Raw genomic sequence first — 144,179 nt, 5'->3', positions numbered from 1 at the left:
GATTTCAGCAGGATCTACCCCAGTCTGCTGGCATGCTAGCAGAGTAGTAGATTTAAAAAAAAAAAACTTTTATAATTGTAAAGGACAACGTTTTATCAACTGATTGCAATAATGTAAATGTGTTTTAACTATTAAACTAACCAAAAATATGACTTATTTTATCTTTGTGAAAACATTGGACACAGTGTGTTGTCAAGCTTATGAGATGCGATAGTTAACTGTTTACGCACCAATGAAGGAAGGCTGGAAGAGGGTCTCCGGGCAGCGGAAACGCTCGTTGCCAATGGTAATGACCTGACCATCTGGCAGCTCGTAGCTCTTCTCCAAGGACGAGGACGAGGCGGCAGTGGCCATCTCGTTCTCAAAGTCCAGCGCCACGTAGCACAGCTTCTCCTTGATGTCACGCACGATCTCACGCTCGGCTGGACGAGCACAACATTGGGACGCTGTTAGGTGCGACGAAGCGCGGGAAAAAGCAAAAGCGGCTATTTGTGCTCACCTGTCGTCACAAAGGAGTATCCACGCTCTGTCAGGATCTTCATGAGGTAATCCGTGAGGTCACGACCCGCCAAGTCCAGACGCATGATGGCGTGCGGGAGCGCGTAACCTTCATAGATGGGCACGTTGTGCGTCACGCCGTCGCCAGAGTCCAGCACGATACCTAAAGATGACAACACGGGCGGCGTGAACGACCTGACCAGTCTTACCCAGTCTATGTCAGCATACCTGTGGTACGCCCGGAGGCGTAGAGGGACAGCACCGCCTGGATGGCCACGTACATGGCGGGAACGTTGAATGTCTCGAACATGATCTGCGTCATCTTCTCCCGGTTGGCTTTGGGGTTGAGGGGGGCCTCGGTCAGCAGGGTAGGGTGCTCCTCGGGGGCCACCCTCAGCTCGTTGTAGAAGGTATGGTGCCAGATCTTCTCCATGTCGTCCCAGTTGGTGATGATGCCGTGCTCAATGGGGTACTTCAGGGTCAGGATGCCCCTCTTGCTCTGGGCCTCGTCGCCCACATAGGAGTCCTTCTGGCCCATACCCACCATGACGCCCTGGTAGAACAGACAAGGGAGGACTTAGTCCAACAATATTTTACCTCGTCAATTAGACTCATAAAGCACCAGGAAGAATATTGTGAAAAAGTCTTAGGTGTTGAACTTTAAGATACACACCTCAGAAAACAGACCTCTGCCAAGGCTGAAATAATGGATAAAAATCCCTGTATCCTCATTCGTATTTTCACCATACTTCATTGGGTTATTTGAACCTTGTGCCACTCGTGAAAATTGGTTTGGTAGTTTTTTATTCATAATCCTATGCATTAGATTTCATGTTCTACTCTCAAATGTACCTCAATTTAATACAGTAGGAAAGAGATTCATATGGCACCATTTGTTGTGGTTTACCTGACACATGAAATGTGACAAATTAGGGCGTGCACTATGCACTTTCGCCGCCAGATGGCAGTAGTGTTCCATACCTTAAAAATGTGTTTTGTAGCAATTCCAACTTTGACCACAGTGTCAGTTGCTAAGTAGAGTGGTGCTTTCCATCATGTTCAGCAGATTGCATTGCAATCTGATTAACGCCCCTCTTCCTCTCAGGTGAGATCCACCTAGGAATGGGGCCATATGAATGCCTTCCCTACTGTATGGCCATTAATATTTCCATTCAGGATTGAATTCAAAATCTCCCTACTAACTCACCAGTGCCTTCATGGAAATGCCCCCCTCTACCTCAAGGGACTGCTCACCCCCAAATCCTCCACACGACACCTCCGCTCCATACAGGCTAACCTCCTCCAACCTCCACGGACAAAGCTTCGAACAATGGGAGACCGAGCTTTCTGCTCCAATGCTCCCAGTCTGTGGAACGCTCTCCCTGACCACCTGAGGGGACCTCAGACTGTGGATGCTTTTAAAAAAAGGCTTAAAAACCCATCTTTTTAAAAAGCCTTTCCATAGACATGCATGCTGGTTGTAGCTTTTGGGCTGTTTCTAGTTTTTATTTTTTTATTTTTTTATTATTACTATTTTTTACACTGTGGCACTTTGAGGTTGTTTGCTCAACGTAAAGTGCTTTTTACAAATAAAATCTATTATTATTATTATTATTAATATAAAACGCCTATTTTTCTAGACCCATTTCAGAAAAAGAAAAAGTTGAAAAAAAAATTCTACCCAACTTTCCTCCAGAAGGTCTTATCTTTGTCCATGTGATGTCAGATGAAAAAAACAATCAGCTGTTTGGCCACAATACCCAGCAAAATGTTAGAGGACAAAAGGTGAGGCCTTTAATCCCAGGAACACCACACCTACTGTCAAGCATGGTGGTGGTAGTATTATCCCCAGGGCCTGTTTTGCTGCTTTACAGAGATTAAATGGTACAATGAAAAAGAAGGATTACCTCCAAATTCTTTAGAACGACATAAAATCATCAGCCCGGAGGTTGGGTTTTAGGCGCAATTGAGTGTTCCAACAGGACAATCACATCAAAGGTGGTAAAGAAATGGCTAAATCAGGCAAGATTTAAGGTTTTAGAAGGGCTTTCCAAAAGTCCTGACTTAAACATGTGTACAATGCTGAAGAAACAATCCATGTCAGAAAAATTTAGCTGAACTTCACCAATTTTGTCAAGGGGAGTGTTCAAAAATTCAACCAGAAACTTTTGGATGGCTACAGGATGTTATACTTTTGACCGAGCACATTTGCTCACATTTTCAGTAGACCCATAATAATTTCATAAAAGAACCCAACTTCATGAATGTTTTTTGTGACCAACAACTATGTGCTCAAATCACTCTATCACAAAAAATAAGGGATGTAGGAAAAATTGGAAACTCAAGACAGCCATGACATAATGTTCTTTAAAAAAGTGTCTGTAAATTTTCGACCACGACTGTATATGTAAAATGTCACCAGCCAAAAGGAGCTTTTGTAACCTGTTTGAAAATTGTTTATAGTTTTATACCAAATAATATATTGTAAGAATCAGTTTGAAGTGTGTCTGAATCAAATCCCCAAGAATTGTTATCTGTTGAGCTCCGCTTTTCGGTTCTCCACGTATTATTGTTTATTGTTCCAGTTTTTGTATCACTCCGTCGTTCCACCTGCTTAGTTCCTGTTTTGTCCGTTTCCATGGTTTCTCATTGATTTCACCTGCTACTCACGGTCCCGCACACCTGTTACTGTTAATCAGCTTCCCTATATAAACCTGTCTCCTTTTGTTGTTCAGTCTGGGACCCAGGTTTGCTTTCACGCAAAGGTACGTCTGTTATGCTCATTTGCTTACACGCAATTCTTTCTTATTCTCAAGAGCTCTCACGCTACGCATTTGTTTTATTCCAGCTCTCATGCTGATGAATTGTTTTTCCTTTTGTGTACCTTCGTGCCAGATTAATTTTGCTATTTGTATTCCTACCTTTCATGCTAGCGTCCTGTTTGTTTTGTCTATTAGATCCAGTATTTTTGTTCTGTAGCTCCTTTTGTTCTTTTAATAAATCAGCTAATCTTACCTTTGCTGTGTTCTTGCTCGACGCATCCACGGAGGGACAAACTTGGCATTACCATGCCGAACAGACGCAACAGTAATCGAATCGTGAGTTGCTGGAAAAGTCCCATCGTTATTATTTACTGTTTCCATACGACAAAGTGACATGAAAAATATTTCCTTCCACAAAAAAAGCTGAACGCAACCTAAGACTTTTTTGTTTAAGCGTTACGAAGTTCACCCACCATAGACCTGACTCGTGACATGAATTTAATCAAAAAATCCTGGCCGTGATCGCTAAAACGTCGCTGGTTTTCGTTACCTGGTGACGAGGGCGTCCGACAATGGACGGGAAGACGGCGCGAGGCGCGTCGTCCCCGGCGAATCCGGCCTTCACCAGACCGGAGCCGTTGTCGCACACCAGGGCGGTGGTCTCTTCATCGTCACACATGGCGTCACCTCTGCAACACAGCATTTGTTTGTCCGTTTGTTCTCATTGTTTGGATTGCTGGGGAAATTAGTTGGGATTACGTGTTGCCTAGTGAGAGGAGTCTAGTCCAGAACTCATCTCCCGGTGTTCACCAGTGATGAGCATACTGGAGTTAGTTGCTGACATAGTAAGTCAAAGTTGAGGGGTCAAGGTTGAATCAATGAGGGGTTAAGGTTGAATCAAGTCTTTAATTCCATTTTGGGATAAACCCTTCACGGTTTGGTCCTGTACTCACCAGATCAGCACCAGGCACCTCGAGACTTTGGCAGCGTTGTAAAGCAGGGGGTGTGGAAACGCCAGGTCAGGCTGTTTTATAGCCTTGGGGGTCGTTGACAGCAGGGAGGCCCCCTACGCAGAGCGAACCCCCTTTTTCTATATTTGGTAGCCCGCCGCACCATTGACAACAGGCGCTCCATGAATGGCATGACGAGGACGTGGAAGTCCATCTGTGCCCCACGTCCATGTATGGAGGACAGCGGCGAAAGGCGGAGACACAATGACGGGCTTCAATTTCATATCTACGTCTTGAAGCCTTTCTAGGTTGGTGACATACTGCTTTCTCCTGGGGGTGTCCAAAAAAAAAATTTAATTTCAAATTAATTATAATTACTAACGGTTCTTAATCAACTAAAAAAAAAAATCCAAAATCAATTAAAAAAACATAAGTTTAAAGGCCTACTGAAATGAGATTTTCTTATTTAAACGGGGATAGCAGGTCCATTCTATGTGTCATACTTGATCATTTCGCGATATTGCCATATTTTTGCTGAAAGGATTTAGTAGAGAACATCGACGATAAAGTTCGCAACTTTTGGTCGCTAATAAAAAAGCCTTGCCTTTACCAGAAGTATGACGATGTGCGCGTGACATCACCAGTGTGAGGGCTCCTCACATCCTCACATTGTTTATAATGTGAGCCTCCAGCAACTGGAGCTATTCGGACCGAGAAAGCGACGATTTCCCCATTAATATGAGCGAGGATGAAAGATTTGTGGATAAGGAAAGTTAGACTGAAGCACACAAAAAAAAAAAAGCGACGGCTCCGGGCGGCGGCAGTGTGAGCGTTTCAGATGTAATTAGACACATATACTAGGATAATTCTGGAAGATCCTTTATCTGCTTAATGTTTTAATAGTGTTTTAATGAGATTGTAAAGTCATACCTCAAAGTCGGATGGATGCGGTGAACGCCAGTGTCTCTCAGAGAAGCCAATGGAGGAGCCAAGATCACAGCTGTCTTTTTTGACAGCTGCTGCAGGAGGACGCATAATCCACTGATGTCTCCGGTAAGAGTCGACTTAATATCACAATTTTCCCATCCAAAAATTTGCTGGTTGACGTAGAGAAACATGTTCGCTTGACCGCTCTGTGTTAAAGCTTGACAACAAACAAAGAAACAGAGGCTGTGTCTCGGTTGCTAAAGGCAGCTGCAATGCACCGCTTTTCACCAACAGCACTCTAATTTGACGTCTCCATTATTAATTGAACAAATTGTAAAAGATTCAGCAACACAGATGTCCACATTACTGTGTAATTATGCGATGAAAGGAGACGACTTTTAGCCGCAAGTGGTGCTGGGATAATACCTCTCAAACCCGAGACGTCACGAACACACATCATCATACGCGTCATCATTCCGCGACGTTTTCAACAAGAAACTCCGCGGAAAATTTAAAATTGTAATTTAGTAAACTAAACCGGCCGTATTGGCAGGTGTTGCAATGTTAATATTTCATCATTTATATATAAACTATCAGACTGCGTGGTCGGTAGTAGTGGGTTTCAGTAGGCCTTTAATTTAAAAATTAAAATACATATATTTGTATTTTTTATTGATCGTGTCCAGCCACTCAGGTAAATCATATTGTAGATGTGGATGTCCATATTCCATATCGGCTGTACAGATTTACTTCACAAAAGAGAAGTGTGGGAAACTTCTGTTGTTGCCTTATTTGTATTTGACTTTTTTAAATGTTTGGGTAGAATTTTATCAAACTAGACTATTTTTTTATAAACTAATATAACATTTTATCAGAGCTGTTTGTCTATTTTATGGAGGAATGTAGTTAATGGCAGATTTGACACTCAACATTATTAAAGAAGTATTCATTTTGAATCGAGAATCCGTCTCAATTGACAATTGATTCTGAATCAAGTCGTTGTCACCAATAATTTAATCAAATCCAGTAACGTGGTGCCCCAAGATACACAGCCATACTGTCTCCTGTTAATGGGCCCCATTCAGCAACCGTTCTTAAGAACAAATATTGTTATTAGGCCTACTTACGAAGTTTTTAAGGAGATTTTTGTATTCACCAATGTTTTCTTAGCTCGGATTTGTTCGTAGGTAAGAACAAAATCTACGAGTGCTGCTGAGCACTCTTAGGGTGGCCTATATGTTCTTAAGTGTGATAAGTTCCCTTACTTCTATTGTTTAATGTTAAATTAATAGTATTTTATATATATATATATATATATATATATATATATATATATATACATACATACACACACCACACAATCATCAATTACCGTGGCGTTGATTTAGTGATTGGTGACTTTTTAAAAGACCAACAGTCCTCTCACACCCTCTGTTGCAACTCAACTCACACAATGGCAATTCTTTTGCTGCTACTACAAGATGCTGCAGATCGTGCCCTGGGGAGGGAGTGCATATTTCATGACTTTGTAAACCTATTTGCCCAAAGTGACGAATATTTGTTTGAACGCTTTAGCGTTCAAATAAATACTAAAAAATAATATGAATACATAATAAATAAATAAAGCAGTCCCCCCTTTCTTAAAGTTACGTTTTGACACTATGTATTTCCCCGCGGGATAATATGAATTTTTCTTCTGTAATCTATTAGTGTTTTCTCGGTGTGTTTGATGTTCGGCTTTTCCGCCGGAATTGTGCCCTTTTATGGGGAATTTAGGGTGTTAACCTATGCATATTATGGAATTAAGGGTTTTTACATATGCATATTACGGACCTTCAATCCCTGAGGCGGTACTGCATCAAAAAGCAAAATCGGTGTGTAAAGGATATCACCACTTGGGCTCAGGAACACTTCAGAAAACCACTGTCCGTAACTACAGTCCGTCGCTACATCTGTAAGTGCAAGTTAAAACTCTACTTTGCAAAGCGAAAGCCATTTATCAGCAACACCCAGAAACGCCGCCGGCTTCGCTGGGCTCGAGTTCATCTAAGAAAACGTTTTTGCAATGTGTTGCTGCCATTAGATTATAAGTTAAGGGTTATTTGCCCCCCCCCCCCAAAAAAAGTTTCTCAGTTCCAACATTAAATATCTTGTCTCTGCAGTCTATTCAATTGAATATAAGTTGAAAAGGATTTGCAAATCATTGTATTGTTTTTCTATATATGAAGTACACAACGTGATAACTTCACTGGTTTGGGGTTTTGTAATATGCTGCAGTCTTAACTGCCTTAAGGTAATTTGAACATACAGTATGTTTCACTTGCATACTAATAAATGTTTCGTATTCATGGATTGTGTTATGACAAATCTTTATTGTTAACCTTTTTACAACTTTTTGAACCAATTGTCCATTGAAATGGCCTTTGCAGACACTTTGTAATTTGAGATATCTTTCTTATGCTACGTTGCATGGCGGCATTTTTACTGCCTCTCGTTTTATTTTGGTGGTAGTCCTTGTGAACGCTTATCAAGTTGGACCGTCTAAACACACGGTAGCACTCGTGTAGCGAGCCAAGGCCACTTGTGTCAAACAGCTGATGTCAGCAGCTGTTAGCTCTTTGAAGACCAGGACCTGTGTTGGGTTTGAAATAGGAGGTAGTCCACAAAACCTAACATGCAGGTCAAGATAAGGCTAATATAGAGTGTTGTACAGTGGGGTCAAAAAAATATTTAGTCAGCCACCGATTGTGCAGGTTCTCCCACTTAAAATGATGACAGAGGTCTGTAATTTTCATCATAGGTACACTTCAACTGTGAGAGACAGAATGTGAAAAAAAATCCAGGAATTCACATTGGAGGAATTTTAAAGAATTTATTTGTAAATTATGGTGGAAAATAAGTATTTGGTCAACCATTCAAAGCTCTCACTGATGGAAGGAGGTTTTGGCTCAAAATCTCACGATACATGGCCCCATTCATTCTTTCCTTAACACGGATCAATCGTCCTGTCCCCTTAGTAGAAAAACAGCCCCAAAGCATGATGTTTCCACCCCCATGCTTCACAGTAAGTATGGTGTTCTTGGGATGCAACTCAGTATTCTTCTTCCTCCAAACACGACAAGTTGAGTTTATACCAAGAAGTTCTATTTTGGTTTCATCTGACCACATGACATTCTCCCAATCCTCTGCTGTATCATCCATGTATCCATTTTGGTATAAACTCAACTCGTCGTGTTTGGAGGAAGAAGAATACTGAGTTGAATCCCAAGAACATTTGACACACACATCAGGACTGGCAAAAATTGCGATCCAATCAAAAAACCAAACCCCAAAACTCAAAATGGCGCTCTAGGCCCCCTAGGAAGAAAACACAGACAAAACTGTCTGTAACTTCCAGTAGGAACGTCATAGAAACATGAAACAAAAAAACACTACGTAGGTCTCAGTTAGACCTATATTTCATACACTTATACCTCCCAGCTAAAATCAACAGGAAGTTTGCAATTCCCCCTTCAATACAAAAGTTGGCTTAAAAAAATCTTTAACACGAATCGTTCGTCCTGTCCCCTTAGCAGAAAAACAGCCCCAAAGCATGATGTTTCCACCCCCATGCTTCACAGTAGGTATGGTGTTCTTGGGATGCAACTCAGTATTCTTCTTCCTCCAAACACGACAAGTTGAGTTTATACCAAAATGGATACATGGATGATACAGCAGAGGATTGGGAGAATGTCATGTGGTCAGATGAAACCAAAATACAACTTTTTGGTATAAACTCAACTCGCCGTGTTTGGAGGAAGAAGAATACTGATTTGCATCCCAAGAACACCATACCTACTGTGAAGCATGGGGGTGGAAACATCATGCTTTGGGGCTGTTTTTCCTTAAGGGGACAGGACGATTGATCCATGTTAAGGAAAGAATGAATGGGGCCATGTATCGTGAGATTTTGAGCCAAAACCTCCTTACATCAGTGAGAGCTTTGAATGGTTGACCAAATACTTATTTTCCACCATAATTTACAAATAAATTCTTTAAAATTCCTACAATGTGAATTCCTGGATTTTTTTTTCACATTCTGTCTCTCACAGTTGAAGTGTACCTATGATGAAAATTACAGACCTCTGTCATCATTTTAAGTGGGACAACTTGCACAATCGGTGGCTGACTAAATACTTTTTTGCCCCACTGTAGCTCATGTCAGTGTAGAAATCGATACGTTTCAATAACCGTAATGAGCAGTGTGAATGTTATTGATGCACTGGCCATGAAATATGACTTACTTCCATTTGTTATCTTTATTGATCGGCACTGGAACGTTTTATGCAAATCTCAGCATCATTTTTTTCCAGGAAGTGAAAAGCAAATGTAAAATATCTGATGTCTTTGCAGTTTGTTGCATCTTCTGTTCTTTTGCAGACGCCGACAATTGTGAACGTTTGCCACGTCAGCACAAATAGCGCAAAGGGGACATCACTTGTTGTGACATGTGCCATGTTCTTCTTCTCCAGCGGGCCGCCGAGGGAAGGCATGCGGGATGACTTTGCCGCTCCGCTCGACAGGGCGGCGACATTCCGGAGGGGCTCTGCGCGGCGCCACCGGCGGAGGGGCGGCGTCGGACGTTCCCACCGCGAGCAGGACGGGACAAAAGGGCACACAGTGAGCCGTGAATCATATGTTGTTGTCACCTGACCTGCAGCCATGACCGCGCTGCTTTGTTTGACTCTTATGTAATAAATGGAAGACTCTTCTTCCTGGAGCATTTTGCAGCACTCCCCTGGCACCACTTAGGTTAGGTCAGGGTTCCGCTGAGCGTTAATTTTGAGGTTATGTAAACGCTATCCTTATTGTAATTTAGAGCTGGGCAGTAAAAATCTGTCAATGTACAAACCCCGTTTCCATATGAGTTGGGAAATTGTGTTAGATGTAAATATAAACGGAATACAATGATTTGCAAATCATTTCCAACCCATATTCAGTTGAATATGCTACAAAGACAACATATTTGATGTTCAAACTGATAAACATTTTTTTGTTTGCAAATAATCATTAACTTTAGAATTTGATGCCAGCAACAGGTGACAAAGAAGATGGGAAAGGTGGCAATAAATACTGATAAAGTTGAGGAATGCTCATCAAACACTTATTTGGAACATCCCACAGGTGTGGAGGCTAATTGGGAACAGGTGGGTGCCATGATTGGGTATAAAAGCAGCTTCTATGAAATGCTAAGTAATTCACAAACAAGGATGGGGCGAGGGTCACCACTTTGTAAGCAAATTGTCGAACAGTTTTAGAACAACATATCTCAACGAGCTATTGCAAGGAATTTAGGGATTTTACCATCTACGGTCCATAAAATCATCAAAAGGTTCAGAAAATCTGGAGAAATCACTGCACGTAAGCGATGATATTACGGACCTTTGATCCCTCAGGCGGTACTGTCTCAAAAACCGACATCAGTGTGTAAAGGATATCACCACGTGGGCTCAGGAACACTTCATAAACCACTGTCAGTAACTACAGTTGGTCGCTATATCTGTAAATGCAAGTTAAAACTGTACTAATCAAAGTAAACAAAACCCATTTATCAAAAACACCCAGAAACACCGCCAGCTTTGCTGGGCCCAAGCTCATCTATGATGGCTTAATGCAAAGTGTACTGTGGTCTGACGAGTCCACATTTCAAATTATATTTCGAAACTGTGGACGTGGTGTACTCCGGAACAAAGAAGAAAATTACCATCCGGATTGTTATAGACGCAAAGTTCAAAAGCCAGCATCTGTGATGGTATGGGGGTGTATTAGTGCCCAAGGCATGGGTAACTTACACATCTGTGAAGGCACCATTAATGCTTAATGGTCCACATAGGTTTTGGAGCAACATATGTTGTCATCAAAGCAACGTTATCATGGACGCCCCTGTTTATTTCAGCAAGACAATGCCAAGCCACATGTTACAACAGCGTGGCTTCGTAAAAAAAAGAGTGCGGGTACTTTCCTGGCCCGCCTGCAGTTAAGACCTGTCTCCCATCGAAAATGTGTGGCGCATTATGAAGCGTAAAATACAACGACTGAAGCTCTACATAAAACAAGAAAGGGAAATAATTCCATTTTCAAAACTTCAACAATTAGTTTCCTCAGTTCCCAAACGTTTATTGAGTGTTGTTAATAGAAAAGGTGATGTAACACAGTGGTGAACATGCCCTTTCCCAACTACTTTGGCACGTGTTTCAGCCATGAAATTTCTAAGTTAATTATTATTTGCAAAAAAAATAAAGTTTAGGAGTTTGAACACCAAATATCTTGTCTTTGTAGTGCATTCAATTGAATATGGGTTAAAAAGGATTTGCAAATCATTGTATTACGTTTATTTTTACATCTAACACAATTTCCCAACTCATACGGAAACGGGGTTTGTATTAAATAAGGCCAAATACCACAAACGCTGCAGAAGCTACTGTAGTTGTACGTGTTAAAAGGGTTTGAAAGCATGAGGTTCATGCTCTCCCCCCCTTATTAAGTCCGAAAAAGCTTCGATCAAGTCATCCCCAAACCAGTGGTATTAATTGTGTGATATGTGAACATTTTATGTAAACAATAGAAAGGAATCATGCATGTTGCACCAGGTTTTACTCATGACAATGCCCAAGTTACATCCAATGTCTTCAGAGTAGCAAAACGCCACTTGGAAATATGCAAATTAGGGGTCTGGAGACACCCAAAAAATAAAAATGAGCCTTACAACACATTTCTAATCGTCAAAACACATGAAATAGACACCAAGTATACATTTGTAGCTCATCTGTTTCAAATGTCAGAGACAAAAGCTTTTACAAGCGGCCGGCCATATTTGATCCGCCGCTGTGGCGACCCCAAAGGTCACCGGCGCGAGTGCCTTTGCTAAATCATTTAAGTATGCCCTGAGCTACACCTGTGCCAAATTTGGCGCTTTTAGACAAAAGTGAACGAAAATATCCGTAAGGTTTTTTCCATGGTTGCTGATATGTCCTTTAATTTCATTTCCGCTTTGATAGCTGATGGGATTTCCAATCAGAGGAAGGTTACATTTTGAATTTTTTTTTTTCAATTTTATATATTTTTCTCTTGGTCTGTATTTTCGATTGGTCTTAAAAAAAATATCAATATCTACTTCGATCGATACAACACACTTACTTATATTGGACCCAGTTTACAGCCATATCGCCCAACACTACCCTTATTAATACCTAAATCCCCATTTTTACTCAAACTTTAAACCTGCTGATGAAATCTTATGCGTCTAGTCCAGGGGTAGGGAACCTATGGCTCTAGAGCCAGATGTGGCTCTTTTGATGACTGCATCTGGCTCTCAGATAAATCTTAGCTGACATTGCTTAACGCGATAATTATGAATAATTTCGCTGGTAATCACAGTGCTAAAAATAACGTGCAAAATATAAAACATTCTCATGCATTTAAATCCATCCATCCGTTTTCTACCGCGCCTGTTGAAGAAGTCGCATTAATGGTAAGAAGTATTTTAGGGTCGTTCTCCCAGGAAGGCAGACGGACCACTCGCGACATGGCATTTAGGTAAAAACATGATTTAATTTAAACTAAAAAAAGATACAAACAAAAATCACTCAAGGTGGAGGCACATCTTTGGCTAACGAACAAAGCTAACACATAAACAGACTTTGAACATAAATCAAACAAAACTTACTTGGCATGGCATGAAGCACGAAACTATGGCAAGGCATGAAACAAGTCAGCACAGAGCAAGAAAAGATCACATTGACGCCAGGGCGACTGACTGGCAAAGACGAACTTAAATACTGCCTCTGATTAGTGCTCGGGAAGCAGGTGAGCAGGCATTTTGTCCACCAGAGACAGGTGGACAAAATGAGGAACCAAGGAAACCAGACAAGGGAGTGGAAAAAAACAGGAACTTAAAGAGTCCAAATGACAAACAGCACATGGCCAAACAAAAACATGATCAACAGACATGACATTTGATTTATTATTGGTTAGCTTCAGAATAACAATGTTATTAAAGAGAATAAGAGACTTATTATACTCTAAAAATGTTGGTTTTACTTAAAAATGCACACATTTAGTTGTATTCAGTGTTAAAAAATATGATATGGCTCTCACGGAAATACATTTTAAAATATTTGGCTTTCATGGCTCTCTCAACCAAAAAGGTTCCCAACTCCTGGTCTAGTCTCTTACGTGAATGAGCTAAATAATATTATTTGATATTTTACGGTAATGTGTTGATAATTTCACACATAAGTCGCTCCTGAGTATAAGTCGCACCACCGGCCAAACTATGAAAAAAACTGCGACTTATAGTCCGAAAAATACGGTAAGTATTTGCCTTTTTCATCTTCTGGCACAAAACTTGTTTGTTATCATAAAAAACACAACTTGATGTCTAATTAGTGTTTTTTTTTGCGCAACTTGCTCTCAATTGAAAGCTGCCTTTTCCCTCTCTCCGAGTGAAAGTCAGCAAGAACATTAGGACGGCATGAAGAGCTGCTCGTCATTGAGCAGCAATTTCACCTTGATAAAGTACAACTATGCAAAGTGGAGTAGAAGTTATTACTCCCAAGTACAAAGTGGAGAAACTTGGAAGTCTCCAAAAAAGTTTTTCAGCCTTTTAGCGTTCAATAAGCCGGTCGGGCATGAATCCCCGGTGTGTCAATAGAGCTTTTAACTCTTCCAGAATACAAACACAGCTTTGTCATGAATAAAGAACGCACACAAGTTTCTTTCCCATCAAAATCTAAAGTATCTCGTTTGAAAACGTCTCTAAAGATCATCGTTTTTGTTGGTACGAACTATTGATTACAGCGGTGAATGCAATTTACTTGTCCTGGTAACTGAATGAAGTACATTCTTCAGGATTCAGGATTCAGGATGCTTTATTATTGTCCATTGTTTAACATGTGCAAGACACATAAGAACTGAAATTACATTTTCAGCACAGTCCCACTAAGAGCAGACATACGTTACAGCGAGACAAGACAGGACCGCCAACGGATCAGCCACTTACCGCAATCCTTAAAAAAGGTGGAAAAAGTAAAAAATATCAGTCAAAGGCTGGACCTTTGGAGGGGGTCCTGACTGAGTCCAAGGGAAAAAACCTAATTTGCCATTGCACACATAAACATGTTACATATAATCACAACAACTCGTAACAGAGGGGGGAGGGAGTTGGGGCCCTGGAGACCGGCCTGCTGCTATGAAGCTCTACTCAGCCGTCCTTCATCCCGAAGGAGAATCAAGCGGTGGTGAAGGCGTGGAGTGGGGGTGGGGTGTGTGTTTGTGTATATGCCCATTGTCTTTGGGTATAGTGGTGTTGTGTCCGGAGGCCCGGGCCGTTTTGCATGCAATGCAAGCAAAGTTCGACTTCCGGGTGTCATTGAGGAGGGAGGGAGGTCAAAAGCGTCCATCTATTAGAGTCCTCGGGGATGTTTTCAGAACAGCCTGCTCCTGTTGTTGCATCAAGGCCATTCGAGGGAGTCAAAATCGTAGATTAGGATTTTTGTTTTTCCGCGAGCAGACATTACAATGGTTCGTCTGTTCTATTATTCCATGTTGGCTCTCATAAATAATTTTTCCCTTTCAACAAGCTTCTCCATGATGTGATCCATCTTGCGATTCAGTTCAGAAATCACCCCAGACTGTGATCCCACAGCCCGGCCGACGAACAGCCTTTGGGCTTCTTGAGTGGCTGCCATCGTTTTACGAATTTGACGATACGCCAGAGCAATGCCCAACCCAATCAGCAGGTACCCCGCGATCACGGTTCCAAATAGGTAGATGTCTTCCACGTCCTTGATGGAAAAGACTAAGAAGCACATAATTCTCCATTTGTCCCAGGAATCTCTCATGTACCCCGCAGCAATGGTTCCGTCAGGGCAGCCAGACTTCCTAGAACCTATTTTCCTCGTCAAAAAAGTCGAGAGTCCAGCTAATCAATTCCATGTCTGATGTTTGGATTAGAAGGACAGCGCAAAGAAAGAGGCTTCAAAAAAAAGTTTAGACAAGACAAGACAAAGAATGAAGTACATTCTGCTGATGTTCTTAAAGTGCAAAACTGTTGAATTTACCTTAAAAATTAGTTTCATGGATTCCTGTTTGAACCAGGAGCTCGCATCAGTACGTGGAAACTAAAAATATCATAATTCTGGCACTTTAGGTGCTTGGTACTGTGACGTTGGCTAAGCATGGTGGCTGAAGGTGCTTCTTCCAAGATGCAGTTCAGGCACGGACACAAGGTAAAGGTAAGAAATGTAGATTTATTAACTAAAAACACGCTAAGAACCAAAAACTCTGGAGCTAGGTAGATAAGACAAACCAAAAGCGCTAGCAAGGAGGCTAGGGAACTAAACACAGGGATAGCGTGGAAGCTAATCGGTACACAACAGGATTACCAGAGTCAGGAGATAGCGATTGTCACTGTTGTGGGAAACAAGGCTAGGATCAGAGAGCGAGTAACAGAAAATGCAGGCTTAAATAAGGACGGTAACCAACAAGCAGGTGAGAGTCCAGAAACAAGGAACAGGTGAAACAAATATGCAACCATGGCAACAGAAACCAATCAGGAAGTGCGCAAACAAACTCAAAAATCACTCAAAAATCTAAACTTGTACTATCCTGTCAGGTGCTAGCATGCTAACTGTTAGCCTGTTATAATTGTATCTTGTTTGATATTTAAAAAATGCAAAAAATGTTAGAAGGCTATAGAACTGCCTTGTCACTTTTGGTATGATGTCCTGCTTTTAATTATGCTAGCATGCTAACTTTAAATAAAATGTATTTCTGGTCTTGTCACCCTCCTCCCGGGCAGGAGGGTAACACGGCAGTGCGATTGGATCAAAAGAGACGTCGGGGAGGCTTTGCTGAACAAAAATGTGCTTTATTACAAGTGTGCGTCATTACACAGGTCTGCAGCCCTGGATGAGGTCAAGTCAAAAAAAATGAGGCACTCCTAACTGGAGAAGTCCAACCATCAGTTTTTATATTCCTCCATTCTTTCTCTGGGTGTGTGTGCTAAGTCAGGAGAGCGCATCCTGACCATATAAGGTGATATTTGTGTGTTAGTGTCTGGAAAACAACTGCTTTGAGTCATAACTCGAATGTTGGCGTTGAGCTGGACAGGTAGTCTTTTTTCAAGGATACAGTTAGCACTTTTGCATTCCGAAGTCTAAATTAAAGCCTTTTTTCCTATGAGAAGTGATCCAATCCACCTTTGAATTTCAAACTAAGGGCCTTATGTACAAAACCCAAAACCAGTGAAGTTGGCACGTTGTGTAAATCTTAAATAAAAACAGAATACGATGATTTGCAAATCCTTTTCAACTTATATTCAATCGAGTAGTTTGCAAAGACAAGATATTTAATGTTCAAACTGGAAAACGTTATGTTTTGCAAATATGTGTTGTTAAAAGGAAAGGCCATGTAACACAGTGGTAAACATGTTCCTGTGCTAACTTTTTTGCAATGTGTTGCTGCCTTGGACTCCCCTGATCTATGGCATAATGTAGGGAAACTATGTGGAACGGTCTTCTCATTTTTGGTACTTCACCATATCTTCTCATGTGTTAGCATGCTAATTGTTAGCATTTTAACTAGTTTGCTAATATAAAAATGAAAATACATCCACGACCATAGAAATTATATACAACACCCTTGTCACTTTTGGCACTTTGTCCCATTTTGTCAGGTGCTACCATGCTAATTTTTTGTATGTTACCATTTTAACTGGAGAGGAGGCTACGCCGGATAGTCAAACCTCGGATTCAGGAGGAACAGTGTGGTTTTCTTCCTGGTTGAGGAACTGTGGACCAGCTCTATACTCTCGGCAGGGTTCTTGAGGGTGCATGGGAGTTTGCCCAACCAGTCTACATGTGCTTTGTGGACTTGGACAAGGCATTTGACCATGTACCCTGGGAAGTCCTGTGGGGAGTGCGCAGAGAGTATGGAGTATCGGACTGTCTGATTGTGGCGGTCCGATCCCTGTACGATCAGTGTCAGAGCTTGGTCCGCATTGCCGGCAGTAAGTCGAACACATTTCCAGTGAGGGTTGGACTCCACCAGGGCTGTCCTTTGTCATCGATTCTGTTCATAACTTTTATGGACAGAATTTCTAGGCGCAGTCAAGGCGTTGAGGGGTTCCGGTTTGGTGGCCGCAGGATTAGGTCTCTGCTTTTTGCAGATGATGTGGTCCTGATGGCTTCAACTGGACAGGATCTTCAGTTCTCACTGGATCAGTTCGCAGCCGAGTGTGAAGGGTCTCGGTTGGGAATCAGCACCTCCAAGTCCAGAGTCCATGGTTCTCACCCAGAAAAGGGTGGAGTGCCATCTCCGGGTTGGGGAGGAGATCTTGCCCCAAGTGGGGGAGTTCAAGTACCTCTGAGGGAAGAGTGGATTGTGACATTGTGAGTCTTCAGCAATGCGGACGCTGTATCGATCCATTGTGGTGAATAAGGAGCTGAGCCAGAAGGCAAAGCTCTCAATTTATTTACGTTCCCATCCTCACCTATGGTCATAAGCTTTCGGTTATGACCGAAAAGACAAGATCACGGGTACAAGCGGTCGGAATGAGTATCCTCCGCCTGGTGGTGGTGCTCTCCCTTAGAGATAGGGTGAGAAGCTCTGTCATCCGGGAGGAACTCAAAGTAAAGCCGCTGCTCCTTCACATCGAGAGGAGCCAGATGAGGTGGTTTGGGCAGGATGCCACCCGAACGCCTCCCTAGGGAGGTGTTTTGGGGTTGTCTGACCGGTAGGAGGCCACGTGGAAGACCCAGGACACATTGGGAAGACTGTCTCCCGGTTGGCCTGGGAAACCCTTGGGATCCCCCGGGAGGAACTGGACGAAGTGGCTGGGGAGAGGAAAGTCTGGGCTTCCCTGCTTAGGCTGCCGCCCCCGCGACCCGACCTCAGTTGAGCGGAAGAAGATGGACATGTTGTAGGACCACTATCGAACTGCATTGGCACTTTTAGTACTTACCTTTGTACTTTGTTAGTTATGTCGGTGTTCGACCCCCGGGCTGGAGGTTCACAACACAGATAGGCTCATGGGAAATTTCTAGTTATCCGTATCTTGAGCATATTAAAGTGCATTTCAACTAGAAAAAAAACTATGAAAAACATTGTGACTTGTGTTTGGTTCCTCTTGTGAGAAAGACGACAGTAAGACACTCAGTCAGCAGACAGGAGTTGAAAGCAGGTTTAATCTTATTAGAAGTTTGCAAACAGTCATTTATAAGTATGAGCATGGCCATTGTTACATTCGCCACTTGCGCTCTTATCTTCTCCGTGCAGCGTCATCCGTGAATTAACCGGGCCCGTTTCCGTAGCAACAAAGCCTTGCAAAACACAAACATGCGGCCGCTCACATGCCAACACATCCAGCTCCATCCGTTTTCTCCACGGACGGCGATAACAATCGCACAACTTGTTCATGTGGCTCAACACAGCGGCTTGCAGTGCCGCATGTTCAGGGCGCAGGTTCGGCCCAGGTTGGCGCCCTCCAGGAGAAGGTCGGAGAGGCGGTCCAGGCCGAGGCAGGTGGTGAGGGGGCTGACGAGACCGTAGAGACCCCCCAAGGTGATGCTGAGGGGCCAGGCGAGGAAGAGCAGCAGCAGCAGCCAGATGATGCACCACAAAGGCGAGGCGCAGTTTGCCATCCTGCTCTGGAGGACACCAAGGTAAGTAACACAAATACAAAAACATTGAGAGTTTCATCAAAAACAAGAAAAAACCCAAACAAAAAGCTAAAAGTACCTCGTAGTCTGAAATGTTATTGTTGAGGTATGTGAACTCTTCGACAAATGTACTCGTTTGTAAAAATGAGATTCTGTTGTTTGATACCCGGAATTTTAACATGTGACTACTTTTTTTTTGGTTTCTGTACTAAAAGACTTTTGTGGACTTGAAAGCTTGAAGTTGAAGTTTGAGCCATTAAGAATTTCAACAGGAATAATTATTTAGCAGGGCTAAGCAGTCATTTTATCGAGCTGTGATAGGACAGACCTCTGTTGTCCTATCTAGTCTTCCACATGAATAATCTATCATATGTGTGTGTGTATAGCCCTTTGAGACACTTGTGATTTATCCATCCATTTTCTACCGCTTATTCCCTTTTGGGGTCGCGGGGGGTGCTGGCGCATATCTCAGCTGCAATCCGGCAGAAGGCGGGGTACACCCTGGACAAGTCGCCACCTCATCGCAGGGCCAACACAGATAGACAGACAACATTCACACCCACATTCACACACTAGGGCCAATTTAGTGTTGCCAATCAACCTATCCCCAGGTGCATGTCTTTGGAAGTGGGAGGAAGCCGGAGTACCTGGAGGGAACCCACGCATTCACGGGGAGAACATGCAAACTCCACACAGAAAGTTCCCGAGCCTGGATTTGAACCCAGAACTGCAGGAACTTCGTATTGTGAGGCAGACGCACTAACCCCTCTGCCACCGTGAAGCCCACTTGTGATTTAGGGCTACATAAATAAACATTGATTGATATATATATATATATATATATATATATAATATATATATATATATATATATTCATATATATATACATATATATATATAAGGGCTGCGAATCTTTGGGTGTCCCACGATTCAATTCAATATCGATTCTTGGGGCCGCGATTCGATTATATATCGATTTTTTCGATTCAACGCGATTCTCGATTCAAAAACTATATTTTTCCGATTCAAAACGATTCTGTATTCATTCAATACATAGGATTTCAGCAGGTTCTACTCCAGTCTGCTGACATGCTAGCAGAGTAGTAGATGTAAAAAAAAAAAAAGCTTTTATAATTATAAAGGACAATATTTTATCAACTGATTGCAATAATGTAAATTTGTTTTAACTATTAAACAAACCAAAAATATGACTTATTTTATCTTTGTGAAAACATTGGACACAGTGTGTTGTCAAGCTTATGAGATGCGATGCAAGTATAAGCCACTATGACACTATTTTTACTTTTTTCTAATGATAATGTCAATGAGGGATTTTTAATCACTGCTATGCTGAAATTATAACTAATATTGATACTGTTGTTGATAATATTCATTTTTGTTTCACTACTTTTGGTTTGTTCCGTGTCGTGTTTGTGTCTCCTCTCAATTGCTCTGTTTATTGCAGTTTTGAGTGTTGCTGGGTCAGGTTTGGTTTTGGAATTGGATTGCATTGTTATGGTATTGCTGTGTACTGTGTTGTTGGATTGATTAAAAAAAATAACATAAATTTAAAAAAAAATGAGAATCGATTCTGAATCGCACATTGTAAGAATCGCAATTCGTATTCGAATCGATTTTTTCCCACACCCCAATATATATATATATATATATATATATGTGTGTATATATACACACACATACATACATATATATGTATATTTATGTACATATACACATATACATCTATATACAAACCTGTACGAACCCCGAGAAATATATATATATATATATATATATATATATATATATATATATATATATATAAATGTATATATATATATAGATGGATAGATATATAGTTTGTACCTTGAAAACTCTTGAATTTTAATGTTGTGGTTTGAAGGTTTGAAAAATGCTTGAATTGTGGGTGAAGGGCTTGGAAATGTTCATCAAATTTATTGGCAGCCTTACTCAATAGTTTAGTTGTAAAATATATATATATATATAAAAAAGTTTCCTTAAAAATGAAAGCTCCACGCTTGTTGTTGTACTTGTATAGCGCTTTTCTACCCCTTTTTAAGGAGCCCAAAGATATTGGGTTTCACCATGTAAAGCGCTTTGAGTCACTAGAGAAAAGCGCTATGTAAATCTAATTAACGTCACGTTACTGTAATTTGTAGAGAATTTTTCAAGAATTCAGAGACCTTTCCAATTATTTCGGTCTTTTTTAAATCTTTATTAAAACAAGTCTAGCATATTTTTCCTGGTGTTAAAGCTCAACTCAAACTTTTAAGACCACAAAAGTCTTTTAATACACAAACCAAGAAAAAGCGGTAACATGTTTTTGTACGGTTTCCTGTTGTGACACAAACTGTAATGTCGGCGAAATTGATTTTAAGTAGAGATGTCCGATAAATGGTTTAAAATTTAAAATCCAAAATGGTCTGTATCTGTCTCAAAAAGTAAAATTCCTGACTTTTTAAAACACCGCTGTGTAGACGGACATACAGTAGGGAGAAGTACAGAGCGCCAATAAACCTTAAAAGCACTGCCTTTGTGTGCCGGCCCAATCACATAATATCTACGGCTTTTCACACACAAGTGAATGCAATCCATACTTGGTCAACAGCCATACAGGTCACACTGAGGGTGGCCGTATAAACAACTTTAACACTGTTACAAATACCCGCCACACTGCGAACCCACACCAAACAAGAACGACAAACACATTTCGGTAGAATATCCGCACCGTAACACAACATAAACACAACAGAACAAATACCCAGAACCCCTTGCACGCTACAAAATACACCCCCTGCTATCCCCAACCCCCCCCCACCTCAACCTCCTCATGCTCTCTCAGGGAGAGCATGTCCCAAATTCCAAGCTGCTGTTTTGAGGCATGTTAAAAAAAAAAATGATGCACTTTGTAACTTCAATAATAAATATGGCAGTGCCATGTTGGCATTTTTTTCCCATAACTTTATTTTTGGAAAACCTTATTACATTGTTTAATAAATCCAGCGGGGCATCACAACAAAATTAGGCATAATAATGTGTTCATTCCTCGACTGTATATATCGATATCAGAGCATTCTCTGTTGCGGGTCTCTGGAACCATCTCCCTCTCCATGTGAGACAGGCCCCTTCTTTGGCTATTTTTAAGACCCTTCTTAAAACCCATTTTTATTCACTGGATTTTAACCCAGCATGAAACTTTAAACTGTTTTTAACTTTTCAATCAATCAGTCAATGTTTACTTATACAGTCCTAAATCACTAATGTCTTTATAACTGCTTTTTATCTAACAAATTGTTCTTAGGGTAATTTGTATTTGCTATTTTAATGTGTTTTCTACTTCTGTTTTAAATGTTATATTTTTAGTCTGTCCTTTGCCTTTATTTCTTTGTGGTGTACAGCCCTTTGTTCTTCAACTTTGTTTTTTTTAAGGGTTTTATAAATAAATTTGGTATGGTTTGGGTATCGGTTGATTTCAGTATCGGTAATTAAGAGTTGGACAATATCGGAATATCGGCAAAAAAGCCATTATCGGACATCTCTTAACACATTTTATTCATGACCCTTGTTTGGAATCAGAAGGAAAATAGTTGACCAACATCTCATTTCGGTTAAACTTTATAAATGAATTTATAAATGAATGAATTTCAACCCTTAACACATTTGATTCAGACTTTAAACCTTTAAATCCAACACTAAAACACTAAGAACGAGTCGTTAAACCCAACCGCAAAACCCTGACCTCAAAACCCCAATCCTGGTTTTTAAACCCTAATCCTCGTTTGAAGCGTGAGCTGCGACCTCAGTTGAAAACTTTTAACCCAAAGAATCTGAGGCACCAAAACATGACGCAGTTTTACACAAAAGTGATTATTAAGATGGAGACATGATAGTATTTTATATCAATCGATAGGTAGTGAGAGTGATGGGTTGAATGTTATTCACTGATTACTTATTCCCTGTTCTGTGGATTTGTGGCCTACATTAAGCAGAAATGTCTGAATGGAATAAAATACTACAGTATTATTGGCCTCTAGAGGAGATTACAACTGTTCAGCATCGAGGCCACTGATTGGCTCAGCCTCAGGCAACATTAATACATTGCGTTCCAAGACTGCACATGTGACTAAAGAGTCATAGTTCATGTTCAGAGGGCTTGTTGACGTTTTTTTCATGTTTCAGCTAGGAAAATATTCAAGTCCATCCATCCATCCATTTCCTACCGCTTGTCCCTATCTGGACCCTATCCCAGCCGCACGAGTGCGGCAGGCCGGGTACACCCCGGACAAGTCGCCCACACATATAGACAACATTCACACTCACGTTCAAGTCGTAATTAGGGTCCGTCAGGCCCATTGCAAAAGGACTCCAAAGGACCCTAATGTTCCTTGTGCGTTTTATTATTGTTTCTTTTTTATTCCGCACCTACGCGCTTTAATTTGAGCCCCTTAACATGCTTGAAAACTCACCAAATTTAGCAAACCTTCCCAACATATTAAGCAACCAAACCCAACAAATTAAAATCGCAAGCTAGCGCCCCCTAGGAAGAAAATTAAAAAAACAGACTGCTTGTAACTTCCGTTAGCAATGTCGTAGAGACATGAAACAAAAACCTCTATGTAGGTCTAACCTAGACCTACTTTTCCTAATTTTATCTTCTAGGGCAAAAATTGACAGGAAGTTGGCAAAAACCCTTTCAAAACAAAATTTTCGCAAAAAATTAAATTTTTGCCTCTTTGAGCTTTAATTTGACCCCCTTTAAATGCTTTAAAACTCACCAAACTTGGCACACACATCAGGACTGGCGAAAATTGCGATTTAATAAAAAAAAAAAACCCCAAAACTCAAAATTGCACTCTAACGCAATTTTTGAATAAAATACAGAAAAAACTGCTCCTAGGAAGAAAACACAGACAAAACTGCTTGTAACTACCGGCAGGAATGCCGGAAAGACATGAAACAAAAATCTCTATGTAGGTCTCACTTCGACCTACATCTTAATAATCGACATCCTTCAGCAAAAATCAACAGGAAGTTAAAAATGACCCCTTCAAAATAAAAGTTTTGTAAAAACCGTCACCTTTTTTCATACATTATCTCCTCTGAGCGCGTTTGTCGTGTCGGCTTCAAACTCGCACAGGAGAGAGATTAAACCCTTCTGATTAAAAGTTATTCACAGAGTTTTGATTACTGCACCGGTTTAGATTTTACGCGCCTTTAAAGAACCCCAGCGCAAATTTTCCTAAAAATGTCATTTTTGCCTCTTTGAGCTGTAATTCGACCCCTTTAAAATGTTTCAAAACTCACCAAACTTAGCACACACATCAGGACTGGCAAAAATTGCGATCTAATAAAAAAACCAAACCCCAAAACTCAAATTTGCGCTCTAGCGCCCCCTAGGAATACAACACAGACAAACTGCTCCTAGGAAGAAAACAGACAAAACGGCTTGTAACTTCCAGTAGGAATGTCAGAGAGACATGAAACAAAAACCTCTATGTAGGTCTCACTTACACCTACATTTTAATAGTTGACATCCTTCAGCAAAAATCAACAGGAAGTTTGCTATTTCCACTTCAATACAACAACTGCATTTCTTTCACAATGCTATAGAGTCTCAAAATGGTGGCACCAAGGCGTCCTTATAAAAATGAGACTGATGTATAACACATGTGTATACAACTTTTTCTCTGTGTAATAATCCATCCATCCATCTTTTACCGCTTATCCAGGCTTGGGTCGCGGGGGCAGCAGCCAAAGGCGGGCCCGGCCAACGCTGCTTGCAGCTTTAATTAATCATTAATTCCTATTTAGCAGAAATGAATTGACCACTTTTAAGCCTGTGACTAATTAACGGTTATAAACAAAACTTTACTGGATTGTCAAAGTAGTTATTTTTATAAGCACTCTTTTAAAAAAAAGAAAATCCGACCTTTGAACATATGTTATTGAGACTGAACCCAAATCTAATCTAAGAAGCCCAAAGACTCGAACCAAACCTTGTAACCCAGATCTGGGCAATTATTTTGACTCTGGGGGCCAAATTTACAGAAAAAAATGTGTCTGGGGGCCGGTAAATCCAATTTTAGGAAAACTAATACAAAACCTCACAATAAATTTTGATTGAACGCTAAAAATGTTATGACAGACCGCCTTAAAACAGGATGGAATTGTTTTTTCTATAAACGATAAAACCTTGAATATTGAGAACATATGAGTGTCACACCCCCTCTCAATCGACATATTTTATAATAAAGCCAAATGCATAAAAAATGCAACAAACACGGCAAAATATATTTAAAAAATGTATGAAAAATTGAAAAAAATATAACAAACATATTTTTTGTTTTAATATGGTTTCTGTAGGAGGAAAAACATTACACAAACCTCCCTAATTGTTAAAAAGCACACTATATTTGAGCTCATTTGGTTTCCTTTAAGTCCTCTTAATTCAATTTATATCTCATGACACACTATCTGTATGTAATATGGCTTTTATTTTTTTGCGGCTCCAGGCAAAAAAGTATTTAGTCAGCCACCGATTGTGCAAGTTCTCCCACTTAAAATGATGACAGAGGTCTGTAATTTTCATCATAGGTACACTTCAACTGTGAGAGACAGAATGTGAAAAGAAAAATCCAGGAATTCACATTGTAGGAATTTTAAAGAATGTATTTGTAAATTATGGTGGAAAATAAGTATTTGGTCAACCATTCAAAGCTCTCACTGATGGAAGGAGGTTTTGGCTCAAAATCTCAGGATACATGGCCCCATTCATTCTTTCCTTAACACGGATCAATCGTCCTGTCCCCTTAGCAGAAAAACAGCCCCAAAGCATGATGTTTCCACCCTCATGCTTCACAGTAGGTGTGGTGTTCTTGGGATGCAGCTCAGTATTCTTCTTCCTCCAAACACGACGAGTTGAGTTTATACCAAAAAGTTCTATTTTGGTTTCATCTGACCACATGACATTCTCCCAATCCTCTGCTGTATCACCCATGTATCCATTTTGGTATAAACTCAACTCGTCGTGTTTGGAGGAAGAAGAATACTGAGTTGCATCCCAAGAACACCACACCTACTGTGAAGCATGGGGGTGGAAACATCATGCTTTGGGGCTGTTTTTCTGCTAAGAGGAAAGGACAATTGATCCGTGTTAAAAAATGTTTAGCCAACTTTTGTATTGAAGGGGGAATTGCAAACTTCCTGTTAATTTTAGCTGGGAGTAATAGGTGTATGAAATATAGGTCTAACTGAGACCTACATAGTGGTTTTTTGTTTCATGTTTCTATGACGTTCCTACTGGAAGTTACAGACAGTTTTGTCTGTGTTTTCTTCCTAGGGGGGCTAGAGCGCCATTTTGAGTTTTGGGGTTTGGATTTTTGATTAGATCGCAATTTTTGCCAGTCCTGATGTGTGTGTCAAATTTGGTGAGTTTTGAAGCATGTTAAGGTGGTCAAATTACAGCTCAAAGAGGCTGCGGTATAATAATGATAATAAAGAATTAAAGCTGCAAGCAGCGATGGATGGGACCGACTTTAGGAACATTTGTTTTGAAGGAGGTTTTGCCAACTTGTTGTTGATTTTTACTGAATAATGTCAATTATTAAAATGTAGGTGTAAGTGAGACCTACATAGAGGTTTTTGTTTCATGTCTCTCCGACATTCCTACTGGAAGTTACAAGCAGTTTTGTCTGTGTTTTCTTCCTAGGAGCAGTTTGTCTCTGTTGTATTCTTAGGGGGCGCTAGAGCGCAATTTTGAGTTTTGGGGTTTGATTTTTTTATTGGATCAGAATTTTTGCCAGTCCTGATGTGTGTGTCCAGTTTGGTGAGTTTTGAAGCAATTTAAGGGGGTGAAATTACAGCTCAAAGAGGCAAAAAATACCTTTTTTGGGAAAATTTTGTTTTGAAGGGGTTTTTGACAACTTCCTGTTGATTTTTGCTCAAGGATGTAAAATTATGAAATGTAGGTCTATGTTAGACCTACATACAGATTTTTGTTTTATGTCTTTACAACATTCCTAATAAGTTACAGGAAGTTTTGTCTGTGTTGTTTCCTAGGGGGAGCTAGAGCGCAATTTAAATTTTTGGATTTTTTATTAGATGGCAATTTTCGCCAGTCCTGATGTGTGTGTCAAATTTGGTGAATTTTGAAGCATGTTAAGGGGGTCAAATTACAGCTCAAAGAGGCTGCGGTATAATAATAATAATAATAAAAAAGAATTAAAACTGCAAGCAGTGACGGACGGGACCGACTTTGGCTGCTGCCCCCGCGACCCAAGCCCAGATAAGCGTTTAGGAAAATGTTGTTTTGAAGGGGTTTCTGCCAACTTCCTGTTGATTTTTACTGAAGGATGTCAATTATTAAAATGTAGGTGTAAGTGAGACCTACATAGAGGTTTTTGTTTCATGTCTCTCTGACATTCCTACTGGAAAGTACAAGCAGTTTTATCTGTGTTTTCTTCCTAGGAGCAGTTTGTGTCTGTTGTATTCCTAGGGGGCGCTAGAGCGCAATTTTGAGTTTTGGGTTTTGATTTTTTTTATTAGATCTGAATTTTTGTCAGTCCTGATGTGTGTCTCCAGTTTGGTGAGTTTTGAAACATTTTAAGGGGGTGGAATTACAGCTCAAAGAGGCAAAAATTACGTTTTTTAGGAAAATATAGTTTTGAATGGGTTTTTGGCAACTCCGTGTTGATTTAAAAATTATGAAATGTAGGTCTAAGTCAGTCCTACATAGAGGTTTTTGTTTTATGTCTCTACAACATTCCCAACGGAAGTTACAAGCGGTCTGTTTTTTTTTCTAGGTGGCGCTACAGCACAATTTTGATTTTTGGGGTTTGTTTTTTTTATTACATGGCAATTTTCGCCAGTCTTGATGTGTGTGACAAATATGGTGAGTTTTGAAGCATTTTAGGGGGTCAAATTACAGCTCAAAGAGGAAACAATGACATTTTTTGGGGAAATGTTGTTTTGAAGGGGTTTTTGACAACTTTCTGTTGATTTTTGCTGAAGGATGTAAAATTATGAAATGTAGGTTTATGTTAGACCTACATAAAGGTTTTTGTTTCATGTCTGTACGACATTCCTAACGGAAGTTACAGGCAGTTTTGTCTTTGTTGTTTCCTAGGGGGAGCTAGAGCACAATTTTGAATTTTGGGGTTTGGTTTTTTTATTACATGGCAATTTTTGCCAGTTCTGATGTGTGTGCCAGCTCGAAGAGGCGGCGAAATAAGAAAGAATAATATAACCTTACAGATACAATAGGGTCCTCTGTCCCACTGTAAACAATGGGGACATTGCAGTTCCTAATAAAACCAACGAAATACAATAGAGTCCTCTGTCCCATTGTACAAAAGGGACATTGCGGTCCCTAATAATAATAACACCTTAGAAATTCAATAGGGTCCTCTGTCCCAAAGGGACATCGGTCCCTAATTAGAAAACATCACCGCACATCATGATGGCAGCGACACTTTCCTTCTTAAAGATAAAAAATAGTTATTTGGGAATGTCTTGCGGGCCAGATTGAAAAGCTTAATGTGGCCCCCGGGCCTTAATTTGCCCAGATCTGTCTTAACCTAAGATCCAAACTTTAACAAATACTAACATCAAAAACTACTACTATTTAACAAACTTCACCCCAAACCAATTACTTGCTCATTTGTCTGCATCTTTACTTTCTTCTTTCACTTCTCCATGAGAGCAACTTCCTGTGTTCACTCCCTTGCTTTGTTTCCAAGTTGCAACAAGTTGATGGGAAGAAAAGCACCGACGGTCCCAAAGAGTACCTGAGGACGGAGTAGAAAAGACATGGTCACCTTCAGCGTCGTCGTCTTCTTCTTCTTCTACTTGAGGCGCTCCAAAGTCCCCCCGGGTCCCTCTCAGCCGGCCCAAAGACGACGCTCGGCTTGTCCCACGGCGTCACAGCGAGTAGTGGACGTGGATGTGGATGTGGATGTGGATGTGGACGTGGATGTGGAGGACGGCAGCGGGGAGACACAAGAAGTAGTGAGGACGTTACACAATGCACACGTCATGTGACTTCACTCCTATGATTGCAGTCATGAGGTTGTCGGTTTTTTTCTCTTTTCTCTCCCTCCCAGACTGACCACTGTTCCTCTTAAAACCAGAGGTGGGTAGAGTAGCCAGAAATTGTACTCAAGTAAGAGTACTGTTACTTTAGAGATGTATTACTCAAGTAAAAGTAAGGAGTAGTCACCCAAATATTTACTTGAGTAAAAGTAAAAAGTATGTTGTGAAAAAAACTACTCAAGTACTGAGTAACTGATGAGTAACCTGATTGTTAAGTGATTACGGCAACAAATAATGCACAAAAACATAAAAATAGCAATGAGCAAATTCAGAGCCAGGAATATCTCTTAAGCAACTAAAACAATAATATATATTAAATAATAGTACATTAAAATAAAATTAAAAAATTGCACGTTGAGCCACAATAACTTAACAGCACCATAGCCTCAGTAGGCATTCATTGATTGATTGATTGATTAAAACTTGTATTAGTAGATTGCACAGTACAGTACATATTCTGTACAATTGACCACTAAATGGTAACACCCGAATAAGTTTGTCAACGTTAATCAATTACTTAATAAATGACCAAGTCGAGGTGATCTACCTCATATATACATATACACACATATCATTTATATACACACATATCATTTATATACACACATATCATTTATACACACATATCATACATACACACACAAACCATTTATACACACACATCATATATATGTACATACATTTATATATACAGTATATAATTTATATTTATTCATTTTGCCGTTTTTGTTCACATGTTGAAGGTGTTTTAATGAATATACATGCATGTTTAACATATATATTCCTATCTTTCATGAAGACAAGAATATAAGTTGGTGTATTACCTGATTCTGATGACTTGCATTGATTGGAATCAGACGTCCAAGTTTTCAAATGGAGGAGAAAAAAAGTTCCTCTTTTCTGTCTAATACCACATGAAAGTCGTTGGTTTTTGGCATCTTATTTGTCCAGCTTCCATATTCGTTTTTATACACTTTACAAGAAATACATTGGCGGCAAACTTCGTAGCTTGCTAGCTTGTTTGCGCTGGCTTTCGGAGACTCTTATTTTGTTAGCGCAGGCGCGATGGAGCGGCGCTTTTATTGTGAAGACAGGAACTGTGCGATCAGTCTTTAGGCTTTTGACGGGAAGTACGGTTGAAATTAAAAGTGTATTTTTTCCTTTACACTTTTGATTGATTGATTGAAACTTTTATTATTAGATCGCACAGTACAGTACATATTCCGTACAATTGACCACTAAATGGTAACACCCCAATAAGTTTTTCAACTTGTTTAATTCGGGTTTTACGTGTGACGGTCATGTGACCGCCTGGCTCTGTTTGATTGGTCCAACGTCACCAGTGACTGCATGTGATTGGTGAAACGCAGGCATGCGTAGATTCTACTTAGAAGCTCTGTCATTAACCAAAACAAACATTAATAGATTGATAAAAAAAAAGCAGCGAGTAGCGAGCTTAATGTAGATAAATGGAACGGAGTAAAAGTAGTGTTTCTTCTCTATAAATATACTCAAGTAAAAGTAAAAGTACGTAGCATAAAAACTACTCTTAGAAGTACAATTTATCCCAAAAGTTACTCAAGTAGATGTAACGGAGTAAATGTAGCGCGTTACTACCCACCTCTGCTTAAAACCACCTACTAGTCATGAAGTGGAAGCAGCTTTACCATGACGGCCTCCAAAACCAAAAACTATATTCCAAATCTCGCCTTTTGAACAGAAATGTCAGGTTGTAGACGACTACAGCGTATTCCCCCAGTGACCTACCGAGGGTTGCAACCAATTTCCCCTCCAATATTTCATTTGAGTGAGCAAACGCCAAAACTTCTCGAGCATTCAGTGGCGCACATGTGAGCGACGGCAGACGTGCACACTGTTATGCGCTTATGTTTTTATTGGTCGTGCGCAGAGGACGCGTGAGCAGTGTGCAATTACACAGGCGCGTACCATAGAGCAGTGGTCCCCAACCACCGGGCCGCGGCCCGGTACTGGGCCGTGGCCCAATTGGTACCGGGCCGCCGAAGAATTTTTTTATTAATTTTTATTTAAAAAAAATAAAAATAAATAAATAAATAATTTTTATTTTATTTTTTTTTATTAAATCATCATAAAAAAACACAATATACACTTACAATTAGTGCACCAACCACAAAAACGTCCCTTATTCCTGACAAAGAAGAAAAAAAAAGGACTCTTCCCCCCCCCCGGGCCGCGGGACAAATTATTAAGCGTTGACCGGTCCGCGGATACAAAAAGAATGACAATTGGTACCGGGCCGCAGAATAATTTTTTATTCATTTTTATAAAATAAATAAAAATAATAATAATAATATATATATATATATATATATTGTTTTATTAAATCAACATAAAAAACAGAATATACACTTACAATTAGTGCACCAACCACAAAAACCTCCCTTTTTCATGACAAAAACGTCCCTTTTTAATGACAAAGAAAAAAAAAAAAAGATTCCCCCACCCGGGCCGCAGGACAAATTATTAAGCGGATACAAAAATGTTAGGGACCACCCCCTTTTCTTTTTTTTTTCTTCGTCATGAAAAAGGGATGTTTTTTGGGTTGGTGCACTAATTGTAAGTGTATCTGGTGTTTTTTATGTTAAAAAAAATATTCTGCGGCCCGGTACCAATCAATTCGCTGGTTGGGGACCACTCCCTTAGAGGGAACGTTGGCTGCAACCCTGTGACCCCTCCAGTACCGATAATAACCATACTACCGTATTTCTTTGAATTTCCGCAGGACATATAGTATGTGCCTGCCTTGAATTACTGCCGGGGTCAAACTCGCTTCGCAAAATAATTAGCGCATGCTTAGTATTACAGCCTGGTCAAACTCGTGACGTCACGAGTGACACTTCCCCTGTCATCATTTTCAAAATGGAGGAGGCTGATTTCAATACCGGTAATTTGAAATCGCATAAAGGGAAGAAGATTAAGAGCTATTCAGTAGGATTTGAGGTCCAAGCTTACATCACACTCAAATTTTTACTGCATGCCTTTGGTAAATGCCGGACTGAGAAGAGGTTTTAAAATAATTAGCGCATGCTTACTTTTACCGCATGCTTTTGGTTGAGGGGGCCGGGGGTGTATAATGTAGCCCGGAAGCGTTAGGGATGCATCGGATTCTGGGTATTTGTTCTGTTGTGTTTATGTTGTGTTACAGTGCAGATGTTCTCCCGAAACGTGTTTGTCATTCTTGTTGGGTGTGGGTTCACAGTGTGGTGCATATTTGTAACAGTGTTAAAGTTGTTTAAACGGGCACCCTCAGTGTGACCTGTATGCCTTGCAGTCACTTACGTGTGATAATTAAAGTCACATACTACATGTGACTGCCCGGCACGTAAATAGTATGGAGTAATAGCGGGCACGACGATATGTTTTAGAGGTCTTTAAAAGCATTGCCACTACGACACGCCGTCAATATTGTAGTCTGGGTTAAAATCGGAAAATGTTTATCCCGGGAGATTTCTGAAAGAGGCACTGATATCTGGAAATCTCCCGGAGAGTAAAATGTCTCCTCTTTAGTTTTCGATGTACATTAGGCTGCTAAGCAATGCTCTACCTATTTTCAGCAGTATAACCAATGTTAGCGTTGGTTGTAGCTCCTTTTAGTCTTTGTTTTCTGATAACGCTGACAATAAATTGCCATTTGTTGTGATATTGTACGCAGGCATTATGTACTTCTTCATGAACATTGTCAGGCTTTCCCCTGACAGTTTGTCTATGTTTTAGTTTTTTCCTCTGCATTTGTCTTTTTCCTCTGTGTTTTAGTATCTCCTGTCCCTTTGCTCTTATTTTGTCAGCTTCCTGTCTTGTTCCTGGAGTGCTGTGTTCCTCCTCAGCTGCGGCTGATTGGCACCTGGCCACACCTGTTGCCAATCAGCCTGCTCCTATTTTACCTGCTTTGTTCCTCCAGTCAGGGCTGGATCATTGTATTGTCATTCGGACTTGTCGGTGCCATATGTTGCTCTTGTCGTGTCTGTGATTCTTTTCAGCTATTAACTGTCGTGCTACATTTTGTCCTGGTCGTCGTAGCGGTAAGCTGTTCTTGTTAGCCATTAGTTATTTCCAGTTTTTCTGTTTGCTATCCTCTAGCTTCCATGCTAAAGTTCCTTTTTGTTTTCTAGTTTCCAGTGCTAGCTCCCTTAGTTTGTTATTCCACCCACGTGCGTGCTTTTTGTTTGTTCTTGTTTAGTTTTAATTAAATCATGTTTTCATATTCTATGCTTGCCTCCTTCTCTGCATCTTGGGGTACGACATCAAATACCTCTGACAAAAATAGCCTGATTTCTGTGCAAAATGTGTTGGTTATAGATTTATTATTGACAAAACGCTTGTCTATTCAACAATTTTGGTCCCAGCACCTCGACCTCTAGTAAGAGGCAGTGAAAGTTTGGATTTCCTTGGAGTAGCTAAGTCGATTAAGCTGGATTTTGCTGCGTATCTGGCAACCTCTGTAAGGGAGAGTTGACTACACAATTTTGACTGTGATTGCAGTAACATTTCTGGTCTTTAACCCTTGTGTGGTGTTCGGGTCTGTGAGACCCTTCTTAATTTTTCATTAAAAGAAAAATGATACAATTATTACATTTTTACACATGCACACACAGACACACTTACATGTCTTGCCTACTTTGTGTGGACCCATGTTCGGTTAGTAGGTTGTAAGGGCCCCCCTTTCCACTATAGCTAGGATGATGGAAAAAAGTATATCTAGCACGAGATGGGAGTAGAGAATTGCAACCTCACTCCACAAAAGGATGATGAGACAAACCCACACCCACAAGGCCTAGAGAGGAGGACAGAGTGTAGGTACACAGAACATCAGAGGGTCAAATGTGCGAGAAAATGAGAGCAGACAGTGCTGACAATGTTGCAACCTTGCGTGGGAACCGAATGTGCAGAAACACAGAAAAAGAATCCCTGAAATTGGCAGAGAAAATTTCCGTGCAACGTTCATATTGTTGTTACTCAGCCGGCGTTTGTGGGTCTGATGGACCCGTTGCATTTTGTGGCTTTTAAAGGCCTACTGAAACCCACTACTACCGACCTCGCAGTCTGATAGTTTATATATCAATGATGAAATCTTAACATTGCAACACAGCGGACATTACTTTCCAGCCCGATCCAAGCTATAAGTAGTCTGCTTTAATCGCATAATTACACAGTATTCTGGACATCTGTGTTGCTGAATCTTTTGCAATTTGTTCAATTAATAATGGAGAAGTCAAAGTAGAAAGATGGAGGGGAGAAGTTTTTAACCTTTAGCCACACAAACACAGTCTGTGTTTTCTTGTTTAAAATTCCCGAAGGCAAAGCTTTACTATGGATCAGAGCGGTCAAGCGAACATGGATCCCGACCAAATGTCAACCAGCAGTTTTTGGTGAGAACATTGTGGTAATAAGTCGGCATCAGAGACACTGGGTCGACACACGTAACCGTGGCCACACCCCTCCGACTTTAGGTACTATTTAATCTCACTAAAACACTAACACAATGGGCAGATAAGGGATTTTCCAGAATTCTCATAGTAAATGTGTGTAATAACATCTGCAATCGCCTTTTTTTTTTTCTAGTCCTTCACTCTCAATATCCTCATCCACGAATCTTTCATCCTCGCTCAAATTAATGGGGAAATTGTCGCTTTCTCGGTCGGAATAGCTCTTGCTGTTGGAGGCTCCCATTAAAAACAATGTGAGGATGTGAGGAGCCCTACAACCCGTGACATCACGCGCACATGGTCTGCTACTTCCGGTACAGGCAAGGCTTTTTTATTAGCGACCAAAAGTTGCAAACTTTATCGTGGATGTTCTCTACTAAATCCTTTCAGCAAAAATATGGCAATATCGTGAAATGACCAAGTATGACACATAGAATGGACCTGCTATCCACGTTTAAATAAGAAAATCTCATTTCAGTAGGCCTTTAATGCCTCACAATCAAACACTTTTATGTTAGAATACTGAACAAATGTTTACCTTATTCCAATAAACATCTGTTCAGTATGTATACAAACATAACACAAGGGTTAACATGAAGACTGAATTAACCGCAGCAAGTGGTAAAAAACGGATGGATAAAATGGCGGCTGCTAATGTTATGCCAGCAGCAGGATCGAAGTATACCGTATTTCCTTGAATTGCCGCCAAGCATATAGTATGCGCCTGCCTTGAATTACTGCCGGGCCAACCTCGCTTCGCAAAATAATTAGCGCATGCTTAGTATTACCGCCTGGTCAAACTCGTGACGTCACGAGTGACACTTCCCCTGTCATCGTTTTCAAAATGGAGGAGGCTGATTTCAATACCGGTAATTTGAAATCGAAAGAAGATTAAGAGCTATTCAGGAGGATTTAAGATCCAAGCTTACATCACACTCAATTTTTTACTGCATGCCTTTGGTAAGTGCCGGAGTGAGAATAAGTTTTAAAATAATGAGCGCATGCTTACTTTTACCGCATGCCTTTGGTAAGCGCAGGAGTGAGAAGAGGTTTTAAATCAATTAGCGCCCCGGCGGCAATTCAAGGAAATACGGTAGTCATTTTGCATCATTCCACACTGAAACTGCTAAAATGCTAACAGTTAGTGTGCGAGCACCGTGCCAGAAAAAGAGGGCGGCCATTCCATGTGTTCTTGCCTCATCATACCAGGTAAATATATCAGTTTAAAAAAGCTCAAATGCTAACTGTCAGCATGCTGGTGTATGAGTTCAAGACTGTCCTCAGGACCACAGCTTTGAAAAATATTGTAATGTTTTTATTAAAAATGACAAAAGTTACACAATTGAAAGAGTGATGATGACATCATGTGATGGTCCCCTTCAGTGTCTCAGAAAGTTTATGACTTGCCCTCGCTGTCGCTGTCTTGGCCTGGATGTGGAGGCATCTGCACGTCTTTCCCTCCATCTTTCTCTTCTTTCCGCTGCGACTTGTCCTCCTCTACAGTTGGGCTCTCATCCAGATCCATGGGGGTCTGCTCCTCCTCCTCCTCCTGCTGCTGCACCACCATCACCTCTCCTTCTTTCTTCTTCACCTCCTCCACCTGCACCTCCATCACCTTCTCCACTTCTCCTTCTTTCTTCTGCACCTCCATCACCTTCTCCACTTCTCCTTCTTTCTTCTTCACCTCCTCCTCCTGCACCTCCATCACCTCTCCTTCTTTCTTCTTCACCTCCTCCTCCTGCACCTTCTCTACTTCTCCTTCTTTCTTCTTCACCTCCTCCTCCTGCACCTCCATCACCTCCTCCACCTCTCCTTCTTTCTTCACCTCCTCCACCTCTCCTTCTTTCTTCTTCACCTCCTCCTCCTCCTTCTCCTCAGAGTTGTTTGGCAGGCCGTTGGCTGCAGCATCAGGCGTGTCTTGTGAAGGAGGTTTAGCTAATTGTTGCTGCAAGAGGAAGAAACAACACGGTGAGAAGATGTGCACAAGTGGAATAAATACCAATGTTTTTACACATGGTCAACATGACGCTAACATTTTCTATTACACTTTAAGAGGGTTGAACAATTTCTCAAGGTATCTTTTGCTGAAGTATTCTTCAAAATTCAACCAAATTCTTTAAAAAAAAATAGCATTATACAAAATGTGTCTTCTCAGGCTTTTTTGCAACACTCATTATTCCACAAGGTACATTTAATAAATGTCATAATACTACATATGTAACTTAAAATTAAAAATATATAACATCTGCAGCTGAACTTCCCCCCCAAAAATTTGCAAAATTTTGTTTATAATAATTTCAGTCTGCATGTAATTATATTATATTTTCACATTTGAAGTTGAATTGCTGACATGATCTTTTGCACAATATTCCTTTTTTTGGAGTTTCACCTGTAGCTATTACATTACATTACATAGTATTTCTTTAATTATACAATTAAAAAAAAACAGAAAAATGAACATATTGCATACTATAATAAAGTATTATATTGTGCTTAATCAAACAATAAATAAACTTGATAATTTTCCCGTCGTCGTTAAATGTGTTTGTTCCCTTCCTCTGTGGCTTCCAAATATGGTGCAATATTTACTCTCAGCACCCTTTTATTCAATAGCAGAATTAAAATGAACGCAGTGAACCCTCTTGTCAGTCACAATCTCTCTTTTCTCTGTGGGAAAAGCACGCACGCACGCACGCACGCACGCACGCACACACACAGCGACTTGTTAGTAAGTAGGACGGAAAGGTAACCAAAATAAAGAACAAGCATGCAAAGCCAAACGTGTGGGAAGATCTGAACTTCAAACTAAATGAAGAACTTGGGCTCATTACACCAACAGATGAGGAAGGAGGACGTATGCCAAATTTGTTGGAAATAAACAAAAAAAAAAGTAAACTATTTGCAGACAAAAATCTAGAGCTCATTTTATTTGCATGTTTGTTTACTTAAGACAGTGGTCCTCAAACCCCCTCACCCACCATGTACCACCATAATGACCAACATTCATGAACAGTACATTAGTAAAGTAAACTTAAGTATTCCTTAAAAACTAGATTTTTTGGAGGTATATTTAATATTGACAGTTTATATACTGACACTGTGTTGGAATATATACACACTAAATTGGCCCTAGTGTGTGAATGTGAGTGTGAATGTTGTCTATCTGTGTTGGCCCTGCGATGAGGTGGCGACTTGTCCAGGGCGTACCCCGCCTTCTGCCCGATTGTAGCTGAGATAGGCGCCAGCGCCCCCCGCGATCCCGAAAGGGAATAAGCGGTAGAAAATGGATGGATGGATGGACGTGTGTGTGTATATATATATATATATATATATATATATACATATATATACATACACACACATACATATATATATACTGTATACATACATATATACACATATACGTCTATATATATATGTATACATATATGTATATAAGTATATACAGATATATACGTATTTATATATATATATACGTAGTATATACAAATATATATAAACGTATATACGTATATGTATATATACGTATATACATATATATACGTATATACATATATATACACGTGTATACATACATATATATACATGTATTTTACATATATCTGTATATGTATATATATACATTTTGTATATATATATATATATCTATATACATATATGTGTTAGGTTCACCTACACCTGATGTCAATTGATGAGAAGTTTTTAGTAGATTAAGATGAAACAAATGTGATTTTAACAGTATTTTTCTCATTTTTACTTTTAAAAGCCCATAACAGTGTTCACTTTTGGGTTAATGAAGCTTTTATGACAGCCGCACTTTGACCTTGGAACTGATTATTTCTGTTTTTAAATGAGAAGACAACATGGCAGGCATTTAGCCTAAAAAATGAACAGTTCAAATGTGTGTGTGTGTGTGTGTACCTGTCTGTACTTCTGTGAGGTCTGCATCATGTGCATGTACATACTGTACACCAGGTTGGCCATCTCTGGCATGTTCTGCACTATTTGGTCTGGGCGCTCTGACGCGTCTCTCTGGGGGGGACAAACACATCCAAGAAGTGAAAATGCTGAGGTGAAGAAGAAGAAGAAAAGCGAGCTGGTAGACCTTCAACAGAGTGAAAAAAGTATTGTACGAAACACTAATGAATACAAATGTAAGATCAACAAACAGGAACGTGTCTGTGCTTTTAAAGGAGGTGATGCCTTCAGGGACCCTCTGGGAATTATTTTCACACACTTAATGACTTTTACTAAGTGGCTTTTACGTGCTAAAATACATAGAGCATTTACCAAAGTACCTGCTTCTTTGGGTTTTGCCCTTTCCGTTAGCAACAGAGTTAAAAAAAGATACTAACTTTTAATAAAAAAAATATTTGGGGCGAGACACTTATTTGTTCAAAGTCGACTGTTTTCTGACACGCTTTTTCACTTGTAGCACCACTAAATGAAAGAAATATGTAGTACAACAATTTTGTAGCACAGAAAATAATTGTAGCAATATGAAAAGTCTAAAATATTCCAATTTAATTACCAAGACTGCAACAATGTACATAAATATAAACACAATGTCATCATAGGGGAGACTGTAACACTCAATTAAACATAAGGCATCCATAAACTTTGCTCGCACTGACACTAACATGAGTGTAGATATGGATCAAAACTCATATCCCGATATAGTTTGACTCATAAACTACCCCATAAATGCAAATATCCCTTGACGTAACTAAATATCTTCACCGTGCCTTGATTTTACATTTTTGGGACAGATGGGGATCCCGAAAACCGTATCCAACAAGTAAGAAAAGTAGATGTTGCATACTAGGATCCCAACTTAAGGTCTTTTGAGACTACAAAAAAGAAAAAAGCCTAGAAATTAATATATTTAAGGTCAAATATAATCTCCAATCTTCCTTAAAAACCATTTAGCTATGCTCAACTCTTCAGCTAAAAAAAACACAAAAGGACAGAATTTGAAATAAAGTGTCTGTTTAAATGTCAGCAGCAACATGACAATAATTGACATTTAACAAATGGTGTGTTTATAGGTAAACATTTTTATAAGACATACAAACAAAGACGTTAGCCAAGAACCTGCCAACTGCTTCATGATCCGAGTGACAGGCTGGGTTGTGAAAATGACTTTATAAAAGTCCTAAAATATATGTACTTGCTACTTTACCAGAAAATGTATTGAATTACCAATGGAACTACTCTTTAATAAATGTAATTAATTACTAGGGAAAGCAATTATTGCGCTACTTTAAAAAAATCAAATAGCTGGCATAATGCAGTTAAGATACTGTATTTTCCGGACATTAAGGCGCACCTAAAATCTTCCCCTCAGAACTCCGACAGTACATCTTATAACCCGGTGTGTCTAATGTATGGAATAATTCTGGTTTTGGTACCAACCTCGCAGCTATTTTATTTGGTACATGTTGTAATGATAAGTGTGACCGGTAGATGGCAGTCAAACATAAGAGACACGTGTAGGCTGCATTATGACTCAAGTAAACAACACCGACATTTTATATGTTCCATGAATTGAAAATACAGAACATTACACACGGCGCTCAAAAATTGATCAAAATGTTTTAGTACGACTTTGGTAAGCTCTGAAGCCGCTTGATGGATTGTACTGTGCTTCAAAATACCAGTATTATTATGGTATGTGTATAATGTAAGACATTTTATCTGGCGTTTTGTTTTGCAATATTGTTACAAGCAACTTTTCTTACCTTCTGATACCTGCTGATCTGTATTTGGGATCTGCATAAATCCTGAAAAATTGTGCACATCCACCATAGTCGCTAATCTTCTTTTTCTTTATCTTCTTGTTATGGGACATTCATCCTCCGATGTTGCCATTTCTAATATAAAGTAGTGTAAAGTTCTTACTTATATCTGTCAGTAAACTCGCCATGAAAGCGCTAAAACATACCGGTGTAGTGAGTTTACATTATTCACCCAAATAACTTTAGTTATCAGAGAGTTCGGGTTGGACGGTTTATCACAGGACACAATTCCGGTGTTGTTGTTTCCGGATGAAGAGCTGCTGCTCCGTTTTTGATTGAAGTAAAGTCTGAATGTCATTAAAACAGTTATCTCCATCTTTTGACACTTCTTCCACTCCCGTCCTTGCACGCTACACCGCTACAACAAAGATGACGGGGAGAAGACGCTGCCGAAGGTGAGCCACGTAAATAAGACCGCACACAAAACGGCGCATCCGCAAGCGACCGTCAGAAAGCGGTTTGAAGATGATCTGTAAAACATAATCTATGCAACATTTTGACCAAAGAACCAACATTACATGTTATGTAGACCACAAAGAAGTGTTTTACATTTAGAACAAAATAATAATATGACCCCTTTAATGCTCCCTATAATCCGGTGCGCCTTATATATGAAAAAAGATCGAAAATAGACCATTCATCGGCCCTATGGTCCGGAAAACACGGTAAGTTTGTGTGTGTCTGTGCCTTTAATTATGATGTCAGCAAGTTAGGAGTAGTTGTCCCTCACTGCTGGTGTGCACTTGTTCCCAATGGAGGTTCATGTGTGTCTTTTTTTCTTTTTTTAAACACTGAATTTATCCAACTTTTTTTTTTGCATTGAAATTTGGCGAATAGAATTATTTAGATCAAATTTTGCTGACATTTTTTTTTTTTTTTATAGAAATGTGTGAGCAAAATTTGTAGAAAAATTCAGTTTGGTAAAATACAGTGTATAGAAATTTAGTGTATATATATATAAATTAAAAAAAAAATCCAGAGCAGAAATATGTTTCTTCAAAACTCAAGAGCCACTTCTGGTAAATTTAATGTAAAAAAAAATAAAAAATTCAGTGAATTCTCCCTGCCCACTGGGTGTGAGTTTTCCTTGCCCTTTTGTGGGTTCTTCCGAGGATGTTGTAGTTGTAATGATTTGTGCAGTCCTTTGAGACATTTGTGATTTGGGGCTATATAAATAAACATTGATTGATGATTGAGTGCTAAATTTTTCGTAAAAAAAACGCAAATGGCTGCTGACTGAGCAATTATCCCTCTATTGCCATCACAACCTTGATTCTGTTGTCACTATGTTGCGCAATATGCTTGTTGCTAAATAAATGACCACGTCTTTTTCACTAAACTTCTCTTTTTTTGTTCACGTGACAGTTCTGCAGAATATGCCAGGCGACTTGGGACTTGTAATCTGCATCTGTGTGTAGAAGCAGCAGGAGGGTGTGTGTGTGTGTGTGTGATGGTTGTTACTGGCTGGAGGATAGCGAGGGCCGCATGTGTGTGCCCAAACAAGCCCCCCCACCCCCCAGGAGGGAGCGGACACTCGCCAGTCACAAGAAGTGTCAGAGACCAAGGGGGGTATTGCCACGCCAGACATGTTGGACTAGACGGCCCAGTCCGTGGGCTTCGGCATCTGACCTTGGAGGGCTGGAAGGGGTGGGGGGTTAATTATAGCCGGACCTGGTACTTTCCCCAGCGTGCAGAATGCTGTGAACAGAGTGGGGACCTTCGACTAAATCTTCTATAAGACTTGAGAGCTGAGGGGGGAAGAGGGGAATGAAGATGCCATTCAGAATATAGAGGCGGGATTAGTCGAGTCAAGAGGCGAGAGGGGGGGGCCGAGGCGAGGGGGCGGAGTCAACATCCTCAGTGACTACCACTTCACTAAAATTCACAAACGTCGCAAAAAAGGCCAAGATAATTTTTTACACAGAACCACATGAAAGAAGGACATTAAATGCTATAATGAGGTTATCAGTTTTGATGATAACCATGGTAAAATCTCAACAGTCTTACTGTCTTAAATCAAAAATATCTAAAACAACGTGATTGATAACCGCACTTAGATAAACTCGCGGACAGACTCGGGCGAGCTCGCTGGTTTAAATTATAACATGAAAACAAGAGACTTGGGTTGTACGGTATTAATACGGTACTAATTCATTAAATACGGTACTATACTGCCTTTGGAAAACAAAGATCTTTTTTTTTCCCCATTTACATGCTGCCGAGCGTTGGTGACGTACAGAGCCGAGGCGCATGTTCTCAAGTGTGTCAAAACACACACACACGCACACGCGCGCACACACACACACACACACACACACACACACACACACACACACACACACACAAGCAAAAACATCAGAGAGAGGAAGAATGGCAAAAAAACAGCTTTTTCTTCTGGTTAATAAAGAGAGTGAGTGAAGCGCAATATGGAAGTATTGGGCTTCAAATGTAATGATAAAGGTAAGGTCTATTCAGGGGTACTGGAGAGTCAAACCTTGGAGTCAGGAGGAACCATGTGGTTTTCGTCCTGGTCGTGGATCTGTGGACCAGCTCTACACTCTCAGCAGGGTCCTTGAGGGTGCATGGGAGTTTGCCCAACCAGTCTACATGTGCTTTGTGGACTTGGAGAAGGCATTCGACCGTGTACCCAGGGAAGTCCTGTGGGGAGTGCTCAGAGAGTATGGGGTATCAGACTGATTGTGGCAGTCTGCTCCTCAGCGTCAGAGCTTGGTCCGCATTGCCGGCAGTAAATCGGACCCATTTCCAGTGGGGGTTGGACTCCGTCAAGGCTGCCCTTTGTCACCGACTCTGTTCATAACTTTTATGGACAGAATTTCTAGGCACAGTCAAGGCGTTGAGGGGATCTGGTTTGGTGGCTGCAGGATTAGGTCTCTGCTTTTTGCAGATAATGGCTTCATCTGGCCAGGATCTTCAGCTCTCACTGGATTGGTTCGCAGCAGATTATGAAGCAACTGGGATGAGAATCAGCACCTCCAAGTCCGAGTTCATGGTTCTCGCCTGGAAAAGGGAGGAGTGCCATCTCCGGGTTGGGGAGGAGATCTTGCCCCAAGTGGAGGAGTTGAAGTACCTCGGAGTCTTGTTCACGAGTGAGGGAAGAGTGGATCGTGAGATCGGTAGGCGGATCAGTGCGTCGTCGTCAGTAATGCGGACGTTGTATCGATCCGTTGTGGTGAAGAAGGAGCTGAACCGGAAGGCGAAGCTCTCAATTTACCGGTCGATCTACGTTCCCATCCTCACCTATGGTCATGAGCTTTGGGTAATGACCGAAAGATCAAGGGTACAAGCACATGAAATGAGTTTCCTCTGCTGGGCGGTTGGGTCTCTCCCTTAAAGATAGAGTGAGAGGCTCTGTCATCGGGGAGGAGCTCAAACTAAAGCTGTTGCTCCTCCACATCGAGAGGAGCCGGATGAGGTGGTTCGGGCATCTGGTCAGGATGCCACCCAGACGCCTCCCTTGGTAGGTCTTGCAGGTACGTTTGACCGGCAGGAGGCCACGGGGATACGTTGGGAAGACTATAGCTTCTGGCTGGCCTGGGAACGCCTGAGGATCCCCCCGGGAGGAGCTGGACGAAGTGGGACGTTTGGGCTTCTCTGCTTGGGCTGCTTCCCCTGCGACCTGACCGCGGATAAGCGGAAGAAGATGGATGGATGGATGGATAAAGGTGACTAAACTTTTATCATTTTAAATAATGATTTGTACTGTAGCACTTTAAGATTTATGCAAATGATAAATAAAAAACAAATAAAATCTATTATTATTTTTTTATTTCTGTCGTATCCTCGAACCCAATGTGGAAACAACTCAGTCTCATATTCCTCTGAGTGTAAAAGGATCAGACTGTTCTAAGAGAGCACAGCTTGTAGGTTCAATATAAACAATTGAATATCTCAGTTGCTCAGACACTAATGTGTTTGTAGTATATAGTTAGTTAGCCTGTTGTTCCTAATGCGGGAAGACGTCAATGTCTCTTGTTTTCATGTTAGCATTTAAACTAGCAAGCTGGCGCCAATCATTCCGGGACTTAATTAAAGTGCAGTTATCAAGCTCAAATTTTTGATCACTTTAATTCAAAACGGTAATACTAGCTGAGATAGGCACCAGCGCCCCCCGCAGCCCCAAAGGGAATAAGCGGTAGGAAATGGATGGATGGTTGGATAGATGGAATACTAACCATCGGGAGTTTTACTGCAGTTATCATTATTGATACATTCCTAGATGGCAGTAGTGTATAGACTAGAAAATGTTGCTTAGCTACGAGGTAGTCTTTGCAAATAAATTGAATTAGGGTTTATGTTGCGCCCCACAAAGAGGAAGTATTGTACGTATTACACAACAGCTGTTTGATCGTAAACTGCCTCTTAGTTGTAGAATAGAATATAAGTACTTTAATGATCCCTTGGGGAAATTCAGCACCACAGTTCGATCACAATAAAAAATAATTCAAAATTGTTCAATTCAAAACAAAATTGTAATTTTCATTACTAAATTTGGAAGTGTTTAAATCGCCAAAATCGCTAATGCTCATCAGTAGCATGTATATGCCAAATCTAATGTACATTAGCATCGAGCTAGCACATTTTGAAAAGTAAAGCCTTCTTAACGTTGGAGCATTTTCTATCAAGCATTCTCTTTTTTTGGCATTGAAAATTGTAACATTACCTGGGAGGCAGTCTGAGGCCATGTCCACACGGACACAGATACGTAATAAATGCATACCGTATTTTTCGGACTACAAGTCGCTCTGGAGTATACGTCGCACCGGCCGAAAATGCACAATAAAGAAGGAAAAAAACATATATACGTCGCACTGTAGTATAAGTCGCATTTTTGGGGGGAAATTTATTCGTTAAAACCCAACACCAAGAATAGACATTTGAAAGGCAATTTAAAATAAAGAATAGTGAACAACAGGCTGAATAAGTGTACGTTATATGACGCATAAATAACCAACGGAGAACATGCCTGGTATGTTAATGCAACATATTATGGTAAGAGTCATTCAAATAACTATAACATATAGAACATGCTATACGTTTACCAAACAATCTGTCACCCCCGATCGCTAAATCCCATGAAATCTTCTTCCTCTGTGTCGCCTCTGGTATGCGCCCCGCTAGCGTCCTTTCTTTCTGTTGCTCGATTGCTGTTCTCTGCAGCATATTTCACTACGTCCAGCTTGTAATCTGCAGTATATGATTTCGTTTTCGGTCCCATTTTAGTTCAGTCCTTCTCAGTTTTTATAAGTTACCGCCAATGTTGATGTGATCCATTTTAATAGCTCCGGCAGTAGCATATAGCAGTTAGCATATCATGACCCAAAATGCACTTCTGCCATGACCCTACCACGCCGAATTCTTATTGGTTGGCATGTGAGTGACGATTGCTGATGTGTGTGTGACGATTGCGGTCATTTTCTTCGCTGCTCGCGCGATTGAGATAAATAACATTATTTGATATTTTAGGGTAATGTGTTGATAATTTCCCACATAAGTCGCTCCGGAGTATACGTCGCACCCACGGCCAAACTATGAAAAAAACGTTGACTTTTAGTCCGAAAAATACGGTACTTATTTCTGCATTTAGGCCTCTTGTTCACACGCAGACGCATACTGCTGTCTTTAAAAAACACAGACTTTTGCAAATGCTGGCCAAAGTGTAGAGGACTTGTGACGACGTCACGGTTGTGCGCTGTCATTTCCAAGCTCAACAACACTGCCTTTAAACACACTATAAAAGGGCCTAAAGTATGTTTGAATGTAAATATGCAGCTCTTTTCACTCAACATTAATAATAATAAAAAAAGACACTACCACCAGCACTAATGACAGTCAGCTGTTTTGGATACGATCGCTGTCGAACCTTCACCTGATGGAACAACTTTGACAAGCAAGACTTTTCGCTCTGTATCATAAGAAAGATGCAAAATTATCTTCTGTTTTTAGTCTTTGTTTAATGGGAAATCATGAAGTTAACTTGCGTGTCTTGATTCCATTTTTGTAGATGGAGCCGGGCGCGGAAAAAACAATGTAGCGTCCTTTTTGTAGCGTGTACTGATGTTAAAGACAATATACCGTATTTTTCGGACTCTAAGTCGCAGTTTTTTTTTTATAGTGCGACTTATACTCAGGAGCGACTTATGTGTGAAATTATTACACATTACCGTGAAATATCAAATAATAATATTTAGCTCATTCACGTAACAGACTAGACGTATAAGATTTCATCGGATTTAGCGATGAGGAGAGACAGATTGTTTGGTAAACAGAGCATGTTCTATATGTTATAGTTATTTGAATGACTCTTACCATAATATGTTATGTTAACATACCAGGCACCTTCTCAGTTGGTTATTTATGCCTCATATATTCAGCCTGTTGTTCACTATTCTTTATTTATTTTAAATTGCCTTTCAAATGTCTATTCTTGGTGTTGGGTTTTATCAAATAAACTTCCCCAAAAAATGCGACTTATACTCCAGTGCAACTTATATACATGTTTTTTCCCTTCTTTATTATGCATTTTCAGCAGGTGCGACTTATACTCAGGAGCGACTTATACTCCGAAAAATACGGTACGCTTCATTGAACATGTACCATATCACTATATCCATGATTAAATGCTTTATATTTCCCTTAAACATGCAAAATGGTTTCCTTGGCTCATTAGTGCGTGCTGATTTTTAGAAATAATATACACTTCCCTGCACACGTACTACATCGCCATGTTGCTGAACATGTTATAATTCTATGAGTGTTGGGTTTCAGCAGCACAGGCGTGCATTCGGTCTTTAACAATGTTCCTAGGGCTCTGTGTACGTGCAGGTTGGTTTTAAAGATAATGTACATGTCATTGTACATCTAAAGTATATCAAAATAAACATAATAGGTGTAATGCCACCAAGTCAGATATTGTTGCTTTTTTAAGGCTTCTGATTGGACAAAATGTGCATGACAGCAGGTGTATGTGTTTGTGTGTAGACATAGACACTTTTGAAACTACACTTGTGTGGATGGAGATTGTTTTAACCCCAAATATGTGTTTTTGAAACTCTCCATGTTCGTGTGGACATTGCCTGACTCGGCTCTTAGTGCTTGTTTCCCCGCCAAATATTTGAGCGAGTAGAGTCTGGAACCATTGAAATATGTAGTTTGATTTTACATGAATCGATACCCGTTAGTAAAGACAAAATTCATTTGGTGCCTTTAAAAACGTGCAGAATTTGGTACCCATCCCTGCTTAGGATGCTCAGTTGGTTGGCGGAAGACATTTCCAGGCCAACTTCTTTGCCCTATTCTGTGTTACACAGAACAGCAGCAAGGAAAACAATGACAGATTTACGGGGAGAGTGAAAAGTACGTGGGATCAGAAGTTGGCAAAAGATTTGTCTTCGACATTTCGTCCAAGCTGCGTTTGATACAGATCTTGGAAATTAGAAAATGTTGGCTTTTATAGGCAGTAAGAAAAAATGCTTCTGATAGCAACTCCCAAAGGTGGAAAGTGATCAGGTCAATTTCATCCCCCAATGCTTGATGTAGGGCTGGGCGATATGGCCTTTTTTTTAATATCGCAATATTTTATGGCCATATCGCCATATTTTTAGGCCATTTCGCGATATACGATATATATCTCGGTATTTTGCCTTAGTGAATGAACACTTGATGCATATAATCACTGCAGTATGATGATTCTATGTGTCTACATTAAAACATTCTTGTTCATACTGCATTAATAAGTGCTCATTTTAAACTTCTGTGCAGAGAAGGAAATCACAACTAAGTCAATTTACCAAAACTGTATTTAATAAAGTTATTAGCAGGTGACTTTTCAAACGATGCTACATATTAGCAGTAATGCTAGTTTTGGTAGCAACGCTTGTGCCCCACACTTGACATATTAAAGTTGTCTATCCGACATATTCCAGCTTGAAGCTGAACCACCGCCAGACGATGGACTGTTTTTCTTGGGAATTAATTCTTCCTTCATTTGTAACCAGATTCGCACCTTTTTTCTCTCGTATTATCCCTCGGAACACTCCGTTAGCATCACAGCTAACGTTAGCCACGCTGCTACCTCTCTGCTGGGCGAGGGCATATACGTATGCGACGTATGACGTGACAGTATGTGACGTGTGTATGAATGTGCGCTCGCTGTCTGTGAGAAGGACACACAAGGAGTGGGAAGAGCCTGTAGTGTAATGCCCGCAGCTAAAAGCAACTGTGTGAGAACATTTACTCAAATATAACGATATAGTCATTTTCTATAAAGCACAGAGACAAACCCGCGATATACCGCGTATATCGATATATCGCCCAGCCCTAGCATGATGTAATTTACACAGGAATAAGGCAGAAAAATGAATGACTTCATCCTGAAATTCTAGGCAATGTTCCTCTTTCTATCCCAATAACATAATATCACCGTTTGTTGTCGGCGCAGTTTCTACAGAAAGGTATAAAAAATGCCAGCTCCTCCAGATTGTGCGCAAGGTGCTCCATGGCTGTGCGTGTACGTACCGGCTGCTCCTGGTTGTAGTACTCGTGTGCTCGGATGTGAAGCTGCTGCGGGCGCTCGGTCAGCTGCTTGAAGGCGGGCGTCAGCTCAAAGCAGTTCTGGAACAACGCCACCCGGGCGAAGATGTACAGGCCCAGCCGGGCTCTGGACATGGCCACCACCAGACGCCTCACATCTCTAACGTGACACAAATAACATGCTTGTTACTTCATCAAGGTGGCCATTAGAGCTTGTGCAAGGACGGAAGGGGACAAAAATGGACTCTGTCATGAAAATAAATGGAATGGAGGCCAGACAGAGGATATAGTGGATCACTTGTCCTGCCTTCACTTCAACTAAAAGGGATTAGAGGAGCAAGTGAAGGAATTGTGAGGAGGGTCACATGATGCACGGAGGAGAAATGTTTTCCACTTCGAACTCATGATAGAAGTGGACTAGCAGGGAAATTTGCCTGAAATGTATAATGGAGTCTACATTTTTTGTTTTCATTGCAGCTGATTTGTGAGTAAAATGCTGGCATGAATTAAAAATAAAAAGTTGATTTTTGTGTTTTTATTTTGTAATTTTTCCACCATTTCCCTTTATCGCTCCATTTTATGTTGGCTTTAACTACAATTTAGTGCTTATATTTATTTCTACACATATTTTTGTGTAGAAATATCATTAATGGCTTTTGCGCCATCAATTGTTTGGGATTTGCCTATTTTATAGGGGTGCACAAAAATGTTTGGACTGGTAGAAAAAAACTCGGACGTCATAAAACATTGATTTACATTTCTTTGCTTCAAATAATCCTTTGAGAATAACAAATGAATATGCATAAAATCCAGACCACACAGAGTGTGAGGAACTTTAAATACGTGGACAGGGCTGCTGCAATAGAGCGCACATGAGAGCGGTGGTGTGTGAGTGCTGTGATTTGTGGGATTTTATTTTTTATTGATAGTGCATTTATTACAAAAATCATGAAGGTTGTGGCAAGGATAATTTTTTTTATTTATTTCAACTAAAATACGCAATGAGGCTATAACGTGTTTTTTTTATCCAATTTTTCAATTATTCAAACAAACTGAACCTGGGTTCCTCAAACTCTTTTCACCAAGGACCACCATAATGACCAACATTAAAATAAAGTAGCGTGGTCAGCCTAAGGATTCATTAAAAACAAGACCGAGGTTTTCTTTAACAAGTATATTTACTATTTCTGGCCACTATAACATTACACAGTTTGAACAGTAACAATGTTTGAATATTTAATTAAATCAGGAGCCACATTGAGAAAAATCTACTCCCAAGTGGGCCGGACTGGTAAAATCACGGCACGATAACTTAAAAATAAAAACAACTTCAGATTGTTTTCTTGGTTTAAAAATAGAACAAGCACATTCTGAAAATGTACAAATCATAATGTTTTTATTTTTTATTTTTTTTACCCTTACACGTTGCGGTTAATAGTATTATATTTGTATTAGTTTATACTTTCTGAATAAATTATGTGACAACGTTGATCAGTCAACTCATTGGCGTTAATTTTCAATGTATCAAGATAAAAAAAAATATATATCAAAATGAAATTACAGGATGTTATTTATGTAGTTTGCTCATTTTCCTCGACTGGTTAACTAACAGCATGTGGTTTATTTTTATTTTTTTTTACATACACAGCATCATTTACAGAGATACAAAAAATTGCTATTGCGACATCTAGTGGACACATTTAGAACAACAGTTTCTGTCATTCAAAAATTTCGACTCGTTTTATACTTATCCCGCGGGCAAGATAAAAACTGTTCAGGGGTTTCAAACGTACGGCCCGCTGTAGTGAATTAAGTGATTATTTGGCATACCACTAGTTTAAGAATCACTTTACTTATTGAAAGATTACTCAATTACTAAAATAATCAATAGTTAAAGCCCTAATATCGATACATCTGATAGACTAAAAAAAATCTGCTTCGATAAGTTAAAAAAAAAAATCTCCAAAAAGGCAGTAGATGGGTTAGGGTGAGCAAATCAAGTGCTCCTTTTCTTATACCTCTGCCACGCTATAGTGAACTCCCCCTGAACTCACTGTAAACAAACATGGCGTTGATCGTGTGGGCCTTCCGCACTGTTTCAGAAGAAGACTTTTCTTGTGCTATTTGTGCAAAACGTGACAAAAAAAACATCCCGCTTCAACACATCTAACCTTATTCGCCACCTGTTTTGAAAGCCTAAGAAGACGCCTGCTGATAAAGAAACTGCCGCATAGAATGGGGTGCAAAAACTCCAGTTACATTTAAAAAAATAATACATATTAAGTTATGGGTATCGTACACGCACTCCTCTACAATCTCTAAGTGTTCCGAATTCCTGTTTCCATGTCAGTTTCAATGGGGATTTTGGATTTAAAATGAAAGTAGTTCTCGCAGTGGATGTCACGTTGTTTGGATAGCAACACACCAAATCAACAGCGCCTCTGCTGGTTGCAGCACAGTATTGCGCTCAGTTCCATTCCGTAAATAAGCATTTGTTTTAGTATAATCAAAAGAGGACCGTCGGTAGCCCAAACTAGGTCACATCGGGAGGAAAGGTGCACACTGCGCCTTAATGACAGGAGGACGAAGCAGGAAATGGTTATCTAAGAGCGAAGACAATCTGGCGCGGGTCCAATTGAGGATAATTCCGCCTTGAGGCTCATCTGAATGACATTCTCGTTGTGTTTTCATGCAGCTGTGTGAATGAGGCTCATTACCAATCACATCTTGCGTTTGGCGGATGTCAGAAGAGTATTTAAAGGGAAAGAAGATTGAGCGTGCTGTCCAAAAATGTGGAATGTGTCCATCTGATTAAGAGGATTAATGGTGGCTGCATGCGTGATGAGTTCAATGTAAATGGGAGAAGATGCTGTTCTAATTAATGCACATTTGCAACTACATTAAAGAATTAAATAAAACAAGCAGAACATTTCCACAGAGACAAACACGACAGCGGTAACCAACGAGAAGCCAGTACTGGAAGGAAAAGAGCCAATCACAAAGCTGGATAGCCTGTGGCATGGACCGAGAGACACCCACCTGGGCAGTGCAGTGACACACCAGGGCAAAGTGGACCAGTATGTGTGTTGAAGTCACAGCATGTCTGTGAATCCCTGTCAGACCCGTGTGTGTGAGTGTGTGTGTGTGTGTGTGTGTGTGTGTGAGTAAGATACACTCCCATAACCCCCACCATTAAAGCAAGGGTGGACTTGTCATATGGTCGGCTGTGCCCCCTGTGGTTGTCACGGCAGCAAATTGCCAGGAGGAGAGAGCCAGGAAAAAAGAGGACTATCAGACAAGACTCAGCAGCATGTCGGGAGGACGTCCAAAAATAGTAAACAAACAACACTTGACATGGCAGGAATGTTCTTGGCGTCCCTGCTTGTCCAAGCAGCCAATCAGAATAAAGTGGACAACTGCACACATGAAGTTCTAGAACAGTCAACAAGCCTTTGGTTACATATTAAGTAAAGACTACGAGTGCATGATTGCGGGCACTACAATGTATCCGAGCAAGCCCCGGTAAATGACACAGAATTCCATAAATAGCTGGGGTTAATATATATATATATACATACTGTATATATGTATGTAAATACATATGTATGTACAGTATATATATGTATATATACACACACACAGACATCTATACACACATACATATACTTTCCTTTTCATCTGACATCATCACATGGACAAAGATAAGACCTTCTGGAGGAAAGTTCTGTGGTCAGATGAAACAAAAATTGAGCTGTTTGTCCACAATACCCAGCAATATATTTGGAGGAGAAAAGGTCTTAAATCCCAGGAACACCACTCCTACCGTCAAGCATAGTGGTGGTCTACGTTCAATGACAAAGGAGGATTACCTCCAAATTCTTCAGGGCAATCTAAAATCATCAGCCCGGATGTTGGGTTTTGGGCGCAGTTGGGTGTTTCAACAGGACAATGACCCCAAACACACATCAAAAGTGGTAAAAGAATGGCTAAATCAGGCTAGAATTAAAGTTTCAAAATGGCCTTCCCAAAGTCCTGACTTAAACATGTGGACAATGCCTGAAGAAACAAGTCCATGTCAGAAAACCAACAAATCAAAGCTGAACTGCACAAATTTTGTCAAGAGGAGGGGTCAAAAATTATCAAGAGGAGTGGTCAAAAATTAAACAAGAAGCTTGTGGATGGCTACCAAAAGCGCCTTATTGTAGTAAAACTTGCCAAGGGACATGTAACCAAAATATTAACATTGCTGTATGTATACTTTTGACCCAGCAAATTTCCTCAAATTTTCAGTAGACCCATAATAAAGTCATAAAAGACCCAAAGTTCATGAACGTTTTTTGGGACAAACAAGTGTGTGCTCCAATCACTTTATCACAAGTAAGTCAGCCTGGTCAGCAAGAAGTGCAAATGTGTGGAACTCAGTACCTGAAGAGGTTAAACTTCTCACAACTTACAAGGCCTTCACCCAAAAATTTTAAATGTGGCTTAGGAACGCCTACAGCTGCCGGTGCTAAGATAAATGTTATGTTGTATTTTTTTTTTTTTATCATATTGTATATATATTGTGTCCTTTTTTTCCCCTCTTTCTTTTTAAATTGTAATTTTCCTTTTTATTTTATTTTTATTTTTTCTACATCGTGGCCAGGGGACTACAGATGAAAACTAGCCTTCTTTTAACCATGTGTTTTATAAAATTGCATTGTCCATCCATCCATCCATCTTCTACCGCTTATTCCCTTTTGGGGTCGCGGGGGCCGCTGGCGCCTATCTCAGCTACAATCGGGCGGAAGGCGGGGTACACCCTGGACAAGTCGCCACCTCATCGCAGGGCAACACAGATAGACAGACAACATTCACACTCACATTCACACACTAGGGCCAATCTAGTGTTGCCAATCAACCTATCCCCAGGTGCATGTCTTTGGAGGTGGGAGGAAGCCGGAGTACCCGGAGGGAACCCACGCATTCACGGGGAGAACATGCAAACTCCACACAGAAAGATCCCGAGCCTGGAATTGAACCCAGGACTGCAGGACCTTTGTATTGTGAGGCAGACGGACTAACCCCTCTACCACCGTGAAGCCTAAAATTGCATTGTCCCCTTCGAAATAAACGGATCTAATCTAATCTAGGGCAGCACGGTGGAACAGGGGTTAGTGCATGTGCCTCACAATAAGAAGGTTCTGAGTAGTCCTGAGTTCGATCCCGGGATCGGGATCTTTCTTTGTGGAGTTTGCATGTTTTCCCTGTGTCTGCGTGGGTTCCCTCCGGGTACTCCGGCTTCCTCCCACTTCCAAAGACATGCACCTGGGGATAGGCTGATTGGCAACACTAAATTGGCCCTAGTGTGTGAATGGCAGAAACATGCAGAAGCTTTCGTCCAGCAGTGGACTGTCAACGACTGATGATGATGATGTGAATCTGAGCGTGAATGTTGTCTGTCTATCTGGGTTGGCCCTGTGATGAATTAGCGACTTGTCCAGGGTGTATCCTGCCTTCCGCCCTTGTGCAGTTAAGATAGGCTCCAGCCCCCTCGCCCCCACCCCAAAAGGGACGAGCGGTAGACAATGAAAGGATGGATGATCCAATCTAATACACATATACTGTAAATCCACGTGTTCATTCATAGTTTTGATGCCTTCAGTGAAAATCTAAAATGTAAATAGCCATGAAAATAAAGAAAACGCATTGAATGAGGAGAAGGTGAGTCCAAACTTTTGGTCTGTACTGTGTGTGTGTGTGTATATATATATATATATATATATATATATATATATATATATATATATATATATATATATATATATATATATCTGCGTTCAAAGGACTCCGGCTTATTAGTGATTCCCAAAGCCCAAAAAAAGTCTGTGGGCTATAGAGCGTTTTGATTTCGGGCTCCAGTACTCTGGAATGCCCTCCCGGTAACAGTTCGAGATGCCACCTCAGTAGAAGCATTTAAGTCTCAACTTAAAACTCATTTGTATACTCTAGCCTTTATATAGACTCTCTTTTTAGACCAGTTGATCTGCCGTTTCTTTTCTTTTTCTCCTATGTCCCACTCTCCCTTGAACGGGACTCTCGCTGCTGTGTTGGATCCGCTTTGGACTGGACTCTCGCGACTGTGTTGGATCCATTATGGATTGAACTTTCACAGTATCATGTTAGACCCGCTCGACATCCATTGCTTTCGTCCTCTCCAAGGTTCTTAGTCATCATTGTCACCGAAGTCCCACTGGGTGTGAGTTTTCCTTGCTCTTATGTGGGCCTACCGAGGATGTCGTAGTGGTTTGTGTCGTGGTTTGTGCAGCCCTTTGAGACACTAGTGATTTAGGGCTATATAAGTAAACATTGATTGATATATATATATATATATATATATATATATATATATATATATATATATATATATATATATATATACATACACCGTATTTTCTCGAAATGCCGCAGGGTATATAGTATGCGCCTGCCTTGAATTACTGCCGGGTCAAACTCGCTTCACAAAATAATTAGCGCACGCTTAGTATTACCGCCTGGTCAAACTTGTGACGTCAAGAGTGACACTTCCCCTGTCATCATTTTCAAGACGGAAGAGGCTGATTTCAATACCGGTAATTTGAAATCGCATAAAGGGAAAAAGATTAAGAGCTATTCAGTAGGATTTAAGGTCCAAGCTTACTTCACACTCAAATTTTTACTGCATGCCTTTGGTAAGTGGCGGAGTGAGAAGATGTTTTAAAATAATTAGCGCATGCTTATTTTTACCGCATGCCTTTGGTAAGCGCAGGAATGGGAAGAGGTTTTAAATTAATTAGCGCCCCGGCAGCAATTCAAGGAATTACGGTATATATACTGTATATATATACTGTGTATATATATATATATATACTGTGTATATATATATATATATATATATATATATATATATATATATATATATATATATATATAAACATGTATATGTTTTGGTCAGTTCCTATAGGGTTCACTGTGACATTCACTTGACCAACTTGTGGCAGGGATGCTTTTAACTCAAGCATCACAGATAGCAGGGAGAGATCTCTTATATCAAAGCACTCAAGTTGAGGTACACTGTGGTAACGACAATAACTGTGTCAGAATTCAGACACACCCAAAAAGATTGCCACTTGAATCTAAGTACATGTGGAGGGAGTTGAAGTGTTTTATTTACCTGAGATGTCCAACAGCTTTGGTGCGAACCAGCGAGAGGATGATGTAGTCGTTCTGCTGACCCTGGAACCTGTCGACGGTCGTCACCTGTAACGTTATTACAGGGACGGTTTAGCTGATGCTCCCATCAAAGTGAATGCGTTTGAGTTAAGCAGTGGGATTTAGCGAAGAAAAAAGATAAAAGAACGTTCCCTGTTGTGGGCGTTATCATGGCACGACACACGGGCGAGCAGACGAGTCCTTAAGACGGCTTAAAGGGCCGCCTCTTGCCTCTTACCTGGACCCCTGAGACTCAATGCCGGGGGCATCGGTGTTGCTGCCACAGAATCAAAGATTATATATATTTTTTTACTTTCTTTTCATCGCAAAAAAAGGGGAAGGTGAAGTCAGCCAATTTCTCGATACGCTGGTAATCCTGTCATGCAGAGGGTTTGCTTGCCAAGGATATGTTCTACATAAAAGGAAGCAACACACTTTGGTCAAAAATGTGCACATCTCTCATAGTTTGCACATTCTGATAAACCTAATTTCAACCGTAAATCGATCATTAGTACAGTACTGGGAAGTCAAAAACTACAAGATTTTACTTTTATTGACTCTTAATCAGGGGTGACCATATATTTTTTTACACTCAGGGTTATACAGACTGACAAATTAAAGGACGCAGATGCCATTTTGTTTTTTTCACCTTCAAAAACAGTGCGACATATAGATATATTCTTTGTTTACAAACTACAAAATGCAATTTTGGTAGACATTTCCTGTCAGGTATGATGAGCAAAGCCGAACCGTTATGCTAACAGTTAACATGCTGGCCAGATACCGTCAAGTAACAAAAAAAAAGGACTTAGGAAGTGATGAGCAGTAACAAATAACATGTAGCGAAGCTATGTAGCTTAACTACATTTCCAAGTAATTTGTCAGTAGCTTTGCTAATTTTTGAAGGAGTAGCAATTCCTGTAGTTTCGATATGTTCAAACCCATGTAGCAAGGTAACTTACATGAAAGCTACAGGCTACAAAAAGAGAGAATGGACCAAAAAAAAATGCAGAGAAAATACAATGACCTGGATGAATGAGAACATCCTTACGTAAGAAGAAAATCCATGATGATTGGTTGGTATGATGAGTCACGGCTGGCTAAGGTTAGGGTGAAACATTACAGACTGACCAATCAGAGGCAAGATAGTGTGGGTAATCAAAAACCAAAAGCCCAGAAACCCACAAATATGTGTGTCCTTGGCCACATTTAGACTAATGTATGCATTTAGAGAATACAATGCTCACTACCTTAGTTTTTCAGTTGTTTAGTCTGTAAACCAAAATCATAACTGCTTTCTTCATCTAGGACAGTGGTCCCCAACCTGGGCGGTTTAGCTCGGTTGGTAGAGTGGCCGTGTCAGCAACTTGAGGGTTGCAGGTTCGACTCCCGCTTGTGCCATCCTAGTTACTGCCGTTGTGTCCTTGGGCAAGACACTTTACCCACCTGCTCCCAGTGCCACCCACACTGGTTTAAATGTAACTTAGATATTGGGTGTCACTATGTAAAGCGCTTTGAGTCACTTGAGAAAAGCGCTATATAAATATAATTCACTAATTCACAATTCACTTTGTATCCGCTGACCGGTCACCGCTTAATAATTTGTCCCGCAGCCCAGGGGGGGTGTCTTTTTTTTTCTTCTTCTTTGTCACGAAAAAGGGACGTTTTTATCATGAAAAAGGGAGTTTTTTGTGGTTGGTGCACTGTTTGTAAGTGTATATTGTGTTTTTTATGTTGATTTAATAAAAACATTTTTATTTTTTTTTTTAAAGAAAAAATTATTCTGCGGCCCGGTGGTTGGGGACCACTGATCTAGGACGTCCAACACTAATGTAGGCACAGACATCATAAGGGAACTGGACTTTAATTTCTTTTGCCTATTATTTACAATCATTATAACATACATGACAACAGATGAATATTTTTCATTTAATGTATTCTGAATAAATGCACTCAAAAGTCTGCTTGAAATGGAGCCTAAGGGAGCCGCTTTATTCTACCCATAAAGCGCTTTAAAAAAATATCCAAACACCTCATTTAAGGTTTTTTAAACATGATGTAAGTATATATGTAATGCAGTAGCCGGCACATTTATAATAACATTTATTCTTTTAAGTATAAAAACGCATCACAACGTTTGCTTTCTCTGCCAGTACATCACTGATTTCTACTCACTGCAGACTTTATGAGAGCCAAAAAACATAATAAAACATCACTTAATGTACAAGGTCTACTGTCATTAGAATGCCGACTGCTCGGATTTTCATATATTCCCATTTAGATGAAGAATGACTCAGAATCTTCACCAAGAAAAGGGGAACCATGTGTCTTTTCGTGTTGTTCTCGCCATACCCGGGTCTAAATTGGCTGTCAAAGTGTACCAACTTGTTGAAATATGTCCTCATCCTTCTACTATCCAGGTGAGAAGCATGGTTTATGATCTAAAATAATGTTTGACGGGCAAAGAAACAAAGACGCATCTGAACAGTCGATCATGTCAACATTGGCATGCAAGCTCGCGGTTAGGGTGCCGTTACAGACAGTTTGTCTGAGTTAGGACTTATAACAACAATATCACTAATACTTGGTTAATATTCAAGTCACATAATGTAAGTAGAGTATTTTTGGTGATTTTACATGTTTTTTTATTGGATTTAATGGGCAAAATAGTGACCTCCCATAGGAGCGTACTTCTATTTACCTTCATTTATGAGTTAGAATGCATAAAAAAAAAAAAAATCACTCGTCGTGTCTTTTATAATAATTGTGAACAATAGGCAAAATTTCAAAAAAAGTGCAGTTCCCCTTTAAGGTGAGTTTAGCTAATGAAAGGTTTTACTGCATATAACCATTATAAACTGTTCCTAAACAACAAATATCTTAGTTTTTTCTTTCAAGATATAGATAGATGATTTTTTTTGTTTGTTTTTTGTTTTTTATTGTAGACGGATACAGTTAACATTATAGGGGTGCGTCAAAAAAAAAAGGCACACCAAAATAAACATACACTGGGTTGTGGGGACCCATAGAGGTAATTGTATGGTTTCTCCAGCTAAATGACAGATAGTTAATAGTAATGGACCCTTATTGGGTCAAGTACTAAAGTATATTACTCTGAGGTGCACCTCTGAAAAATATGTTAAAAATTCTTAGCATGAATTACGATTATGCCACGGGTTGTTAAAAGATTGGCTACAGGCCGCACTTTGGACACATTTGCACTAGATGTACAGTATAAAAGGAGGTAGGCGACAGCAGCTAAGGAGGTGGTGGACACATTATTCAGGTTTCGTTTTGCTGTGCGGAACAGGTGCAGCACCGGAGGCAACCGTATGCATATAGGGCTAGTTTATATAGTATATATTATATCTTAATGCATGTTTGCACATCTGGGCCATGTAGGTTACAAACCAGATAGTACATAAACTGTGCTGCAGCTTAAATATGAAAATGTTCAATTTGTTTAGCAAAAAGGGGTTACACACATAACCCCCGTGGTGCAGCATTTGGCACGGTGCTTACTTATTCATGAGAAACTCGCAAGCCGTGAATCGCACAAGGTCATGTCACTGTGTTGCATACATCACTGAATGCAAGTAAGTGCAGTTAGCTTTTTGTGTGTGCCTTTTTGAGAGACACACATTTTTTCTGGCTTCAGGCTTCCAGAGGAGGAACGTCGCCTGTGTGAAAGGAAAACCAGGACCAAAGTTTTAACAATAAAGATGCTATTATGCTGCCATCATTATCATGGATTGTCACTGGGTGACAGAACACACAATTGAAAGAGGCTATTCAGTTTAAATACAAATATATTTAGTAGGGATGCCAATCTTAAAATAACTCACAATTTTATTCAATTCTGATTTTTGGATTCAACACAACTCTTGATTCAAACCGATTGCGCAATATAAAACATTTTCAAAACAGATTACAAAAGCTCCTCTTACCTGCTGCATTATGACATATGTACAGCAAGTAGGCACAGGGATATTCCTAAAAAGCTTTAAAAAAAAAAAAAAAAAAAAAAAAAAAGATTCTTGCAAAAAATGACCAAACAAAATAAATAAGAATTGTGATAGGGATGCGAGTATTTTTTTTCCAGCACCCAGTGCTTAGGCAATAAAATGCATAAATGCACGAATAAAAAAATACATTTAAAATGTGTTTTTTTAGGAAGCTGAATTCATGCACCCCCTGCATCTGTGCATGTGTTTGAATTGAAGCATTGTGGAAATGTAATTGTGCACTGATGGATATTTTTTACATGGGCACAATCATTACACTAAATAATGCTATATTTTTAATTTGGTCAAATATACACGTTTCACACCACAAACTATTAATGTATGTTTTATAAGCTAATGGTTTCATGCGAAGATGTTGAAATTAAAGTGCCACAATGCATTTTGGGAGGCAAAAAAAACCCAAACATGATACAAATCATACATTTGATAGTTAATTTGTGGTGTGGAACATAAAAAGGTATATTCAATGAATGAGAAAGTCCTTCAATTAGGGATCGACCGATTATAACGCCGAGCCGATATTTCCTTTTACACAGCTGCCAGTTCTGATAAGAATCGGGTCGACGACATCACCGCGTTCCAGGTCCGTAATGTTCACATTAAAGTTAAAAGTCCCAACGATAGTCACACACACACTAGGTGTGGTAAAAATATCCTCTGCATTTAATAATAATGGATTAGATTTTATATCGCGCTTTTCTATTGTTAGATACTCAAAGCGCTCACAGAGAAGTGGGAACCCATCATTGATTCACACCTTGTGGTGGTAAACTACATCTGTAGCCACAGCTCTCCCGTCCAAAGGCAAAACCCATCAACTTGATTTTAGTCAAAACTGAGATGATAATAATTTTGGAGTTCCTAGGTGATATGCTTTACATTAGTGTATGCGATATTGTAATTTGTTCCGTAAGTAAGCTGTTATGCGCATGGCAGGACCTAGCAACTACCACATAACCGTGTAGATACAACAGAAAAACCTAGTATCTCAAGGGACCAATCGAAGCTTCTTTGTCAGTCGCCTTATTGTCTTTAATGAGACATTTGCACGAATGGGGGCCGACGGTCAACCTGATTATGTGATATTATGGCACGAGGGGATATTTGGAAGATTGGCCCAGAACGTTGCAAGCACCTTCATTAAATGTATTGTTTTTGATTCTTCCCCTTGCATACTCTTTTTGGCAGATAACTGTGGAGGTCCAAATAAAAACTGGACGCTGTACACGGCTCTTGCCCAATGTGCAAACGCAGAATGGGGCCCACCCGAGATTGTGATAAAATATCTGGAGAAAGGGCACACGTTCATGAGAGCAGATTCAGTCCATGGCTCAATCGGCAAGAAAATGAAAGCTCAAGAAAACATCTATACGTTTGATGACTTTGTAGTTCTTTGTAAGACAGCATCAAGATAGATTGGTTTTCCTTTGTTCTCTCAAAATCATCTAGAAGTTAGTTACTAGGTTTTGCCTTTGGACGGGAGAGCTGCCCTGGGGTAGACTGACGGAAGCATGGCTGCCAGTTTGCGCCTACGACCACCACCGATCAAGTGAAGTGAAGTGAATTATATTTATATAGCACTTTTCTCTAGTGACTCAAAGCGCTTTACATAGTGAAACCCAATATGTAAGTTACGTTTAAACCAGTGTGGGTGGCACTGGGAGCAGGTGGGTAAAGTGTCTTGCCCAAGGACACAACGGCAGTGACTAGGATGGCGGAAGCGGGAATCGAACCTGCAACCCTCAAGTTGCTGGCACGGCCGCTCTACCAACCGAGCTATGCCGCCATCCAGAATCAATCATTCATTCACCAGTGTGAGCGGCACCGGGGGCAAGGGTGAAGTGTCCTGCGCAAGGACACAACGGCAGCGATTTGGATGTCAATAGGTGGGAAGCGAATCTGCAACCCTCAGGTTTCTGGCACGGCCGCTCTACCCACTACACCATGCAGCCCCTCATTTGACTCATGCCCACGTTCACCCCCTGGGAGGTGAAGGGAGCAGTGAGCAGCAGCTGTGGCCGCGCTCTGAAATCATTTTGGTGATTGAACCCCCAATTCCAAACCCTTGATGCTGAGTGCAAGGCAGAGAGGCGATGGGTCCCATTTTTATAGTCTTTGGTATGACTCGACCTTCCAGTCTCAGGGCGGACACTCTAACCACAAGGCCACTGAGCAGAAAACAATTCAACATTTAAGAAAATCTATCAAAACTCGGGCAGCTTTTGGAAATAATATAGTTGATATCATCTGACGTAGTAAATATCCTAACTAGTCTGACTGGTCAGCTGTTTCTGCTGCATGCAAACTGAAATATAAAATCTACTGTATCAAGGGAGCTTCCTGCTTACTTGCATGTAATCAACATGTAACCAGTAAATCCACTACAATTTAGTGCATAGGTACCTTTTATTTCATGTCTAATTACAATCATCCCATTAAAGTGAGCGGACCAGATGCCATTTTCTTGCTTTAAGCCTTGGTGACACTTGGTGGGTACACGGTGAGGGCTAAAGCTCTGCGCCGCGTGACCTTTTAAATGTCCAGCACTTCATTCCTTCTACGGCCATCGTTCTCTCTTTCTTTCTCCTCAGCAAATCTCAAGAGCCTGTCACATGGTCCTCCCAGTCCCTCCCCTCCCCTCCCCTCCCCTGTCAGCATGTCAGGAGGCACGCATACTGACTTAAGACCTGCAGCGCACAGAATGACAGTGGCAGTCTTAACGTGGCGGGACATTTACCATGACTGAGCACTATTTCTGACTGGCTGTCAGAACAGAATATATTTAACAAAGACAAAAAGGTAGAACTGTTGCCAAAAAAAAAAAAAAAAAAGGAACAAAAGTCAGCTGAAATGGTAGCAGCGAAAAAATGCAAGGAATAAGGCATCCCAGCATATCATAGCAAGTTCTGAGTAGCACTACAGGAATTGGAATGCTCAGAAATCCCTGACATCATTGATGAATCCTGAAGATTTTCTTGCCGAAAAACAGCGATATTTAGGAAACACTATTGTATTTTTCTTTTTCTTTTCGTTTTAGCCAAAATGAATGTCTTGGAAATTAATTTTCAGTCTACCTTGTCAAACTTAAAGGGGAACTGCACTTTTTTTTAATGTTACCTATCATTCACAGAAAAGTACCAATGATTGTACTACTGTAATATCATCTGGTGTAACACCTTCCCTACCTACCTTCACAAATTAGAATCCATGCAAAAGAAAATTATACGGGCCCTGTCATGGTCCAAGTTTAATGCCCCCACTTGTCATCTATTTCATAAATATCATCTCTTGAGACTGACAGAGTTCAATATTTATCAAAATGCTTGTTTAACCTATCAAGTCATTTACAGGCTGAATCTTAGGCTCTGTAGCTTGGTTCCTATCTACCATCCCCAGCATGCCCACAACACTCGTAACTTAGATCTGATAACAGGTAAACATTGTCTACTGGCTTGTACCGCTCGCAGTGTCGTATGCAGGGGACCAAAGATTTGGAACCAGCTTAATGAGAGCCTCAAGATGCTGTATCCATTCTCCAATTTCAAAAAGAAACTGAAAACTTACCTATTAACCACATATCTTTAATGCCTTATGTGGGGTAGTCTACTGTTGGGTTTTGCATGGTTGTATGAATGTATGTATGTATGTGTATGCTTGCTGTAGTACTATTATCTCGTGTTTATTAGATGGCGTTGTTGTTGTTTTGTTTTTTGTTGTTGTGCTTGCTACCATTATTCATCTTTCCATATATATACTGTCCTCTTGACCCCTGTCGAAAGCTTCTTTTAGCTTATTTGGAGGACCCTTTCAAGTACCAACATCTTTACATGATGACATTTCACCACTACTGTAATTGTTATATGGTATTGTGAATAAACTAAACTTGAAACTTGAAATTGTCACACACATACTAGATTTGGCGAAATTATTCTCTGCATCACCTTAGATCACCCCCTGGAAGACACGATGACAGATGTATTTTTTTAATGCAATCTACCGGTAACTCGTAAATAAACGTAAATAAAAGTCTGCATACATTTGAGCCAGTGGGAGGTCCTCTATTCAGCCCATAAAACCCAATATATAACCATTCAAAAAACACCAACAATACTCCTAATACATTTTCCAATGTGTGTGCCAATGTTGACATGATTGACTGATGAGCTGCCTTCTCGTCTCCTTGCTTGTCAAACTTTATTCTAGATTGTAAATCATGCCTCTCACCTAGATAGTAGAAGGACGAGGACATATAACGACAAGTTGGTACACTTTGACAGCCAATTTAGACCGGGTATGACGCCTGGTTCCACGTCCCTTTTCTTTGTGAGGTTTATGCAATATTCTTCATTTAAATGGTAATATATGGACATCTGAGTAGTCTGCACCCTAATGACAGCAGACCTTATACAGTAAGTGATGTTTTATTATGTTTGTTGACTGTCGTGAAGTCTGCAGTAAGAGTTTTTTTTAATTAATGCTCAAAATGAACCAAATACGTAGATATTAAATGTTATTATAAATGTGCCTGTTACCACATTACATACATACTTACATAATGTAAATAAAACCTTAATGGACGTATTTGGATTTTTTTAAGGGCTTTATAGGCAGAATAGAACGGCTCCCGTTGGCTGCATTTTGAGCCCACTTTTGATCACATTTATTATATACAATGCATGAAAAAAAATACATACGTTGTCATGTCTTTAATAATGATTGCGAAAGATAGGTACAATTCCAAAGAAATTTCAGTTTCCCTTTAGGGTAGTTTTTTTTAAACTTCTTTTTTACACTTGTGTGCCAATTAAGAATGTTAGCGTGTACCCACAATAAGCCATTTGTGTCATGTTGAGCTTGGGTACGATCATTTGTGTGTTTATTTCTCCCATAATTTCTACTATGCTGTATTAGTGACATTTCTAAGATGTTTGCAGTGATGAACTCTGTCCAGTCTTATTTGGAGTAATTCTGATTATTTAATCATTTTTTTCTGTTACAGCTGTACATGAATGGTCGGAAAGCATGGCACAGTTTGTAACTAAACTGAGTAGTGGGTGAGTGGGGGGATTCTACACACAGCAGAGTAATGAGCACAGAGAGGAAGGGAGAATATTCTTACAGAATTACAAATTGGGAGCTTCAAATGTAAGAAAAAACGAGGCGCAGGAATTTAAAGGAGAGGAACTTTGTGTTTCTAAATGCTAATCTTGACTGTTTTAACTGTTATCCAGGTGGTCCTTTTTTAGATTTACAGTTTAATGTACATTTTGTCATGAAATGTTTTGTCAATCTAATGTATCATTTCAAATTTACAAATACACAAAATTAGATTGAACCTTTAAGTTTTTTTTTGTATTTCATTATTTGTTTCTTGTGGCAATCTGCTCCATGTCGAGCATATATTTTAAAAAAAGCCATACAGACAATAAAAACTTGATTAAGTTATTTTTTTAGGGCTGCATCGGTGCTATATAAAGAACTGTGACGGCCCACTGACAAATACATTTAAAAAATTGCTCAGATGACCGCTAAAATATCGTAAACTACGATGGCCCGCTGACAAATACATTTAAAAAATTGCTCGGATTACTGCTAAAATATCGTAAACGCTTTAATAAAGTGAACTTTGTATGCTGTAGGTGGTTTAGGGTGAGAAAATTAAACGCTCCTGTTCTCATATTTGCCTAAACTCATCGTAAATATACATGGTGTCGTCGATCATGTGGAATTTCTTCACTGTTGGTTTGTGACAAATGTTACGCAAACATTCCGACAGGAGAGGTGAAAAAAAAAACATCGCGCTTTAACACTTCAAACTATCACCCTCCTGAAATGCCAGCATCGCCACGATGGTGTTTTGAAAGTCTCGGAAGACGCCTACGTGTGCAAAAAAAGCTGCCGCAAGAAAAGGTGGGTGTCTTGTACCAATATCGCGGTGCCATTTGAAAAGAAAATCGTGTCGCTGTCCTGTCGCTGGCCGGCCTGGCTGTGTGGGGGAGGGGGTCCCTTGTTCCCTTTCAATAGAATTTTGACCATTGTCAAAAAAAAAAAAGATCAAAAACTATATCTTAAAGGCCTACTGAAACCCACTACTACCGACCACGCAGTCTGATAGTTTATATATCAATGATGAAATATTAACATTTCAACACATGCCAATACCGCCGTTTTAGTTTACTAAATTACAATTTTAAATTTCCCGCGGAGTTTCTTGTTGAAAACGTCGCGGAATGATGACGCGTATGGCGCGTGACGTTTCGGGTTGTAGCCCAGCACCACTTGCGGCTAAAAGTCGTCTCTTTTCATCGCATAATTACACAGTAATTTGGACATCTGTGTTGCTGAATCTTTTGCAATTTGTTCAATTAATAATGGAGACTATAAAGAATAATGCTGTTGGGGGAAAGTGGTGGATTGCAGCTGCCTTTAGCAACCGAGACACAGCCGGTGTTTCTTGATTGTGAAGCTTTAACACAGAGCGGTCAAGCGAACATGTTTTCTACGTCAACCAGCAAGGTTTTGGATGGGAAAATTGTGATATTAAGTCGGCTCTTACCGGACACTTCCGTGGATTATGGGACTTCCTCCTGCAGCTCAAAAAGGCAGCTCTGATCTTGTCTGAGAGACACTGGCATTCACTGCAGCCATCCGACTTTCAGGTATGTCTTTACAATCTCACTAAAACACTATTAAAACAATAAGCAGATAAGGGATCTTCCAGATTAATCCAAGCAAATGTGTCTAATTACATCTGAAATGGTCCCACTGCCGCCGTCTAGAGCCGGCGCTTTTTCTTTTTTGTGCTTCACTCTAACTTTCCTTATCCACAAATCTTTCATCCTCGCCAAAATTAATGGGGAAATTGTCGCTTTCTCGTTCCGAATAGCTCTTGCTGCTGGAGGCTCACATTATAAACAATGTGAGGATGTGAGGAGCCATACAACCAGTGACGTCACGCGCACATCGTCTGCTACTTCCGGTAAAGGCAAGGCTTTTTTATTAGCGACCAAAAGTTGCAAACTTTATCGTCGATGTTCTCTACTAAATCCTTTCAGTAAAAATATGGCAATATCGCGAAATGATCAAGTATGACACATAGAATGGACCTGTTATCCCCGTTTAAATAAGAAAATCTCATTTCAGTTGGCCTTCAAAAGAGTAAAAAAAATACAAAATAAAATGGACTCCTAATCTCTGTTATCCAAAATCGCACTTCAATAAATAATAAACGTCTAGAAGTGCAGTTTTTTTCCTCAGTTGGAAAAACTGGGTTGGGTGCTTAGTTTTCCCACCCCCCAGCCATTTCTTTCCAACAAATATGGCAAACTGGTTCGTATGTCCGTTTTGATAAGTTACTCTTGCTGATTCGGTTTAAAGCTTAAATATTGCACATATTTTTTCCTTCTAAATTGTGTTACCTTGCTGAGCTTCTCACAAGAAATTTGCAACTAGTGAGGCTACGTCAATATTGGAGGTTAGCAGTCCTGCCTCCATTCACAGTGATAAAGATTGTAGATAACTGACAAAAGGATTCACTCCATACATTTAATTTTTCAATCGAACAAATGCGCTCAAGTGCTGAGGGAACCCTTTTGCACCTTGTTTGAAAGCAAGAAGTGAAGACAACATCGGCACACGAACTCGGCAATTTGGTCCTGTTTGAATGCTTGTTGATTTAATAAAAAATAACTTTATTGTTGAAAACAATTCAGATGGGACCCATGAGGCCTAAGTAAGTCAGATTTTGTGTCTTTACTGCAACAATATGCATTTTCCAAATCTTTTTTGTGTGCAAGGTGAACGACTCAAGGTTTGGAGAGGAAGAATACAGAAGGCAAAAAGCTTAACCTGGGGGTGAAAAAACTAAACATTTGGCAGTGATGAGAAGCTGTGCTGGCGGGCTGCTTGCTGACTTTTAACATAGTTAACGTGGGCAGGCATGAAGAAAACCCAACAGTGTCCTTCAGGGAGGAACTCCCAGCATCAAGAGTTGTTGTGCATGTTTTGCTGCACCACCTCCACAATCCTTTTTAATCTTCTGCTCAAACATGCACGCACTCTCTCACACCCACTTGAGGGAGTTTTGTTTGTGCAGAGGTATCCAGCTGGCTCAACGGTTTACAAGGGGGTAACGTGTTTAGTCCGACTGCAAGACATGCGCAGCAGTCTGGGTGGAATGATGACTGAAAGTGATTGGACTTGGATGGGAAAATAAGAGTTTTGCTGTGCTGTAGACTAAAAGCCATTGCAGTTCAAAGCTACTTACAAGATAAAAAGGTGGTCTTGTCAGACATATGGAATGCAGGGTTATAAAAAACCTTAAGGTGTACTCATAGCAAAGAACTCTGACTTACTGTCATTGCGCTAATGTGACTTTTCTATGCCTCAACGATATGCCTAAACATAATACCTTAATTTTTTTAACAACAAATTTAATAAAAATTTACTTTTTAAAGAAATCAATGAATACGATTGAGAAGTTTTTGATTAGTACGAAATAGCAACGCAAACAAAGCATCAAGTTCAATTCTTAATAAAGTAGGTTATTTTTATCCATCCATCCATTTTCTACCGCTTATTCCCTTTGGGGTCGCGGGGGGCGCTGGTGCCTATCTCAGCTACAATCAGGCGGAAGGCGGTGTACACCCTGGACAAATCGCCACCTTATTGCAGGGCCAACACAGATAGACAGACAACATTCACACTCACATTCGCACACTAGGGCAAATTTAGTGTTGCCAATCAACCTATCCCCAGGCGCATGTCTTTGGAAGTTTTTAGAACAAACATAAATTGGTCTTTGTATAAAATCATTTTCAAAAAAGTAAGCAGATGAAATTTAGCTGGCGTATTTACTGTGATGCTTTTGCTCATACGGTGATCAGTATGCATTGTTCTAATCAAAGTTATTCAATATAGAGCTTCCTATGGAAAGCACAACTTGTCTTGATTAAAATACTTCTGTAAATAAAAATGTAGCATTATAAGGTCTCTATAAGTTTAGTTAGTGGAGAAACACAGGCTTTTTTTTTAACCATTTGGGCACCACACCATTAGCGACGTGTGGAGCGACCACTACAAGGATCAGTCTCCACTGTGCTTCTTTCTCACCATACATGGTATCATCATACATACCTTGTTTAAAGTTAAAGTACCAATGATTGTCCCACACACTCTTGATGTGGCGAAATTATTCTCTGCATTTGACCCATCACCCTGGATCACTAAATGATTCCACCAAAGTAAGCCATTTCTTAGCTGGAGTTTATGTTCTTGTTTGCCTTGTAAAGAATTACATTTTCCTCACTCTGCTGCAGTATTTTTTTAGACATACTTCGCAGCATGCAGTGATTTGTTTCACGTCTGTTGACGCAAAATAAAACCACTGACGACACTTTTCTTTGGAATTAACGCCTCGCTCTCGTTTGCGTTAACATCCATGTTTTGCTAGGGGTGTAAAATCTCTACGGAAATTATGGGGAGGGTGGAATTTACGGAAGCTCCTTAGGGCAAAAGGAGAAAAAAAACGGATTTTTAATTTCACAATGGTCTGCAGCAGAAAATAAACATTTTTTGATCAAAACAATTTATCCCCCAGACCTAATTGATACTAAAGTTACATGTTTTACCTTATTAGGCTGTCCAAAGAAGGGGTTCCCTGCACAGCGCTGGTTGATGACGTCTCGGATCAGGTGTTTCTGTCCATTGTAGGTGGTGAGGATGCTGATGCGGTCGGCGGGGTAGCCCAGCAGGCGCATGTACATGAATAGAGCCACGCAATACTCAGCCTCTCCCAGGTTCTTAATAGAGAAAGAAAACATTTTTCAGCAGATTTTTAAAGGCATTTTAGCCACAAATATGGCCCAAGCCTTTATACTCCACAAGGCTTTGTCCTTGGACTAAATTGGAACACTTCAGGCATTTTTTACTGCCCCTTTATAGTCAATTGCAATCGTTCCAGCGCTTACACTGATCAAAGTTTGCCCTTCAAAAGTGACCAAAAATAAAAGAGCGAACAAAATGCATTATTCATCCTGTTTCAATTAGGCCAGGACAGCAGCCTCACATCTTTGCTAGTTACTCATGCAGCCTCATCAACAGTTCTTCCTTATCCAGCTGCACTTGAGTGAACATGTCGGGGAAGTGTGATACTCTTTTGTTAGCGTCGTACCACCTATAGATTACACCGATCCAGTCAGTGGTGCTCTGATCTCTCCTGCCATTTTAAGGTATCTTGCAGGTATAAGTGAAGCTGTGATTATAGATGAATAGACGTGTGATTGCTTAACAATTTGACTGTGGTGCGAATAAATGTGTTGAGCCCTGCATGCATGAACTGAAATGTAAGTAAACATGAGGCAGTGATTCACGGCTCTGCCAAACTTGTTAATAATAGGTGCCACGCATTAGCATATCGCTCACGAAAAACCGGTAACCCTGACAACAAGGTCAGTGTGATGGAGGCTACTTAATTCCTGGGAAGGGATGCAAAAGGGATACCTATAATTACTCAAATGGTGGCTTATATACTCAACCACAAGTGTAAATTTGAAGGAGGCTTCTTTTTAAATAGTCTTTTTTTTATTTGTGCAAGTGCTCTACGAAGAAGTTAACGACATACAAAGTACAGCACACTTCTATTGGGTATACGCCATGAGTAACTATGATGTGTAGTATCCTAAGATAAGTCTAATTAAGATTTACACTTGCTTCAAGGAATTGATATTATGCAGATTGCAGAATTGCACCTTTTTAATGTAATATGTATTGATCAAGTGATTCGTTTCTTTTTAGGTTGTTTTGTCCCAAAAGAATAAAAACAATTATCTAATTTTTTTTTAAACCAAAACTTATGGCTATCTATGCTATTGATGCACAGCTTTAAGACCATGCAAATGTGTATTTTATTAGCCATAAAAATCAAGTGATTTGAGTTCTTGTTCAACACAGATTGGTTTGTCTAAGGAATTGTGTCTTTGATTTCTACTAAGACCTTAAGCTACTGTACATTTGCTAATGCACTTGCTGCACAGCTGTCAGACCACGCAAATGTGTTTTTTGTGAGTAGTAGCTCATTTCCAGTGATTTGATTTCTGACTGGTTTGCCTAAGGCAAGGGTGTCCAAACTTTTTAACTTGGGGGCCGCATTGGGCTTATTAAAATTTGGCCATGGGGCGAAAACCAACCCCATGTAAAGTAACAATATATGCACACACCCATATATATGCCTATGCATACATACATGCATATACAATATGTATACATACATACATATATGTATACATATACATACATACATACATATACACATACATACATATACATATATATATATATATATATATATATATATATAGATATACACATACATATAAATATACATATGTACAAAGCGCAGTGAAATCATTTCAACATGCCGCCACAGACGGAAACACCTCCTAGGTAACACATGAGCCATTCACCACGCCCCTACGCCTGCCTGTACCCACCCACTCTGTGCCCTATATAAACCATTGTATGTGAATGCTTCCATTAAAATCTCCTGATGATTGAGGGAACCCCTCATGAAACAGTTCTGTAGAGATGAAGTAGTCTTGTGATTTTTCCCACACATACATATTGCGCTCATATATATATATATATATATATATATATATATATATATATATATATACATACACACAGGTTTTGGAGCAACATATGTTTCGGGACGGTGTCGCGACGGGACGAACAGCCAGGGAAGAGCCAGTATTTGATTATACGATTACAAGTGCATAGCAGGACATTGTGGAATTGTCTGCCTCTTCCTGGGGTTCAGAGGAGAGAGAGCCTGTGTGAGTCAGTACTCGTAAGTGATTCCCTTGAGGAGACTGCAAATGGCAACCGTCAAATGTGGAGTGGAGGTTCATGTGACCTGGAGCCTCGAGAAAGTGCACATGGTCTAGATTTAGGAACAATAAGAACATTCAGAGACACAAGCTTGCACGGACATCAATGGCGCATTGACATTTACACGCACATGGAAAGCATTTTAATGCCTTAGTTGGCATATAGACTGATCATCAGTTCCAGTGTATTATTTTGTACCCGGCATGCTTTACGATTACAAATAACTGTATTTATAGGGGGCGGAGACCTTCTGGTTCTGTATTTTTTTCTTCAGTTTAACAATAATTTATTTTTGCACTTTACACAACTGTCATAGTAAACATAGTGGCTTTGAAATTAAATCATACCAGAATAGCAGCAGACTAATTGTTCCCCATATGAATATTTTTTTTATTTTACCTAAACAGGCGCACGCACACACACAAAGTAGCTAAGCAATGTCAGGAAATGAAACTCTGTATGGCTCCTGGAGTGAGGCACGCGCGCACGCACGCACACACACACACACACACACACACACACACACACACACACACACACACACACAGTCTGTGCAGAGGCGGCAGACAACAACACACTAATAGCAGGACCATGAATATATCATAAAGACTTGTAGACAGATCATTTTAAAAATAAATGGGCCAACAAGAAATTGAGAAATATGGGATGCCCTGCCCTGAAGGAGCTAAAAGTGTCTAAGACTGTGCATCTTTGTAAGACAAATGCACTATATTGCCATAAGTATTTGGCCACCTGCCTTGACTCACATATGAACTTGAAGTGCCATCCCATTCTTAACCCAAAGGGTTCAATATGATGTGATTTCACCTGTCCACAAGGTTGAGGAGTGTGTTTATAGGAATTTTCGACCATTCTTCCTAAAGCGCATTGGTGAGGTCACACACTGATGTTGGTCGAGAAGGCCTGGCTCTCAAGTCTCCGTTCTAATTCATCCCAAAGGTGTTCTATCGGGTTCAGGTCAGGACTCTGTGCAGGCCAGTCAAGTTCATCCACACCAGACTCTGTCATCCATGTCTTTATGGACTTTGCTTTGTGCTCTGGTGCAGAGTCATGTTGGAAGTGGAAGGGGCCCGCTCCAAACTGTTCCCACAAGGTTCGGAGCATGGAATTGTCCAAAATGTTTTGGTATCCTGGAGCATTCAAAGTTCCTTTCATTGGCACTAAGGGGCCAAGCCCAACTCCTGAAAAACAACCCCACACCATAATTCTTCCTCCATCAAATTTTAAACTCGGCACAATGCAGTCCGAAATGTACCGTTCTCCTGGCAACCTCCAAACCCAGGTTCTCCCGAATTTCTCCTGATTTACACACGGACAACAATACTGGGGGCGTGCCTTAAAGGCACTGCCTTTAGCGTCCTCTACAACCTGTCGTCACGTCCACTCTTTCCTCCATACAAACAGCGTGACGGCCCAGTTACATAATATACGCGGCTTTTTCACACACAAGTGAATGCAAGGCATACTTGATCAACAGCCATACAGGTCACACTGAGGGTGGCCGTATCAAAAACATGTTGCGTTCAGTATTGCAACTACCGGTATACACACTGTCAAGCTAGCTGTGTACTAACTAAACATGAAATGTGGGCTGCTACTTAACAGATATTGCAATATGATTGTTCATGTTTTTCAGTCAGTACAGACTGTGGTGTCCTACCATATTGCGTTGTGCATTACAAACTGCAGCGAAAGCTAGCTTACCAAAGCATGCTTACCTTTTGCAGTAGCTAGGTTAAGGCTAATGCCATACCATGCCGTTCATGTGTAACTACGCTACATAGACAATTCTTCAGTGTTCGCTCTTACAAAAACAATATTGCTATAGCTTGGTTATTATACAGGTTATGGAATGTAGCTTATGTATTGTTGCTGTTTTTTCGATGCATTTTTAAAATGATGTAGAGGCAGAATGGATGGCTCCCATTAGCTGCATTGCCATCTACCAAGAACGAGCCGATTCTTACATATTCATATGAAAAAAATTAAAAACTATTTTGTCTTTGTCTCTCATTAGGATTGTGAAGGATAGGCAAAGTTCCAAAAAAAAGTGCAGTTTCCCTTTAAAGAGGCAACATCACACAGCAAACAACATGTAGGGTAAGTACACACATGCGCGCACCCACTCACACATGTGCACACACTACAACCACAAGAACAATTAACAAAAAATAAATTATTTAAGTGACAAGCTTACAATCCTACAATACTCTGTTTGTGGTCAAGGTGACAAGACAGCCATCCAAGCACATTCAATCTCTTATTAACTAGAGCTAACACAATCTAGTGAAAAGACTAAACAGAGCAGCCTGCAAACTGTCACTGCGAAGCTAACAAACACAGCAGAGCTAAAATGCTGCTCTGAACATGTGCTCGCTGACGTCATTCATAACTGCATATGCAAGATATTTGAAGGTTTTTTAAGTTGAGTGTTATTTACTTTCTCAGGTAATTAATTACAGTTATTTATGAGTAATTCCGTTAATAACTAAATAACTTTTTTGGTAAATTAACAAGTAACTATAAATAATTACTTTTTAAAATACATTTTCCATACACTGCCAAAGAGTGAACAACAGTTTACAACACCCATATGATATACAGTATATCATTAAACATATCCTTGGCTGACCAGGTACCGGTTTTGCTAGAGGAAATGTGTCAATCATGAGTAGAGTCTTGCTGTCAAAAAGGGTAAAGTGTGTGTGCTACTGACCTGATAGAAATAAGGGTTGGGCTCCGATTCGCCCACACCGTTGAAGTCCTCCACGTTGATTAGCTGGAAGTCAAAGGTCAAGCCTGGGTTTGGCACCTGGAACTCCGGTAGTTGCTGCACATGCGGCAGGTTTCCGAGGTGTTTGTAGCGCCAATTGTACAAATTACATAGACTGTAGACCAGGGAAGAGATATTAAAATCATATAACACTCAACAAGGACAACCTATGCTAGACATCCATTGGGTGACTGACCTGGCACGTGCACGGCCCTGTGCGTCCAAATCTATGGTGGGCACTCCCAGGCGCACAAAGCGAGTAAAGAGGGACTGCTCCATGTTGGAGTACTTCTGGAAGGCCATGTTCTTGATGACGGGGGGCAGCTGGTGGTGGTCTCCGATCATTATCCAACGTTTTAGTCTGCTGTAGTTGTCTTCTGGGTTCTGTGGAAGGGAAATAACAACAGCATTAAATTACAACAGGCCAGCAGTGTATTCAACTCGCATCTACGTCACGCTACCATACTTAAAGGCCGACTGAAACCCACTACTACCGACAACGCAGTCTGATAGTTTATATATCGATGATGAAATATTAACATTGCAACTGTTGCCAATATGGCCTTTTTAGTTTACTAAATTGCAATTTTAAATTTCCGGCGAGTTTCTTGTTAAAAATGTCGCAGAATGATGACGCGTACGCGTGAGGTTATGGACTGTCAGGAAATATCAGCAGCTGCACCACTCGCGGCTAAAAGTCGTCTGCTTTAACCGCATACTTACACAGTATTTTGGACATCTGTGTTGCTGAAACTTTTGCAATTTGTTAATTTAATAATGGAGACTATAAAGAACAATGCTGTTGGTGAAAAGCGGTGGATTGCAGCTGTCTTTAGCACCGAGACACAGCCGGTGTTTCTTTGATGTGAAGCTTTAACACAGAGCGGTCAAGCGAACATGTTTTCTCTACGTCAACCAGCATGTTTTTGGATGGGGAAATTGTGATATATATCTTACCGGAGAAATCATTGGATTATTCGTTGTTCTGCAGCAACTGTTTAAAAAGCAGCTGTGAGCTTGGCTTCTCTCTGAGACACTTCGTGTTCACCGCAACCATCCGACCTCGAAGTATGTCTTTACAATCTTTAAAATCTCACTAAAACACTATTAAAACAATAAGCCGATAAGGGATCTTCCAGAATTATCCTAGTAAATGTGTCTAATTACATCGGAAACACTCACACTGCCGCCGCCCGGAGCCGTCGCTTTTTTTTTCTTTAGTCCTTCACTATCAATATCCTAATTCACGAATCTTTCATCCTCGCTCAAATTAATGGAGAAATTGTCGCTTTCTCGGTCCGAATTGCTCTTACTGCTGGTGGCTCCCATTAAAAACAAAGCGAATATGTGTGGAAACCGGCAACTCGTGACGTCACGCACACATACTTCCGGTAAAGGCAGGGCTTTTCTATTAGCGACCAAAAGTTGCAAACTTTATCGTCAATGTTCTCTACTAAATAATTTCAGCAAAAATATGGCGATATCGCGAAATGATCAAGTATGACACATAGAATGGACCTGCTATTCCTGTTTAAATAAGAACATCTCATTTCAGTAGGCCTTTAATGTGGTTTACCTGGAGTTTGCCCTCAGCTTGGCATGATTTACTGTGATGTAACTGAAGCCCAGGATTTTGATGAGGGTTGACAAAAGTATTGCTGGAAAATGAAATGTTCTTTCTGTGATGTGCACCTGGCAGTAAGTATGACTCACTGGAGGGTGGGGGGAAGGGGGCCATTCTGGCATGGTGGTGTTTGTAGCCTAGGCTGATGTGCTTAATGATCTCATCTGTAAACAGACATTAGCGCTATCTCGGACAATTAGGCGCAACTACCAAAGACAAGCATCATTACTCTGCCTGGAGCACATAAGTTAGGCCTTAATGATCACAGAGTAAGGTAGTGGGAGGCTTGATGTTGGATGTGGTACTGTCGACTTTAAATTTGTGGGGCAGCAGCAAAGATTCGATACGGCATGACTGCTCATTCACGACCACCCGTCGTAATTGTGGCACATACCGATAATCACTGAGATAATTCCTCCAGGGCAGTTACTAATCATAACCTCCACCTTGCCCAATTTGATATAAACCGAACACCTCATAGATCATAGAAAATATTTACATTTACAATTATTTACAATTTTAAGAAACTAGTTTACAAAAGTCACATTTGCAACAAGCTGTCCAGTTAAGTTGTTAACTGCAAAGCAGTATGAAAATGGTGAAAAAAAACATAAGAAACCATACAATTTTTTCGCAAAATAGGAAACATTATTTTTCTTTCTACAACACTATTTGGACAGACCTAACTGCCAACTGTGTTTTCTTTTGGCATGCTTTTATTTTGAAGTCCTGACTTTTCTGTCAACACTATGTTGCCGATGATACTGGGAGCCTCGTTGCTTCAGCCGTACCAGAGATGATTAAGTTTGTTAATGGAAGTTAAAGGGGAACTGCACTTTTTAAAATTTTGTCTATCATTAATTTCCTTATGTGAGAAAAGCACACACATTTTTTTTTGTTCCGTTTATGCATTCTAACTCTACAATAAACGTTAGCAAAAGCCATCTAACAATAGAGCTGATGGGATTTTCTCAATTACACCTGTAAAGCGCTGCAAAAACATCCAAAAACTCTATCGTCGTTTTATATACATGCTGCAAGAATATATGTAATATACTAACAATTAACATTCATAATATGTAATATTTACATATTTTGCTCATTTTAAGAATATGGCGGCGTATTAATTTCAAAGACGCATCACAACATTCTCTTGTCCCTTCAACAAGAACACTACTAATCATGACTGACATTTTATAAGGAAGCCAACGACGACTACCTTGGGACAAATGATGATCGAGAACCTCATGTTTTTGAGCCTGAATATATATACAAGATGAGCTACAAGTTTTAAAAAGATGAATGTTAAACAGATCGAGCAAGTAGCAGTATTACTAAGTCCTAAACCAGCAATACAAACTATGAACGTAATAAAACTATCACATACTGTACAAAGTCTGCTCCCAGTAGGATGCCGATTTATGGGATGTTCACATATTTTTGTTTGGATGAAAAATTAATCATAATCCTCATACAGGTAAAAGAGTCGAGAATTAACTTTCACTAACTCAAAGGCGATACAGCAGCTAACCGAATCAGAGTGTAAATCAATAGCTGCATAAGCTACAGTATGTGATTACGACGCTGCAAAAAGTGGTGTGCGGCCCCACTTCCCCTCATAAAGAGTAAAATAACTTGAAGGAGAAGAAAATTCACCCCCTTTCTTTTTATTCAGCTGGGGTACAAAAGCATGCACCTGATAAAACTTGATGAAATGTTTGAATGCTCCTGAAGTATGCACATGGCGATTTATCAAATATCGTCCGAAGCCTAGAAAAACTTGCTTTGGGACCACAAGCCAAGGTGACAAGCAGATTTTTAAATGTTCAGCTATTGTACAGTAACGATGACCAAAATAACTTTTAATATTACAAATAAAACTCAGTTATGAAAAACTGCAGTTACGTGCATCTTTTTTCTGTCACAATTTAAATACATTAAAAAAGAAAGATGAAGTGTCATTATATTTCCAGGCTTTCACAGGCCACATTAAAAAGACGTGGCCTACGGGTCTTGAGTTTGACATGTGGTCGAGGTTTTATGTTAAAGATAATGTCCAGAAATGCCTACCTGCAAAAGAAGGGGGATGAAGGTCTCGATCTCTAGAATCTGCGCCGCTTCCTCCATCAGGATGTTGTCATACTAATGAAGACATTTATCAATTTTAGTAAACAATAACCGCAAAACAACAAGCAGTCACAAGGGTGTCCTACCTTAAAACCCAGCTCCACTAGGTCGTGACGTTTGAGGGCAGCGTGCGTGCAAGTCATGGCAATGATTTTGGCTTCTTTTACCAGAAGATACTTGGTGCGGTCCAGGCCGCTCCTGAGCAGCTCAAAGGCCCTAAACTCCTAGCAAGGGGGCAAGGACAAACATTTTTTGTAGATGAGAGTTCCATCTAACTTTTTTGGAAGATGATACTGACAAAATGATGGATAGCCACTGAGGAAGATGGCGGATAACATGATTGCTGTAGCGGATGATTGATGACAATGATATCGGAAGAAAGAGGTTCCTCAACATTACAACCACAGCACTCAAATAGCTTTGACTGCCTTATCATTGTCAACTAAATTCACAAAGTTGCTCATTGCTACTTAAAAAAGACATTTGCAAAGAACATGCAAGATTGGAACAGATTGGACAAAAGCTTAAGTTAATCTGAGGACCAACCATGGGCTGTTTGTTTTGCATATCAAGAGTATACACAATAGAAGTGTGTTTTTACTTTTTTAAAGCGCTGAACTTCCTTTTACTCTTGCTCGTCTGGTAAGACTGTTCTAAAAGTGACATTGTGCCACGCAAAATGATCTTCGCATAACACCTCGATCGTTTGTCATTTAAAATATATTTTTTAATTTTTAGTCGACTTCTTCATATACCCGTGTGACTAAAATGTTTAAAAAATGATTCATGTATGAGAAACTCAACCACACAAACATATCTCAGTCTTTTTTGACAGTGTTTAACTTATTGTTATACTTGAGATATTCCTCTCAATCATTTATCGTAACTTTTATGTATAATTTCCACTGACAATATGACCTGGGGTTAACTTCTTTTTACACTTCCATGCCAGGTTAAAAATGTGCTGTGTGAATCAAATCTGCGATTCAAAAAAATATTTTTTTGACTTGTTAACTTAGTCGAGGAGTTTTGAATATTGGCCTATACAATATAGATCCGATATCAAAACAAATCCAAAGTACTTTTATTATTTTGTAATGTGGGATGTTAGAAAAGGCTTAATCAAGTGAAATAACTCAGAGAGAAACAAAACAAATAGTAGGTATAAAAAACACTAATCTATTTATCATTAACTGTCTGAAATGGACTTATGCTCATTTTATGTTTATTGATTTTTTGGCAACACCTAGTCATCAAAATAATTCATTAAGTCAAGCTCAGGACGCAGAAAGTTGAATGATGCATACTCGTTTGTAACTGGATACTTTTTAATACGCAATCTACCTGGGGGAGTTTGTGTGTGTCCAATATGCAACTAGAATAATTTGATACTTGTTTAAAATGACAAATGTGTTTTAGACCGCAATATTGTTCAATAAAGGGTACTTATTACATATGTGTAGACTGTGCGCTATTGTGTGCTCAGCTGTTGTGTAGCTGTTAGCTCCTAGTAGCCTATATATATTTTTTTTAGACTACTTCAATAAACTGCAAGCTGGTATAATCAATATTGGATTGGCATATCCCTATTTTTTTCAACCATTATCAGTTAAAAAAAAGCATTTTACATGTCTTATATTTTTATATTAACATTAGTTAACTTAATCTTACACTTGTATTATAGTTACTGTACTAGTGTTGTTAAAAAAAAAAGGCATGTACAATATATAAAATATATAAAAACTTCGACCATGGAACAGATTATTTCTAATTGTATACACATTTGTGTATGAGTCACAAATATATATTTTTAGTCCTCATGAATCATGGGTAAAATTCTCTTTCAAAACAGACTCACTTTTTTAAATTTAATAATAAAGTTATAGGGAAAGTGGTTAATGCTGATTAACCCACAATGTGATGTCATTGCGATGCTCACCCAAGATAAGGTGTAATTCAGTGATTAATGAAAGACAAATCATGTTGCTTTAAGTGGCAAACGTAAAATTACACTAAAAGGAAGAAAAGATGAGATTTTGAGGGCCAAAAAGTAAAAGGTTGGTGAACCAGCTGTGCAGGGAGCAAGCGAGTAGAGGAAAAGTAGACCATTGCCACGCTGGTCTATACATATTTAATGTGTTACTATTTCAGTAGAAATATTAACCCAATCAAAAGCTCTAATATTGATGAAGTCTATTTTTAACCCGTGTGGCTTTAGGCTAGTTGAAGGGTGGAATCAAGATGGCGCTCATGGCCAAGGAAGTAATGATGTCTGCTAAAAGATGAGACTGTGAGAGACAGCGGTGCCGCGAGGCACGCTGTGTCCCTGCTGTCATTCTGTCCCACCATCGAGCCTCAGCATATTCTGAGGACAGCTCGCGGCAGCAATGCGTTGACATTCGAAAAGGCAGGACAGACAAGCAAAATCAGCAGAGTGATGCCTCCTCTCGGAAGTGGGCGTGCAGATCTCATGCTGCATGGGTGAGGCTGAGGGAGGAGGCAGGAGGTGCTGTGATGCGGCGATACAGAGGCCAGATAAATCAAGGTCACCACGCATGTTGGGATATTACCTCCAGTCAATAACTCCTTTATTGCTTTTTCTCAGACCTCCCTGGTGTTGCCATAAATCTTGTATGTTATTGTTATCTCCATAGGATTACTCAACGTGTTCAACAAGGAGTTTTAACACCAGTGCGGGGAAAAAGTGTGAAAGAGAAGAAAGGAGCACTGAACAAGACTTTTGATAAGGCGTCAACATGCAAATCTCTGAAAACTTATAGGCAGCTGGATTTTTTAATTTTTTTTTAATTCTAAATGCTATTTTGCTCCTTCTTTTAATAAAATGCTAACTGGCAGTTTTGATCAGATACTATTAACACTACAGTTCTGCAAATATGCAATGAATAAAGTATCACAGAAAAATTGTTCTTGTTTTGTTTTTTTCCAAACAACCGGAAGTGCCTCGAGAACGGCTAGGCATGTGGTCGTGTTCCGTGGTTAAAATGTGTGCCTTATGGTACCCTGTGGGTAACTATGCGGGAAGGGAGGGCACCAATGTGCATAATAATGCATTTATTTTTTCTAATATTCACTGGCTACCTCCAACATTTGTTGTCACTCACTCTTACTTGCTCTCACACGAGTCCACTGTGTCTTGGTCGCTCCTTGGTGGTTGGCTGACTGTTGGTCGTCAACGTGCTTGGTTTGAAATGCAGGGGAGCCTGTTTTTTAAATGTTAATATCGCAGACGATCACCCTCATTTAATCGTAGCTGCCAAAATCGTAATCCCGATTAAAGTTTGATTAATCGTGCAGCCTCAGCCTGAAAAAGTTATTTTATTTTATTCTTTAAAAAAACACAAAAAAAACCATAGGATTTGTGAACATTATGAATCAATTTGGAATCAGAATAAATAAAAATTGCAATTTAGATGGTAATACATTTTTTTGAGCACTTCTAAAAAAATACATTTGATGTTATTTTTTTGTACAGTCTTTAGATTGTTTCCATGTTTTTATTCAGGCTCTATTAATCGGGAGAAAACCATTTTTTAAGTTTCAAAATGTACATTTTAAATTCATTAGCATTTGTTTTTTTTCTGTAGAACATATTTTCCTTTAAATGATCAATGTCACAACTGTGACACGCATAATTGGAAATGCATTACCAGGAGAAAATACGCAAAGGCCTTCCAAAAAGTCAATATACTTCGGTGATGAAACCTATATGATTTATATCGCTGACCAGTCAATGAGAACCTACCATGCATCAACCTGTCAGTGTGGATTATACCTTTATATTTGCTATTTGTTGCTGTGGTCGTATGAATGAGCTGAACTGTAATTACTTGTGTTCTATAATTAAAACGGTGAGCAGCAGCATATTTGTGTTTACGTGAATGACCTTCTTACCTCTAGCTGGGTAAAAATTTTCTTGATGTGGCAGTAGCAGCCCTCTGCGATGTCCATGTCCTCCTCGTAGGAGCGGCCCTTGAACACCGGCTGGGGGGCATTGGAGAAGTACTTGGAGAAGGGGAAGAGTGCGGCCACAGTTTCCACCTCCACGCCCTTGCCCTGTTTGGGCTTGACTTTGCTCATGTACTCCTCCCAGCGAGATATCACCTGCGGTGGAGGGCACACAGCGGACCTTAAGAGTCAGGCCTGCTAGGTCAAGAAGTATTCAGCTTTAAACTTTTAAACTATCAGTGTGTGTTTTACACAAGAGATAAAGAATGGCAGACACTTTATGCAAAGCAACCCCATTTCAAAATTACACAATTGTAAATATAAACTTTTTGACACAGGTCGGCACTTTAATCACATCTTCTTTATTTTCCAATCCATCACTTTGATGTATAAAGGCAAAGATTATCTAGATCAGGGGCGCTCACACTTTTTCTGCAGGTGAGCTACTTTTCAATTGACCAAGTCGAGGAGATCTACCTCATTCCTATTTATAATTTATATTTATTTATTTATGAAAGAGACATTTCTGTTAACAATTTAATGGTGTTTAATGATAATACAAGCATGTTTAACACACATAGATTCCTTTCTTTCATGAAGACAAGAATATAAGTTGGTGTATTTGATTCTGATGACTTGCACTGATTGGAATTAGACAGTGGTGCTGATAACGTCCGCATTTTCAAATGGAGGAAAAAAAAAGTCCTCCTTTCTGTCCAATACCACATGAAAGTGGTTGGATTTGGCATCTCATTTGTCCAACTTGCATACTCGTTTTTAAACACTTTGTTATGAGAGTAGCATATGTGTGTGGCCCTTTAATGTCTGGCAGCAGGTGAGTGACGTCAGTGAGAGTGCGGGTGGGCAAGCAAGTGAGAAAGCGGTCGCTGAGGGCGGGGGAGAAATACATTGGCATCAAACGCCGTAGCTTGCTAGCTTGTGCGCGCTAGCTTTCTGAGACTCTTATTTTGTTAGCACAGGCAGGATGAAACAGGTATTTTATGGTGAAGACAGGAACTGTGCAGTCGGTCTTTAGAGTTTTGACAGTAGGTACGGAGTCTCTAGAAATAAAATGTGTTTCTCTGCGTCCGCCCTGTTAGTGATTTTTTTCTTAAATATGAGCTTGCAGCAGCCAGCGTCATCTCACAAGATCCTCGGGTGCCGAGAATGTCAAACAACTGACGAAAGTGAAGTCTTGGTATGATTGATGATTGCTCATTTTTATGTCTATTTTTTAATGCCTGGTTTGAGATCGACTGACACACCCTCCGAGATCGACCAGTCGATCGCGATCGACGTAATGCCCACCCCTGATCTAGACAATCGCAGAGCAACAACCATTCACACTCCCGTTCACACTTTCGACAATTCAGACAAATAAATTATGAATTTGCACTCAATGAGTTTGCTTGCAATTTTGTTGTACAATGACAAAATATTTATTGATTGATTGAAACTTTTACAAGTAGATTCCACAGTTCAGTAAATATTCCGTACAATTGACCACTATATGGTAACACCCGAATAAGTTTTTCAACTTATTTAAGTCGGGTTCCATGTAAATCAATTCACGGTAATTCATGATTCATATTATTCTATTCTATTGGGCTATTCAGAAAAATAAGCTAACATGCATGGTTTTGATATGTAGAATGAAGCCGAAGTATCCGGGAGGAATTCCACGCACACATGGGGATAACAAGCAGAATTCCACACGGAGATGCTTGAATTAGCCATCGATCTCTTGACCATGGGACCAACATGCTAACCACTTGTCCCATAGCTGCTGAAATAGGGCAAAAATTGCAACATCAAAGACTATATAACAAACTGTAAGCATGTATATAATGTAGTAACATACACATACACCATAACATGTAATATTTACAGTATTGGTCAAATTAAGCCTACCAGGAACGCACTGGTTTCACAGAGCGCGTAGCAACGATCACTACTTTTGCAAACAATAAAAACAGCATTGAGAACAAGTTATGTACCACTAATCATGGCAGACTTTGTAAGAGGCAACGACAAGCTTGAATATATGGAAGATGCGCAAAGTTTTAGAAGCTTGGTGCTTAGGAGATCAAACTATAGTGAAACACTAAGCCATGGGTCCCCAAATTACGGCCCGCGGTAAGCCCCAAGTAAAAAAAAAAAAATACAGTATATATACTGTATATATATATATATATATATATATATATATATATATATATATATATATATATATATATATATATATATATATATATGTATATATATATATATTTTTTTTTTGTGTTATTTTTTTAAATCTGTCCTTTGTAATACATTTTCTACCGCTTCTTACTCTTGGTGTTTCATAGCCGCTCAGGCAAGTCATATTGTCTCTAAAATGCATTTTCCCATCGACAAAGTGACATTGCGCTTGGAATATGAATATATTATATATATATATATATATATATATATATATATATATATAATTTTTGAACCCAATATGGCCCGAGTCAAAAAGTTTGGTGACCCCTGCACTAAACCATTGTCCTAGCGTTAGCATTTAGCACTAGTGCAATACATTTATTCAATAACATACCAAAACAGTCAGTTATCATGTTCGCTTTCAATGAGATGCCAACTGATGCCATGGTTTTATCTTTCAGCGCAAGACTTCAGCAATAGTATAGTCTTCAGGTAAAAAATACTGAGAAAAAACTATCAGCTTTCTTAGTCTTCTGAGCAATGTCTATGGGTCCAAATTAAAAGCTTGTATCCACTGATTTACTACCAGAGTTTAGTTGTTAATGTGTGGAATTTTAAGTTGACCCAACTTCTCGGCTTATAGCGACAACCTTCTACTGTACAGGTGAGAAACATGATTTATAATCTAACATTCACTTTTATAAACTCAGAGGGGATTAATAGTAGCAGCAGAAGCAGCTTCGGAGATACATTACCTGTTGCTAGCGGCTGGAAAAGCAGTCCGAGCGTCTCTGTGAGTAAGGCGCTGTTACTACACCAGAAAAGTAGTTCCTCTGCGTTACAATACCACTGTCGCTATAGCTTGGGTAATATGCAGGTCAAATCCTTTAAATGGAGTTATGTTGTCATTGTTTTAGGGTTTTATGGGTGGAATAGGTCAATCCCCATTACTTGCATTTTTAGCCGCCTTTTGCTAGCAGTTTTTCATTATTTAGAACACACAGAAAAGAGTAAAACGTGTGTTCTCATCTCGCACAAGGATTGTGACTAATGGGCACAATTCCAAAAAAGCTAAGTTCCCTCCTTAAAAATACAGATGCTGATATACTTGTGGCAATTTTTCTTCTTGAAAGACTGCTCTCTCATTGTCCTCTTAGTATTTGCCCATTGCAAATTTTGTAGATCCCTGTCTGCGGGTATATATCAGATATATTTAAGTACGTCCACATCGCAGACATGCTGTCTTCGCTCCAGACAATCGCGGGCGTCTTGCTAACATCATCACAACACCGTGTTTCGGCAGTGCTGTTTCTGTGAGTCTTACAACGGTCTAAGGCAGGGGTCGGGAACCTTTTAGGCTGAGAGAGCCATGAAAGCCAAATATTTTAAAATGTATTTCTGTGAGAGCCATATAATATTTTTTAACACTGAATATAACTAAATGCGTGCATTTTTAAGTAAGACCAACAGTTTTAGAGTATAATAAGTCTCTTATTCTTTTTAATAACATTGTTATTCTGAAGCTAACCAATAATAAATAAAATACTTCTAAATGCAGATTCTTGAACTGGTGGGGTACAAACGGATGGATAGATCAAAATGCATGAGAATGTTTTATAATTTCAACGTTGTTTTTAAGACGTACCAAGAATTGATTTACGTGGACCCCGACTTAAACAAGTTGAAAAACTTATTTGGGTGTTACCATTTAGTGGTCAATTGTACGGAATATGTACTGTACTGTGCAATCTACTAATAAAAGTTTCAATCAATCAATCAAAACTGTGATTACCAACGGAATTATTCATTACTTATCGTTTTAAGCAATGTAAGCTAAGATTTATCTGAGAGCCGGATGCAGTCATCAAAAGAGCCACAGGTTCTCTACCCCTGGTCTAAGGGCTACTTTAAGTCAACATCGGCCAAATTTTTTCATTGGCCAAATTTTCAGTGCATCACTAGTCAACAGAGCGTAGATAGTAGGCTATATAAACAGTACATCCATTCATCAAATATCCATCCATCCATTTTCTACTGCTTGTCCCTCTCAAATATATAACTTAGTTTTTCCGTAAAAACCCTCATTTTTAAAGTGTGGCGGCTTTTACTTTGCCGCGGCGGAGCGTCATGATAAATTATACGAATGGGAAACCTAGGTTCTGAATTTATATGCCTGTGCCTTTTATACAGAACCCAACGAAACTGAATATTGAAGCAACTCTGGATGCACACAGCAACACGACATCCTGCTGTATAAATTGCTTTCACCAAGGACTGCGTGAGGGGAAGTAAATACGCCTCCCCGCTTCTATCATGGATATGAAAGTAAGCTGGAAAATGGACAGCCTGTGAGATCATCGTGTTGATGAAGTTAACAGCACATAACACAGAAAAATATTGTAAATATATATCGTTATGTTAATTATTTCCTTCCCCATATAGTCCATAACGATTATGTACTATTAGTCAGGACCTACAAGTGTCTACACAGCCTAAATGCTACATCAGATATGCCTTTAACTTTTTTCACACAAGACAAATGAGAGTAGATAGGAGCGCTCCTGGGGAAGGGCTCCAGCTGTGAACCTAATAAAGCGGCTTCAACAAACCAGCAGGCAGCCTTGGTCTATAAATAACCTCAGTCTGAAGCAACTTTGACAAAGTTAGTTTGAGGATTAAGTCTTATTATAGTATGCGTCCATTGGAAAATAATAAAGATAAAACACATCAGCTTATAAGTATTCTTCTTTTTTACTATGTCTTCTCAACAGATAGGAGCAACCACTTCCTCTTAAGACTGTTTCCAAAGGAAAAGTCAATGTTTGATTTTAAACTATATAAGTACAGCAACATTTGTTTGAAGTCTGTTTAACAGCTTTTCTAGCAGCAAAATAACAGTGAAGGCATCTCCCTAACAACCCAAGAGGTTGGTGATAATTAGATGTCAGGAATTAACAGCCCGACACCGTCTCTTGTGTGGTTATTTGCGGTGTCTCTTGAGCACAGCAAAAAGCCTGTGGCATAAACACTTCAGTAACGTATTAAGCCTCAATTATGGGACAGATTTTTCATTTGGTAATGAATATCGTAGTACAGAAAATAAAAGTAAAAGGACAAACCAAGATTGCCCGAGACCACATGCTCCATAGATTATACAGTGAACTCGTAGAGATAAACAATCATTGCAAGCGTACAGGAGATTTCAAGGCTACACTGTACCTGGTATAGGTAGAAGTGTCCAGCAGTCTCACAGGTGTAGGAAACGTCGCCAGGGACCCCCAAGCTCTCCTGTAATCTTCCCACCTCTCTGAGAAGCTCCAGTCTCCGAGCGAGGACGTAGTTGACTCTGCCGTACCTTTAAGGTGGATAAGCACAATGCACTCCATCAACAGTCTTAGATAAAAGCCTTATACTAATTCATAGTACCGATCACACAATGCTTAAGATTAGGGCTGTCAAAAATAACGAGTTAACTTCAATCAATCAATCAATAATTACTTAAATAACCTTAAATCACAGGTGTCTCAAAGGGCTGCACAAGCCACAAGCCACAGCGAAAACTTGCAATTAATTGAAGATTAATAGCACAATTTATGCGCGATTAAGCGACAAGTTTCTTTACCTTAACTGCAGATTGGTTACCTGAAAAGGTGCGTGGGTTGTTATACGGTCAGTGATTGGGTCAATGCATTGCAATTAAAGTGAATTGAAGTGAATTATATTTATATAGAGCTTTTCTCTAGTGACTCAAAGCGCTTTACATACTGAAACCCAATATCTAAGTTACATTTAAACCATTGTGAGTGGAACTGGGAGCAGGTGGGTAAAGTGTCTTGCCCAAGGATACAACGGCAGTGACTAGGATGGCAGAAGCTGGGATCGAACCTGGAACCCTCATGTTGCTGGCACGGCCACTCTACCAACCGAGCTATACCGCCCCAAGTGAAAAGATGAGTGAGGTGACTGACTGGTGTGCTGACAGGGCGGTAAAATAATAATATATATATTGCAATACACGTTTCTATATCAATGAAAAAAATTCTGTTCGATATAACGTTCAATTTTTTTGTCCTTCTTCCCAGTTGGAAGAAACCAAAAGTTGCAAAACACGGTTGCTTGAACAATAGCACTCGCTCTCTGGTAACCAAGCAACTCAGGAAGTGATCACTGATCAGTGAATGACACACTCACTTCCAATCAGGTAACAGTATCAACGATCAAGTTTGGTTGCGCCATCTTGTCGTCTCCTAGTTGATTCTTTGCATGGAGTGAGAAGAGAGACTACAAATGAGTGCGGCAGAGAGCGAATAAATTGTGGCTAAAACAGGAACAATCCAACAGTTTGACAATTTTTGTTTAAATTTTTTTAAAAACGGACCATAGTCACAGCAATGTGGTCAGTAAATTATGCATGGCGGTCATTCCCACAAAGACCGGTAATATCACACCATCTTAGCCACGCTTACCCTGAAGAGCAACAGCTGTAACTTCCTGGCACTAAACTTGCAGAAAATATTTCTCATGTTTCTCCATGTTTAAATTTTCACATTTTGTTACACTTTATAAAGCATTTCTTATGTATTCCTTTATTTTAACAGGTTATTTTAAGTGTTTAATGTGCCTTTAGACGTTTGCTTACATTGATTTTGTGTTTTCCATGGTTGTGTTGATATTTCCTTTCCTTTTTGCCTTAATAGCCAAGGGGATTACAATCAGAGGACGGTCACATTTTAAGTACAAATGTTCACATTTAATATATTTTCTCCTGATTCTAATTTTAGATGGGTCATAAAAAATATGACCCATCTGTAAAGTTATTGCCGCAATATTACAATACAATATCCCTTTTTCTTAAAACACTTATATTGTGATATGGTTTTCAAAATGGCTAATCAAACCCCAAAATACACCCAGATAGGACATGTTACCAAGTTTTGAGCAAATAAATTACTTGCATTCAAATAAAACATCTATAACTTTTTGACGAAATGTAATTGTGTCCAAATACTGCTTTTTATTTATTAAAATTATGCAAATAATAACTTGTGATTAATCATGATTTTCCAAACTGAAACGTGTGATTATTCTAACTTAATTTAAAAAATGCAAAATCTTTCGACAGCACTAATTGAGATGATAAAAATGTTACTAAATTACAGGATTTACAGTAGTAAAACCATTACAAGAATAGAGCACTACCTTTTTTCATTCTCTTTTAAATTATTCTCATAAAACTGTAAAATTATTGCCGCAATAGTACAGTAGAATATCCCCTTTTCTTGTCTTATAGCCACGCTCTGTAAAAAAATGTATTTCACTCATGTAATATAGTTTTTCTGCTCCCCGCCTTCATATTATCTGCTCCAAAAATGACTTAAAAAAAATAAATACATTAACTTATTTATCACAAAAGATTGTCTTGAGAAGAGACGGGTATCTTTCACATTTGAACTGATACAGTACCAATTCCCAGTACCTAATAATCCGTACCTTTTTGTGTTTTAATTTTGTAATAAACGTTAATTAGTTTAATAATAACATTTCTCTGTTTTTACATTCAACACTGAACTGATAATGATAATGTTATGTACTAAAATGTGTTTCATAGACCTCTTAGTCTCATTTGCAGGTATGCATTCATCATAATTTGTCCTAATTGTGTTGCTGTAATCAGGAAGAATATTTTTGTCGATAATGCCGTTAAAATAATATATAATAGTCGGAAATGTATCCATGAAAATATTGAGAAGCTGCTGATGGTGTGTTTCACGGAGAAGCAGCGCTAAGGAAATACAATATTCAATATCCAAAAATTTAGTTTTCTTTCTAAAGGAATGTTAATTGTTAGAATTGCTGTACCCCACACAAGAGCACCGATTACATACATATTAATTATTTCAATATGCAACGCTGTTTCACAATACAAGTTTTTTAAGATAGAATCTGCATCACAGAACCAATTAAAACTCGTAACCAGAGGCACCACTGTAGTCTTGTTAATGTAAATTTCATTCAAACTTAAAATATTTTCTCTCTCATAATATATTGACTTATTTTTTGAAAAATGTATCATGCTTTAATGCTATAGTTCCAATTCATTTTGACTTTTGTATCATAATATTTTTCAATTCCCGCAATACTATGACTTCTGGCGCATGACTTAGCTGACTAGGAAGACTCACTTTTGATGCAGCTGCTCTCACAATGAGGTCATAGGTGATTACTCTTTATGTAGGTTATTATTGCCCCCCACTTTGGGTGGAAACACACTGCCCACAACTAAATTTAGACATTAAGGCACCGAAAATCTAATTAAAAACTGCAGAAAATACATCACGCCATTCACGGAGGCAGCATCTAATTTGTTAAACATTCAGAGCCTTCCGTTTTTCATGTGGCACAAAACGTTAATTAAAACTACTTGCTGTCACTGGGGTGGAAGGAGCTTGGCGGCGCTCCTCGCATGTTACAACTCATAAACGCTGCTAGCTAGACCTCTTCTCTTCTCATGTTGGCTGCATAATTTAAACACAAGGAACAGACTGCCGGGCCTGGTTACTATTAGGCTTCTATTCATTCACTAGTAGTCGTAAGCTCATCCTGATCGGCGTACACGAAAGCAGAAATGTAGAACCCTCCTCCCCTTTCTCATCTGAAGTACAGCTAGAAAGCCATAGGGAGCAAATTGCTCGGCGCTGCAGATGGATAAGGCGGTAATTAATGTCGCCTATAAGGGACACTTAAATAGCAGCAGTGTAAAAGTGTTAATATTCAATGACACTGGCCTATCTATATTTAAACACTCCTTAAAAAGGCTTCTGGGTCATGAAATATTGGTGCTTAAAAACAAGCTCTGACTGTTTTTGTTAAGTTCGAGTCCCCAAAATTAACCAGCCAGACGTACAGCGCACCCGGAAAGTATTCACAGAGCTGCCCTTTTTCCACATTTTGTTATGCTGGAACTTTATTTCAAAATAGAATACATTCATTTATTTTTCGGAATTCTACACACATTACCCTATATTAAGAATGTTTTTTTTAATTCTGCAAATTTTTAAGCAATAAAAAAATAAAAAATAAAATAAAAATAAAAATCACATGTAAATAACTATCCAAAGCCTTTGCTCAATACTTTGTTGATGCACCTTTGGCAGCAATTACAGTTTTAGGAGTCTTTTTAAATGTTTTTAGGAGTATCTTTACGTGTTTTATGATTTTTTTTACGTGTTTTTGGATCTGTTTTTAAATTTGTTTTAGGAGTCTTTTTACATGTTTTTATGAGTATTTTTCCGTGTTTTATGAGTTTTTTACGTGTTTTAGGAGTCTTAATGTGTTTTAGGAGTCTTATTATGAGTTTTAGGAGTCTTGTTATGTGTTCTAGGAGTAATTTACGTTTTAGATGTCACTGTACATCTCTTCGGAGTCATTTTATGTGTTTTGGAGTCGGTTTTAATGATTTAGAGGTTGGTTGTTGTGTTTGTAGATGTTTTGCTCGTCATTTAATGTATTAAGTCATTTTATGCGTTTGTTTTTCGCACGGGAGGTGGAACGTCTTGCTCTTTGTTTTCTGTAAATTAGTTTTCGGAATTCTACACACATTACCCCATAATAAGAATTTTTTTTTTTATTCTGCAAATTTTTAAGCAAAAAAAAAAATAAAAATCACATGTAAATAACTATCCAAAGCCTTTGCTCAATACTTATAATAATAATAATAATAATAATGGATTAGATTTATATCACGCTTTTCTATTGTTAGATACTCAAAGCGCTTACAGAGAAGTGGGACTCAACATTCATTCACACCTGGTGGTGGTAAGCTACATTTGTAGCCACAGCTGCCCTGGCGTAGACTGACGGAAGCGTGACTGCCAGTTCGCGCCTACGGCCCCTCCGACCACCACCTATCATTCATTCATCATTCATTCACCAGTGTGAGCGGCACCGGGGGCAAAGGGTGAAGTGTCCTGCCCAAGGACACAACGGCAGCGACTTAGATGTCAATAGGTGGGAAGCGAACCTGCAACCCTCAGGTTTCTGGCACGGCCGCTCTACCCACTACGCCATGCCGCCCCTTTGTTGATGCACCTTTGGCAGCAATTACAGTCTCAAGTATTTTTGAATACGGTGTTACATGCTTGCCACAACTATCTTTGGGGAGTTTCGCCCATTCCTCTTTTCCTTTTCCAATTTGCAGCACCTCTCAAGCTCCATCATATTGGATGGGAAGCGTGGGTTTTCATCCAGGATGTCTCTGTACATTACTGCATTCATCTTAGTCTAGTCAGGGAGGTGACCAAGAAACCAATGCTCAATCTGTCAGAGCTACAGCATTCCTCTGTGCAGAGAGGATGACCTTCCAGAAGGACATCAACCTGAAAGACTCTCAGACCATGACAAAATTCACTGGTCAGATGACACAAAGATGTAACTCTTTGGCGTGAATGCCAAACATTACGTTTGGAGGAAACCAGACACCGCTAATCACCAGGTCTACCTGGTTATTCCCTCAGTAGAAGCCTTTAAGTCAGAAGCATTTAAGTCTCACCTTAAAACTCATTTGTATACTCTAGCCTTTAAATAGACTTCCTTTTTAGACCAGTTGATCTGCCGCTTCTTTTCTTTTTCTTCTCTGTCCCCCCCTCCCTTGTGAAGGGGGTCCGGTCCGATGACCATGGATGAAGTACTGGATGTCCAGAGTCGGGACCCAGGATGGACCGCTCGTCGGAACCCAAGATGGACCGCTCGTCGGAACCCAAGATGGACCGCTCGCCTGTGTATCGGTTGGGGACATCTCTACGCTGCTAATCCGACTGCGCTTGGGATGGTTTCCTGTGGACAGGACTCTCGCTGCTGTCTTGGATCCGCTTTGAACTGAACTCTCGCGGCTGTGTTGGAGCCACTATGGATTGAACTTTCACAGTATCATGTTAGACCCGCTCGACATCCATTGCTTTCGGTCCCCTAGGGGGGCGGGGGGGTTGCCCACATTTCAGGTCCTCTCCAAGGTTCTGATAGTCATCATTGTCACTGGCGTCCCACTGGGTGTGAATTCTCCTTGCCCACTGGGTGTGAGTTTTCCTTGCCCTTATGCGGGTTCTTCCGAGGATGTCGTAGTCGTAGTGGTTTGTACAGTCCTTTGAGACATTTGTGATTTAGGGCTATATAAATAAACATTGATTGATTGATTGAGGTCAATACAATCCTACAGTGAAGCATGGTGGTGGCAGCATCATGCTGTGGAGATGTTTTTCAGCGGCAGGAACTTGGAGATTAGTCAGGATAGAGGGAAAGATGAATGTAGCAATATACAGAGACATCCTGGATGAAAGCCAAATGCTTCCCATCCTATCTGATGGAGCTTGAGAAGTGCTGCAAAGAGGAATGGGCAAAGACAAATGGGCGAAACTGCCCAAAGATAGGTGTGCCAAGCTTGTGGCATTGTATTCAAAAAGACTTGAGGCTGTAATTGCTGCCAAAGGTGCGTCAAAAAAGGATTGAGCAAAGGCTGTAAATACTAATGTATATGTTATTTTATATTTATTTATAATTTTTACTTCCATTTTGGAATAAGGCTGTAAGATTACAAAATGTGAAAGAAGTGAAGCGCTGTAATTACTTTCAAAATTCATTGTATTTTGCCATACTTGTGCATCCGTATCATAAAGACTGAGTCACGAATGCTTTAAAGGCATCACAGATCACTCCAACACAATTAGTTTCAGAAACAGCAGCCACACATCTTTTATTGGAACATTTTAAATGCCTTTATATTCGTTCATTTATTTTATTTTCTCTCGTGTAATTACCTATCAATCCCACTTAGTCATCGTGTCAGTGTTGTAAAAGTGCTTCATGAATAATTAATCAAAAGGGCCTAATGTATGCCAGAGGTTTAAAAAGGACATTACTATTGTATTACACTGACTGTATTGCTTCAGTAAATGGTGACTAATGCAAAAAGCACAGCGCTTGCTGAAGATGATCCCAATCCATTCACGTAAAATCAGTTTGTCTGAGAAGAGTTAAACATTTGGTACAGTCCGCTGTCCTCGTTTAACCTTTACAATACATGACATTTATGTCATTGCGTATACAGTTTACACAACACTTTTCTTCTTAATTGATTGGCGCAGTGAAGTGTGACTTAGGCTGGACTTATACTGCACGGTTTAAGCGAATAAATTACAAAAATGTTTTCAAACTTAAGTATAAGCAAGTAAAAACATCGAAATGGATGCGATCAAATGCATATATAGTATAAATCAGATATAATGTATTATGAAATATGTACAGGGTAGGAATGGGTGACTTTCACATTTTAACATCTGGCTCCTCTCGATGTGGAGCCAGATAAATGTAAAAAAACTATTTTTGCTGCATAATTTAATATTTTGAAGCTTTTTTAAACTTGATTTAGAAGCCTCGGGTCCTTTAGTTTTCGTCGAAGGAGTTTTACCTGCAAACCCAAGCCTAGTACAACTGCTTCCGGATAAACATGTTGTAAGCCCTGCCAACAGGCATCCACCTTTCCATGTAAAATCACTGTCATTATTTTGAAACAATAAAAAAAAAAAAAAAAAGAACCAAAACAACAAAAAACAAAGAAATCAAACCGTAAAAAAAAAAAAAAAGCCAACATAAAAACCTTGGAAATACTCAAACACAACCAAAGTGTACAAAAATATGAATATAAGGCATCAAAAACATGTCATGATTCAAAAAAATATCCAGCAAAAATATTATATTTTTTCAATGTTTGTATATATTTGTTGCCAAAACTTGTTTCGATGCCAATAAAACTTTTTCTAAAATATATTTTTTTATTTTCGATATTAAATCTTACTTACACTGTTTTGGATCCATAGAGGTTTACAATTACATTGACAAATACATTTCACAGTCGCGCATGGGGGAGGAGGGGCGCAAAATGTTTTCTTCTTCCTAACAGAAAATAATAGACAAGCACTGATTTAACCTAATTAAAAACAAGACCATAACTAATCAAAACAAAAATAAGATTACAAACACTATGACAAAATGAAAATGATTTTGTCAACGAAAAATGAGATGAGAGTATGAACAGAAATCTAATCACATCTAATTTAGTTTTTTAGACGATGGGGACAAGTTAGGAATATATACAATCATAGCTATTGTAGCTGCGTGTAGTAGAGGGTGAATTACGGAGCAGATCCAATAAGAACTATTGTCTTTGTGAGGTAGGGCTTTCGGTGTTTCTTATGCTGTAACATTTTAACAATTTACATTTTGCAATATGTCTTGCCTGTGATAAAGAAAAGACATGGGGAGCAATTAACACCACAAAAAAAAACAACTAACTTGAAGCAACATATGCAGGCGAGTAGTCCTGACAAGTAATGCGAGAAGAAAATTTGCACAATAATGATATTATTCAGAGTTGCATTATAGATGTCTAGTGTGTTATACAGTTAGTTTTACTTTGATAATATTACTCAACATCTGAAAAAACATAATGGAATGTTTTAATTTCAGGTGCAATAATACAACACTAAGGTTAGTGTGAAATGTTTGACTTAATCACAGAGGAGATCTAAAAAAAAAAAGTTTTCAGCAGCAGTTTTTGGTCCCGTACCGCCCCCTCAGACTGCTGAACTTTTAATAGCTAATAATGCGTATGATTAAGTCATCAGCTGATTACCACTTGGAAGGATCTCTAAGCGCCACATAAACCCAACCAGTTGGTGCAATCTAATAGCTAATAGGTGATCTAAATTAAATGGATTGGAGAGACGACATTTAATATTGTTTGGCAAATGCTTCTCAATGTGGTCTGCGGAGGTCCGGTGTAGTAACTAAAGGGCTAATCACTCTGAGGAAGGAGGACTCTTACACTGATGATGAAACCCTGAGAGGCCGAGGATGTCTTAGGGAGATAAAGATATGGGAGTATCAGGTGGTGCTGTCAGTGGTTTGGCGAAGGCTAATTATGTATGCGGGCAGCTGGGAAGCATTTATATATACAAATAAGTGTATGTGTTGGCTTTCACTGAGTTATAAAGGCCACACATGCGCAGTGTCTTGTTTGTTTATCTGTGCTTGTCATCGCCATCTGTCTTCACCTGCTAAAGTCCTTCTCGGTCTCCAGCTCCTCTTCTCCGTGGCCCAGACGCAGGAGGTGGCGCTCGTCAATGTCCAGGGCCATGATCTTCTCAAACAGCTGGTTCAGGGCCTGGTGGGGAAGGGAGTGGGGGAAGATGAGATTGCAAACTTTATTCGAGGCACACTGAGGGCTAACCTGGTTTGAGTGCGTGACAATGAGGGTCCTTTGCTCGGGAAAGTTGTGGTAGATGTTTGAAATGATCTGAACAGCGACATCGGTCTTGCCCGTTCCTGGGGGTCCAACAACCTGGACACAGAGCAGAAGTGTAAGCAAGTAGTAGCAATGACGACTGCATGATGAAAACACAGTGGCATTGAAATGGTCCTTAAATCGTAAAATATTGAGAATTTGTTGGCATATCTTATAAGACTTCCAGACTGTGAGGATCTAAAGGTTCAACTCAAGTTTATCTTGCTTTTTCTTTGGCCTTCAGGGTGTTGCCATCATGTCACAAATGTGTGATGATAACCACAGAACCAGAAATATGACTTGTGATCTAGGGATGCAACGGTAAACATTCTTATGATAAACCGCGGTAAAATTCTAGACAGTTGGTAATACTGTTTTAAGGCCTACTGAAACCCACTACTACCGACCACACAGTCTGATAGTTTATATATCAATGATGAAATATTAACATTGCAACACATTTAGTTGAGTTTACTAAATTGCAATTTTAAATTTACCGCAAAGTATCCTGTTGAAAACGTTGCAGAATGATGGCGCGTACGATGAGGCGTGCGCGTGACGTCACCGGTTGTAGCGGACATGTTCTTCCAGCCCAATGTAAGCTAAAAGTAGTCTGCTTTAATCGCATAATTACACAGATTTCCGGACATCTGTGTTGCTGAATCTTTTGAAATGTTTTCAATTAATAATGGAGACTACAAAGAAGAAAGATGTTGGTGAAAAGCGGTGTATTGCGGTCGGCTGCAGCAAAACAAACACAGCCGGTGTTTCTTTGTTTACATTCCCTAAAGATGACGGGGAAGCTTTAATATGGAACAGAGCGGTCAAGCGAACATGGTTCTCTACCACATGTCAACCGGCAGGTTCTGGTGAGAAAGTTGTGGTAATAAGTCGGCTCTTACCGTAAACATGAGCGGAGCTCGTGTCGTTCCTCCTGCAGCTGTCAAAGAGGCAGCTGCGACTCTCTTGGCTTCTCCGTGGCTTCCCTCAGAGACACTGCCAGTCACCACACCCCTCCGACTTTCAGGTATGACTATATAATCTCACTAAAACACTAGCAACACAATAAGCAGATAAGGGATTTTCCAGAATTATCCCAGTAAATGTGTCTAATAACATCTGAATCGCTCCCACTGCCCTCGTCTTTTTTTTCTTCTAGTCCTTCAGTCTCACTATCCTCATCCACAAATCTTTGATCATCGCTCAAAATAATGGGGAAATTGTCGCTTTCTTGGTCCGAATCGCTCTAGCTGCTGGTGGCCATGATTGTAAACAATGTGAGGATGGTGAGGATGTGAGGAGCTCTACAACCAGTGATGTCACGCGCACATTGTATGCTATTTCCGGTACAGGCAAGGCTTTTTTATTAGCGACCAAAAGTTGCAAACTTTATTGTCCATGTTCTCTACTAAATCCTTTCACCAAAAATATGGCAATATCGCGAAATGATCAAGTATGACACATAAAATGGACCTGCTATCCCCGTTTAAATAAGAAAATCTCATTTCAGTAGGCCTTTAAATGTTTAATTATCCAAAAACCGTCATTTATTAATGCATTTCAGGCAACACAGCTTACTTCCCGGAAACAAAAACACCGCAGCACCAGTTAGTGCGCACATGTGCCGGTTAGAGCGCACATGCGCCGGTTAGAGTCACATGTGCAGTTAGGCTCAAGAAAACATGGACTTTGCTTTCAAAATGTTTCCTCTGAGCAAACGGAGCTGATCGCTTCGTTTCACTTCATTTCACTCCCATCTACATACGTGGAGTTTTTGTGTGCTTTTAGGAGCGCACTGCTGTTATCAGATGAAGACAGGAGTGGACAATGTTGGAGACAGACGCATTTGTCACACACGAAAAGTCTACATTAGAGGAGAAATATACTGTACTTGATGTTGCGGTTTCAAGTAAAATGTCTAATGTGGGACTATATTAGCTTCAAACAAGTGAGCATGACAAGGCCATAAAAACAAGCGTCCAATTAACTGAAAAGAGATGGAACAGAAAAAATGGAAACCACCCTGACATGTTTTTTCCAACTTGGGGAAAAAAATGTACTTCAAGATTTTCAATATCTATTGAAGTGCATTTTTTTCTATTATTTGTTATTTATTTAGAACTATAATTTGCAATTACGGTATGAATGCCCCGATTCTGAAGCTGAACTCAAATGCTGATGGGATGTGGAATGACTGCTAGAATAGTTTAAATGTTGAAGAGCTGACGCTTACCTGAGTGACAGCACTGAGTATCACAAAACATGATTTTTAGATTTCAACATACAAAATTTGCAAAAAAAAAACTATCATTAATATTCTCACAAGTATGTAAGCATACTAACAGGGTGAGTGGAGGGTGTGGATAGTGGAACGGTTGAAATCGGATTAGAGATGTGGGATATGTTGAGGTTTGTATATTGCCCATTGATTTTCAATGGGGACCAATTCCTGGTAATTGCGGTTAATTAGGGAACTTTTGGAACCGGGGAACATGCTGGCATGAATGTCCAGGGTGAGCAGAGTATGTGGATGGTGGAACAGTTCAAATCGGATGGGAAATGTGGGATGTGCACAAGTTTGTGTATTGTCCATTTATTGTCAATGGGGAGAAATTCCTGAAAATTCCAGGAAAACTTGAATTTCGGGAAAGAGAAAACTTGTTTTGCCTTCAATATCTAGGATGAATAGTGTGTGTGGATGAATGTCCAAATAGGGTAAAATATTATGCAAAATGTTTAGAATTTTTGGCATTGTAGAACTTTGACTATGTCCATTTCTTGGAAATTTTGGAATTTGGGAAAACTGGATTTTTGAAAATGTTGACTTAGCACAATTGTCCAAAATGATATGAATGGGTTGGTCTTGGATTTGTCCGAATTGATTGATAAATGTTGCCGTAGTAACACCTCAAATTTAGAATTGGTATTTCGGAATTGTTGGAATAAAAAAAAAAACTGGGAATATGTGTAAAAAGAAAAATAGTATTTTTTTGTACCAACAAAGAGAAATGTTTTAAAGGTGTAATGGTTGGAATTGGTTGAAAAATGTGGACTGTGAAAACTTTCCACCAAGAGGTGAAAATAGGGCTTAAGAAAACCAGGATTTCCTGGAATTTTTTTTAAAAACATGGTAGTTTGATTGAACAAGATGTGTGGAAGGTGTTGAAACGGAACGATTTGTATAGGATGAGAAATTTGAGAATTGTACAAATTTTAAAAATGGCCCATACATTTTCACTGCGGAAAATGTCCCGGAAAACCGGAAGTTCTTGGAATTTGGGATATTTTTTTTGAACATTTATTTTGGTGAGCACACACGAGCCAAACGTTTTGATATTCAAACTGTTCCGATCGGATGAAAACTGTGTGCTATGGCCTCCGGCAAACATTTGTGTATTTGTAAGAATACGACCCTGAGAGACAAATGGAAGAAATGGATGGATAATGAATTGATGAATTTTTGGTGTACAAAATTATATTTGAGAAAGTTCTTGACCTTCCAATAACAATGGTGAAAACTAACCAGAAATCAAAGTTTACTGTATTTGAATAAAAGACTACGATTACGATTATATTAGTGCTTAAATTGGTCTGAAAATGCTGAAAATAATATTGTTTACCTGCAATAATTTGTGGGACAATATATTACCCAGTTAAATATAATATAGAGCCTGTCCAATCGCTAAAGCGGATACATAGTTAGTTATCAATAATAAAATTGGAAATACAGCATTAAGTCAGATGCATTTCATCATGCATCATAAGTAATGAGTGTTTTCATTAAGCGATTACCGGTACCTTATTTTTACTTTCATAAGCCATTTATTTTAAGGATGTTAAAACGCATGATGGATATGATAAATGACCTTTAAATAGTGCTTAACTTATTTTTACACTTCTATAACAGTTAAGAATTGTTACAAACATTGACCCTGGGGAATGTTTGACCCTGGAACGGATGAATTCAATGCTCAATGTTTCCTTTGGGACCTGAAAATAGAGTTGCCATTGTTCGACATTAGAGGCTCCATTGCTATCTAAACTGAAAGAAGCATCTTCATCCTTTGAGTAACATGAGCATAAAATAAGCCTTGTATCAGCAGGGAGGCGGCATGGCATGTTTACAAAAAATCTTGCCATCTCAGGTGAGTAATTCCTGCTCCAAAATAATGAGCGCAATTTGGCATCTCTGAATAAATCAATGTGTAATCAGCTGACATGAAAGCAAAGACTGCCATCGAGTGTGAGGTGGCTGTAGTGTGTTTACTGTAGCGTATTTTCCATCTGCCGAGATGGAAGATGAGAACGGATGAGTTTCATCACGCCACATTCATTCTTTTAAGAGGAACTGCATTTTTGGGGGAATTTTGCCAATCTTTCACAATCATTATGAGAGACATGACGACGGATATTTTTTTTTAATGCATTCTAAATACCAAATAGACGTATTTAGAAGTGGGCTTAAAAAGGAGCCAATGGGATCTCCACTATTCTGCCCATAAAATCCGAACCATTCAAAACCATTCAAAAAGCGTCCACAATACTTCATTTACATTTTGTGACTTGAATATTAACCAACTATTAGTGATGTTGTTATTTTAAGCGCCAACACAGACAAACTATTCACTTCCTGTGTGCCGATGTATACATCATCGAGTAGTCTGCTGCTTTCTCGCTTCCCTGCTCCCTGTAAGTTTATTGTAGATCATAAATCCTGCATCTCACCTGGACAGAAGACACTGGTGTAGGTATTCCAACAAGTTGGAACAGACTGACAGCCTTCTAGACACAGGAATGGCGAGAACGAAACGAAAAAAACGCTTGGTCACAGCTTGGGTTGGGCGATATATCGATATACTCGATATATCCCAGGTTTGTCTCTGTGCGATATATAAAATGACTAAATCGTGATATTCGAGTATACGTTCTCACACAGTTGCTTTTAGATGTGGGCATTACACTACAGGCTTATATCACTCTTTCTTGTCTCTCACAGACAACAAGCACAACTTCTTACACACGTCACATATTGTGACGGCATACGTCACATACATATATGACCTCACGGAGCAGAGAGGTAGCAGCATGGGTAACGTAAGCTGTGATGATAGAGTGTTGCGAGTGGTAATATGAGAGAAAGAAGGTGCGAGTCTGGTAACAAATGAAGGAAGAATTAATACCCAAGAAAAACAGCGGGGATTCCATCGCCTGGCGGTGGTTTGGCTTCAAGTCGGAATATGTCGATCACACAACCGTAATTTGTCAAGTGTGGTGCTAATGCGTTGCTACAAAAAGTAGCATTACTGCTAATATGTAGCATCATTTGAAAAGTCACCTGCTAGAGAATGAACAGTGCTTGAAATTCCGTATGTCCATGCCTCCATTCGGTGCCACACGCCCACAAAATCATGCAAAAAAGTGCACTTTATTTGTATTAAACTATTGTAGTGGCGTTCTATACAAAAGGTGCACTTTAATTTAATGTTGTTTTAATATGTCATCTTAGTGACAACATGCACAAAAGTGCACTATTAGCTTGTTTTAAAATGTCGCTGACAAACTTGCACTTTCTGTTTTGGAAATGACATGAAAGTGTGTGCCACTGCTAAATAACTGTTTAAAGGCCTACTGAAATGAGATTTTCTTATTTAAACGGGAATAGCAGGTCCATTCTATGTGTCATACTTGATCATTTCGCGATATTGCCATATTTTTGCTGAAAGGATTTAGTAGAGAACATCGACGATAAAGTTCGCAACTTTTGGTCGCTAATAAAAAAGCCCTGCCTTTACCGGAAGTATGTGTGCGTGACGTCACGAGTTGCAGGGCTCCACACATATTCACATTGTTTATAATGGGAGCCACCAGCAGTAGGAGCAATTCGGACTGAGAAAGCGACAATTTCTCCATTAATTTGAGCGAGGATGAAAGATTCGTGAAATAGGATATTGATAGTGAAGGAGAAAAAAAAAAAAAGTGACGGCTCCAGGCGGCGGCATTGTGAGCGTTTCAGATGTAATTAGACACATTTATTAGGAAAATTCTGGAATATCCATTATCTGCTTATTGTTTTAATAGTGTTTTAGTGAGATTGTAAAGGCATACCTCGAGGTCGGATGGCTGCGGTGAACACGCAGTGTCTCAGAGAGAAGCCAAGCTCACAGCTACCTTTTTTGACAGCTGCTGCAGGACGACGAATAATCCAATGATGTCTCCGGTAAGATATATATATCACAATTTTCACATCCAAAAATATGCTGGTTGACGTAGAGAAAACATGTTCGCTTGACCGCTCTGCTTCACAACAAACAAAGAAACACCGGCTGTGTCTCGGTGCTAAAGACAGCTGCGATCCATCGCTTTCCACCAACAGCATTGTTCCTTATAGTCTCCATTATTAAATGAACACATTTCAAAAGACTCAGCAACACAGATGTCCAGAATACTGTGTAATTATGCGATTAAAGCAGATGACTTTTAGCCGCTAGTGGTGCAGCGCTAATATTTCCTGACAGTCCGTGACGTCACGCGCACGCGTTGTCATTCCGCAACGTTTTCAACAAGAAACTCGCGTGAAATTTGAAATTGCAATTTAGTAAACTAAAAAGGCCGTATTGGCATGTGTTGCAATGTTAAAGTTCATCATTGATATATAAACTATCAGACTGCGTGGTCAGTAGCAGTGGGTTTCAGTAGGGCCTTTAATAAATACAGTTTTGTTCAATTGACTAAGTTGTGATTTCCTTCTCTGCATGAAAGTTTAAAATAAGCATATACTAATGCATTGTAAACAAGAATGTTTTTAATGTAGACACATAGAATCATCATACTGCTGTGATTATATGTATCAAGTGTTAATTCAAGGCTAAGGCAAAAATATTGAGATATATATCGTGTATCGCGATATGGCCTAAAAATATTGATATTTTAAAAAATCCATATCGCCCAGCCCTAGTCACACCCCACGTTACACTATTTTTTCGCGAGGATTATGAGTAATTTTTCAATGTATGAAGGTCCCAGCAGTCGGCATCCTAATGACAGCAGACCTTATACAGTAAGTGATGTTTTATTGTGTTTGTTGGCTCTTATGAAGTCTGCAGTGAGCAGAAAGTGATGAAAAAAAAGCCAACTTTGTGATGTGTTTTTAAATTGATGCGCCGCGTCTGCTTAAAATGATCAAAAAATGTAAATGTTAAATGTTATTATAAATGTGCTTGTTACTACATTACATATATACTCACATCATGTAGAGCAGTGGTTCTCAACCTTTTTTCAGTGATGTACTCCCTGAGAACATTTTTTAATTCAACTACCCCCTAATCAGAAAAAGCATTTTTGGTTGAAAAAAAGAGATAAAGAAGTAAAATACAGCACTACTTCATCCGTTTCTGATTTATTAAATTGTATAACAGTGCAAAATATTTCTCATTTGTAGTGGTCTTTCTTGAACTATTTGGAAAAAAAAAGATATGAAAATAACTAAAAACTTGTTGAAAAATAAACAAGTGATTCAATTATAAATAAAGATTTATACACATAGGAGTAATCATCAACTTAAAGTGCCCTCTTTGGGGATTGTAATAGAGATCCATCTGGATTCATGAACTTAATTCTAAACATTTCTTCACAAAAAAAGAAATCTTTCACATCAATATTTATGGAACATCTCCACAAAAAATCTAGCTGTCACAACTGAATATTGCATTGTTGCATTTCTTTTCACAGTTTATGAACTTACATTCATATTTCTTTGAAGTGTTATTCAATACATATATTTATAAAGGATTTTTGAATTGTTGCTATTTTTAGAATATTTTTGAAAAATCTCACGTACCCCTCAGCGTACCTTCAAGTACCCCTAGGGGTACGCGTACCCCCATTTGAGAACCACTGATGTAAAGTATATAAAGCCCGGATGAAAGTGTTTGGATGTTTTTAGGGGCTCTGTGGGCAGAATTGAACGGCTCCCATATTCTCAATAGTAAGCAGACTTTTAAACAATTTATTATTTAGAATGCAGTAAAAAAAAATAATTCATCCTTCATGTCTCATAATGATTGTGAACGATAGGCACAATTAAAAAAAAAGTGCAGTTCCCCTTTAAAAACCACAACCTCGCCATATCAATATGCAACCATAACACCACAGAGTTGTCAGTTTTTGATTTCCTCACAAGCCATCTGCTTGATTTTGGGGGCTAATCAAACAGTAAATATGAAGAACTTACCATGGTGAGGCCTGGCTGCATGCCGGCTCGGATGGCTTCAATCTGAGTTGGCGTGAAGGGAATTGTATTCCTGGAACGATGTTATTAAGGAAGGCAATTAGTCTTTAATAGCTTCATGGCAGCATAAACTAATTTAAGTTCATTTAAGGCAATCCAATCGAGGGCAGCATTGAGTGAATGAAACAAGGAGAACATGGATGCTGAATGTAAAAGATGGTAACGGTTGATTTTTAAGGCACTTTTTTCTCTGCAGAGTACACAGTTATATGTCCTGGCTGCTTTGGACAACATGGCTAAAGTAGAAAAAGGTTGACATCAATTAAATTTTTTTTTTTTTTTTTTAAATATAGCATAAAGTCAGCTGTATTTAATGAGGCACCATCATCATCATCATCAATTATGGGTGTTTTTACGTTCCAATAGTGATTCACTTTTTATTTATCCTTGTAAGCCTGGTAAGAATGTTTGAAAGGATGATGTATGACGTTGAATGACCTGCAGGGGAGCAAAAGAGCCAAAAGGAACATGGATGCTGATAGTGAAAGGTCATAAATTAAAAAAATTTGTGAAAAAGTAAAAACTGGTGATACTATTTTTTTTTAATTGTTGCCACATCGCACTTTGAAGTTTGCGGCTTCACTTTACATTTATATATATATATATATATATATATATATATATATATATATATATATATATATATATATATATATATATATATATATATATATATATATATATTTATATATATATATAACTACAGAATGTACATAAAGCCCTAATGTAGGTGTTTGGATGTTTTTAAAGGGCTATCAGAATAGAGCGACTCCAATAGGCTCCATTGAGAGCGGACTTTTGATCGTATTTATTTAATATTTAGAATGCATAAAAAAATTAAAACATATGTGCTCTTTTCTTACATAAGGATTGTGAATGATAGGCAAAATTCCCCAAAAGTGCATGTCCCCTTTAACAAATATGAAAAAGGAATTACGTCAGACCAACTCTGCTCAACTCACTATTGGTGCTTTTTCATGAGTAAAAATATATGCAGTACTTGCCAAAACATAAAATTATATAATCACCAGTATTACAGTACTATACTCCATGGTCCCTACTTGGCTGCATCTCTTCATTCTCCTGTTGCCTACAGACTCCTCTTGTATAACAATATTCTCTTCATGCAAGGATGTAAATACTGACGACCAACACTCTGATTGATAACAATTTGAATGGAACAAAAGTCGAGGCAAACAGAGCTTGGCCAATTTGGAAAATGGATATTGGATTGGCTCTCTCACCTTTTGGGCTGGTTGTAGGGATAGGGCCCACGGTTGGGTGTAACATAGGGCTCAACAATCAAGGTTTGGTCTTCCTCCTCTTGTTTGTCCTTGCTTTCTTCACCTGCCTTCCTCTTCTTTCCTTTTTCGGTTTGTTTTGAGATTGGAAACTTTATTCTTGTAAAGCAAAGAAGGGTTTAAACCTTAAGTACTCATTAAATAATTTGTGTCATTCAACATTTGTGCTTCACCTGAAAGGCGGGACCTGCAGTTCAGGGTTATCCTCGTTGACCTTCACGGATACATCGGGGAAGCATGAGCGCAGGTGGTCTAAGGACAGAAAAGTGTCGTTGAAGTCCAGGGTGGAGATCTGATTGGGCATTTTGGAGTAGTGGGCGCTGCCCGGGTCGCCATAGCCGAGGATGATGTCATGCAGCCAGGCTGGGACGACACATTCCGTGTTCATCAGGTTACGGATGGTCTCCAGAACGGCCTGGAACATAAAACACGGTGTGAAAAAATAGGGCTCTCAAACGATGAAAATATTTAATTTTAATTAATCGCAGTTAGTGCATAGTTAACTCAACATTAACCGCGATTAATCACAGACATACATAAAAAATGTATCACTAAACGTACTCTTGACAGATAATTTTCAATTTTTTATTACCTTGACTGAACCATTAGTTTGCTTTAATGAAATGTTTTTCAAACATTATGCTTTTTTAAACAGCTTTATCGGCAAAAAAAAAAAATTCCTGAATTTGTATTCGTACTGTAGGTGCACTTGCATTCAGACAAAGGGCTACACCATCTTCAGTTACCAGATTCGGACATTAATAACACAACATGTGGATTGTTACAATTATGGTGTGATTGTCAAAAATGTTTAGTCAAGTAAAAGATGATATTTCTACCTGAATAAATGCTTCCGATATTCTGTACATTACATGTTGTACAAGTATTCATGTCGCTGCATGAAAATGTTTTAAACTTCTCTATTTAGTAATAAATTGTAATAGTCAGCTGGCTAATAAACATTCTACAATTGCGCACTATCAAGAACAGGTTATAAAAGAATATACACTTTATTTCAATCTGTCATAAAATATTTATTTCAGTAAAAATATCACAGATTACATTACAATTATCTTCGACAAAGCATGATCGTAATGTAAGACGATTTATAATTTTGTTATAGTAGTTAGATCCAATGTGAAGCGTAGTGCAAATATTGTTAAGCCGTGTGTGACTGGTTTGAGAAGAGGTGTTTTGACATGGTGAATCGTGACAATTAATTGAAATCATCCCTCTGTATTTTTTTTCTGTTGAGCTTTTATTTAAGCTGAATAAAGCAATTAGTGTAACAATTTACACTTTATGTTTTTAATGCACTCAACTATGATCCAAACATGGACGCGACAAAGCCCACCAGCAGGCAGTTGTTGCTATGTCGTCGTCTCAAATAGTCTTGTCGGAAATGACTTGCCATGGCTTTAGATTTGGGATTTTCCTAATGTACCCTTTTCTTTCTTAAATTTTTAATCGCTATTTTTGAGCCTGTGATTCTATAGTAACTGAATGCCATTACTTTTTCCCCACTTTACGGAATGGACCGAGGGTCAAAAAGGAGCAAGGAGGCATCCACGTTAATTGCACGTTGAAAAAAATTTGTGCCGTGAAAGGAACTTATAGTTAACACATTATCGCATTAACATTGACAGCACTAAATAGAAACAAAAAAAAGCGAGAATTGTAACTGAATGAGTCATTTTCTAGCTTCATGTTTCCACATCCCACAGGAGGAGGTGCTTTGACGGGGACAGCGGGACTCTTGTACATCTGTCAATTATATTTTAATGAGCTTCACAGTACTGAACACCCAGTGCATCAATCACTGGGCGGGGAACGTGTTTGCTTTTATCAGAGCTAAACATCAAAGATGCAGAAGAATGTTCCTTTGAATACCCATCAGTTCCTGTGCGTCTTCTCCAAAAACATCCGACGCGTCTTTGGCTTTGAAACAGGAGGATTTGTACGCACGTCACATTCCAAATTGCGCATTTGAAAAAGCCCTGGTGAGTAGCTCGCAAACAGGAGACAACAAGAAGGAAAACAAACAGGAGAGCTGGGATTGGAGGCACACATTTTGTTTGGATTTAACTTAACTTGACCTGTATTAAAAACATCATCGGTGAAACTATTAGCAGGACTGCTTTCAAACTTAATAGTCTTTTTCTATTCTTTCCTATACTCATATGTTGCTGTGAGAGAGAGAGGAATCCCATTAACTTCCACTGACAAGCGTGTCTTAATGGGCGGTAATCTCAGACTTGCCCCGACCACAACCTTTCAGCTGCAATACCCAAGTGAATCAAATAAGTGCCATTGGGGCTCCAAACCTTGAAGTTATTCTCCTTTGGTTTGCGCCTCATGATGATGTTGAATGTCTCATATGGGTCCTCTGTGCCTCCCTGAATGCTGCTGGTCATGTCTTGCTGATACTGGTTGGGGTCCAACCAGACACGGAATGTTCTGGAGTCTCCTCGCAGCTTGGGTTTTGGTTCGGGACCTACGGAAAAACATATTACAGAGTGCTTGCTGAAAATATAACAATGAACAGCTGCAAATCCTTGCCACATACAATACATACAGTACAACATACCAGCAACAACAAAGAATGTCCTGTTTTGAAAAGGTATGCAAAATGAGACAGAGTAGCAAAGCTGAGATATTGGAGCATAACACTGCAATGTCCAGACCTAAAGCATCAATTATGTGTACGTATTTTAATTTATTGGGAGCTACTAGAGATACCCGCATTTCCCCAAGGGGATTATCTATCTATCTATCTATCCATCCATCCATCCATCTAATTTTCTTAGCCGTGTATTCCCAAGTGTTACAATGCCAAAAATCTTTGAGCCATCCTCAGTAACACAGGAAAATGAGGGAACATCAGAAACACCGCAGCAAAGTGAACAATTGTTGAATGGCATTGTGTTGCAAATTTTAATTTCCCCTCAGGGAAATTAATATAATATATATATAATTAATAAAGTATGTATGATTCTGATTAGGTTTACATCACCCAAATGGTGACGGCTCATCTATACTTCTCGTACTTTAGGGTGATTGATTTCCCATTAGGGGAAAACAAGACTGTGGAACATCACACAAAAACATCTTTATGAGGCACATCTAAAGGGTCAGTAAACATTAGCAAGTGTGCTAGTGCCATTTTAGCCGCATATCCCGTAAACACCTGGCAATGGAAAAATGCTGCCCCCATGTTATAGGCTTTAAACACTGGTACCTTTTGCCAATGGAAAAGCATCAATACGGAGTAGGTACAATGCAATATAAGAAATAATGGCTGCAGTAACCCTTTCAAAACAATTCTCAAAGCACGTCTTCCTGCAGTGCCTTGCTGTTTTTAGGATGAGGAATGTGGATGAGGGACGGAGAGAGCGGCTGCGAGGTACACCAGGGGCAACGCACTGATGGATGTCTGCAGAGATTCATGTGTGGCGCATTGGGGGCACGAGTGGTTGAGAGCAGAGTGACACTCAATCCGGTCGACCTCTGTTGTGTGTTTGCGTGTGGGGGGGTGGGGAGGCTGGGCTGTGATTGTCAAATAGTCCCGGCTAAAAAAAAAAGTGTGGCGATAGCTTAGAAGTGTAAGCAATACCATCGACGCGTAGGATAGCAATTTGGACAGCTGTGGCCAGGATGTGAAAGTCATCATTGTACTAAAGTATCACTGTGGCTTTTAATCAATCTCACAATCTCATAAGAACACAGTATAAGAGTTGTGCCTTCACAATGCAGAGTTTTGATTGGTGCTGTCAGAGAGAATTAGTTTAACCATATTGTTTAATATTGTGCTTTGCAATGATGGAATAGAACTGCAGTGCCGTCATACACCACTGCATCTTGGCAGTGTAAAAAAAAAAATTAATAAAAAAATTCCCACAGATTTTGTATTAAATGTCAAGTGTACCTCATGTTTTTGTCCAGTACGTGCATTTATTTTATCCTTGTTGACATCATAAATAGAGAATAACATTTTTAACTCTCGCTTGTGTTTTGCTTTTTCGCCGCTGTATGAACCTTCTGTCTTGTCTATCACTTCGCCTTGGGAGATGAAGCTGTACTTGGGAGTGTTGCCTATGCCGTTGTCATGACTCCAAGAGTGACTGACGTCTTGTCACGGTTCCAGCGGCTTGCATCTCAAACCGGGAGAGGCAGCCAGAGACGTTCGCGTGAGTCCAGCGCAGCTGACAGCTCACACAGCGATTGCCCTAACCCCTTTGTTAGGGATCTGGGGGGCTCTAACTAATAACGATCTAACTCGTACTGGCCAACACTGATATTGATCCGATAGAATATCAGATACATTTATTATTTAGTGGTGTGGAATTAGGGCTGAGCGATATTGCCTTTTTTTAATATCGCGATATTTTTAGGCCATATCGCGATATACGATAAATATTACGATATTTTGCCTTGGCCTTGAATGAACACTTGATGCATATAATCACAGCAGTATGATGATTCTATGTGTCTACATTAAAACATTCTTCTTCATACTGCATTAATATATGCTACTTTTAAAATTTCATGCAGAGAGGGAAATCAGCAAATCACAATTAAGTCAATTGACCAAAAGTGTATTTATTTAAGTTATTAAGCAATGGCACAAAAATTCAAGTCATTTCCAAAACATAAATTGCAAGATTGTCAGAGACATTTTAAGTGTCAAATAATAGGAAATTAAATAGTATTCGTCCTTCACTATGAGGTATGTTACTAAGGTTATGAAATTCTCTTCATTCTCTATCGCAGTGGTTCTCAACCTTTTTTCAGTGATGTACCCCCTGTGAACATTTTTTTAGTTCAAGTACCCTTTAATCAGAGCAAAGCATTTTTGGTTGAAAAAAAGAGGTAAAGAAGTAAAATACAGCACTATGTCATCAGTTTGCGATTTATTAAATTGTATAATATTGCTCATTTGTAGTGGTCTTTCTTGAACTATTTGGAAAAAAAGATATAAAAATTATCAAAAACTTGTTGAAAAATAAACAAGTGATTGAATCATAAATAAAGATTTCTACACATAGAAGTAATCATCAACTTAAAGTGCCCTCTTTGGGGATTGTAATAGAGATCCATCTGGATTCATCAACTTCAATCTAAACCTTTCTTCACAAAAAAAGACATTTTTGACATCAATATTTATGGAACATGTCCACAAAATATCTAGCTGTCAACACTGAATATTGCATTGTTGTATTTTTTTCCCCCACATTTTTTGAACTTACCTTCATATTGTGTTGAAGTATTATTCAATAAATATATTTATAAAGGATTTTTGAATTGGTGCTATTTTTAAAATGTTTTTGAAAAATCTCACGTACCCCTTGACATACCTTCAAGTACCCCCAGGGGTACACGTACCCCCATTTGAGAACCACTGCTCTAGCGAGTGACTTTACAAATGATGCTACATATTAGCACTAATGATACTTTTTATAGCAACGCTTTTTTCCCCCCCACTTGACAAATTACGGTTGTCTGTTCGACATATTCTCACTTGAAGCCGAACCACTGCCAGACGATGGAAACCCTGCTGTTTTTATGTGGAATTAAGTCTTCCTTCATTTGTTACCATATCCGCACCATCTTTCCCTCGTACGACTACGTTAGCAGCTAACGTTAGCCATGCCGCTACCTCTCTGCTCTGCGAGGGCGTGTATGTGACTGATGTAAGAATGTACACCTGCTTGTCTGTGAGAATGAGAGACAGAAAAGAGCGTGGAGAGCCTGAAGTGTAATGCCCACAGCTAAAAGTCCTGCATGAGAACGTATACTCGAATATTACGATATAAATAAATAAATAAATAAATTGGTTGTACTTGTATAGCGCTTTTCTACCTTCAAGGTACTCAAAGCGCTTTGACACTACTTCCACATTTACCCATTCACACACACATTCACACACTGATGGAGGGAGCTGCCATGCAAGGCGCCAACCAGCACCCATCAGGAGCAAGGGTGAAGTGTCTTGCTCAGGACACAACGGACATGACGAGGTTGGTAGTAGGTGGGGATTGAACCAGGGACGCTCGGGTTGCGCACAACCACTCTTCCACTGCGCCACGCCGTCATTTTCTCTATCGCACAAAGGCAAACCCGCGATATATCGTATATATCGCCCAGCCCTATGTGGAATGTTAGAAAAGGCTTGAACAAGTACAATTACTCAGAGAACAATGATAGGTATGAAAAACCCAAACCAATTTATTAATAAATCTTAAATAGACTTATGTTTTGGTATTTGTTTTTTGGTGACATTTACTGTAGTGGTAACAATAATTAATTAAGTTGAAGGGGTGATACCATGATGACTTTTTTTCTACATTTAAAACACCTTCTTGTGGTCTACATCAGTGGTCCCCAACCACCGGGCCGCAGAAGAATTTTTTATAAAAAAATTAAATTATTTTTTTTATTTTTTATTAAATCAACATAAAAAACACAATATACACTTACAAATAGTGCACCAACCAAAAAAATCTCCCTATTTCATAACAAAAACGTCCCTTTTTCATGACAAAGAAGGAAAAAAAAAGAAAAAAGAAAAAAAAAGGACACCCCCCCCCGGGCCGCGAGACAAATTATTAAGCGTTGACCGGTCCGCGGATACAAAAAGGTTGGGGACCACTGGTTTACATAACATGTAATGGTGGTTATTTGGTAAAAAAAAAAAAAAACATATTGCATACATTTTGTTTTACGGACCTATTTTACCCCTTTTTACCCCAATCCAAACAGGTTGTTTTGAGAGGCGGAGTTGTTAAATCCAAATAAACCGCTCCTCACAGCACCCCCTCAAACTCAGTGACCATTTGCCCCCACACATCAGCTTGGTTTTGTAGTTTATTAGCTTTCTTGCTTTTATTTTGCACTATGGACATCGGTGACCGCCACAAGCCATCAGTTTTGAGTGACTGTCACCACAACACAACATCCCAAATGACACAGCAAGATCACTAAAAAAGGAGGCAAAAATATGGGCGGACGAAAGAGAGGAACAAACCCCAGCAACAAACAGATCTGTAGCTATAATCCGACTAAGGCTAAACTTCTACTGAGTTTAACTTTCTAATGCTAGACCTAGGGCAGCTCCCAAACGTCGTCGTCGTCCTCATGGTAATACAATGTTAATGCGAAAAGGTCAGGTCTTACTGTGGCCGTCACCACGGCAACACCGCTATGACCCTCTTCTAAGGATCAGCTGGTGGTTATGATTGGTCTGATGGGAATATGTAGGCATTGTGTCGTCGTGCATCGGGGATGTGTGTGAGTGTGGGTGCACTTATGAGCCCTACCTTCCTCAATGACACGTCCCTTGTCATCCAGCATGCCCTGCACCTCGCAGCCTCGCACGTGTACCAGCCCAGCCTGCTCCACGAAGGACTGGCGGCGGTCGAAGCGTGTGCCGTAGGCCAGGTTGGGCCGCACCGTGATCAGAAAGCAAACATCGTGCTTACGCAGCCCTGCAAAGTGGACAAGGGGTTTGAGAGTCAACACAGGGGATAGGCATAAAGGTGGACAGGGAGTATCGGCAGGGGACAGATCAGTCTCATGTGGGGCGGGGGAAGTTGGGCGATGAAGGGAAAAGTGCCCTGTCAGCACGAGCCCTGATCTTTAAAACATGAAGTTCTAATTATAGAGGGGGATTGAAGATAGGAAGTGATACTTATATCTACCTTTAGATGTTAGGAAATGGATGATTAAAAAATGTCTCTATAAAAGGTCTGTCTCTATGCAAGAGATAGGAATGTTAAGTATTCCGCCAAATATGCGGATGGTGGGTTTTTCTCTTTTTTCTTTGCGTTGCACCATTATGTATCTTGTCATGCTTCAAGGGACGAGGACCTATATGTGGTCAACTATATTAACACAATCACAGCCATCACTTTAAAGCATTGCAACTAAATTCTAAAATGTTATAAATAAACGATGTATTAATGACACGGTGAGGCTCGGTTGGGAAAGCGGCCGTGCCAACAACCTGAGGTTTCCTGGTTCGATCCCCGGCTTCCACCACCCTAGTCAGGTTCGTAGTGTTCTTGGGCAAGACACTTCACCCTTGCTCCTGATGGGTAGTGGTTAGGGCCTTTCGTGGCAGCTCCTGCCACCAGTGCGTGAATGTGTGTGAATGGGTGAATGTGGAAATAGTGTCAAAGCGCATTGAATACCTTGAAGGTAGAAGATAAAGTATTCCCTGGGGTTTGTCTTTTACTTAGCTAGGAACATAACTCAAAACGTTACAAGCATATTCTGACAAAAATTTCAGGAAAATCAATTAATACGATTTTAGAGTTGATCCAGATCAATTCTACTATGTTACCTTATGTTTACGTTACGAGGCTGTACTACTCTGCGTGTGGATGCTAGCAGCGCCACCTCCACCAACAGACACAAAGAGTCTGACTGACATGAGGGTTCACTTCATTCATTTGATTTTCTCTTGCAAACTGTTTTGATGTGACACACAAAAAAAAAAAGCATATACGTTAGCAACATATTAAAAAACTAACAAAAATAAACTTATGGGCAGATTCTTTAATTCAACCCTTAAGAAGTGACAGATGTTGTGTAATTGTCATGTCTATGTCTGTTGTGACCAGTTAATATCAGTTATTAGGGTTAGTAGTCTCACTGTTGAGCAAGAAGAGAGATTCCACAGAGGTCAGCTTGTTGTTCGGGGCTCACATGTTAAGCACCAGTAGTAAGGGCGACACAGAAGTAGCAAGCAATCAGGTCAGTTTTAGCTCTCTGTCTTGTCACATCGGCGTGTATCGTTACCTTCCCACTCCTGCTTGATGTGATCTTGCACATTGAGATGAACCGTGACGTCAGCTCGGACACGTGCGGGCCAGCTCTCGCCGATATTGGGTTTGGCCACCTCCACGATGGTGAAGGCAGTGATTGTCTGAGCCATCCTGGCCCAGCCTCCGAACACCACACCGCCGTACTCGGATTGCCTGTGTGTGTGTTGGGGAGAGGAGGGGTACACACGTGGAGGGAAGAAAGAGGTGTGACAAGCGCCTTGGGCCGTTGTCAAGCTTGAAATGAGTTGGATTTGGGGCAGCCGCACGGCACCGCCACCGACTTATTTACTTTTGAGAGAAACAAAACAAGTAAAAAGTTGCTACACCACTTGACATAATGGGAGCACTTATTATGTTAAGCAATGGGTTTCCAAATGTGGTGTCACGAATGTCACAGTCTTTGAATTAAATATCATCAATGTGCCGTGCCGTGCCGTGCGCCACAAGAGGCGCAGGGTAGATAAGGATTTTCATTCATGAAAGTTAAGAAGAAGGGTGGGGGGAGAAAGTGAAAGATTCTCACCATGGTTTCATGCGCCACACCACATCCTCGATGTCTTGTCTAATTTCGTAAGTGGACTCAAGGCGGAACAGGTTGAAGTTCCTCAGCAGGTAGTCGTGAAGGGTGAGGAATTGGAGATTCAGTTTGGGAAGTGCAAGGCAGCCTGAAAAAGATGACACATGACATCTAGTATTGCACAATAAATAGTTATATTTTACAATATACTGTAGATACAGTTAGTCCACTGTCTACCTTCTCCAGAGAAGTACTCTGTTGGGACAATGTTTTCATCCCAGATGATCTTCTCGGTTGGATAAAGCGGCATCTGGTTCAGTTGCTCGATCTGAGAGATTCGACGCTCATGACGGGACACCTGTGGGAGCGGACAAAGATATTAGTGTGTTGTCTTGATCAAAAACACACTTCCAAAGTCATTTTGAAACACATTAGTTAAACAAGAGCATATGGAAAAAACAAACACAGCTACAACAGCCTGGCACGTCTTAATGCTGACCACACAGTGTTGTGGGATGGCATTCACTCCTAATTAGCCAATATTCTGGTGTTGGACACCCTAGTATGTATGATCAGCCAGTCCGGGTACATCCAACACATTTGGTTGAGGAATGCCATCACACAACAGTGGGTGACCATTAGGGAGGGTACCTTTTACATTTAAGTCGATAAGGTACCAATTTCTGGTACTTGTGTTCATGTGTTAATAAATGAACATTTTTAAATATATATATGTTTATATATATATTTTTTAATACAACATAGATGATAATGATAAGTGTGTTGTCCAGTTGTTATATCTTGTGTTCTTACACCTTAAAGTCACATTTGCAAGCATTATATTGTAGACTTTATATGCAGTTGCAATTCTAAGACGTTAGATGGCAGTTATGTGTAGGCAATAATGTGTTGCCTAGTCTGAGTGTAGTCTTTGCTATCAAGGTGAATCTAGCCTTTTGTCGTGGTCAGTATTGTACTTATTACACCTAGCTGTTTAATTTCAACGTGCATCTTAGCAGTAGTTTTCATTACCAAATTTGGAGGTGTTAAAAATCGGCATTTAAAATTGCTAATGCTAATTAGTAGCTTGTCTCTTGCAAATCCATTGAGTTAGCAGATTTTGAAAAATGGATCCTTACTGTATGTTTGAGTGTTTTCTATCAGGCCCCCACCCCCTTAGTTGGCATGGGAAATTGCAACATAAGCTAGAGCACAGGTGTCAAACTCAAGAAATGTTTTTGTTGTTGCCGTTTTGTCCCGCTTACACCTGCTCAGTGGCCCTGTGGTTAGAATGCCCGCCCTGAGATCGGTAGGTCGTGAGTTCAAACCCCGGCCGAGTCATACCAAAGACTATAAAAATGGGACCCATTACCTCCCTGCTTGGCAATCAGCACCAAGGGTTGGAATTGGGGGTTGAATCGCCAAAATGATTCCTGAGCGCGGTCACAGCTGCTGCTCACTGCTCCCTTGACCTCCCAGGGTGTGGAACAAGGGGATGGGTCAAACGCAGGGAGTAATTTCACCACACCTAGTGTGTGTGACAGTCGTACTTTAACTTTAACTTATGTCCACACAATTTCCCCTTCCGTTTTCTTTATTATCTTTTTCTTTCTATCCCCTTCTGCTCCAGTCCAGCTGCGCCAAACACTAAATATATCCAAACGTTTAACAAGGCAACTGGAGAAGTATCTCTCGCTTCTCTTTTATAAAGTACATTTTGTACAGCAGATATGGGCATATACATCAACAATATGATTTGCCTAAGGGACTAGACTGATTGATTGAAACTTTTATTAATAGATCGCACAGTTCAGTACATATTCCGTACAATTGACCACTAAATGGTAACACCCGAATAAGTTTTTCAACTTGTTTAAGTCGGGGTCCTTGTTAATCAATTCATGATTGAGACAATCATTAATCAATTATTTTTTTTACTTCGGCCATCCACCTGGTCGGATTGTGGACTCTGCCGATCCAGTTTGGGATCACTTGCTGTATATGCATTGTAAGATAAGTAGGACAGTAATGCAGTATGTATGGAGGCTCGACTTACCAGTAGTTCAAGGAGAACCTTTTTCTCATGGGTGGTGTCTTGGCCCTCTGGCAGCTCAGGTAGCAGACACAGGTAAGACGCCACCCGATGGAGAGTATTTGGACTACAGAGAAACATTACACTCAGATAAATAAAATAATTACAGTAAATTTACTGGAATGATTCCATCTTTTATGTCAATCTGTGCTGTGGCCGTGACCTCCCCGACTTCTGAGGTCTTGTCCTGCAGTGACGCTGCGGAACGCTGAAAGCGGGACGGACTTATGTAATTATTTCGTGCTTGTGAGCACCCCCGACACCTCGCCTTTCCTTTCTGTTTGCGTTGACACCACTGCCCCGTCAGCACGCGTGCATTAAACGGCCCGGCCTGCACTGCTGCAACAGGATTATGAAAATGAAAGTCACTGCGAGCTGGGGTGTGGCTCTCTGCACCCTAATCAGGTTGACTCACTGTGACATGCCCTTTGTTGCTACATGAAGTGGGTACAGGCCGTGGACACAGTCGTGACAAGCTCTGGACAGCCACACGTGGCCCCGTAAGCACGCGCATATACCCCGTGACCCTGTGCGATTGAGCGGCAGGCCGGTGATTGTGCCAGAGTTGCACTTCGCTGGCCGGTGGATGACCTGGCACGGCTAATGTGGGCATCCCTTCTCAACAAGATAAGAGTGTCACAACATTCCTCTAGGGGGGTGTTGGGAGATGACTGGACCAGCTGAGCCACTGGCAAATGTGCTGGAACTAGTCCGATGCAAGTTTGTTCCACAGCCTGGAGGACTGTCTTGACCCTGACTGTTATGGGGTAAACTTAACCACTTTATGAAAATAACACGGCTTTTCCTCTGCACTTCAGACCGTACAAAAAACATGCAGCATCAGTTGGACGGAGGCCAAAAAACATACAACATTGAAGGAGGAGGCTTTGTTGTTAAATCCGAGAGTAGGGATGAGAACTGTTCACATTTGAAAAAATACGGTACCAATTCCGGGTACCTGAGAATGGATATCAGTACTCAAAGGCACCAATTATCAGTACTTTTGTGTGTGTCAACAAAATGTGATTTGTTAGATAATAACATTTTATTTTTTAAAAATGAGCTGATTATGATAACTGTGCTGTCCAGTTATTATATCTTGTTTTCTTACACCATTTGATTCTCATTTGCAATGCAGTTGCACTTCCAAGACTTCGAATGGCAGTACATTTTTGTATAGGCTATCTCTGGTATGTTACCTAACTAATATGTGTCCTCGAAAGTGTTTATATTGTAAGTGTTGTGCTTATTAAACATCAGCTGTTTGATTGTAATATTTATCTTAGTTGTAGTTTTAACTACTAAATTTGTAGGTGTTGAGATCGCCATGTAAAATCGCTGATGTTAATAATAGCCTATCTATGTCAAATCTAAAGGAAAGAGCATCAAACTTGCATATTTTGGAAGAGTGGAGTCTTACTGTATGTTTGAGCCTTTTCTACCTAGCATACTTCTTTTGTGGGTGTTAAATATTGCAACATTACATGGATGAAGTTTGTTTGAGTCCACCCTACGTGCTGCTTAAGTGATTGTTTATGTGAGCCGGTTTTTAGCGGACGTGACAAGTCTGCAACCGGACGTGTCATTACGTGAAACAAAATTATTAAAATATTGCAGTGTTTGATTTCACGTGAATGGTAAACCCGGTCAGTGCCTATAAAAGTACCGAATTAGGTACCCATCCCTATCCAAGAGGAAACTGAGGGCAGTGTACGAGGACAAAATCAGTAAAAGCCTAAGTTAGGATGGGACTAAAGGCTTATTTAACACAAAATAATAACTTTGTTTAATCAGTTTTAGGCTTTCACAGCGCGTCACCACCCTTTGATGATGTATTAAACTCATTTATTCGCCCAAAATGACACCCTGCACATTTTATGCAACTGTCATACATATCTATTTATAGGCAAAGCTATAGCAATATTGTTCGGTTTGAGTGTTTTGGGGAATTAGTGAATACATTTAAAACGACGGGTGACTGGAAGCTTAGCAAACAGCAGCATGAATAATGCGGCATTAGCATTAAAGTTCCTCGGATTGGAGAGTGAGAGAAAAAATTGCCTCGTTAAAAATCTGATTGTGGATATTTTCAGAGGGAGTTACCCCAGGAGCTTTTCGGGTGACAGTTACAGAGCACGGAACAATAGCGCTGCAGGAAGCTGGTGGATATATACGTGAAATGATTCAGGAGGAGTATTAACCGGTTTCAGCGGCGCTCAGCTTAGAAAAACACAAGCGTGCGGTTCAAGCATTCAGTAGAAAATAGAAGATGATGAATATAAATTAAATATTTTGTCATGGTAGACATTTTTGATAGCCAGTTTGGCCACCTGGGACATCTTAATTCTAAGTAATCTCTCTTTTTTAAGCAATGTAGAGAATGCCAGATCGTCTGTGTTCTGTTTAATGCCCTTGCAATTACCAGAAATTAGCCAATGTGAGCAATAAAGTTCTACAAAGAAATGCAGTGTTTATAAATATTGATAAGTTATTATTTACATTTAGATTCAACTGTAGTTTGTGTACACTTTTTGGTGGAAAAATCTTTAAGTTCAGGCATCTTCTTTTAAAACACTGTTGTGTCTGATAAGGTTTGATGTGTTGAAGCCCAATGCTTTTTTACCCCCCATGCTTGCAGAACATTTGGTGCAGATAGCACACAAAAAGTCTTCCTCTTCTTGTCCTACTTGGTCGAAGCCCTGTTTGTTTACGATGAGCGCTGGGAAATTTACGACCAGCTGTTTAGAGCACAAGTAGGAGGAAATGATCATTGCTCACCCCAGCCCACCTACTGCACATTATTAGTAATATCGCCTTGTTGGCGTGTTAAAAAAACACTTAGAGCTATTTTAATGTTATCCGATTTATCAGTATTAAACCATATGACCCTTATATTTGTCTGGGGTTTATTTCGCAACCATATAAAATAAGAAGAATTACAAGAAACATTTTTTCTGACTCTTATTAAAATGTGAAATAAAATCATTTCCCACAAATGAAACATGTTTTGTTATGCTTATGTTTTAGAATGTTTTTTACACTTGATGTGACTTGGTAAGCCTTATGAGGGTAACAGCCTGACTCTGGAACAGACTAATTCTATAGTCATTATTTTGTATTAGAAACATGTCTTTAAATCCTCTTTCAAAAATAAAAATGGACAAGAATTTTGGAATGTATTGTTTAACCATAGCGTGGGGCTGCTATTAATTGAAACCAACATTTAAAGCTTTTAATTGACATACAGTCAACTGCTGGCACTTCAAATTTTGCAGCAGCAGTCTATCAAATGGCTAATTGAACTTAAAACTAAAAAAGTTAGGCACTATACTGCATCGAACAAGTTTCAGTGTTTTCACAGGTTAATGGTTGTATTAAAACTGTGTGAGTCTATGCCAAAGCTTGTTGGCCCATAGAGGGTCGCTAAAAAATACCTGTTTCTCACATATCATCTTTCAGCATTGGCTGCAGCGGTACTCCATTGTAAAACACTTCGCCACCATGTGTTGCAGTAAAGATAATACCAAACAAACAGAAAAAGTCTGGAGCTAAAGTCAAAGAAGTTACATAAAAGGTCATATTATGATTTTTTTCCTTTTTTTTTTAAACAGTTAATTTTGGTCTACAAAACATGTTTTTTGGGTGAAAAATGCGCATAGATTTTGTTTTACAGACCTATTTGAAAGGCCCTGCGATGAAGTGGCGACTTGTCCAGGGTGTACCCCGCCTTCCGCCCGATTGTAGCTGAGATAGGCGCCAGCGCCCCCCGCGACCCCAAAGGGAATAAGCGGTAGGAAATGGATGGATGGATGGACCTATTTGAAAGCCATATTTTTGCTCCCTTTGAAAACAATCCGTTTGGAGAGGCAGCGTTATTAGATGAAAATGAAGCCCTTTTCACCACCCCCCTCACGCTGAGTCAGCATTTGCCCCTGCTTGACAGAAATGTTTGGTAGTTTTTTAGCTCTCTTGCTTTTATTGTGCACTTTGGTCATCGATGACCACCCCAAACCATCTGTTTTGAGTCAATTTCACGACAAGACAAAATCCCGGATGGTATAGAGCAGGCCTATTCAATTGGCTGTGAATTATTTGACAAAGTTGTAAACTGTAAGAAGGTCAGATATAATTATTGAATACGATTAAAATCAATCGTAAGATAACTAATTCAGTATTAATATGTTAAGAACCCCTGTATTACAGTACATTGTAGGGCTGGAAGATATATCGATCTCTGTGCGATATATAAAATGACTATATTGTGATATTCGAGTATAGGTTCTCACGCAGTTGCTTTTAGCTGCTGGTATTACACTAGAGGCTCTTCCCACCCCTTTTTGTGTCTCCTTCTCACAGACAGTAACCGCACCTACTTACATACATAACAAACTATCACGTCATATGTCACATAAGTATACGCCCTCGCGGAACAGAGAGGTAGCAGACTGGGTAACGTTCGCTGTGATGCTAGTGGTAGTACGAGAGAAAAAAAGTGCGAATCTGTTAACAAATGAAGGAAGAATTAATCCCCCCAAAAACAGCAGGAGGTCCATCGACTGGCGGTGGTTCGGCTTCAAGTGGGAATATGACGAAGAGACAACTTTAATTTGTCAAGTGTGGGGCATATTAGCAGAAATGCTACCAAAAGTAGCATTTCTGCTAATATGTAGCATCATTTGAAAAGTCACCTGCTAGAGAATGAAGAGTGCTTACTCCGCATTTCAACATCTCCATTCGGTGTCACACGCCGACACCATCAAAATGCCGAGGCGAACATTTCCAATCAACATTGGATGAAAAAAACAGTCAACAACAAAAGGAGATAATGTCCGCAGTAAACTACCACAATGCAAAGGACATACACCATTTGATTTCCTATTACGCAGCTCATTTTTATTTGACACTTATTGAAATATCTTGTGTGACATCATGCACAAAAGTGCACTTTATTTGTTTTAAAATATTGTAGTGGCGTTCTGTACAAAAACTGCACTTTAATTTAGTGTTGTTTTGATGTGTCATCTTAGTGACATTATGCACAAAAGTGCACTAACAGCTTGTTTTAAAATGTCTCTGACAATCTTGCACTTTGTTTTGGAAATGACATGAATGTTTGTGCCACTGCTTAATAACTATTTAATAAATACAGTTTTGGTCAATTGACTTAGTTGTGATTTCCCTCTCTGCATGAAAGTTTAAAATGAGTATATATTAATGCAGTATGAACAAGAATGTTTTAATGTAGACACATAAAATCATCATACTGCTGTGATTATACGTATCAAGTGTTAATTCAAGGCTAAGGCAAAATATAGATATTTATCGTGTATCGCGATATGGCCTAAAAATATCGAGATATTAAAAAAAGGCCATATCGCCCAGCCCTAGTACATTGTGTTATATTTTCTGTTATCATAATAACAATAATAATAATGGATTGGATTTATATCGCGCTTTTCTATTACTAGATACTCAAAGCGCTCACAGAGAAGTGGGAACCCATCATTCATTCACACCTGGTGGTGGTAAGCTACATCTGTAGCCACAGCTGCCCTGGGGTAGACTGACGGAAGCGTGGCTGCCAGTTTGCGCCTACGGCCCCTCCGGCCACCACCTATCATTCATTCATCATTCATTCACCAGTGTAAGCGGCACGGGGGCAAGGGTGAAGTGTTCTGCCCAAGGACACAACGGCAGCGATTTGGATGTCAGTAGGTGGGAAGCGAACCTGCAACTCTCAGGTTTCTGGCACGGCCGCTCTACCCACTACGCCACGCCGCCCCTACTATATTGGGTAGAACAAATGAAAACGTGAAAATAGTGGTGCTATTTAATGTCTGAAAGGTTATAATATTGTTGAAAAAGTTATTTAGAAGGCTGTGAACACTATTCTTTTATGTTTATATGCTATGAAAATATTCTAAAGTTCCAACTTCCCGGAAATACATTTGAAACGTTCCCATCCATTCCGCTACAGAGAAGCACCAAGGAGGAAAAAATAAATGTGAGCAGCTTGGAAGGAAATTTGTGTCTGTTTGTTTGGGGCACACTTGGGCTACAATCAGCGTGATGTCGCCCAAAGCAGTTGAAAGTGGGATATTGGTAAATCAACTGAACTGGAAGTAATAGAATCAGCTACTTGTGTTGTTTCACCTTAGAGGCTCACAGTTTTCATATTAGTACATCTGACATTATTATTCTGAACTAAAGGCACACGCGACAAAATCTCTGATATAAAATGTTGGCAATTGTAAATCCTGACAGTGTGTCTGTAAATATACATCCTTAATGCCACTAACAGATAAATACATTTTTAAAACACTTTGGCTGAACTTGTTCCTTCTTGTCACAACACGTTTAATACACCTCGTTCGCCACATTGTCTGTCCACTACAAAACAATGGCTGCATTTAAATGTTGAAGTGAGAAAGCAAATTACAATTAGCCAACACAGCGTATCAGAGCAATTAAACTAGGTTAGGATCAATTCTGCACGCTTATCAGCTACACAACAATCTGTCACAGCCTCGTTTAGCCGGAACAGGAACTTTCAGAGTAAATCAGAGTAGGTAATAAGAGATGTTCACTGTGGCCTGAAATGGCAGAGCAAGCCACACAACCGACGGGTTTATTAGCGCCCGGTGTGCTTTTTGGCAAGCTAATATGACGTGACAAACACAGCTGTTCAAAGAGTTTATTCTACACGCCGCTGCAAATCGATTAAATTAATGAGGCGTGCCTTGCTTTCTGGCTGCTACCAGCTGCTTGTCGAGATGGGGAGGTGCTCACTCGCTGCCATTTAACGGTTGCACTCAGGCGACAATGGTGCTGGTGCAGTTTATCATGGCGACTTAACGCGGGACCGCAAAAGGTGGAAGTCTGCCTGTGATTGTCAGCCGAGGTCACGGACGTCTTTTTTTTTTTTTTTTTTTTACACAGCACATTTGGCACAAAAACTCTTTTTTTTAAGAATAAACTGTTTTTATTTCTTTTACCTGAGGGAACCAAAATGTTTGGTCAGGGATTCTCGAGTGTCGACTGCTGCTACGTTGGACAGAGCAAAGTCGTGGAGCTCTGGGAAGTGAGCAAAGGCTGCTCTCTGTAAGACAAAAAAGTATGTGTAAATAAACGTGTCACATTGTATAAATATTAGTGCATCATACTTTATATTGTGGTCAGAGGGAAGCAAATTACTCAACTGCAGAGCGTACAGGAATTATAAGCGGCAAGCCTTGGTTGGCACAGATTTATGCCTTCAATCCCTAATTACTTTTAAGGACAATGTTGAAAGGTTTATTTTTAAACTCCAGTGTAAACGCCAGCTTTACAGATGCCATTTCCTCCACAATAGGTAGTGATAATGACATCCATAGTGACACATGGCAGTATCAATAATAGGAAAGGCCACCATTATACATTGTTTTCAGACATCAAAAGCTAACTGTTGCTTTCTTAATTCATTTATGAAGCCAAACAAATTATTTTGGTTCGATAGGTCATAACAAATATCAGTAATTATCGATATCAAGTGATATTAAACACTTATATCGGGATGCAGTTTTCAGCCATATTGCCCAGCCTTAATTGTAACAACTAATAATAAAAAAAAATATGACAGCGTATTTAACTGTTAAAACGTTTTTTTCAAGCATTTTTGAAAAAAAAAAAAACATTATCACCAATTATATGAATAAGATGACACCCCCGTAGCCATGAATAGATTGTAGTTTTGTGGGAAACACTGCTTTCTTATTATACTTTTTGTGGACACTACCTGGTTATGGTTTGTCCCAAATGGAATATAAAAAAAACTGTTTATTTTATTTAAGAGGTGGATGCTGAAATGTTTAGGAGTTTTTGCTTTGCGTAGGGCATCCATTTCTCTTAAAATTTAAGTATACACGTCAGCTTTACATATGCCATATGTGCCATTTACGATGAAAGGATTATACATATTAGTGTGCAATAACAATATGTAGTACATATTAATTTTTTATTGTTTTACTTCTGATTTTGTACGTAAAAAAAACAACCTTAAAATTGATTCAGTAACTTTTTAGCAAAAAAAAAGGACCAGTGTGACTGTGAAATAAATAGATAATACATTAATTACAATGCATGTGAAGTTTCCTAAATTCCCTTTAATGTAAGGGAATTAGGTAAAAATGAAAATTAAAGAGTATATCAATAATCTATACATCAATTTTTTACCATTTGTCCCTCATAATTTTGACAAAATATTACAATGGGAAATTACACACTATGGTACTGCATACATCAGCAGCCAACTTAGGAGGCTTTGCAACCTTTTTGCTTACTTACTACTAAAAGATAAGTTGTCCAATATTTTCACTATGTTATTTAATACCAAAATTATTATTTGATTGTTATAAGAAAATGTATTTTTAATGTATCATAATAGTTTCTGTTAAAATTAAGCCCCAAATTATTTTTTTTTGTGGTCCCCTTTATTTTGAAATGTATCGAAATACATTTTGGTAACAAGACCAAACTATTGGTATCGGGACAACCCTAATCGTTACACTCCTACTGCTATTAGTGGTGGTGAGTGTTGTGGTATTCAGTATCATCAGTTAGGGGCCAACAGTCACCCAAGTTATTCGTTTCCCTGCGGGGGTAAACAGGAGAAATTAATTCCAAGTGCAAATTAATTTATTCAACTGCACTCTGATGATTAATCATGACAGGGTGTAGTGAAGGAAATACATTTTATTTCAAACTGGGGTGGTGCATAGTTTCACAAAACTGACATTGTGAACATATGCCGCATTACCAGGGTTGTTACGATTACCTGCAGGGATGTGATCCTATCATAGTGCAGGGTTGTCATCTCTTTCTGTGTCAGGGCGTTCCCAGTCTGGTCGTTAATCTCGAAGCCCGTGTAGAACTTGAGCATGTCGAGCAACTTCGTGAGGGGGAAAAGGCAGAACAAGTCATGTTGTGCGCATGCGTTGCAGCACAAAGATGATGCTGCACAGTACCTGGCAGAAGAGGTGGCCCTCCTTCTCCCGCTGGGTGAGGCTGGAAAGATGGCAACTGACCACCAAATGAGAGTCATCTAGCACCGTGTTGAACCAACGTCTGGTAGGAAGCAGGGCCTGGACACAATGCAGTGGTATGTTCAACATTCAACATTATAATTTATGATATATGAGAGTCCTCCATCATAGAAAAGAGCAGAAGTACACTTCCCATCTGGATGTCTAGTTTACCCCTGCTGTTTTCTTTGCTTGATGGAAAACTGGCGCTGACATGCTGGCGCTGACGTAAGTACTTTGATTTATTTGCTGGTCGCAGTACAGTAACATGGGAGGAGGGAGTCAGGGGGAAAAGAAAGCTGTCAAAATGAGATAGCAAGAGCTGCTTTGGTGTGAATAAATCAGCTCAAGTTGTTGACGAAATGACAGCTCGAGCGTAAGGGTGACTCTTGCCCGCCAAACAAAAGCGAGTTGAATGCGTCAAGACTATAAGGAGAGAAGAAGTGCCCAGACGAGAAGGAATAGAATATGATATGGAATATTGCCATGCAAACAAGTGAACTGACAAGCTGTCTTCAAGGCCTGCAGATGTAGCAAGTGATACCTGAAGTCAGAGAGAAGAAATAACTTTTCTCTTTTATCAACCAGCAATCTTTGGTCAACACAGCCTGGCATCGTTTCCCCTCTTTTTATCCTCATTTTCAGGCACGGATTATAGAAGAACGTATAGATTTCAGGCTTCTGTAAAAGGAGAGGGCTTGAAGGACAGGGCTTGTCTCAGGAGACGCAGGGCTGGCTGTCCACCGGCCGATGCCAGGAACAGCAAGGCCCAGCCTGTCAGTAGACGGTCAGCTGAAATCTATAAAGCTCCATTGCTTGTAACAGGAGATCTGCACACGCAGCAGGAACCTATGGCACATTGTTTCTATATATCTGGTAGTCAAAATCACCACCCTTCCATCTTACCTTCAGCACTTCAGTTTGAGAATGCAATAATTTGACAACAGTCATAGTCTTGCTGAGCAACAAAATGATTATTTCACCATTTCTAAACTTGACAGTTCTACTACATTCTGCAGTGCCTCCAGAACAGAATGGAACTGAACGAGGGTTCGAATAAATGCCCTCTGAAAATGATTAGGGATGCACGTTTTTTTTTAAACTTCCTGCTTGTCAAGACACCAATACTGATAACCCCAATTTTTTTTTTATATCTATTATTTGTGTAACTTGGTTTAACCAATTTGTGCACACATTTCTTTGCAGCTGGCTTGACGTTAGCTTCTTTAGCAGCACAGGCATCCCACGCTTTCAAAACACGCCCTGGCAAAGCTGGCGTTTTATGTGGCTGATTAGCCCTGATGTGTTGCGGCACGGTTATTTTTTTTCCTCCTTGTAGAGTGTTTGCAGAACATTTGGTGCAATTAGCACGCAAAATGTCTTTCTCGGAAACATTCCTACATGATGGATGCCATGTTTTGTATACTCAGCTCAGGAAAAGAGGCCCTTTAAGAAGACAAGAAGAGCACCTGATTTGCTCACCTACAGCACTGTACAGGTAATCTCGACTCATTGGAGTGTTTTTTATTTTTATGGATACATCGGTATGATGTCATAATTCCTAATATCTGTCAGATATTTAATACGCACCCCTAGACATAAAAAAGACTAATTACAGGAATCACAAAATATGAGCCTCATCATTTTTAGGGTGGCTAAAACATCCAATTTGTGATTTATATTTATTGCCATTCTAAATCAATAATGTGATATTTTTTCTGTTTTTTAAGAATCAATATTTGTATTAAAAATCCATCCATCCATTTTTTACAGCTTGTCCCTTTTGGGGTCACGGAAGGTGCTGGGGCCTATCTCCGGTGCATTTGGGTGGAAGGCGGGGTACACTCTGGACAAGTCGCCACCTCATCGCAGGGCCAACACAGATAGACAGACAACATTCACACTCACATTCACACACTGGGGTCAATTTAGTGATGCCAATTAGCCTACCCCCAGGTGCATGTGTTTGGAGGTGGGAAGAAGCCAAAGTACCTGGAAGAGAACCCACGCTGTCACGGGGAGAACATGCAAACTCCACACAGAAGGACCCCAAACCCGGGAATCAAACCTAGGGCCTTCCTGTTCTGAGGCACACACACTAAAACCTGTTCGACCATGCTGCCCTGTATTAAAAATCATTTAACATCATTATTACTGTTGATGCGGTTCCTATAATAAATTTTTGTTTTTCTATTTTTGTAGTATTTTATTTGTATGTCTTTGTAAATTTCTGTCCTAAGTATTGTAAAGCTGGGATTGGGTTGGACAGGACTTGCTCTATTTTATTTTATTAGATTGGTTAACATTCTGTGATTTTTGAAAACAACATTTTAAAAATTAGTTTTTAAAAAGGAAAAAATATGTAAGTTCATTTGAATAATTATGTATAAGTTATCACACAACTCTTATGCTTAAAAGCCGTTGCTGTAGTTATTAGCTATTGTGCTCAAGTTGTACTTTTCTATCCGTGCAAAGGCACACAACTTATCTTCCACTGCAAGTTGTCTCCAAGCAGCAGCTTCTGTCTTCCAGCCTGCTAAACAGCCAAGGACTGACTTCAAGTACCTCAACAAAGATAAGACGACAACACGCAGACAAAGCAGAGCCACGGCGTAATCTCAAACTCAGCACATTTGCATTCTGAATAATCACGTATTGTGTCTACTGGGACTGCTTGCATTATATGTGTCCCTTTCCCCCAGAAGCAGCCTCAGTTATGTTAACTAGGAAACTCCTGAAAAAATAGAGGAGCGCGGGCTGTACCTTAGAGCGTGGTGGGAGACTGTAACTGAGTGTACAGGTCCATACGTTTCTCCTCATGAGCAAAACTGAACTCTGTCTCTGCCTGATTCCTTACTTTGTGTCTTGTTTATAGATAGTTCAGGGTTTGAACCTGACAAAATTGTACATCAGCAGCCAAGAGGAGTTTTTGTAATCCATTTTAAAAAGGTTTTATCATAATTTATATCCCAAATAGTCAATTACGAGAATCGTGAAGAAACAAGAATGGATTCTGAATTAAATCGTCACCCAAAGAAGAATCTCCACCTCTAATAATTATCTGTCTGATATGTACAATGCACCCCTAATAATTACGATGAATATTATTTTAGAAAGACCTGTCCTTGGTGTACCCTGCTTTCTGCCTGATTGCAGCTGAAATAGGCTCCAAGAGGGAAAAATGGATGGATGGATTATTATACCACATTTAAAATCCCCCCCAAAAAGTAGAAATGTAAAAAGTGTATTTGTCTACATTGAAATGGATGTTTCAGAGCTGTATCTTTAATTGCCCAAATGGAATAGCCTACTGTAATAGAACAACATAAACATTTCAACATGTGAACACTGTGCCAACTTTGCCAGCCCTTCATTTTCCCCTTGTCTGTTGGAGATGCAGTGAATCCCTGCTCAGTCGCAGTCCAGCAGACAAGGGCCCGCGTACTCGAGGCGTTTTTATCAATAACATGATTTTTTTCAGAATTTGTGAGAAAGCCTACTTAATCGTTCTTATTCTCTCGAAAATACTTTTTTCATGCAGAAAAAACATCTCATTCATACTAAGCTGGGAATCCTTTATGCAGATGATGGACCATAAAATGTTCTTTGGCCACAAAACTCACAGTGAGGTGAACACAAGTTCATATACAAAAGTTAAGTGGTTACTGGAGTTACAACAGGCAAGCACTGGGGATTATGGAGAGGCAGCATTGGAAAATCGCCTGCATCCTCTCTGACTCAATTGCATATGGAGCAGCATACCAATGCTGGCCGCTTGTAAGGGAGATGGAATCACAGTTGTAGCGGTCGCCTGACGAACGGGCTAAATACTAAGCCGGATTTCATCTGTCCTCCTATCTGTGTTCTCTTAAGTACTATGCATTTTATAATTTATTAAATGTGTGAGTTACATTTGAGGTGGAGAGCAGGTGTCTCTACCTTTCAAAACAATCAGAGTTACTAAAAGAAGGTGAGCTTTTTAAAGTTCATTTCAATGATTGAAAATAACTAAATTGAACTTTATTTGCAATGCAGATCTCCAGTCAACAGTGCGTTGATTGTCTGTATGCTACTTTGTCATCAAATAGAGGCATTAAGCCATAAGTATTAATTCTAGTTATGAACAAGTAAACATGCTGCAGGACTGTTTGTTTTTTGCTGATACTGAACCAATATCCGATGTCAATAATGGACTGGGACAGCGACCACTATGCTCGTTTTTCCGCTATTTTAAAAAAGGATCTTGAAAAGTAACCTCTGCAGATAGCAGGGTTCTATATACAGTATTGCAAAATAAAAATATTTTTGTTGAAAACTGTCCAACACCCAACTTTGTTCTTCCTGTTTTGCCCAAGTAGGCAACAAACAAGTTGGTTTGAGTAAACTGGGTCCTCTACCTGTCAAATTTCCTTACCTTAATTGCTGTATTTAATCAATCCAAACAAAGTTTGCTTGGAATTGAAAAAAAACCTGACTTTATAGTCTAGTGTTATACTGTATGTCTTACCTCCAGATCAATCATGAGTTCAATGAATCTCTCACAATAATGGACTTTTTCCATGGTAATGGGTCCTATGGGGGGAACAAAGGAGACATAAGAAATACGTGTGTGAAGAAATTACAATGTGGAAAATCTGTGCAAGGGCTAGGAAGAGTACCAAATTCGATACTTTTATACAAAACCCTAAACCAGTGAAGTTGACACGTGGTGTAAATCGTAAATAAAAAAATAATCCAATTATTTGCAAATCCTTTTCAAGTTATAATCAATTGAATACGCTGCAAAGACAAGATACTTAACGTTTGAACTGAGAAACTTATTTTTTTGCAAATATTATCTAATTTAGAATTTGATGCCTGCAAAATGTTTCAAAAAAGCTGGCACAAGTGGCAAACAAGACTGAGAAAGTTGAGTAATGCTCATCAAACACTTATTTGGAACATACCACAGGTGAACAGGCTAATTGGTAACAGGTGGCGGCCATGATGGGGTGTAAAAGCAGCTTCCATGAAATGTTCAGTCATATCATCAAAAGGTTCAGAGAATCTGGAGAAATCACTGAACGTAAGCGTAATAAACATTGAATGCCCGATACCTTCGATCCTTCAGGCGGTAAGGCATCAAAAACCGACATCAGTGTGTTAAGGATATCACCACAGGGCTCTGAAACACTGTAGAAAACCACTGTCAGTAACTACAGTTTGTCGCTACATCTGTAAGTGTAAGATAAACCTCTATTATGGAAAGCCAAAGCCATTTATCAACAACACCCAGAAACGCTGCCAGTTTTGCTGGGCCCGTGCTCATCTAAGATGGACTAATGCAAAGTGGAAAATTGTTCTGTGGTCTTACGAGTCCACATTTCAAATTATTTTTGGAAACTGTGGACGTTGTGTCCTCCGGACCAAAGAAGAAAGGAACCATCCGGATTGTAACTTACACATCTGTGAAGGCACCAATAATGCTGAAAGGTTTTGGAGCAACATATGTTGCCATCCAAGCAACGTCCTTTTTATTTCAGCAGGACAATGACAAGCCACGTGTTACAACAGCGTAGCTTCATAGTAAAAGAGTGCAGGTAAATGACTTGCCTGCCTGTCGTCCACACCGGTCTCCCATTGAAAATGTGTGGTGCTGTTATGAAGCGTGAAATACGACAACAGAGACACTGGACTGTTGAAAAACTTAAGTTGTACATCAAACACACATGGGAAAGAATTCCACCTGAAAAGCTTAAAAAAATGGTCTCTTCAGTTCCCAAACATTTTCTGAGTGTTGTTAAAAAAAAAGTTGATGTAACACAGTGGTAAAAATGCCCCTGGGCCAATGTTTTTGCAATGTGTTGCTGCCATTAAATTCTAAGATAATAATTATTTACATTAAATATCTTGTCTTTGCAGTCTATTCAGTTGAATATAACTTGAAAAGGATTTGCAAATCATCGTATTCTGTTTTTATTTACCATTTACACAACGTGCCAACTTTACTGACTCATTGTCTGATTGACTGCTAAAAACGTTGTGATGGACCACCTCAAAACATGGAATGGATTTTATTTTTTTTACCGAATGGACACCCAGATGAAATTAAAAACTGTGGGCTTTGCAATATCAAATATGTACAATAGAACACTGAATATTAACATGTTAATAACGCTACTCTTTTACTTCTCACTATTAACATGTTAATAACGCTACTCTTTTACTTCTCACCACCTCCTCGATCGACACATTTTACAATCTGAAAATAAAGGGTAAAATAAGACACATGGAATCTGATGAAGTGTCATTTTTCTGCAGAACTTGGTTGTAAAAATCTGCTTCCGGGTCTGTCCCTGACACCCGCGTTTCATGCTGGCTGCTGTCAAACACTCTGTCGAAACAAACCCTGCTCACACTGTGCTTGGTGCTTCGTCTGAACTGCTCTGACGTAGATTATTGTGAACTTGTATATCATTCAAAAGTGAAAATTGCAACAATTGAAATACTTTCTATATTTCAAGACTCACGGTACTTTAAAAACAGCACTGCGCATCATATTGGCAGCTACAGTTTTGATGTTATAGGTTCTAAAAATAATTTTGGTAAACGTCCGGCCAGCTGGATTAAATTGCCCAATTGCCGCTATTTGCCCAGGTCTGGTTTAGAGATTCATTCGATAAAAGTTTAAAAAAAGAATATTGTTATATGACTTACTTTTAGAACTTTTATGACAAAGACCATTTTAGATGCCTGGGATATTTAACATTCATCAAACTTGATGGGACCCCTAAAGGTTAAAGGAAAAAAATATATATTTTGATGGTTTTAAAAAGGAAAAATGTCAAAATGGCCCCCGCATCCTTTGATTTTTCAGTGAGGAGCTCTCAGCGGAAATAGTTTGGACACCCCTGCATTGGAGAGATGTGGATCCTGCTTGGACTGTAATCCACTGTCAACTATGAATTTTACATAAACAGAAGGGGGGGTGGGCTCGGTGTCTATGTTATGGGGCCGGTGGTTGTGCACTTTTGGAGACGGGTACATGTGTGTTAAACGGAGGTAAACATCTTAATGAGAAAATTAATTGTTTACCTGACGGTGGGACCGACTCGAGGACCCCGTGAAACTTTTTAATGAGAGCTGAGAGGAAGGTTCGCTCTTTTTTAGCCCTGGACAAAGAAGTAGTAATATGAGGCAGGACTAAAAACAAGGCTTCATAAGAGAATATTATTTACTGCTCAGCTGTGTCAGCATCCATTTTGTCAAATTTCTTCTTGATGAGATTCCAGAATTTCTGCAGCTTGGGAACCTTCTTCAGCTCGTGTTGGAGTCTGGACTGCAACAACATATGTTTCCATGTAGGATTACATGAGTACAGAGTAGCCATGAATGAAATGCATATGTTGGCATCTTACTGGTATGAGGCACATCCACATTGGCAGAGAGATGAGCTGCTGCACCTGTTCTCTGATCAAATCTACCTCCTGGGACAAAGAGAAAGAACACAATGCAATGTACATTTTTTTTTTTACAGGACTTCTCTGCATAAACAAAACTCCAGCACTGAAATATGCATAGGCTTTTATAGGACACTATCAATACTGAGGAGTATGCAACTATAGCAAATTACAAATGAGACCTATGCGGTACTTTGCTGGCGCTTGAATGCAGCACTGGACAAAGGTCTGTAGCCAAGTGTAATACTGCCACCCAGTGGACTTCTCAGGATATTGCAAATCAAAGAATGTTTAAAAAGCTCTTACAAATGAATGACATGTGATTTTCATTCTCATGAGTGTGTTATTATTCATAATAGGATTCCAATGTGGAATATACCGAGGTCTTGTATATCTATTGTATTGATCAAAACAATTAACTGTAACTTTTTGTGTAATGAACGCCCCACAAAAACACCAGGAAGTGAGGCCATTATTTAAAAAATCTGAAGCCTGTAAAAGCAGCCATTTTGCCACTTTTGTATAGCATGTTCTGCATAAAAAGCACAAACATTCGGCCTTGTGTTAGGGTTTTCTAACAAATCAGTAGAAAGCAGAGAAAGAACAATCAACCATGGATGACAAAATGATTAAAAATGCTTGTAATAGGAAGAAGAGATTATATAGAAAATGTATAACACAAAGAACTATAGAGGCAGAAAGTAAGTACAGAACTATAAAAACAAGCTAACTAACATACTATAAACATTTAGAAAATAATATTACAGTTACTTACTAGACAGGAAAAAAAACAACATGAGAGCAATTTCCCTTGTGGATCATTAAAGTTTGTCTAAGAAACATGGGGCATCCTCAATAGCGTTATTAAAAATGGCACTAAGAGGGATCAATACTTCTCAGACGGAAACAAAAATAATGACAACATGAAGGAAGTAGTGAAAGCTTCAATAATTACTTTGTAAATATTGGACCAAAATTGGAGGAAAGGATTACAAACCCAGTTTCAACTGAGGACTATTATGACACCATAAATAGAAATCCCAACTCAATGTTCCTCAATAATGTGATAAAGGAGGAACTAGTTACAATCGTGACAAAATGCAAATCTAAGTCTTCAATTGATTGTAATGGAATTGATATGGAGACGATAAAAAAGGTTATTGAAGACATCTCAGGACCAATAATGTCTATTAGTAACCTATCATTTCAAACAGGCAAATTCCCAAACAAAATGAAAATAGCTAAAGTTGCACCAATTTATAAGACTGGAGACAAACACCAATTTACAAATTATAGACCTCTTTCTTTACTTCCAGATCTTTCTAAAATCATTGAAAAACTGTTCAATAACAGATTAGAGAGTTTCACAAACAAAAAAGAATACTCTCGGAGAACCCATATGGATACAGAGCTAATGTTTTAACTTCGGTGGCTTAAATATAAATAACAGAAGAAATTACCAAAGCAATAGATATTATAAAATGTGCAATAGCAGTGTTTATGGATCTGTAAACATCTAATACATGATTCCTCTTCCCCTTATTTTTTGTTACCATGCCATTTCCTGACATTATTTTTTTCAAACATCTGATTGTCTTAAAAGGACTAAAAGGAAAACTGCAATTTTTTTTGTAATTTTGCCCATCGCTCACAATCATTAAAAAAGACAGGACAGATGTATTTTTAAAAAAAAAAACATTCTTACTCGACCATAAACGTAAAAAAAATCTGCTTATACAGGAATATATGAACATTTTAGCAGTCGGCATCCTAATGACTGCAGCCCTTGTACAGTAAGAGATGTTTTGAGCGTTGTGGTGCGTTTTTGACATTAATGCGCTGACATATGCTTAAAATGATCAAAAAACACATAAATATTACATGTTATTATAAATGTGCCTGTTACTATATTACATATATAAACCTCGTTTCCATATGAGTTGGGAAATTGTGTTAGATGTAAATATAAACGGAATACAATGATTTGCAAATCATTTTCAACCCATATTCAGTTGAATATGCTACAAAGACAACATATTTGATGTTCAAACTGATAAACATTTTTTTTAAATAATCATTAACTTTAAAATTTAATGCCAGCAGCACGAGACAAAGAAGTTGGGAAAGGTGGCATTAAATACTGATAAAGTTGAGAAATGCTCATCAAACACTTATTTGGAACATCCCACAGGTGTGCAGGCAAATTGAGAACAGCTGGGTGCCATGATTGGGTATAAAAGCAGCTTCCATGAAATGCTAAGTAATTCCCAAACAAGGATGGGGTGAGGGTCACTAATTTGTAAGCAAATTGTCGAACAGTTTTAGAACAACATTTCTCAACGAGCTATTGCAAGGAATTTAGGGATTTTACCATCTACGGTCAGTAAAACCATCAAAAGGTTCAGAGTATCTGGAGAAATCACTGCACATAAGCGATGATATTACGGACCTTTGATCCCTCAGGCGGTACTGCATCAAAAACCGACATCGGTGTGTAAAGGATATCACCACATGGGTCAGGAACACTTCATAAAACCACTGTCAGTAACTACAGTTGGTTGCTACATCTTTAAGTGCAAGTTCAAACTGTACTATGCAAAGCAAAACCCATTTATCAGCAACCCCGGACTGTTGAACGACTGAAGCTCTACATAAAACAAGAATGAGAAAGAATTCCACTTTCAAAGCTTCAACAATTAGTTTCCTCAGTTCCCAAACGTTTATTGAGTGTTGTTAAAAGAAAAGGTGATGTAACACAGTGGTGAACATGCCCTTTCCCAACTACTTTGGCACATGTTGCTGCCATGAAATTCTAAGTTAATTATCATTTGCAAAAAAAAAATAAAGTTTATGAGTTTGAAAATCAAATATCTTGTCTTTGTAGTGCATTCAACTGAATATGGGTTGAAAAGGATTTGCAAATCATTGTATTCCGTTTATATTTACATCTAACACAATTTCCCAACTCATATGGAAACAGGTTTTATATACTCACATCATGTATATAAGATGTGGATGTTTTTAAGGGCTTTATAGGCAGAATAGAGCGGCTCTCATGGGCTTCATTGTATCAAACTTTTAATCGCATTTATTTACGAGTTAGAAAGTATTTAAAAAAATACATCTGCTATGTCTTACATAATATTTGTGAAAGATAGGCACATAAAAAAAGTAGTTACCCTTTATAAAAATTAAGATTAGGGATTATAGCACTACCTTTAGCATTCACTGTAGACCTTGCAGATGTACATTCATATGGGCCATGAATAGAAAATGATTATCACTAAAAATGCAGCATGTCAAGGATTTGAATATGTTTGTAGTTGTCTCAACAATAACAGCAAAAAACCTGGAAGTATATTACCATAAATTCAGAACTATAAGCCGCTACTCTTTTCCTACACTTTGAACCCTGCGACTTATGACACGATGTGTCTAATTTATGGATTTTTTCCCGCCGATGACAATACTAAAAAGTTCTCAAAAAAACAAGGAGCAAATACATTTAAAAGGTGTATAGTTTGTGCTGTGGCATCATCTTTTGGATGATTTCGCTCACTGCAGGTGCTGCAGTGTCTTTCCATTTACTGGTAGTGCTTTTTTTTCTTCAACCGGAGTGTCGTTCAGTATTTTAGCTGACCATAGACTTTCTACTCATATGGATTATTCAATCATTCAATCAATCAATGTTTATTTATATAGCCCTAAATCACAATTTTCTCAGAGGGCTGCACAAGCCACAACGACATCCGCAGTACATAGCCCACATACGGGCAAGGAAAAACTCACCCCAGTGGGACGTCGTTGTAAATTACTGAGAAACCTTGGAGAGGACCGCATATGTGGGCAACCCCCTCCCTCTAGGGGAGACCGAAAGCAATGGACGTTGAGTGGGTCTAACATAATATTTTGAAATTCTTCATTCATCCCTCTAAGCAACGTTTATAAGTTTTACAGCTTAACTAAAACTGTTTATACTTAGTAAACCGTCCCATGTCTGTAAAAGTGTTTTCATACATATTTGTAAGTGCTATCGTGATGTAATGACGCTGGCATTGTTAGCAATAGCTAATAAGCTAACACGTTTTTGAGTGTCTGTGTTAGTATTAACTTACAACAGCATTCTTATCTTATGATTTTAGTTTCACAAATTCTGCAGTAAACTCACCAACATGTCACTCTTAAGTTATTGAATCTGTTTAGCTGATTGGAGAGCGAGCTTCCACAGCTAGTGGGTTCATGACGATGACTTCTGTTTTGCATGATCAGCTGTTTTACTGCAGTGTTACAGACACCGTTTGGAAACAATGAAGGTATGCTAATAAATATTTACAGATTCTTTCTGTGTAAATAACACAATTTCGACCTATATATCCGTGCTTATAGTCCAGTGCAGCCAATATATGGAAAGATATCCCCCCCAAAAATGTTTTATAAGTGGGGCTAGTATACCGGTGCGCTCTATAGTCCGGAAAATACAGTAGTATTTTGAGTATATGTGTTATATAGTACATACAAGACTGTTGAAGCAGTGATCCAGAAACTCCAGCAGCACAGTTTGCTCCTTCAGGGAGAGTCCACCATCATCTCCCGCCAACAAGGTTTCCGTCACACGTTTGAAGAAGAATGAAAAATGTTCTGGCTCCTTTTTGAACACCTGATGAACAACACAATTAAACAACAGTGTTGGTAACTGTACAAGCTTATGCTAAGTTAATAAACATACTACGAACATGAGTGTTCAATATCTACCTCCCAGGCTGGGACGTTTTCTCTGAACTTCTCATTGACGATGCAACAAATGGACATGAGAAAAGCGTTGCTGGACACCTCTGGAGTGTAATTGACCCAAAGGAAGTTCTCCAAGTACTGACTGCAAGGTAAAAAAAAACAGCTCGGTAGTTTGCATTTTTATTTTTTTTTGTCCTGTCCAGCTTCTCAGGCAAATCATACACAGTAGTTTATGTAGATGCCCATATCGGCTGTTCGGATTTACTTTACGAAAGAGAAGTGTAGGATACTTCTCTTGTTGCCTTATTTAAATTTGACTTTATTAAATGTATTTATATTATCATTTGGTGCAGCCGGGCCAGAGCAGGAGGGGACAGAAAGAGAAAAAAAGGAAGACAGAGGGGGGAATTGTGGGGATAAGAGGGGGATCAGACAGAGAGACAAAATCAACAACAGCAAACACAACAATAACAACAACAACAATAGAACAACACCAGCACATACGATATGCACAAATATGATCGCAAAATTGATAGCAAAGGAGCAGTTAGTGAAATAAATAATAATATAGAAATGACAATGAGCATTTTTACACTACAACTGGAGCAATACAAATACCAATAGAAAATGCGCTATTGATCATGAACTATACCAAGAGTTTACCTCTATTATCAACAATACAGTTGTTCAAATGCAACAATACATATACATAATGATAACTAGAAAGATAAATAAAATAAAAAAATAGAAAAAAAAGGAATACCGAAAGATGGAGGGGAAGAGAGAGAGGCAACCTATATTAATCTTGTAGATTGTTATAGTAACAATGGGTTATGCTTTGTCAGTATGCCATGTGTTACCAAGTTTACCCTAGACCAGGGGTAGGGAACCTATGGCTCTAGAGCCAGATGTGGCTCTTTTGATGACTGCACCTGGCTCTCAGATAAATCTTAGCTGACATCGCTTAACATGGTAAGAAATGAATAATTCCGCTGGTAATAATAGTGTTAAAAATAACGTTCAAAATCTAAAACATTCTCATGCATTTTAATCCATCCATCCGGTTTCTACCGCACCTGTTCAAGAAGTCGCATTAATGGTAAGACGTAGTTTATTTTTTGTTGGTTAGCTTCAGAATAACAATGTTATTAAAAGGAATAAGAGACTTATTTATACTCTAAAAATATTGGTCTTACTTAAAAATGCATGCATTTAGTTGTATTCAGTCTTAAAAAAAATATTATATGGCTCTCACGGAAATACTTTTTAAAATACTTCGCTTGTATGGCTGTCTCAACCAAAAAGGTTCCCGACCCCTGCCCTAGGGCAACAATGTTGATATATGTTTGATGAAATGTGATTATGTGCATGAGTGTACTGTATGTATGTATATGAACAGAATGTGTATATGAATGTTTGTACAGTAAATGTATATGTACAGTATAGTAAGTTACAATGCTTTGCTTTTCATACAGGACATTCAATTAGGGATGGCTTTATACAACTACTGCAACATTGTGGCCGTGGTCTGACGACCTAATGGTGCAGACGGCTACTGTAATAGTGTTTCTTCACCCGGCTTCCAAGTACTCAGTCATGGATTATTTTGTGTTTGTGTGTGTGTGTGTGTGTGTGTGTGTGTGTGTGTGTGTGTGTGTGTGTGTGTGTGTACGTGACTGATGAGGTGGTTATTTTTCTCTATTTTTCCCCAACATCCAATTCAATAGGGTTTGGCCAGTATCAGATTGGAAGATCCCTTAAACGAATGAAAGAAAAACAGCTCACCTAAATTCGAGCAACATGATTTTTCTGATAGCAAACCTGCAACGGAGACGACAAAGTAAATCCACAAACTCAAGGATATCTGATAATTTACAAAGCAATTAAAAGTGTTCCTACTTGGACATGACAATCTCTTTTTCATACACATCCTCCATCACCTAAACAAAGAGAAAATAGTTATTTGTATTGCATTTTACCAGTGGTGTGCCGTCAAGGCCAGCAAGGCCTTCTCTGTTGGCCTAACATAACCAGAAATCATGATCATAAATAAAGAAAAAAGTATATTTTTTTATTTACTTTCCCAAAATGTCTAAAAGTATTCATATTCTCTTCATGTCACATTATGCTCCTTCGAGCGCTGTTGTTTTATAGAGTTTTTATCCAATCAGAATTCAGCTAGCATATGTTGCCATGCTGTATGAAATCTGCCCAGAGCCTTCGTAATCAACAATATAGGTGTCTATGCACTCTCAAGTCAATGGGCACATACAGGTTGGGATAGCTAATCAGATCAAGAGTTGTTGTCAGTAAGGCCTTCTAACTGGCCTAAGGCAGATATATAGTGATGTTATGAGCTAGGTAAAATAAGAACTTCATTAGCCAGCATGCCACAGTATTGAAGAGCATGCGCAGTAGCCCTGTTAGTTGAATGTAGAAATGCCGGCAGCTGGATGTTATTGATAAGATATGTTTTAATTGCTGATGCGGGTTTATTGATTTTTAAATGTGCCAGAAAATAACCCGTTTTGTACAATGTCCAGTAGTGTGTAAATGTATACCATATAGTATTTCTCCAGCAATGGTCACGTGGTGACATATAAATGATGGCATTTTGAGAGGTAATCAAAGAAGTCGGAAACATCACTGAAGGCGTAGGTAGAAACGCACGGCCCACCATTGAATTTGACCAAATTGTGATATTAAGTCGGCTCTTACCGGAGACTTGAGTGTATTATGCAACCTCCTCCTGTAGCTGTCAAAAAGGCAGCTGTGATCTTGGCTCCTCCATTGGCTTCTCTGAGAGACACTGGCGTTCACCGCAACCCTCCGACTTACAGGTATGACTTTATAATCTTACTAAAACACTATTAACACAATAAGCAGATAAGGGATTTTCCAGAATTATCCTAGTAAATGTGTTTGATAACATCTGAATCGCTCACAATGCCGGCCCCCCTTTTCTTTTTTTTTTTAGTGCTCCACTTTAACTTTCCTCATCCACGAATCTTTCATCCTCGCTCAAATTAATGGGGAAGTCGTCGCTTTCTCGGTCCGAATTGCACTTGCTGCTGGTGGTTATGATTATAAACAATGTGAGGATGTGAGGAGCCCTCACACCGGTGACGTCACGCGCACATTGTCTGCTACTTCCGGTACAGGCAAGAATTTTTTATTAGCGACCAAAAGTTGCAAACTTTATCGTCGATATTCTTTACTAAATCCTTTTATATTATGAGAAATTACACTGTTTGGTATGTTACAAAATATAATGTTGTAATTCAAGTTGCATTTGTCTATTTAATGCATCTTTATTTGATATGACTATAAACAAAATACGGAATAAATGTCCAATTTGCTAAAACACCAAAATTGTCTGGGGGTTGAATAATTTTGATCACGACATTAATCATTAGTAATGTAGCAGCCTAGTTTTGAAATGCAGGATCCCTGCTATCACATGTTGATAAAAATATAAAATTTTCATAATAAAAGTCAACTCCAGGCTTCCCAAATGCTTTAATAAATTAAGCATGATGAGTTGACTTGAAACTGATTAATGTTGCACTTGTTATATGTAGAAGAAAGGTTTTGTCATTTTATTTCATCTAAGCAACAACTTGAGGCAGTTTAATGTGGATTAACGTGGGCAGAATTATTATAGTGTTCCCAATGTTAAAAGGATAAAGCCATTGTTTACAAATTTGGGAAATAAATATCCAAAACATGTATATTTTGTTGTTTTCTTACTGTACCGAAAATGAACCAAACCGTGACATCTAAACAGAGGTACATACCGAACCAAAATTTGTGTGTACCGTTACACCCCTATTTACAGGTTTTCTGCTAGAAACAGCACACAACTCACCTTGGGATCAAAGGGCAATTTGTTTTTGGCATGAGGAGCCCAATATTTGTTTGCCAACTGAAAAAATAAAATAAAAGAAATCAGCGAAACTGTTTTTAGTTAGATCTAAATAGTCCTGGCTAAGTAGCATTAGTCTGTATTACCTGAGTGACATATTCTGCATTAATTTGGGACACTGAAGGCGCAGCAACCTTTTTAGCCGGGCTTTCTTTTTCCATGATTGCCTTCGTCCACAGGTGTCTGCAACATAAACCACATGGAAGTAAATGTCAAAGAACAATTATAATAACAGCACGACTGTGATTAGATGGCGACTTGTCCAGGGTGTACCTTGCCTTCCGCCCGATTGTAGCTGAGATAGGCACCAGTGACCCCAGAAGGGAATAAGCGGTAAAAATATGGATGGATGGATAACAGCATTTATAATATGGTGACAAAGTTGTAAAGTGGTTTCACGCAAAAGGAACATTAGACAACATGTGCGTTTAAGATGGGAGAATATTAGACATTATTACGTGCTTTCCAACTTGTTTAGTCCAGAATTAAATACGATTTAATCGAAAATGAAACATTGCACTTCACACTTCGGCTAAGGGAAATACATGTGTGTACTTTGTTGAGACATACTGACGGCCTAACTATTTTTCCGAGTCGCTATTATTGTTTTAGCGCTTCGCAGGCATCAAAAATAGAAATAAATAAGCAAGACAAACCTTTAAAAGTGTTTGAGCATAGGTGAGAAGCAACGTTGTGGCGCTGCTTTACAAAACGCGCTGAAGGCGTCTCGTTTCCGGCTTGCGTCCGGGTAACAATATCTTCCGTGGGAAAACAGTAAGGGCAGGATAACGGTTCCTACCGGCTGGAGTGTTAGTGACTGAGTTTGCTTTCTTTTCGAACAAGTTGTCGGACGTGGATGAAAAAATATAAAAATAAAACAAAGATAAATATATAAAAAAATATGTGTATATTATAAAATATATATTATTTTACAGTCATCAGCACTTAAAAAAATATATAATTCAACATTCCAAAGTACCTTCTTTTAAATTGTATGAATCTTCCCGCCATCAATTACACAGCATACATTATTTAATGAAGAAATATTTACTTAAAAAATAAAACAAAGAAAA

General features: G+C 39.4%; 2 protein-coding genes across 3 annotated transcripts in view; both read right to left on the bottom strand.

The window, feature by feature from the left end:
• The window catches only part of LOC133550048 (actin, alpha cardiac muscle 1), a 13,908-nt gene extending 9,538 nt beyond the window's left edge, over nt 1–4,370 (bottom strand). The window contains exons 1-5 of the mRNA XM_061896060.1: nt 4,214–4,370; nt 3,811–3,949; nt 727–1,051; nt 500–661; nt 231–422 (exon numbers count right to left, since the gene is read on the bottom strand). Of these exons, the coding sequence (XP_061752044.1) occupies nt 231–422; nt 500–661; nt 727–1,051; nt 3,811–3,939 (808 nt within the window). The 5' untranslated portion in view covers nt 3,940–3,949; nt 4,214–4,370. The remainder of the gene's footprint in view (nt 1–230; nt 423–499; nt 662–726; nt 1,052–3,810; nt 3,950–4,213) is intronic.
• A 31,332-nt stretch (nt 4,371–35,702) lies between these two features.
• On the bottom strand, nt 35,703–143,896 carry aqr (aquarius intron-binding spliceosomal factor). Of its 2 annotated transcripts, XM_061896059.1 has the most exons (37): nt 143,763–143,896; nt 143,193–143,289; nt 143,050–143,106; nt 141,081–141,121; nt 140,967–141,002; nt 139,203–139,323; nt 138,967–139,107; nt 134,409–134,477; nt 134,229–134,329; nt 134,086–134,162; nt 131,519–131,583; nt 126,955–127,071; nt 126,765–126,878; nt 124,948–125,051; nt 117,917–118,019; nt 116,098–116,218; nt 115,867–116,008; nt 115,318–115,496; nt 113,835–114,002; nt 108,843–109,012; nt 106,692–106,933; nt 106,462–106,617; nt 105,161–105,230; nt 96,877–96,987; nt 96,701–96,810; nt 87,816–87,951; nt 82,359–82,568; nt 78,533–78,670; nt 78,390–78,461; nt 74,892–75,079; nt 74,639–74,810; nt 69,642–69,812; nt 55,950–56,035; nt 48,743–48,917; nt 38,331–38,441; nt 36,064–36,354; nt 35,703–36,024 (listed from the first exon to the last, which is right to left on the bottom strand). In XM_061896059.1, exons 2-37 carry the CDS (start codon nt 143,265–143,267, stop codon nt 35,806–35,808), a joined length of 4,659 nt encoding a protein of 1,552 aa, XP_061752043.1. In that variant the 5' UTR covers nt 143,268–143,289; nt 143,763–143,896; the 3' UTR covers nt 35,703–35,805. The 2 variants fall into 2 exon arrangements, with proteins under 2 accessions (XP_061752043.1, XP_061752042.1); XM_061896058.1 differs by having other exon boundaries at nt 35,703–36,354.
• Between the last annotated feature and the right edge of the window lie 283 nt (nt 143,897–144,179).

Source organism: Nerophis ophidion, linkage group LG03 (assembly GCF_033978795.1).
Source record: "Nerophis ophidion isolate RoL-2023_Sa linkage group LG03, RoL_Noph_v1.0, whole genome shotgun sequence".
NCBI classification, from domain to species: Eukaryota; Metazoa; Chordata; class Actinopteri; order Syngnathiformes; family Syngnathidae; genus Nerophis; species Nerophis ophidion.
Note: the sequence above shows the minus strand (reverse complement) of the source record. Positions and strands in the feature narration are given on the sequence as shown.

What these genes read in the sequence shown, in the direction of transcription:
- aqr (XM_061896058.1), bottom strand. Translation starts at nt 143,267, where the DNA reads ATGGAAAAAGAAAGCCCGGCTAAAAAGGTTGCTGCGCCTTCAGTGTCC. An exon ending in AACTCATGATTGATCTGGAG is followed by an intron (nt 127,072 to 131,518) that starts GTAAGACATACA and finishes CATTGTGTCCAG; the next exon opens with GCCCTGCTTCCTACCAGACG. An exon ending in TTGTCACGCACTCAAACCAG is followed by an intron (nt 96,811 to 96,876) that starts GTTAGCCCTCAG and finishes CTTCCCCACCAG; the next exon opens with GCCCTGAACCAGCTGTTTGA.